We start from the raw sequence: 124,982 nt of genomic DNA, 5'->3' as shown, positions 1-124,982 counted from the left end.
TAAAGCATTAACTAGCAAGGTAAGTTGCCCTTACCTTTAGTTATTCCAGCGTTCTCCTCAAACGTTCCTTCACAATGAGCTTCTTGATCTTCAGGAAATTCTTCAAAAGAACCTTTAGAGTAAAACCACAGAATTCCATCAAAGACTATCAGAAACTCAGTAATCAATACTCACTAAGGTTACACGAAGTAGTATATACTCCGAGGTACGATAATCTAGCGCGAAAGGACAAGTTTTCGAAAAAGGAATTTTCCTCCTCCTCCCCTATAGGGCTCGGCCACTTTTCACAATTGTGAGATTCGATTTTTCTTCGATCAAACTTGGTTCCTATGCTTTCATTAGCCGTAACTAAGGGTATTCTGAACTCGGAAAAATTATCGGATCAAAAACTGTCGCAGGGGTATTTTGGTCATGATTTTTAACTTAGAATTTTCAAAACTGAAATCCCAAAAACCAAATTTGACAGGGACGTTACTAACGACGTTTATGACAACTAATCCTACTAGCACTAAGCTAAGGCGATAGTTTTCAGCCTAAAGGTTGAAGCTTTACTCCAAAAACTCCAAAAATGGGTATTTAAGGCTAAAATTGATTCCGGCGGAAATCCGGCGGCATAACGGAAAATCTAATCCGGCAGAAGTGATCTTGGGCACATAAGGAAGAGGTTTAGAATCAGAAATGAAATATTCAGGATAGTTTTGCAAAAACCTCAAAACTATCAGCTCAGAAAAGTCTACAGAAAAGCTATGGAAAAAGCGATCAGAGGTAAGGATTAGCGACTATACCTCGAAACCTTGAAGCAGCAACTGATTGATCGACGATCAAGCAAGAATTGAACAAAATCTTCTTCTCCTCTTCTCCTCTCAAACTCGCGGCCTCCTTGGATGAAATGGGTAAGATATTTGTTTTTTTCTCATTTCTTGGCTATATATAGAGGTTGGCAAAACGCGGTAAAATGAAAGTTTCGCGAATCTGATTTTTCTGGCTTCATTCTCCATGAATTCTAAGATATGTTTTGGCAAAAGAATTCCAAAACTATAAAGAGGTCTCCTTGTATTTTTGGCAACTAATGCATAGTCGGTGTAAAACTATTTTACCCGATAAGTTGCTTTTTGCATCGGATGTCGGAATGGAAAACTTCCTTCTGAAGAAAGATTGAAATCATCAAGAGAAATGGGTGTACGCGTGTAGAATCTTCATTTGAAGCTCTGAATAGAAAAAGTCTTCATTGTCGGTTGATTCTAGGGTTTTGAAATACCAGGGATTCGGTTTCGGCAAACTTCCGATGATTGGAATCGGACGTTCGTAGATCCTAGAGTTTCGCCTCGAAACGATTTTGATATATGGAAAAAGAGAAGTTCTAACATTTCTCTGAAGATTTTTGGACTAAAATCCTACAGTGTTCCAAGGGTGGAACATAGTGTTATTTCCTAAGATTCTTGTCCTAGGTTTTAAAGCGAATATTAGTCGTGCTATAACTTAAATCGACTTCGATACAATCCTCAGACTTTTCCTGAACTTTCCCCTTCATATATTTGTTTCATTTGGTAAACTCTAGTTCGGGTTTCCCTTCACGATACCTCAACCCTAATCGCAAATGGAAATCTCTTCCACTTATTCTAAGCTTAAAAACTTGGGTCTTACAATCGCATTTAAGCACGTATGCGAACCCCCCCATTTGGATATGGTCCATTTACCAATTCTCTTGGATAGATGTGCCCTTATCCTCCACGGGCAGCCATCTACGGATTTATGACACTTTGCAGTAAAGTACTATGGCTTGGATTCAGTCATCTTATAAGTTTGATTTAGTCTAAGACAATAGTGTAACAGGGCATCCTGTACAACACGCTTGTTTTCAAAAATCAAACCTTTACATAAGTCATCACCAAGCTTCCATGATCCATTCACATCCGTTTCAGAATAAAAATCAGTTTCTTCATCTGGGTGATCCCAGTTAATATATGTATAATGCGAAGAAGCACTCCAGAATGGGGCCGTGTTTGGGTGGCCTAAAAAATTATAGAAATATATCAAGTACCATATATTTATAAAAAACAACGCTTGATGAGATATGTTGATTGTACATACCTTGGGTTTCAACATTGACATTCACTGGTGCCGCGGGTTGATCAGCAGGATGAGGTGCCATCTGAGACTGAGGATTAACGTGTCGGTCTCCCTCTTCGTCTGTGTCAGACTCGTCACCTCCTTCTTGCATTCTTTCATCTTCATTGTGGTCATCGTCTGAAGGAATGACTTCACCGTCCACATTATCATTGTCAAGGCGGTAGTCATAATCATCGCCCAAATTAACTGCGACATCCAAAGGAACGACGATATTGGCCTCTTCAATACTCATAACGCTAAAAGGCACAGTATATGGTTCTGCAAGAACCTCCTTATCAACAACATGTCTACCACCGTCTTCAGTGGGTCTCGGTTGTAAGATCAAGTTTTGATCTAGTAGTACAACTCTATGTTTTGATGATTACAAGTTAACCTTTTGATATGAACAATTGTGGTACTCTAACGTGTTTTTCTGAGTGTGCTATTTACAGGCTCTGACCCTGACTCAATTTCACACAAATCAGAAGCACTGTGTATAAAGGGTAACCCAAGCAACGCTTTCGCATTCACCATGTTCAGTATGAACAGTGGAAAAGCTTCAGAAGATCTGAAGCTATACAAACTCTGATGAGGACTCAGTCGCTAGAAGCTCTGATGATCCAGAAGTTCTGACAACCAAGAAACACTGAAGGTTCAGATGTTCCGATGGTGTAGAAGACTCTGAAGATCCAGAAGCTGAATAGTGGAAACTCTGAAGTCCAGAAGCAAGAAACTCTGAAGGCCATGTTCTTCCCTCTGAGTTCAGAATCAGAAGATACAATGGTCAGAGGATCTGTGCTATCCCTCTGACTCTGATCAACCGGCTTCACAAGTTCCAATACGAAGCATTCCTCTGATCAGAAGTCTCCTAGGTTAAAAGGTCAAGTCGCTATCCAAGTACAAAAGCAAGTGTACCTTCCTGACGACCTACCTAACGTTCTCAGCCACAGCAGAAGCTGGATTTTCCAGAACTGCCCTCCAACGGTAGCATTTCCCATGCAACGCTCAACCCTAATCCTTGGAGTATATATAGAGGCTGAAGATTGAAAGAAGCGGCTAGAAGAGAAGTATATACAAGAAGCAATACACACGCGCAAGATATATTCTAAGCTTTCTTTCATCTTGTAATTTATTTTAGTTTACACTCAGCTTATTCAGAAGCAAACCCTTGTAAACACCAACCTCAAACAGTTGTTTGATTTTCCTTAAGGGACCGGGTAGGTCAGTATCCTTAAGAAGACTAAGAGAGTGAATCTTAGTGGTGATTCCTTTAGGAGATCAAGGTTGATCGGATCCTAGAGAAGACTAAGAGAGTGAATCTTAGTGATAGCTAAGTCAGTGTATTGTTAGTCACTTGTAGGTTTCAAGTGCAGTTGTAACAATTATCTGATTAGTGGATTGCCTTCATTCTAAGAAGGAAGAAATCACCTTAACGGGTGGACTGGATTAGCTTGAGGGATTTATCAAGTGAACCAGGATAAAATACTTGTGTGCTTTTCTATCTCTATCTTTTGCACTTAGTTCTCGAAAAGATTTGTTAAAATCTTTAAGGTGGTAGTTTTGTACTGAAAACGTTATTCAAACCCCCCTTTCTACCGTTTTTCATACCTTCAATTGGTATCAGAGCGCAAGTTCTGATTACCACACCTAACAGTGTTCAGTGATCCGGGCCGGTGTGAAAAACAATGGCTGCCACCACCAGTGAAACTCAAAGAGATGGTTACAACGCAAAGCCTCCTATGTTCGATGGTCAAAGGTTCGAATATTGGAAAGATAGACTGGAAAGTTTCTTTCTGGGTTTCGATGCAGATCTCTGGGATATTATTGTGGATGGCTATGAGCGTCCAGTTGATGCAGATAGCAAAAAGATCCCAAGGTCAGAGATGTCTGCAGATCAAAAGAAGCTGTACTCACAACATCATAAAGCAAGAGCAATTCTTCTAAGTGCTATCTCCTATGAGGAGTACCAGAAGATTACAGATCGTGAGTTTGCTAAAGGCATTTTTGATTCTCTGAAGATGTCTCATGAAGGAAACAAGAAAGTCAAAGAATCAAAGGCATTGTCTTTGATCCAAAAGTATGAATCCTTCATCATGGAGCCAAATGAGTCCATTGAAGAAATGTTCTCCAGATTTCAACTGCTTGTAGCTGGCATACGTCCTCTCAACAAGAGCTACACAACAAAAGATCACGTCATAAGGGTCATCAGGTGTCTTCCTGAAAGTTGGATGCCTTTGGTGACTTCAATAGAGCTCACGAGAGATGTTGAGAATATGAGTTTAGAAGAACTCATCAGCATTTTGAAATGCCATGAGCTGAAGCGCTCAGAGATGCAAGATCTGAGGAAAAAGTCCATAGCCTTGAAATCCAAATCTGAAAAGGCTAAGGTTGAGAAGTCAAAGGCTCTTCAAGCTGAAGAAGAAGAATCTGAAGAAGCATCAGAAGATTCTGATGAAGATGAGCTGACTCTGATCTCCAAGAGACTCAACCGCATCTGGAAGCACAGGCAGAGCAAGTTCAAAGGCTCTGGAAAGGCAAGAGGAAAGTCTGAATCCTCAGGTCAGAAGAAGTCATCAATCAAGGAAGTCACTTGCTTTGAGTGCAAAGAATCAGGGCACTACAAAAGTGACTGTCCAAAATTGAAGAAGGACAAGAAGCCAAAGAAGCACTTCAAGACCAAGAAGAGTCTGATGGTGACATTCGATGAATCAGAGTCAGAGGATGTTGACTCTGATGGTGAAGTCCAAGGACTCATGGCTATTGTCAAAGACAAAGGAACAGAGTCAAAGGAAGCTGTTGACTCTGACTCAGAATCAGAAGGAGATCCAGACTCTGACGATGAAAATGAGGTATTTGCTTCCTTCTCTACCTCTGAACTGAAACATGCTTTGTCTGATATCATGGATAAGTATAACTCCTTGTTGTCTAAGCATAAGAAGCTGAAAAAGAACTTATCTGCTGTTTCTAAAACTCCTTCTGAACATGAGAAAATCATATCTGATTTGAAAAATGATAACCATGCTTTAGTTAATTCTAACTCTGTGCTTAAGAATCAAATTGCAAAGTTAGAAGAAGTTATTGCCTGCGATGCCTCTGATAGTAAGCATGAATCTAAGTATGAAAAATCTTTTCAAAGATTCCTGGCTAAAAGCGTAGATAGAAGCTTAATGGCTTCAATGATCTATGGTGTAAGCAGAAATGGAATGCATGGCATTGGCTATTCTAAACCAATTAGAAATGAGCCTTCTGTGTCTAAGGCTAAATCCTTGTATGAATGCTTTGTTCCCTCTGGTACCATATTGCCTGATCCTGTACCTGCTGAAGTTGCTAAAAACTCTCTTAAAAAGGGATCTTTCTCTATGACTAAATATCATGCAAATATTCCTTTAAAATATCATGTTGAGACACCCAAGGTGATCAGAACCTTTGGGGTAACTAACAAAAGAGGACCCAGAAAGTGGGTACCTAAGGACAAGATTATCTATGTTGCAGATATCCTTGATAGCTCCACTGAGACACCAATCATGGTATCTGGACAGTGGATGCTCGCGTCACATGACGGGAGAAAAGCGTATGTTCCGAGAGCTGAAACTTAAGCCTGGAGGCGAAGTTGGCTTTGGAGGAAATGAAAAGGGTAAAATTATTGGTACTGGTACTATTTGTGTAGATAGTAGTCCATGCATTGATAATGTTTTATTGGTAGACGGCTTAACACATAACTTATTGTCTATAAGTCAATTAGCTGACAAGGGTTATGATGTTATATTCAATCAAAAGTCCTGCCGGGCTGTAAGTCAGATCGATGGCTCTGTTCTGTTTAACAGCAAGAGGAAGAACAACATTTATAAGATCAGATTATCTGAGTTGGAGGCTCAGAATGTGAAGTGCCTTCTGTCTGTTAATGAAGAGCAGTGGGTATGGCATAGACGGTTAGGGCATGCCAGTATGAGAAAGATTTCTCAGCTGAGCAAGCTAAACCTTGTCAGGGGCTTACCCAATCTGAAGTTCGCTTCAGACGCTCTTTGTGAAGCATGTCAGAAAGGCAAATTCACAAAAGTCCCTTTCAAGGCAAAGAATGTTGTCTCAACCTCAAGGCCGTTAGAACTTCTGCATATCGACCTGTTTGGACCAGTGAAAACTGAGTCTATAGGTGGCAAGAGATATGGGATGGTTATCGTTGATGACTATAGCCGCTGGACATGGGTAAAGTTTCTAACCCGCAAGGATGAGTCTCATGCTGTGTTCTCTACCTTCATTGCTCAAGTGCAAAACGAGAAGGCTTGTAGAATTGTGCGTGTCAGAAGTGACCATGGTGGAGAGTTTGAGAATGACAAGTTTGAGAGTCTGTTTGATTCCTATGGAATTACACATGATTTCTCTTGTCCCAGAACTCCTCAACAAAATGGTGTTGTTGAGAGGAAGAACAGAACTCTTCAGGAGATGGCTAGAACCATGCTCCAAGAAACTGGCATGGCTAAGCACTTTTGGGCAGAGGCAGTAAATACAGCATGTTACATTCAGAACAGAATCTCTGTGAGACCAATTCTGAAAAAGACTCCTTATGAATTGTGGAAGAACATAAAACCCAACATTTCTTATTTTCATCCTTTTGGCTGTGTTTGTTATGTTCTCAATACTAAGGATAGATTGCATAAATTTGATGCTAAATCTTCTAAGTGTCTATTACTTGGTTATTCTGATAGATCTAAAGGTTTTAGATTTTATAATACTGATGCTAAGACTATTGAAGAATCTATTCATGTTAGATTTGATGATAAGCTTGACTCTGACCAGTCAAAGCTAGTTGAAAAGTTTGCAGATTTAAGCATTAATGTTTCTGACAAAGGCAAAGCTCCAGAGGAAGTCGAGCCAGAGGAAGATGAACCAGAGGAAGAAGCTGGTCCCTCTAACTCCCAAACTCTGAAGAAGAGCAGAATCACTGCAGCTCATCCTAAGGAATTGATTCTGGGCAACAAAGATGAACCAGTCAGAACCAGATCCGCATTCAGACCCTCTGAAGAGACCTTGCTGAGTCTGAAAGGATTGGTGTCCTTAATTGAACCCAAGTCCATAGATGAAGCTCTTCAGGACAAGGATTGGATTCTGGCCATGGAAGAAGAATTGAATCAATTCTCCAAGAACGATGTTTGGAGCTTAGTGAAGAAGCCTGAGAATGTCCATGTTATTGGAACGAAATGGGTATTCAGAAACAAGCTAAATGAGAAAGGAGATGTAGTCAGAAACAAGGCAAGGCTAGTTGCTCAAGGCTACAGCCAGCAGGAAGGAATAGACTACACTGAAACATTTGCTCCAGTAGCAAGACTGGAAGCAATCAGACTATTGATTTCTTTCTCAGTAAATCACAACATAGTTCTACATCAGATGGACGTAAAGAGTGCCTTCCTAAATGGTTATATCTCAGAGGAAGTCTATGTTCATCAACCCCCAGGTTTTGAAGATGAAAAGAAACCAGACCATGTGTTCAAATTGAAGAAATCACTCTACGGTCTGAAGCAAGCTCCCAGAGCATGGTATGAGAGACTTAGCTCATTCCTTCTGGAGAATGAGTTTGTAAGGGGTAAAGTAGATACAACTCTCTTTTGCAAGACTTATAAAGATGATATCTTAATTGTGCAAATTTATGTTGATGATATTATATTTGGTTCTGCTAATCAATCTCTATGCAAAGAATTTTCTGAGATGATGCAGGCTGAATTTGAGATGAGTATGATGGGAGAATTAAAGTACTTTCTGGGAATACAAGTTGATCAAACACCAGAAGGAACATATATCCATCAGAGCAAGTACACTAAGGAACTTCTGAAGAAGTTCAATATGCTGGAATCTACAGTGGCCAAGACTCCAATGCATCCAACATGCATTCTGGAAAAAGAAGATATAAGTGGTAAAGTATGTCAGAAGCTCTATCGTGGCATGATAGGTTCACTTCTGTACTTAACTGCATCTAGGCCAGACATATTATTTAGTGTTCATTTATGTGCTCGTTTCCAATCAGATCCAAGGGAAACCCACTTAACTGCTGTTAAGAGGATCCTAAGGTATCTGAAAGGCACCACTAACCTTGGCTTGATGTATAAGAAAACATCAGAGTATAAGCTTTCAGGTTATTGTGATGCTGATTATGCTGGAGATAGAACAGAGAGAAAAAGTACTTCTGGAAATTGTCAATTTCTGGGAAGCAATCTAGTCTCATGGGCAAGCAAGAGGCAATCAACCATTGCTCTATCAACTGCAGAGGCAGAATATATCTCAGCAGCAATATGCAGCACTCAGATGCTCTGGATGAAACATCAGCTGGAGGATTATCAGATCCTTGAGAGCAATATCCCAATCTATTGTGATAACACTGCTGCAATTTCGTTGAGCAAGAATCCTATCTTGCATTCAAGGGCAAAGCACATTGAGGTAAAGTATCACTTCATTAGAGATTATGTGCAGAAGGGCGTACTTCTTCTGAAGTTTGTTGATACTGACCATCAATGGGCAGATATCTTTACAAAGCCCTTAGCTGAAGATAGATTTAATTTTATTCTGAAAAATCTAAACATGGACTTTTGTCCAGAGTGAAGATAGATCAGAACCTCTGACTATGATACTTCTTGATCAGAAGATGTCTAGTCCAGAAGGTAACTCAATCAGAGTGTGTGTGCCCACTGGTACTGACTCTGAAGCTGAGACAACAACACGTGCGTCAGAATTTCTGATGCATAGTTCCTTGTGCCCGTGTGACAGTCTGTTGTGATTGCGTGTAGATATGCTTATCTTCTGTGTGTGATTGTGTATTTTACTGTTACTGTCTATCTTTAATTTTCAACCGTTGATCTTAAAGTGCTTTTTGAATCAACAACGGTTATTTGATAAAACCCACTATACACACACGTTCTCTCTCACTTCCGGTTTTCACTCTCGCACTCTCTGCTTTTCAAAACCGCCTCCTTCGTGATTTCTCTCTCGATCTCTCTTCATCCTTCAAACTTCATCTTCTACCTCAAACCTTCAACCTTCAAGATGGTGAGACAAACCAGAAGATCTACTGCAGATGCACCTCAGTTCCCTCACATGGTAGTCGGTTTGGCAACGGGTCAACGGGGCTCTGAGAACCCAGCACAAGAACAAGCTCAAGCTCAAGAGGAGATTGTTCCTATTGCAGAACGGGGCTGTGCCGTTCACTGTGTATTTCCTCCTGAGGAACTCCAAGTCCTTGCAGAATGGAGATTCAACCTCGACAACTTGGCTGCAAATGGGTTTGATCTCCGTCCTGAAGTCCAAGCTCAAGGTTGGGGAAACTACTTCAATCGACTTCGAGGACCGGTGTATGAGAAGCTGGTAAAGGAATTCTGGAAGCACGCTGATTGTGATGACACTCAGGTGGTTTCTTACATACTGGGTAGGAAGATCATCATCACGGAGAAGTCATTCGTGAATCTGCTAGGTGCAGAAACTGCTCATGGGTATCGGTTCTCACTGACGGAATCGAAGCTGAAACCCAGAACCAAGGACATCGTCAACAAGGCCCTGTACACCACCTTCAAACCGGGCAAGACGAGCTACAAAGTGATGGACCTTCACCCCAAACTCAGGGTCTGGCACAAGATCCTGCTCAACTGCATCAATCAACGACCAAAGGGCAGTTCTCCAGACTACATCAACTTCAATCAGAAGGCGATGCTGTTCTTCATTCAAGACAAGGAGAAGATCTGCCTTCCCTACTTCCTGTTCTCCTATTTGAAGGAATGCATCCGGAAGTCTCGCACCACCTCCTCCATCAAGTCAGCCATCAAATATATCCCTTTTGGGAGGCTGCTCTCAGACTTTCTCATTGAAAGCAACTTGGTGCAAGATTTGATCAATGCTGGTTGCACAGAGGACTTGAGTACAATTGTCAGCGATGTCTTCACCGCCAACTCTCTGAAGAAGATGGGTTTGGTCCAGAAGAAGATTGCTCCTGCTCATGAGGACACATCTTCTGAGATCAGAGGAAGAAGAATGCCTCTGAATGACTACCCTCTGTGGACTCAAGCAGACCATCCTGAAGCCATCAGATGCTATGTTGAAGACCTCAGGGCTCAAGGATTCGAGATTGACCTTGATGATTTCGTCAGCAGACTTCCACCAGCTCCAGAGTTTCCTTCTCCTCCCAAGAAGAAAACCAAGAGGAAGATGGTTCTGGACGAATCCTCAGAGGAATCTGATGTCCCTCTGGTCAAGAAGGCGAAGAGCAAGCCTGATGATGATGATGGTGATGATAGTGAGGATGGTCCTCCAAAGAAGAAGCAGAAGAAAGTCAGAATTGTGGTGAAGCCTACTCGGGTGGAACCAGCTGCTGCAGAGGTCAGAAGGACTGAACCTCCTGCCAGAGTGACTCGATCATCAGCACATACAAGTAAGCCTGCACTTACCTCTGATGATGATTTGAATTTATTTGATGCACTCCCAATTTCTGCCTTACTCCAACACTCGTCAAATCCCCTCACTCCTATTCATGAATCCCAGCCAGCCGCACAAACCACCTCTCCACCACATTCCCCAAGATCTTCATTCTTTCAACCTTCTCCTACTGAAGCACCGCTCTGGAATTTGCTTCAGAACCAACCCTCTAGGTCAGAAGATCCAACCTCTCTCCTCACCATTCCATACGACCCATTACTTTCTGAACCCATCATCCAAAACCAACCAGAACCTAAACCATCAGAACCACAACCCAGAACGTCTGATCACTCTGCTCCCAGAGCATCAGCACGTCCTGCTGTCAGAACCACGGATACAGACTCTTCATCAGCCTTCACACCTGTATCCTTCCCCATCAATGTCTTTGACTCTCCTCCCTCCAATACCTCTGAATCACTTAGAAAATTCATGGAGGTTAGGAAAGAGAAGGTATCTGCCTTGGAAGAATATTACCTTACCTGTCCAAGCCCTAGGCAATATCCTGGCCCTAGACCTGAACGTCTAGTTGACCCAGATGAACCTATCTTGGCCAATCCTATCCAAGAGGCAGACCCCTTAGTCCAACAGGCTCACCCTGTCCCTGACCAACAAGAGCCAATTCAACCAGACCCTGAACCTGAACAGTCAGTATCTAACCAATCCTCGGTTAGATCACCTCACCCTCTGGTTGAAACTTCAGACCCTCACCGTGGAACCTCTGAACCCAATGCTCCCATAATTAACATTGGTTCTCCACAAGGTGCCTCTGAAGCTCATAGCAGCAATCACCCAGCCTCTCCTGCACCCAACCTCTCCATCCTTCCCTATACTCACCTTCAACCCACATCTCTCTCTGAGTGCATCAATATTTTCAATCATGAAGCCTCCTTGAGGCTCCGCAATGTGCACGGTCAGACTGACCTCAGTGCGAATGCTGAAAATGTGGCTGATGAGTGGAACAATTTGAGCACTTGGCTGGTGGCTCAGTTTCCCGTTATGCTGCAGCTCCTGCATGCCGAGGGAAGTCAGAGCATTGAGGCTGCAAAGCAAAGGTTTGCTAGGAGGGTGGCTCTTCATGAACTCGAACAAAGAACCAAGCTTCTTGAAGCCATTGAAGAAGCCAAGAGACAGAAAGAACAAGAAGAAGAAGCTGCCCGTCAAGCAGCAGCTCAGGCTGAACAAGCCAGACTTGAGGCAGAACGTCTTGAAGCTGAGGCTGAGGCAGAGCGACTTGCACCAGTTCTGTTTACTCCTGCTGCTTCTGCTTCCATTCCAGAACCTCAAGCTGCTCAGAACGTTCCTTCCAGCTCTACTCCGACAAGCTCATCCAGACTCGACATCATGGAACAACGTCTTGACACTCATGAATCCATGCTGATTGAGATGAAGCACATGATGATGGAACTTCTGCGCCGTACTGACAAATCTTAGTTTTTTTAGGATCTCTTCTTTTTCTTCCTTTTCCTTTTTATTTAACGTTGTTTTATTTAAACTCTGCTTATTTACTTACTTTAATTTGTTCATTTGTGATTCTATATGCATATATCTATATATATTTGTGTCACATATGTTTGCAAAACCTGTTTTATTCATAATTGTTCTATGTTTACATCATAATTCTTTCCATCATACATTATTCCCTATATCTAGAATGGAGGATCCTTCCTCATTCTTCTGCATTCTTGGCGCTGCTCCACTCTTTCCTTCTCCAGACGATCCAATGCATACTCTATGTTGCCAAGTTTGATGCTCAGATCATCTTTTTCTAGACTATCTTCTGTCGTCTTGAGTCTCTTTTCCACAGTCTCTTTCTCTTCCAGCAGATTCAGCTCCCGCTGGCAAAGCCTCTGAATCTCTTCCACGAAGCAGAGGAACTCCTTCAGATCTTTCTCCATCTCTGGACCAAGATCTTCTTCAAGCAGTGTCTTCGTCAGCTCTTGTATGGTCTTTGTACCATCGGGATGCCTAATATTGAGGAACATATCTTCCTCAAACGCCTTCCTTCTGAGCTCTTCTAATGCCATTCTGTATGATGCCATTTTTTTTTCTGAATATTGTTCGAGGTGTGAAGCTTACCTTTCTCTCCAACGTTTTTATAGGCTTCACTTTCTCTCTGAAAGTTAATGCTCTTACAGTTTCTCGAGGTTAAGTTCTTGGTAACTGACCCTTCTATTTACTCACTTGACCGGTGGTAAACGTTCATCCCTTGCATTAACTCTTCTCTTTATTATCGCCTCACTCTGATTCTTACATCGTCTTCATTTTCTTTCAACTTAGACCTTCTCTAAGGGGGAGTACCTTGTACTTCAAGCTAAGTTTTTCACACCCCGAGCTTTTTGCTTATGACAAAAAGGGGGAGTAAACCCAGTTTTTGATGTGTAAGATGTGTTAGTGTGACTTATTTTTCTTTTGGAGATTTTAAGAGTTCCACCTTCATGACCATAGATGTGTCACTGGGCAAATACAAGGAATACATTTCACTTCTTCTGAAGTGATTCTAAGTTGACTCTGATACCCAAGACTCTGATACCTTGTCCATGACTCTGATCACTTATGCGCTCTGATTATTCGTTTTTCATCTATGTCATAAGCTTTTCACTCTGAACTCTTATATGATTTAGCTCAGAATCTAGACTTTACTAACGTTTTCATCAAGTATTAGATTCAGGGGGAGCTAAGCTCAGAATCAAGCAGTGACTTGAATTCAGAATGAGCAAGATAAACTATTCACATCAGGATAAGTCTTATTCTATATCTCTAAACTCTGAGTGAATTCAGTTTAATGTTTAAGAATTGTTCATCAAAAATCTTAGTTTTGTCATCATCAAAAAGGGGGAGATTGTAAGATCAAGTTTTGATCTAGTAGTACAACTCTATGTTTTGATGATTACAAGTTAACCTTTTGATATGAACAATTGTGGTACTCTAACGTGTTTTTCTGAGTGTGCTATTTACAGGCTCTGACCCTGACTCAATTTCACACAAATCAGAAGCACTGTGTATAAAGGGTAACCCAAGCAACGCTTTCGCATTCACCATGTTCAGTATGAACAGTGGAAAAGCTTCAGAAGATCTGAAGCTATACAAACTCTGATGAGGACTCAGTCGCTAGAAGCTCTGATGATCCAGAAGTTCTGACAACCAAGAAACACTGAAGGTTCAGATGTTCCGATGGTGTAGAAGACTCTGAAGATCCAGAAGCTGAATAGTGGAAACTCTGAAGTCCAGAAGCAAGAAACTCTGAAGGCCATGTTCTTCCCTCTGAGTTCAGAATCAGAAGATACAATGGTCAGAGGATCTGTGCTATCCCTCTGACTCTGATCAACCGGCTTCACAAGTTCCAATACGAAGCATTCCTCTGATCAGAAGTCTCCTAGGTTAAAAGGTCAAGTCGCTATCCAAGTACAAAAGCAAGTGTACCTTCCTGACGACCTACCTAACGTTCTCAGCCACAGCAGAAGCTGGATTTTCCAGAACTGCCCTCCAACGGTAGCATTTCCCATGCAACGCTCAACCCTAATCCTTGGAGTATATATAGAGGCTGAAGATTGAAAGAAGCGGCTAGAAGAGAAGTATATACAAGAAGCAATACACACGCGCAAGATATATTCTAAGCTTTCTTTCATCTTGTAATTTATTTTAGTTTACACTCAGCTTATTCAGAAGCAAACCCTTGTAAACACCAACCTCAAACAGTTGTTTGATTTTCCTTAAGGGACCGGGTAGGTCAGTATCCTTAAGAAGACTAAGAGAGTGAATCTTAGTGGTGATTCCTTTAGGAGATCAAGGTTGATCGGATCCTAGAGAAGACTAAGAGAGTGAATCTTAGTGATAGCTAAGTCAGTGTATTGTTAGTCACTTGTAGGTTTCAAGTGCAGTTGTAACAATTATCTGATTAGTGGATTGCCTTCATTCTAAGAAGGAAGAAATCACCTTAACGGGTGGACTGGATTAGCTTGAGGGATTTATCAAGTGAACCAGGATAAAATACTTGTGTGCTTTTCTATCTCTATCTTTTGCACTTAGTTCTCGAAAAGATTTGTTAAAATCTTTAAGGTGGTAGTTTTGTACTGAAAACGTTATTCAAACCCCCCTTTCTACCGTTTTTCATACCTTCATCGGTTGAGTAGACGACAGATACGTCGGCACTGACATTGATGAACTTCCAGCTTCAGTAACTTCAACATACAGCTCCAGCTGAACCATATATGACTGCTGACTAAATGCATCCATCATGACTTGCACATCAACATTATCAACTATCTCAAAATGCGTAAAAAAAATGGGATTCAGTGTCGTCATAAATCTAGAGCTGACTCTAGAAATCATCTGGTTCCTTTGCAGCTTTAACCTTTCGTGGATTTTCTTCTTCAAACGGTCAAAGGTAATGTTGCGCTTCAGATGCATGGACCTTCTCCGACCTTCGAATATGGCACCTTGGTCGCCATGGACAACCCTACCATCGTAATACACAAAAGTAATAACTTGATCCATTGCAAAGGTTTTTTTCGTTATAGAAACGTTATGAAATGCAGGAGATTGAAGTTTTGAAAATATTCAAGGGTATTTTTCGTAGAAGAAAGTTATGAGACTCGGGAGATTCAAGTTTTGAACTTATAGTGTTTTGAATTCGCAAAAAAAATTGAGAATCCAGTCAATCTCGCTTATTTTGTCATTTTGTGTATCCTGGATTCGCGAATATATTTGCGTTTTCAATATTAGTCATTCCTTTCCCTCCATGTCAGTACTGCCACCTGAAAAGCATCTGAATTCGCAAGTAAACTTGCGACACCAACCTTCATCATTGACTCTGCCACGCGCTCCTTCCCCATGCCATAAAAGTTGGATTCGCAACATTGTTTGCGGTTTCCGTGTCTTGTCTTGTCCCCTGCCAACCTGCCACCATCATTGACCCATCATTGCCATCAACTTTTCAGACTCTGCTTTTCAGAATACAAGGAAAACGCAAGAAAACTTGCGAATCCAACTAGCGGCCAACCATCATAAGGCAATGATGTTTCCAATCACCCTGCAACCCATCATTTCCCAATCAGTCAGACTTACTTTTTCAGAAATAATACATGGGTTCCGCGAGTTTTGTTGCGGAACCATACTACCCCATACACCTCAGCGTCAACGTGTCCAAAAGTACCCCATCTTACTAAATATTTTTTTTTTAGCCCTTTTTGCTAATTAAAAATATTTTTTGCATTATTCAGAAAAAAAATTCCAATTTTTTCAATTAGAAATCCGCGTAAGATAGCTCAAGTGGTAGGAGCAAGAGACATATGAGTGAGTAAGGGAGGTCCAGAGATCAATTCATGACGAGTGCAATTTATCTTTCCGATATAAAAAAAAAAACAAAATGTAACCGTTTAGTTATATGTGGCATAATGTGATGATTAGAAATCCGTGTAAATTTTATTTAACTGATTGTCACCATATCAATTAGCCGGTGGCATATAATGTACACCGGTTTAAAAGTGGTGTATTTTGGACCATTAAATTTAAATGTCACTCGTGCAGTAGGTCACTAAAAGATAAATTTGTTTATATATAATTATAATAATTCACATTTTATGCGTTAATATGGTTAGATTGACAGGAAAGCCCTCTTGGATTTAGCCGAGGGAGTGTGAGTGTGTGTTTGGTTGTGCGTTTCAAACGCGGATCTGAGGCTCAAAATTGGATCTGAGGTTGTAACGTGGATCGTTGGTGCAAAATTGATGTTTGGCTACTCGCGTCTGAGAATCGATTCAAGGATGGAACGTGGATCTGGCTGAAGCAATCCAGGGTTGCTTCTCCGTGAGATGATCTGATTCTCTCCAGATCTGAGAAGCATCCGAAAATTTGATTCCCTTTATACCCTTCCCTTCTTGCACTGTGATACAGAGATAGAAATTGCAGACAATATATGTTGATGAAAGGAAAAATAAAAAACGGAAGAAGAAAGGAGAAGGAGAGAAGGTGGCTGCGCAGGAGAAAAGAGAGAAGGAGACAAGGGTATTAGGGTTTTATTGTTTGGGGCCGTATATATATTTATGTATTTTTGCCATTTTTAATTTCTTAATTAATAGAAAACTAATAGTAATACTAATAATAAATTTGCTGGGCCAAGGAAACTCGGATGGGCCAAGTTTAGATACTCAAGCAAGTGATAACTATTGAAAAAAAAACCATCACACACTCTTTTTATCTAATCTTCATGTGATATTGTAAAACTTTTTTTTTTCATGTCTCAGTTTTCTTTTTTACGTCAAGTGAATCAATGTTTTATTATCATATATGTTTATTTATTTATTTATTTATGGATATCAAATTTGTTATAAATATTATTTAATACTATATGAAATATTTAAAATTAAATACTATTCAGTTAAATACTAATTAATCTCTCTTGTAAAATATTTATACCCCTTTTAGTCATTACACACTCAAAAGCAATTCTAATAAAAGATATCCAAACAAAATTCAATTTCTAGAATCACGTTCTTGTAACTGTATCCAAACATAAATCACGTCATTCAAACTCACGTTTATCAGATCTAATTCTGACCAGATCCAATTCTGCTAACGCTGATCCAAACACACACTGAACTACAAGGTGAGGCTACGGCGGATGACACAGTTCCACATGTCTCCAACCTTCTCTCCATCGACAACCGAGGTGGCGGCGATGACCCTGGTCGTTGAAGCGGATCTTGTCTGCCGATGAAGCTGAGTTCACTCACTATAGCAGTGGCAATGAAGATTGAAGAATCACGAAATCTGGTGCTCCTACCCATGAGGTGGTTTTAGTTTTAGAGGAAGAACACGGGTGGGTTTTCTTTGCTGCCTCTGGTTCTCAACAAAGCAGAACTTTAATTTCTTACCTATATTGCAAAGGGAGAACACAGGTTTTCTTTCCTATATATGTTGCATTTTTCTTGTTGTTCTTTTGTTTGATTTTTTTAATTAGGATCTTTTATTTTGATTGTTACTTGCCCCCTGCAATGAAAGATTGAAGAAGCTAGTAACTAGTAAGGGTCTTTATTGTAAAATCAAAATTTAACCCCATTAACTCTTTTTTTTTTTTTTAAATTTACCCCATTAACTCTAATTCTTGATAAAAATAAGAATTTACAACCTCAACTTGCAAAATATTCTGTCACTTTAAGATGGTCCAAAATTAGACCACTTTTAAATTGGTGCACATTACGTGGAGCCCAAAAAAAAATGGTCAAACGTTAAAAACACTGGCACCCTGTTTGCTTAAATTGAAACCCTTGAAAGACGGCTACGCAGCTTTAGACAACACACAACACAAACCTGAGACTGAGGCTGACGCACGAATGGCACAGTTGAAAGCACTCCCTGCATATCCATCCTCTGCTACTCCTCCTTCCCTGCATGCAACAGGTTCCATTTCCATTTTCTTTACTCTTTGTTAGAGATTTTCATTGGCATGTTCAACTTTTCTCAACTTTAACAACCCCTTCTCTTTTTTTTTTGCAGATCACCTTCTGCATCATCAGTTCTGGAAGGCAAAGCCATCATCATTCAAACAGGTGATCTTTTTAAACTTTATTCCTTAAAGTTTACAAAAACATGTCTGAGCCTATTTGTTTATTCATGTATTTGTGTTTTGGTGGTTACATGTTGGTCTTATGTGGGACTTTTGTATTGTCTGTAGTTGGGACCAAGAGCTTGTGTTGGTGCTGGTAAACTTCAAGGTGAGAATATGTTTTCTCATGCTCAACCATTTTCTCACCTATGGGAAACTAGAGACATCAGTACATGTTTCATTATTATTATTATTGAATGACTTGATTTACAAACACAACTCGGAAGAGCTTATCTTGGTTAATTTTTCATCCTGGGTTTAGTATAAGATCTCCATTACCATTTCAGCTAAACTGACACAATGCTGTTGTAAGTTGTTTAATCATTTTTTTGTATCCAGTTCCACCTGGGGTTAACACATTTTGAAAAATGGTGTGTCTTTAAATTATGAGAGCATGAACATGTAATGTTTCTTAATTGTTCTTTATAGTTGAATCTTTTAATTAAAAACTTATTAGCTATTAACATGTAGTGTTAAGTGTTTTCCTTTTGTGTTTTTCATCTGTCAGATTTGACTTATCGTTTTGTAAATGAGCATTCCCTAACAGAACTATGTCATGATTGCCATTGGCAAATAAATTTCAGAAGGGGTTTTTTGTAGCTTCTTATGCTATGGATGGTTTTATGTTGGAAACAAATGAGTTTCTTAGAGGCGCTTGTGTTCACCGCTTGCTATATTGATTTGATGCTGTTTGATTTCAAGTTTAAGGTCTGTAATGTTATTGAAATTCGCATGACATGCAGCTATAAAAGCAGTTCTGCGCAATGATACAGATGTAGAAATTTCTGAAACCAAGAAGGGTAGTGGGCTACGAGGCAAATTGAATAAGGTTGTTCTTGCTTACAGTGGTGGCTTAGACACATCGGTCATTGTGCCATGGCTGAGGTATAGCCGTTGCTTGTTCTTTTTCAATTTTCTGTTATATCAGATTTTTTTGATATTAGATTTTTTCTATCAGATTTTTCTTGATGGCAAATACTTCTATGTTGAAAAAGATGTCAATTTTTTTATGTAGAATGTGTAAATAGGGGTTACAAACCATTTAGAGATTGTATACATGACTTGATGAGTTTTAAACCTGAAAAATTCAAATTTTGTAGAGAAGCATGGTAGCAAAATAGACATTTCTGAATTTTTTTTGGTTGTGATAGGGGATATTCAACAGTAGATACCCATGAAGTTACCTATTGTTGTATAATTGTGCCCTTATTATAATATCTTATTTAGTGATTTTGGCATTGCAGAGAGAATTACGGTTGTGAAGTCGTTTGCTTCACTGCTGATGTTGGCCAAGTATGTTATGCCTTTTAGTTTAATTTCTTTGATCAACGTTATTGCTGTGTAAACTTGGTTCCTGGAAAAGGTGTTTTAAGATTGTGAACTTCTGGCTTGGGGAATTTGCTCTACTGAATTTGTTGTTTATTTTCTGCATGTCTGGCAAAAAAACTGAATTACACAGGGACTAAAAGAGTTGGAAGGTTTAGAAGAGAAAGCCAAAGCCAGTGGAGCCTCTCAATTAGTGGTTAAGGACTTGCAAGAGGAATTTGTTAAAGATTACATATTCCCTTGCCTGCGTGCTGGTGCCACTTATGAGAGGAAGTATTTGCTTGGGACTGCGATGGCTCGCCCTGTAATTGCTAAGGTAACTTCTTGAAGTGTTCTATTTTATCTCACTTGGTAAAACCATTTCTTCTATTGCTCTGTTAGCTCTTTGAGTGCTGTAGTCACTTTTCTTTTTCTCTTGATATATTGAAAAAAATCACTATTCAATGATTATGGAACTTAGTTATATTATATATTTCCCCCCTTATATAAACATGTATTGATTCATACCTGCTGACGGATAGGCCATGGTTGATGTTGCTAAAGAAGTCGGAGCTGACGCTGTCTCCCATGGGTGCACCGGGAAAGGAAATGATCAGGCATGTCTTACTATTATTATGCTCACAATAAACATCATGTCAGTTATTCTATTCTGACACATTTATTTATGTATGAACATTTAGGTTCGATTTGAGCTGACGTTCTTTGCTCTAAACCCCAAGCTAAATGTTGTGGCTCCATGGAGGGAGTGGGATATTACAGGGAGAGAAGATGCTATTGAGTATGCTAAAAAGCATAATATTCCTGTCCCAGTGACAAAGAAATCCATATATAGCAGGGATAGAAACCTGTGGCACCTTAGCCATGAGGTAGGCACTTTGGTTACACTCAGCTGTTTACTAAATGTTGATAACTGAGGGGTGTCATGTCGGCATCTGGAATCAAGACCCGATTCCTTTTGATTAATATGATCTATCTGTGCATGGTTCACTACTATAGGAACTCCCACAATCCCACAGCCATATTCATCACAGGGCTGGATATTACTGTCATTGATACATGTCTGCCTATTTTATGTACCTTTTTTATGTGAAAACCCTCATTTTTATTCTCCAGAGATACAAGCACTATCACTTTAGTTCATAAAAGATTCTCAAAACTAATGAATGTCAGGTCTGGGGTTTCTGCCTTGTTATCAATTAGTTGTCAATTTAGTTCATCAATAATTCGAAATGTCATCGTTTGGGTCTTTTTATTATCCTCTGTTTGAAGGTTGTCGATGCTGACATAGCCCGTTATCTGCTTGTTTGGATGAACATACACGGGCTGTTACCTACTTGCCATATGCGTGTGGTCATTGGAAGGCCTTCTATCATAAAGTAACAGAAGGACCAAAATGGTGATATTTTAAATCTGTTATGAACAGCTAAATTGGTGAAAAATCTTCCAAGAACTAAAGTGATGGCACTTTAATCTTTTAAGAACAAAAATTGGATTTTACTGCAATTTCTTTCTAAAAGCATGACACAGATTCTTGAAAACAGTTTCGATTCATTCACACCCAGTTTCTCTTCCATCTCATTTTTGCTGACCTTTTCTTCATATCTCTTTCTTGTGTTACTATTATGTCACCCATTACATCTGCCACTTCTCTCTCTTCTATTCCTATATCTCTCTACAGCGGAGGTGGAATCGAGTGGTGAACACATGTTTTTTACTTGAAAGTACTTCAAGGAATCCTATAATTTGTTACTGGTCTTCAGGCCATGTGTGAACCCTCATTAGACGCACTAGATCACTTCTTTGCTGTAATGTTGGAAGTTGCTAATCTGTAGTTTGATCTAGGGTAATGCTTTATGCATTGTAGCTCTAAAAACTATATTTTGGAAATTACCTATTACTTTTTCTCTAATATATATGCAACCTATGACACTGAAGGGTGATAAGTTGGAAGACCCAGCTAATGAGCCCCAAAAGGATATGTACATGATGTCTGTAGATCCTGAGGATGCTCCAGACAAGCCAGAGTAAGCTTCCTTCAGAACTTGTGATTTCACTTTATATATAACCTCCAATTTGTGGTTAAAAATGTTGTATTTCACATATTTTGGATTTTGTATTTTAAATTTATGAAAGCATTCGTGATGCCATGCAGATATGTGGAAATTGGGATAGAGGCAGGGCTTCCTGTTTCAGTCAACGGGAAGAGGCTTTCGCCAGCGTCGTTACTAGCAGAGCTCAATGAGATTGGCGGAAGGCATGGAATTGGCCGGGTTGACATGGTTGAGAATCGGCTCGTAGGTATGAAGAGCCGTGGAGTTTACGAAACTCCTGGCGGAACCATCCTGTTCGCTGCAGCAAGGGAGCTAGAGCTTCTGACGCTTGACCAAAAAGCAATACAAGTTAAAGATTCTCTAGCCCTTACGTATGCAGAGTTAGTGTATGCTGGCAGATGGTTTGATCCGCTTCGCGAGTCCTTGGATGCGTTTATGCAGGAGATCACAGCGACCACAACAGGTTCTGTGACTTTGAAACTGTACAAAGGTTCTGTTGGTGTAACCAGTAGGCAGAGCCCCTTTAGCCTGTACAGGGAAGACATTTCATCATTCGAGAACGGGGAGATATATGATCAAGCTGATGCTGCGGGCTTTATTCGGCTTTATGGTCTTCCCATGAGGGTTCGAGCAATGCTTAAGCAGGGTATCTAAGGTTGATTTCATTTCAAACTGTTTGGAAAAAAGGACTTGCTTTGTTGCACTACACAAATTTGCTTGTCAAGAACAAAGGTAGAGTGTAGCTAGAGTACCTTGGATTGTTAGTGGATCAGCTACGCCTTAATAAAAATGAATATAATATCATTCTGAATTTGAATTCAGATCTTCTTTCCTCTATTATTTATGTGTTTGTTTCTGCATTTTTTTTGATAAGCCAAGTACAAGGGGTACTTTCTGCAGTGCACTGACGGTGTAAATTTTTTTTTACACCATCAACCAATCAGATTTCAAGGATGTGAGAAAATCTCTCTTTTTATTTAATTTCATTAATTGACGTGGCACATCCTTGAAATCTGATTGGTTGACGGTGTGAAAAAACTTTACACCGTTGGTGCATCATCATTTTTCTCTTTGTTTCTGCATATTGAACGGTCAAAAATCACATATGTAGCTCTGAAGCTACTCATCACATGAATTTATCCTTCGTTTTTCAATCATACGAATTTATTATTCGTTTTTTGATTGATAGCTTTCCAAGCATGCACTTATTTTTTAAAATTCAATTTCAGATTTATCAAAAGAAAAAAACATTAGAATTGGATCCTCACATTTTCCAAAATAAAAATAATAAATTTCCAATATCAAGTCAAAGACAAACGAATTCAACCCCAGGTAGTATTTTCTCCTGCAGTTTTAGAGCACGCTTTCTGTTTTCCTCATGATGCCAAGTTTGGAAGTGCTTCAATTTCGGTTCAGTTGGTAACCTTGTATCAATAGTTATCTTTTGGAGTTCAACTGAACTCTGAACCAAGAACATAGCTAATTCAACTTCACACCCTGCTCCACAAAACCCAACCAACTCTAACTCCTTAATGCTGTACTCGGATTCTACAGTTAATTTGCGTTCTGTTCTGAAAGTGGGTTTTGTATTTTGCATCTGCAAAATGTAAGAAAATCATATTCAGACTCAACTATCCTAGCTTTATAGTATAAAAGATACTTGATGCACAACATCAAGAATCACACCACCTTACACCCGGCAGTGAGGTGGTAGAACTTAGGAGGTAAGATCTTCTATTTTCAAATGATGTCTCCATTTTCTATCCCACTAAAAATTCTTGTCATGTCAATTAACAAATACATGTCGGGCATCAGTTGCAAATTTAAGAATCAAGATTTTCTGTCCTCAAATGGTGTTTCAATTCGCTCTCTAAGTTAAAAGAGATATGAGTGAGACAATTACAAACTTATAGTGGTATTAATGAGTGTTAAAATTTTATTGGTGAGACGAAAAATGAGACACTATTTAATAGAAGATTTCAATCCTAAGTTTACATAGTGATTTTTAATTGACATGTGATTTTTATTGATAAGACACAAAATTTGGAGAAAGGGGATTTGGATGCTCCATTACTTTGACATCATATAATAGTGAGATTTGTGTGCTTTGCCCTTATAATTAACATCTAAAACCATAAGTATCTAAATCAAAGTCAACACTCTTGATTCAATCCATGAAAAGAAGGCCATAAGCACTAGGGTATTCACCTTGAGTGTGAACCTCCATAATGAAGGCATTGCCTTCAGTAGCAGAACACAATCACTAAGTGTGCTGTCATCATCAATACACACAACCAACTCCAAATGCTTGAGATTGTTTAAGTCAGGAAGTTGATGTAACCAGTAAATCTAAAATTAAGACAGTAAAAAATGAAGTCACTTCTGTTAATAAGGAAAGCAAGCATAAAGAAAGGAAATGAAAAGGATGAAAAAGCCTACCTCTTCAGGTGCGTTTTCTGTAATATCCAATTTAAGCATTTTTATTTGTGGGAGAAAGCTTAGTCTAACGAATGTCTCTAAGGCTCCTCTAAATGTTGCTTCCTCAAGTCTTGGAACACTCTTAAATTTTATGTCCAAACAGGGTCCAAAGTATTTGAATGACACTAAATTCTCAGCAAAAATCTCAAGGCTTGCAGGGTTCCAACATTTTACCAATTCCAGGCACTTCAGCTTGAGTGATTGATCTATAACCTGTTAGAAATTAAATATAATATAAAATCATTCACGTGTCTTTACCCGACTACGGCTTAAGCTTTTGAAATAATTGGTTCATAACATAACCTTCATGGTTTCTGGAACTTCTGAGGAAATCAAGCTCAGCGTTTCAAGTAGCGGGCAACAACACAGCAAATACTCGAGCATCTCTTTCGTCACAGCAACGGATCTCAGACGCAAGACACGCAAGGAATTAAAACCTGCAAGTTTAAACATTTGCAGTGGAAGAACATATTCAAATGCCTGCCCAAAATACAACTCAAGCTTTTGAACCTTCTTTTGAATGGCAAACTGAACCCATTTGTCAACATTATACCCTTTGCCCACATGAAACCAAAACTTCAATCCTTGTAGAGTTGGACTTTTAAGTGAACTCAACAATTCATTAGTCCAATTTATGTATGTTTGCCTCTCAGCATCAAACATGGTCTCCATTGCCATTTGTAAGTGCCTTCCTCTAACCCTCTTAAGGTCTTTTTTCATGTCTTTCATAACTGGTGAACCATCAAATTCTAAGGTCCCTGAATAAAAGGTCCACATGTATCTCCATTTCCTTGAGAGGATGCTGGTCTTTGCAGCTTCATTTATTGGCAATTTGGATAAAATTGCTCCAGGAATTCCATTTGGCAATTGGTTGATGAGATCTTCACAGTTTTTCTCATTGTTAGATTTTGCTCTCTTCTGTTTATGATCCCAGTTAATTGCATCCTGCATGATCAACCCTGGCCTAAATTTGACCAAAATTTATGGATCATCAAGATCAATAAGGATAATGAATAGTTAGAATTGTAAAGAATATTTGATAAAAAAGGCAGAGAATGGAAAATCAGGTAGAAAATGGAGTATATGAATTCACTAATGTGGAAGGAAAAGAAAAATTCATTGAACATTTACTGGAGGAAGAAACTTGGAAGATCATAATCAAATGAAACCTCTTTAAATTTTGTCAAAATGTGATCATATTACAAAACCAATGTAAAAACAAAAATAATGTAAATGGAACAAAGGCTTTGAATTATTGTTACCTCTTTACTCCTTACTATCTTTTCATGTAGTTTGTGATTGTGAATGAGATTTATATTATGATTGAGATTACTTTTCTAATGCGAATATACAAACTGATCTTAGTAACTAATAAGAACCTGTTTCTCTTTGGAGTCCTTGCTTGTGGTTCACATAAAAGGAAACCTTTTACCATGTACAGATCCGGAAGATGCTCCCTTTGAGGTGGTGGTTTTTATATAAACTAGCTTCAGTCCGGGAAAACTAATTTTAGAATATTTAAAGTTAACTTATAATTTTTTTTTTTGCTCCATCGGAAAAGTACAAGAACTAACAAAAAAAAAACTAACTACCTCTCATCTTATCTCTAAGAATGAGAGTTTCTAACTCAGCATGAGGTTTGTCAAGGATTATGGTGCCTGAAATCGATGTTGAAGCCGCAAGCTTGGCCAAACAATCGGCTGCACTATTACACTCCCGTGGGATGCTCTTCAATGTAACCACCCAGTCTCGATGAAGGAGCTGGTGAATCGCACTAATTTCCATAAAAACCCGTCTAGCTTCCATGTCGTCCAGAGTAGCAATAAGTTCTTCACAATCAACCTCGCAATTAACCTTTCTGAAGCCAACATCCCAAGCTAACAGGAGGCCTTCCATGAGTGCCTTTGCTTCTGCCATTAAAGGATTCCCACCCAGATCATGTCTGGACACCCCTTTCACCCAATTCCCTTCGTGATCGCGGATGATTCCTCCGCAGCCCATGACGTCGTCCCTCTCTCTGAAGCTTCCATCAGTGTTGAGCTTAACCCATCCCACAAGTGGAACCTCCCATCGAGCTGTCAAACGGGCTGCTGCACCACCAATAATATGCTTATAGACCGACACCAACTCATCATGTTCATGTTTAATTTTCCTCCAGGCAACCTCCAGAGTCCAAGGCTCCCCTTCAAAAATCATGTTGTTCCTCCACTTCCAATTTCCCCATAAACCTGCCAGGAATTTCAAGCTTTGTGGGCTCGTAGCCATCCTTCGAACCCATGAGTGCAGATCAACATCATCAAACCCCCTCCAAGACAGAGCTTCTAGTCGGAGCCAAACTTCCTTCGCGTGAGGGCATTCTCGCAAACAGTGAAAAGCATTCTCTACCGGGTTGGAGCAGCGGGGGCACGCCGGAGATGTCGCGAGATTGCATCGGAACCTCTTCAAATTCGTTGGGAGTACATCTTGCAGAATTTGCCAAACAAACAGGCGGATTTTCTCCGGGACAGCTAACTTCCAAATCCAACCCCAAGCTCTGCCCACTGGTTCATCCCCTCGGTCCTTCTTATTCAGCCAACTATATGCCTCCTTCACCGTGAAGTAGCCTTTGCCACCAGGCGCCCAGGTCCAAGTATCAGCCTTGTTCTGGAAAATTTGAGGTTGAATTCGGAAAAGCTTGTCTTTAAATTCCATTGGAATATCTGTGTACACTTGATTCAGATTCCATTGACCATTATCAATTAAATTGGCCAGCTGGAGCGTGGTGTCTGCAATGTTTACAAAGGGTACCTGTTCTGCGAGCTTGCCATGGCCACTCCAGTCAGAATACCAAAGGGAAGAAGAGCCATCTCCCAGACGGAATCTAAACCCTTCGTGCAATTGATCCCGCGCCTTTAAGATCCCACGCCAAATGGGGGAATCTCTAGGCTTTGGTTTTACCTGCAAAAAAGAGTCATTGTTAAGGTATTTATTCTGCATTACCCGCACCCATAGCTTCCTCGGATGTGCCATCATGGACCAAACCGCCTTTCCCATCAAAGCGGTATTCGAGATGGACATGTCCTTGATACCCAAGCCACTTGCTTTTTTTCCCAGGGTTAAAGTGGACCAGCTTGCGCGATGCCACCCTCTTGCTACCCTTCCCTTTGTCCAGATAAAGCCACGGATGGATTGATTCATCTTGAGGAGCATCGATTTTGGGATCCAAAAGACCTGCATCAAGTAACTCGGGATTGAGGCCATAACAGAGTTTGCCAAACAAACCCTACCAGCCATGTTAAGTAGGCCTGTCTTCCATGAAGCCATCTTCTTGTTTATGTTTTCTAGTAGGAAATTGAAGTCCCTACCTCTCATTCGCCCTCCAGTCAAGGGAAAACCAAGATACTTCCCAAGATCTCTCACAAAGGGAATCGGGGAAATCCTTGCCATCTCCTCTTTCATCTCCCAACTCACCCCACGAGATGTTGATGCTTTAGACTTATGCAAGTTGACTTTCAGACCTGAGCTGTTGCAAAATTGAGCCATTGTTCGCGCCAGTAAGGCCACCTGCTCCTTAGAGGCCTGGCAGAAGAGCAAAACATCATCTGCAAAGAACATATGAGATATTAAAGGCCCATGCTCGGCTACCTTCACCGGTTTCCACTCACCACGATCCACAAGGCTCTGAATATGGCAAGAGAGTCATTCCATGCAAAGGAGGAAGAGGTAAGGGGATATCGGATCCCCCTGACGGAGCCCCTTCCCTGGTTTGAAAGATGGTAGTGTCGACCCATTCCAAAGAATAGAAATTTGAGCTGAGGAGACACAACACATAATTAGATCAATAACCATTGTAGGAAGTCCAAACATGACTAGGGTCTCTTGTAGGAATTCCCACGACACACCATCATAAGCTTTTTCCAGATCAATCTTGAAGGCCATGGACCCTTTCTTCGCCGTAGATTTTCCCATCTGAAAGACTATTTCTTGGGCCACCATCGCATTATCCATAGTACCCCTTCCCGGCAAGAAGCTATTTTGCATGGGGCCAATGAGATTGTTGAGGAAAGCTCTCAACCGGTTCACCAAAACCTTTGTGATAATCTTATATGTTACATTGCATAAGCTTATAGGGCGAAACTCTTTCACAGTTGTTGGGTTGTCAATTTTCGGAATAATCACCAACAGGATTTTTAACAAACCTTCATCAACCTTTCCGGTGGCAAATGCTACCTTCACTACATCCCATAGCGCATCACCCACATTATCCCAGTACTCCTTGAAGAAGAAAGGTTGGAAGCCATCCGGCCCTGGAGCTGTGTGGGACTTCATTGACATCAAAGTTTTGCGCACTTCTTCCTTCTCAACTGGCTCTGCTATAATCTCCCTTGCTGCCTCCGATAGCCTCGGGAACTCTCCTGGGGGAAGGTCGTCGTGCATGGCGGTTGGTTTCGCCGCAAAGAGGGAAGTATAGTAGCCTTGGATCATATTCTCCAACCCATTCGGATCATCACACCAGTCACCATTATCATTCCTAAGCTTGTGGACTCGGTTTCTCTTCCTCCGAATTACACATTTAGCATGGAAATATGCAGTGTTGCGGTCTCCTAGTCTCACAGCGTTCTCTCTAGCCTTTTGAAACCACAAAATCTCTTCCTGTTTCAGAATTTGTTGAAGCTCCCTTTGAAGCGTTGACTCATGTCGTACCATATCTGATGTGACTCTTGCATCTAACTCCCTTTGAACCCCCTTAAGGCGTGCTTCCACCCTTCTTTTACGACGGTGAATGTTTCCAAACACGTCCCTATTGAAGGACAACGCAGCCGCTTGAACTCTCTCAAGCTTGGTGTTGATTTCTTCATTGTTAGCGCGCCAAGCATTTTCCACAACCATCCCAAACTCTGGATGCTCCGACCACGCTGCCAAGAATCGGAAGGGGCGAAGATTCGTGTCAGGAGGTCGTGCCCCACAATGAACCAAGATGGGGCAGTGGTCTGAATGAACCCTGGAGAGCGTCTCTACGAAGGCATTTGGGAAAAGCACTCGCCATTCAACATCTCCCAAGGCCCTATCAAGCCTCTTAGATAGTACTAATCTGTCGTTCATTTTTCGAAACCATGTGTAGTTTGACCCAACTAAACCCAGGTCCACTAGACGACAGTCTTCCATAACCATAGCCAACCTTTGGGCCCTAGCTGGAACAAAGTTGCCCCCTCTAACTTCACTGGCATGCAAAACCTCATTAAAGTCACCTACTAGCATCCAAGGTGTAGAAATGGCCGACCTCAAAGTCTCCAAAAGATCCCAAAGAATTTCTCTTTGAGTAGGCACCGGAGAGGCATACACTGCTGAACACATCCAAGGAAGACTATCCTTCCAAATTTCGAATGTGATCGCCTGTCTATGCTGGTGTAGTAATCTCACACTGAAGTTAGAAGAGTCATTTTTTAACACCCAAATGCCTCCACTGAACCCCACCGCCTCCTCTAAGAAGCAAGGCGTAAAGCCAAGTGAGAGCCAAAAATGACGGACTCGATCAAATTGACAACGAGTTTCCACCAAGAGAACCAGGTCTGGTTTTTTCAAACGCACCATGTCTTTGATAAACAACCTTCCAGCCTCTCGCACGGCTCCACGAACATTCCAAGACAAAATTGAGAAATCTTCAAAACCAATCATTACAACTAATGGATGAATGGGAGAAGAAAGGAGGCATCCCTCTACCTCACTAATAGTCATGGAATTACTGATCATGATCATGGTTCTCAATGTGCATGCTTGTGCACAGGTTCACCTTCTTCACCGCTTCATCAAACTTTTGAAAATACTTGAGATATTCCTCAGGATCTTGTGCTTGGAGGGAGGTGGCGCCAAATACCATATTCTGGGATTTGGGTTTATTGGCATGCCCTTGACTCTTGTTGGGGGGCGTAGGCTGAGCTGGCTTTGACCCACTTGATTCCTCCCCTCGCTGTCTTTTTTTTGCTTTCATTGCTACATTAGTAGTGGTGGGTCCATCATTTTTCCCCACACTAAATTGGCCCCCTTCTTTCATGCTAAAACCCGTTTTCTCCACCTTTTTCTCCCCCTTTTTTTCCCTTGGTTTTGGCTGCTCATAATTCTGCTTGATTGATTTGCCATTATTGGCTTTTCCTCCCCCCACGCTGTCATGTGTTGTGTGTGGACCCCCCTTTGACTTATTCCTCTTTTTCTTGGAAACAACCATCCAAGCCCCAAAGCTCTCTTCCTCTGGCAATTGAATGCTGCTCTTATTCAACGTCTCCTTTGCATTAATTGTTGCTCCATGATTGGTTCCCAAATTCTGGGAGGGGGCAGCCTCATGATTGTCCACGTGCATCCCCTCCATTTGAATTTTCTCTGCCTCCACCATGTCCGCATGTAACTGCTGCGCTTGACTTCCTCCCTGATTCTCGGAATTGTCATTTAATTCTGTTACCTTGCCACCCTGAACATCCGGGTACGTTACAATTTGCTCCTGAGTTTTCGCCAACCCTAGTGTTGTTTCCGGCGCCGCCACCTTCTCCTTTGGAAATTCCGGTGGAGCTTGGTTGACGGTTGACGAAGGCTCCTGCATGCATTCTCTCGATCTATGCCCATAGCAGCCACATCTCGTACAAATAACATGGAGGCCTTCATACTCAATTTTGTACCAATCATCTTCAATCATGATCTTTCCTAGCACAAGGCTTGACAAGTCCAACTCCACACATATCCTGGCAAACTTTCCTCTGTCCCCCCTAAGCGTGTTAATGTCCACGCGAACCGGCGTTCCAATGATTTGAGCAACTGACATGAGGAAGCTCTCATCATAGAAAGCCGCATTCAACCCCGGAATGCGGATCCATGCTAGTGTGCGAGTCACCTTGGCCGTTGGCGAGATAAATATTGGACTCCACATTGACACCGCCAAGTAATGATCAAAGATCATCCATGGTCCTCCCCCTATGACCTTACGCTTGTCACTTTCCAAATCAAATTTTACCATGAAGAATCCATTATCTACATCTAAGAGATCGAAGTCTCCATTTAGATCCCACACATATGCTAGTCTGGATTTCATAGTACGGTAACCCAGCCTCTTCCCCAACAAGCTCACTACCAAGGAGTCTTTCCATGGTGCACACATCTCTTCCAGCACTGATTTGTCCACCCTGATCCTGGGTAGCATCGTGTTGCCATTCACATACTCCAGTGTCATTTTTTTAAGATAAGAGTCTATCATGCTATTATCATATCTCGTCTTTATCCAATCATTTATCTTATCCTGCACTTATCCTATCATGATCACCAAACGAGCCCTTAGAGTTACTATAACATAAAATCGGTGATATACAACATTGTGCATCATTTTTCCAAATAGTCTCTATATCAGACCTCATCATATATCACATTAATTATTTCTCATTCTTCTCTTCTTTTCTTATCATAGATGTTTGTTTCGCAATATCAAATATTTACGGATAATTTTCCTCTTTTTAAAAGCAGGTATTAAATATATGAAAAATTTGTTATTACTTCTTTAATAATTGTATATCAAATTACTATAATTTTTACAGTCGGGAATACGGTGCAGCCACCATGTGACTGTGATTGCACCGACACGTTTTGGCCAATTCAGAATAATCATACATTTTTCCTAACTACACAAAACAAATAAAATAAACAAACAAGAGCAAAAACATAAAATAAGAATTCACGATCCCATTGACCGTTTACAGTTAAATAGTTAATATTCTAGGCCGTTTGAAAGTCCGTCCTAGCCTGCCTCCAAATTAAAACTTCGTCTCATTAATTTCCTCATACATATGGCGTGACGCTAGTGGCATCTTCCTCTTCCTCGAACCAACTTGGATAATAAAACTTCGTAGCTAATTCAACACTTCACGCGCCATACACACACCAATTCAAATAATCGAACATGTATATAAACTCCCTAACACTACCTCATCTTTCATCCAATAACACATATTCAAACTACTACTGCTACATAGTTTCTTTCAATATTTCTTGAAGCATATTGTAATTGCTTTACTTCCACTTTGTATACTTCAAACCAAGATATGATGAGGGACGCAGAATTTGAGCGTGTTCTGAGCTATTTCGATGAGGACGGTGACGGCAAGATTTCTCCGTCCGAGCTGAGGAGGCGGCTGGCGATGATGGGTGGAGAGCTGCGGTTGAAGGAGGCGGAGATGGCTATTGAGGCGTTGGATTCGGACGGCGACGGGTTCCTGTGTTTGGAGGATTTGGTGAAGCTGATGGAATCAGCAGGTGAGGAAGAGAAGTTGAAGGATTTGAGGGAGGCTTTTGAGATGTATGACACGGAGAGGTGCGGGTTTATAACGCCGGAGAGTTTGAAGAGGATGTTGAAGAAGCTGGGGGATTTGAAGTCTATTGAAGAGTGTAAAGTGATGATTGATCGGTTTGATTTGAATGGGGATGGTGTGCTTAGCTTTGAAGAGTTCAGAGTTATGATGCAGTGATTGATGATATATGCTACCTGCTGTATATTGATTGATTGATTGATTGGATTTTCTGGTGGTGGTGTGCTATCAGAGATTAATTGATTCTTTTGTATAGAATGATTTCATTCTTTGTAATTAATTGATATGGATCGGTGATTGATTATTTGATTTGTACATCTGTTTCTATCACCCAAATAATAATGAAATATGGACTAATTAACAACTTGGTTAAGAGAGGCATCAATTCTAACACATCTTCATTAGTGAGGACGGCAATTGCAGGATTATTTCACCTGTACAAAGTAAAAGCAAACAAGTATGATCAACTTTGTTATATTTACACAAATTTATCTTTCATCTCTTCTTTTTTCATTATCTTTCTCATCACATTCTTGTTTCTCTATCATTTTGTTGAATAATAGTTTTATTGACACTTCTATTTCACTCTGTGACATAAAATGAGAAAAAAGTGAATTGACATGTTTTTTTTTTGACATGTGATGTTATAGAAAATGCAAAAAGAAAAATAAATAAAAATGGTGTGATTTTTTGGCAAAATCTGGTAATTGTGATAGGACTGTGGTGTTGTGGGAAAAGTTTGAGTAAGGATAGGTATGGTCTGGTGTGATAGATTGGAATAGTTGCAGATTGTTTTAATATTATGCAGTATAGTTCTGCAATGTTATTTTTATGCAGGTCTGCTATGAGACTGTTCTGGTATGTAATATGTATTGCAGCTGCAATGTTCTTTTGATGTTTTAGCTGCTTTTGCTGTGGAATGCTGCACTATGGATTGTCGTTTTTTTTGGGGGGGGGGGGGGATGCTGGCTTTTATGTCTCCAACCATGCTGGATTTTCTGTCAAGTAAATTTGCTGTGGTTCTTCGGCTCGGCTGGAGATTGGATGTTTAAGGACTTAAAATTAGTTGCTTGGTCTTTGATAGCTGATATGGTATTTGGTTGCAGGCCATGTCACATGATTTATTTGTGGGTTTTGTTTAGTCCACGAATTGTAACCCAGAGGTTTTTTTTTTTTTTTTTTTGATAAGCTTGTAACCCAGGGGTATTTTTAAGTGCTTTGGTTTTTTGTATTGGGTGTTAGTGGTTTAAATTTATCACTGTATAAGTGATGTACTGGTTTGATGGTTGAAGTATAGCTTTCTTGCAGGTTTGAGGTTGTGTACTTCCTAGGGTTTTTCCCACTAGTTTTTCCTAGGAAGGTTATAACGAGGTACAGTTGTTAAACTTCACATCATACTTTGCCTGTTTTTCGTAGAGTTGTTCTCACTTCTCATGACACTGTTATCTTTCAATAAAATTATTTTTGTTTAGAAAAAAAAATGAATGAAAATGAGATGGACGAAAGAGAAAGAAAAGTGTAAATGAATTATTACTCTATTTTTTTCTTTCTTAATATCATTAATGTGAGTGAGAATGGAGTGTATAACGTATATTTAGTTTAAGCGACTTTTTTTTTGTTGGTCTTGACCAAGATATCCTCACAGCCGACAGCCGTGAGACTAATCCCTCGCCTCACGGTCAGCGCACTAAGCGGTAAGGGGCTGACCAAGGAGTTTTTTCTATTCGCAAGAGTTGAGATTCGAAGCCCCAACCACTTGCTTAAAGGATGAAGTGCTGAATCACTACACCAACCCACTTGGTTTCATTACTGTATTCTTAGTCTTGTTATTTTTATCATAGAAAAATTGCTACTCCTCCGTTCCTTATTATAAGACCATTTTTGCGTGTTTTTCTTGTTCCTAAATATAAGTCCATTTACAATATCAATGAAGCATTAATTATTTTTTCCCAAAACTATCCTCATATTTAATATGAAAGAGACAATGAGATTTTGAAATAATAACTTGGAGAGAGAAATTTATAAGAAATTAAATAAGGGTAATCTAGGAAAGTGAATAAATTCTTTTACAAATTTATTACTTGTATCTACTTTTCTTAATCTAAGAGAATAGGGTAAAATGGACTTATAAATAGGAACGGAGGGAGTAAAATGCAAGAATAGTTGAGCTGCATTGTTCAGTAACGAAAATATTCATAGACCACTATTGGTGTAGCCCAACGAGAGAAATTAAGAGAAGAGATAAGTAATGAATGTGATGTATGATGTGAAAAGAAATGAAAGACAAAAAAAATGAGAGTATTTATACTATTGAGTGGCCTATGAAAAACCACTCGTTTAGTAATTAAATTTCCGGTGAATCTTAAAAGAATTAATCATTTTGGAAAATGATGTGTTTATAATGAGCTCACTTTAAATTTACGGTGAATCTTAAAAGAATTAATAATTTTAAAAAATGATGTGTTCATAGTGAGCTCACTTACACCTACATGAGAGAGATAAGAAAAGAGAAATGAGAGATATAATGAGTGATCAGGTTCAAAAAAAAAAGAGAAAAAAAGTAGGTGAAAATGATATGGAAGAAAAGGCAGTGTGAATATATCAAGGTTGAGAAGAATGAATGTTCTTCTACATATAGTTTTCCCTCATAGTTCGGTGTGATTGATTTGCAATGTGTGCGTGTCTATTGTTTATTTTTTCATTATGCTGAATAATAATCCTTAGGAGGTCTTTTCTCCCCATTAGAGGCTTCGCCAAGAGGATCCCCTCTGATCATATTTATTTATTATGTGTGAAGAAGTGTTTTCTGCTTTGACGTCAAGACTTATTGTCTCTTCTTCCTTTCATGAGATTCAGATTGCCTGAATTGCTCATTTTATTTCTCACTTGTTGTTTGCATATGACAATATTATTTTTCCTTGTGCAACTGTTCAGGAAGAAAAATGTGTTAAAGTCATTTCTTGACTCTTTTGAGAGAACTTTAGGTCAAGTTATCAACATTGACAAGTCCATGCTCTGTTGTAGTCAAAACGTGTCATGTTTCAGGTTTAATGAGCTTACCAAGCTTTTGGAAGTTAAGACGGTGGAACGTTATAATAATATCTTGCTCTTCCTACTATTATTGTTAAATCCAAGGCCTAAATTATAACTTTGACAAGTAGCGGTTGAAAGAAGCTCAAAAGGTGGAAGGAGAAATCTCTACCACAAATGGGGAGGGAAGCCCTCATTATGTCTTGCTTCACATTCGTTCTCAAATAGAAGGGACGATAAGTGATTTTACTCGAGTGGTGATGTTACTATTAGGAGAATCCATTGGCTCACGTGGAATAAATGATAAGATAAAAGTGTTTGAGGGTTTATTTTCGAGATTTCAAAGCGTTCAATATTTGCTCTTATTGAAAAACATTGGTGGAGAATTTGGTCTCTTTTAGTTACATTCTTATTATCTGCTGCTACATCAAGGAAGAGTACCCCACAACCCATGGTACTGGTTTGAGGGTCCCATTATGAGGCATAGTTTAATAAGGTGTCTATGGGCTCGTTTGGTACACCGTATTAGACATGATAGTTTAAACTTATAAAATATATTATGAACTTATTTGTTGTTTGGTGTTAACATTGTATTGCATAAACTTATCCATCAACCCACTCTTATACATTAAAATATAGATTATTTAATCCACCCTATAAATTATGGATAAGGCATGATAAGAGTTTGATGTATAAGCAACAAGAAAATATATAATCCACCACCACCATAACTCGCCAACATCGCCCTCCACCTCCGCCACCACCACCCTCCACCTCAGCCACCACCACCACCACTAACGCCACCTCCACCACCACTACCACCATCCACCACTGCCGCAGCACAGCTACCACCATCCCTATCGAAATTGTCACTGCCTCCACCACCACCACTGCCACCGTCATCACACTATCAAATTCCAACACCACCACCATCGCCACTGCAGCTGCCACCACCACTGCTGCCATCACCGGTTTACGACACTGACACCACAATACTCTGCACCAACGCCACCCACCACCACCACCGCCACCACTAAAGCCACCTCCACCACCATCACCGCCCTCTACCACTGCCGCCATCATTATCGGTACTGCCACCGCCACCACCACCACTGTCACCTTCCAACATTGCCACCGTTGCCTCCACTACCTGAACTGCCACCACCAATATTGCTATTACTGCCCTATAACATTGACACTACAATACTCTCCACCAACACCATCCACCTACACCACCACCTCAACGCAACCCTTTCCACCTCTGCCACCACCGCCACCACCATCGTTATCGGCACTACTATCGCCCCCACCACTCTCGACCACCGCCGCCACCACCACCGCCACTGTAACGCCCCGAATTTCGGGTGTCACTTTAGTAACCTATTAAAGTAAATATGCAATATTTTCCCAAAAGAATGTATAAACACGAGTATATTTTTTCTTTTCAAATGTATTTCCAAAACATGTCATGCATACTCCCAACTACAAAATCTAACCAATAGAAACAACTCAACAAAAACCTATTATGCAATGACACCATGAATCCGACATACTCCCTACGATCTCCACATCGGGGAACCGCAGGAAAGCAATGCATCGGAACCTACCCGAAACCTCAAATATAAATTCCTAAAATCTTTATGCAAGCTTAAACCAATAACGGTAAGCTCTCTAACCCAAGGCTCTAGCCCTACACCCGACTCTATTCTTCGAGTCATCCACAGTTATTCAAGTTCTTCTCTCCGACTCGTACGAAGATCAAGCTCCATCGAAGATTCTCCATCGCCTAATAGCGTTAAGCGCCCAAACAACAAGTAGCAAATAGAAAGGGTTAACTCCATACAACTACCACATATAAAAGAGAAAAGCATGCTATTCACATTTGATTACTTAGCATGGTAAATAAACTAGCAACTTAACTCAAATTAGATGACAACTCATCCTATCGATCATGAAATCAAATCATATATTTAACAGAATCAAACGATATGGTTTTAAAACAGAATCAACAACTTAACAACATATATTTATTCAGATATCCACAACTTAACACCCTAGGTTTAAGTCAGATAACAATAAAATCAACAATATAACATCAAATCAGATATCAACAACCTCAACAATATAATATCAATTCAGATATCGACAACCTCAACAATATAACATCAAATCAGATATCAACAACCTCAACAATATCAATCAAACAATAACATCTCGCAAGACGGGACAATCACGTGGGACAAACCCACCTCATCACCACTTTAGCGTCTCAAAAGATGGGACAATCACGCGGGACAAACCCACCTCATCGCCACTTTATAACGTCTCGAAAAGACGGGACAATCCCGTGGGACAAACCCACCTCATCGCCACTTTAACGTCTCAAAAGACGGGACAATCGCGTGGGACAAATCCACCTCATTGCCACTTTATAACGCCTCGACAGGCGGGACAATCCCGTGGGACAAACCCACCTCATCGCCACTTCAAGCAAACCAAAACATCTCATCCAACTCAGTAGTCACTCAAACAACAATCTCAAATCCAAAATCAAATTAACATAATCACATGTTATTCATATTATCAACAAACATAATTCAATTCAATTGCATACCAGCTCAGTTCACTATTTCCACATAACAATAATCGAAGAACCAACAATAACCAATGGCCGAAGCCCCAGAAAACGGAGACACACGTCTCAATCAGTTTACACGGCCGAAGCCTCCAGAAAATATTTTCCCAGTTTAGTACAATAGTCATAATCAAATGCCAATCAAATTTAAACATCTTCATCTCAAACACATGCAGTGCGATAAAAGCATGCAAGACTCAAAGACGCGCTAAAACCGAGTTACCCTTACCTTAGCCAATTTCTTTCCTAAACTGCAACTTCAATCCAATCACATCTTTGTTTTCCACGTCGGCTCGCTTCCTTCTATTCTTTAGCTTCGCCGCAAGGCGCTTTCGTCCTTCGTACCCTTCACAAAGTTCATATACTAAACCTTAGCCTCTAAGGTCACATCCAAAGTTCCAAAACAAGCTTAGCTAATCTTTCTAACTTACTTAGACTAATTCAAATGCTTTATGTTTCAAGGACTAAAGTCCAAGAGAAAATATTTATGAGTCTTAAAGAAAGGTCCTTTAAGAAACGCATTTTGCAAACAAGTCCTCAACTATAAGTGAGTTCTTTTTCAACCCTCAATCTTAAATAAATTTATCAAACAAACCCCAAGACTTTTAAAACTCAAGTTTAACCCAAAACTTCTAAGCATATTGTGTTTTAGTCCTAAGATTTTCCCACAATAAACTTTTAGTCCTCAAACTTAACTTATGATTTTCACTAAACAAAACAAGTTTCAGAATTGATTTTCCAAACCCAAAACACATGCCATAGGCTCGGCCACGTCTACATAAATAAGTATAAATTTTCATTTTTCCCCAAATCACTTCCAAAGCCATTTTTAACATTTAAAAAATAACTAATCAAAGCTTAAATTAAAATCCTTAAAATCTCAAAATCACTTAACTCAAAAAATAACTTTTTAGAAAATTAATCGGTGAAATCCATAGATCCGGTGATGGGGAATAACATTTGTAAAAGCACTTTGGAAAAAACTCTAATTGAAAATTTTACAAAGATAAGAACTCAACCTTTTTAGAAACAAAAACCATGGTTCAATAAATCATTTCCATAGTCATAACTTTAATAAAAACACTATGTGTGGAAACTAAAAGAATAAAGAAGAGATTATTTACCATATAAGTCCATAGAGATTATGGTTACTGTGGCTGTCCAAGGGAGCTACGTGAGGAAGAAGGACAGAGGGTTGTGGTGGGTTTGGCCAGCCATGGAGAAAAGAAAAGAAATGAAGAAGAAGAAAATGAGGGTTGTGCTGCTGTAACAAAGAAAAGAAAAGGACGAGAGTGTTGTGCAATGAGTTGAATGAGATAAATGAAGTGGGTATAGGAAATGGGTGATTTAGGTGCTGCAAGGAAGGAAATAAATGAAGAAGAAGAAGTTGATGATGGTGCTGTAACGTTGGTGATCATGAGCAGAAAAAGAAGAAAGGGAATGAAAAGGAGAAGTGCTGCAGGAAAAGAAAAGAAGGGACGTGAATGTGGGAGAAAGAAAAGAAAATGAAGTAGAAAAGAAAGCTGGTGGTGATGCTTCTGAATGAGAGAGAACGTGAGTGAGAGAAGATAAGGATGGATGGTTAGATATTTAGGGGAGATATTATCATAAGATATTTTCAGAAGATATTTTCTAAATCGGTACAGATTGGTTTAGACACTGGAGGATTTAACTCATAGAGTTAAGATAAAAATATAAGAGTGATATATTATTATATAAAAAATTATGGGAAATTCTATGAAATGATAAAATATAAATTTGAATCACTTTGAACAAAATAAAATGATCCATGAACCAAGAAATGAGTAGAAACTGAGCTAAAGAATAATTGTGAGACAATTAGAGCAAATATGACGTCGTCATATTATGCGTCTGAGCTAAGTATAAATTATAGGAAAAATGACAATAATTATTATTATCATTTGAGGAGAAAATATTTTGGAAACGACATGCTCCAAAATCTGACACAGAACTGATTAGGAAAATATTCTCCGGATGAGAAAACTTCATTCACGGAAAAGATTTCTAGAGATGAAATGATTAAAACAGCGCGGACAGAAACTCCGAAAGGAGCTTCGAACACAAAATCCTTTGGTTCAGGGTCTCGCTTAAGTCTCTGCGGAGATAATGTCTAACTTTATCGGATTTCCGGAAAACGAAACCTATCGATCTTACAGTCAAAAGTTCCATAATGGAACACTTGTCATAATCAAACGTAAAAACAATAGAATATAAACACTCAATTAAATTAATAAATCGAAAATAAATCAATAGTCTAGTTATTTAATTCAGGGTCTTACAGCCGCCACCACCACCACCACCGTCGCCACCTGAATCGCCACCACCCACTAATATCATCCTCATTTTTGTACTATCGATCATCATTCAATATTTCACAAAAAAATAGGATTATATTAATTTAAACGAAATGATAAGTCATACAGTGCATGACCAAACGTTGTATAGTATAATTTTTTAATCACGCCTTATACTATAGCATACCACACGAGCCTTATATAAAGCGGTTTTACCCTACTTGCATCAAAATCAAACCCCAAATCGAATCTAACTTAAATGCCAACTTTTATTTACCCAAATCAAAAATTTGCAGAGCTTCAAAGCGAATAAGAAAAAACGAACAATATATTGGCTTAGTGGTAAGTGAATTAGACAGTCCAAATACGAATCTCGACCAAATGAGTAAGAAATTGACCCCAACAACGTACTCTCTCTTTTCCTTATTAATTGTTCACTTTAAAGAAAAAAATTTGTTCCTATGTATCTACCCACTTAAAGTTTCAAAAAATGATTAAATGATGTTTTTCCAAGAAATGTCATTGCAGGAAAAATAAATGAAGAAATATAAAATAGGTTCTAAATGTTAAATAGGAAAAAAAATAATTACTTTCATAAAAAATAACAAAATTATTTACATTCCTTAATATGTATGTTTCCTCTCAATTATATAGAAACGAGGGCAGTACACTAGTACATATATACACCATCCGGTCATCATTATAAGTAAAAAACAAGTTTTCACATTCATTCAATAAATGATGTATCTAGTCTATAATAATGACAAAATACATCATTTATTCAAGAGTAAAATACACTCCCCTCCCTTGAGGTTTGCCAAAATGACACTCAACCCCATTCTTAACCAAAATCTACACTCCACCCCACTCAATCTAACAAGTTAACTACATGTTAAAAAATGCTAACAGGATATTCTCTTTAATTCCAAACTAATAAATTTAAATATTTAAATAATAATAAAATTAAAAAATTCGGTTTATTACTTTTTATTTCAAGAAGTTTAAGATATTTACAATTAAATATTTTCACAATGTTGTATAGGAATATCAATAACATTTAAGTTTACAAATATAAATTTAGACTAAACAAATACTTCTATTTTTCTTTTAACTTATTTTCATGATTAATTGTACTAACAAAATTTCATGATTAATTAGATGATATTTATTCCAATGAAAAGCCCAAAAACAAATTTATGATTGTTCTAGTCACCTTCTCAATTAGTATATTATTAGCTTCATAGATTGGTTGCACTTGCAACATGCAATATTATCTTAGCAAATAAAATGCGAAATGCAACAAATAACAGATGATTATTACGTGAGGTGCTTGGTCTACTAGAATAACTGAATGAGGTATAGTTTCATATCTCAAAAAAATGGATTTAAATTCTTAGTAATCTCAATCACATGATGTTGTATGTCCTCCAATGATAGCTCAAGTGGTAAGAGCTTGGGGATATATGAGTTGGGTATGGGCAGTTGCAATTTATCTTTTCAATGTACCAATATAAAATTAAAATATAATTCATATATCTTGAAATTATATAATCCAAGATGAATTTTATGAAGAAAAAAGTCATATAATATCATAAATTATATTGTGAGAATATTTGTAGCTTTCGTCAACATATAATACAGTAAATAGTTTAAAATAGATTATTATAAAAATATTAATCGTAAATTTCTTAAACTTTTTTAAATAAAAATAATAATAAAAGATTTTTTTATTATTTGAAAATTTAAATCTATTAGTTTGGAATTAAAGAGAATATTCCGTGAGCATCTTTTAAGATGTAGTTAACTTGGTAGAATAGGTGGGGTGGAGTGTAGATTTTAATTAAGAATGAGGCTGAGTGTCATATTGGCAAACCTTAAGGGAAGGGAGTGTAATTTACTCTTTATTCAATGAATTTAAAATGTTAATATTTTTATATAATAGTGACCGAAAGGTGTAATTAATACACGAATTCAGGATCCATTGACCGTTTACAGTTACTAATATTCTAGGCCGTTTGAAAGTCTGTCCTTGCCTGCTTGCTTGCTGGGTCCGCGTTGTCCAAAACTTGTTCTTCTCATTAATTAATTCCCTCGTGGCCTGACCCCAACATACATATGGCGTGACGCTAGTGGCGTTTTCCTCTTCCTCGAACCAACTTGCATAACTTCGTAGCTAATTCAACACTTCAAGCACGCGCCACACACACACCAATTCAAATAATCGAACATGTATATAAACTCCCTAACACTACCTCATCTTTCATCCAATAACACATATTCAAACTACTACTGCTACATAGTTTCGTTCAATATTTCTTGAAGCATATTGTAATTGCTTTACTTCCACTGTGTATACTTCAAACCAAGATATGATGAGGGACGCAGAATTTGAGCGTGTTCTGAGCTATTTCGACGAGGACGGCGACGGCAAGATTTCTCCCTCTGAGCTGAAGAGGCGGTTGGCGGTGATGGGCGGAGAGCTACGGTTGAAGGAGGCGGAGATGGCTATTGAGGCGTTTGATTCGGACGGCGACGGGTTTCTTTGTTTGGAGGATTTGGTGAAGCTGATGGAGTCAGCTGGTGAGGAGGAGAAGTTGAAGGATTTGAGGGAGGCTTTTGAGATGTATGACACGGAGAGGTGCGGTTTTATAACGCCGGAGAGTTTGAAGAGGATGTTGAAGAAGCTGGGGGATTTGAAGTCTATTGAAGAGTGTAAAGTGATGATTGATCGGTTTGATTTGAATGGGGATGGTGTGCTTAGCTTTGAAGAGTTCAGAGTTATGATGCAGTGATTGATGATATATGCTACCTGCTGTATATTGATTGATTGATTGGATTTTCTGGTACTGGTGTGCTATGGCGGATGCATTTGATTTGAGATTAATTGATTCTTTTGTATAACATGATTTCATTCTTTGTAACTAATTGATATGGATCGATGATTGATTATTTGATTTGTTCATCTGTTTCTATCTCTCAATAATAATGAAATATGGACTAATTAACAACTTGGTTAAGAGAGGCATCAATTTTAAGACATCTTCTGTTGCGATGACAGCAATTGCAGGATCACTTCATCGATCACCTGTGCAAAGTTAAACAAACAAGTATATATCAGCTTAGGGACATATGAAGGCTATACATGAGATAGGTCGTGAGTGTGACATGATTTTTCTGCTATGTTGTTGGTAGAGTCTCTTTCATTAGACAATGATTTTCATGGCTTACACTACATGTTTGATTAATTGATGAATTAATTTGAGAAGTGTTGCAAATGATATGCTAGACGCATCAATTTACAACTTATGTGAAAATCGTACTCAGTAAGAGTAGCAGTAACTTGTGATGCTTATTATCTATAATAATATTTCAGTAATTTTTGACATTTTTTTCATGTCTGAGTTTCATTGGCAAGGATTTTACTTTCAATCTCGTTTTAATGGTTTTTTTATTTCTTTTTTACAAATGAAAGGTCAGATGACTCTTTACTTTGATCTCTATTCTATTTATTGGAACCCTACTCTTGTGGTTTTATACTGGATTTGGGCATCATGTTTGATATATAGATTTTGTTTGTGTTTTGTAGTTGTTTTACTGAATTATATTGATTTTGATTGCTTAGGCTTATTTTTTTTTTTGAACTTTAGGTTTATTAGTTATTAAGAACTAATATATTGTCACTGTTCGTTTTTTTTTTAATAAGCATTGTCACTGCTCGTGGATACCACATGAAAAGGAATCCTATTATTTATACCCATGGGTTCAATCTTGTAGTGATTGTTAAGTGATTAACTATCTCATGTTATGCCTGATTTCACAAAATCAAGTGATTGTTTTAAGTTTCTGTGTTTGCCTAAGTTTTATGGGTTGAAGTTTTATATTTTGCTTGTCATATTCTTCATAGAATTGATAAGACACCATATAAGTTTTGGAAAATAGAAAACTAAATTTAAAATATCTTAAAGTGTGGGGGGCTTGCAAAGTTAATGTTCCCCCAACTCCTAACCCTTGAGCTATCCCACAGGGACATAAACATACACCATCTGATCACAATTATAAGCAAAAATTAACTTTTTAGATTCATTCAATAAATTATGTATGTAGTCATACATCATTTATTCAATGAATTAAAAAACTAATTTTTGCTTATAATAGGATAAATTACTAAATTGTTAGAAAAACACTACAACAAAAAAGAATTTATTTTCCCAAAATTTGTAGGGCCTCATCATAATGAGTAAGAAAAAATAAAGCAGAAAACAAGAAATCGACCCGCAAACGGATACCTATATAAAGAGCACCAGATGGAGAATGCAGAGGCGAAGTCCAGAGCAGACACGACGGCAATGGACGACGAAATGGAAGCTCTCTCCGGCGCGCACTTCTCCGGTTGGCATCCTTCAACACCGTCGTCTTCTTCTCCAACGCCATCACCCTCACTTTCCCATCCACCCTTCGTCATCGGTACGTATAATCTCAATCCGTTTGTTTCTCGGGAAAATATTTGCTCCTCTTTCTCGGAAACCAAACACCATCGAAACCGTCTGAATCTGATTGAATGAGCATCTCTGGCGCATACATGCATAATCACTCGCTTTGGCTCACTGTTTTTTTTTTGCTCGATCTCTGAATTCTCTCGAGGATCGATTTGTCCGTATGGAAAGAAAATTTAAGCATTAACTTTCTCGCATTTTGAGAAAATTCATGGTTTGTGTTGTTTCTGAGCTTCTACTTCGATTCGATTTGCGTGAATCAGGTGTCTCTGGAGGTACGGCATCGGGGAAAACCACAGTTTGTGATATGATCATTCAACAACTGCAAGATCACAGAGTTGTGCTCGTCAGCCAGGTCAGTCAGATTGAATTTGTAGTTGCAATCTTCTGTTGGTTGATAATTGATAAGGGAATCATGAACGAAATCATTGAGTTTGTTCCTTGTATTGTGGATTTCTGATTTGTGACTTGATCTGAAAGTGAGTAGAAATGAATTCAAGCTAATTACTAGTAACTTGAGGGTAATTATCTGTTATTATTGTTACAGGATTCGTTCTATCGTGGTTTAACAAATGAAGAGTTGAAACGAGGTCATGAGTATAATTTTGATCATCCTGGTAAGCTAGCACGGATCTTAATTAAGATTGTTAGGCACTGCCATTGGCACTCACCTGATCTTAAGTAAATTTTCTGGTTTTGGTAGATGCATTTGATACGGAGCAGCTTGTAGAAACACTCAGCCAGCTCAAATCTGGACAGTCAGTTCAGGTTCCAATATATGATTTTAAGCTCCACCAGAGATCTTCTGACACTTTCCGACAGGTACCCTTCATTCCGATGTGTTAAACTAAAATGGGGAGTTAATATCAGTTGTTCTCCCACTTGTGGCCAAGATTGAATCTCTTAATTTATGCAACTACGAGATAACACGCGGTTACAGAGCTCCTAAAGAGCCAACTTGCCCATGTATATAGATAATTATGTTTGTGTTTGTTCAGAAGAAGAGAGTATAGCTTTCTAATTCATCTCGTTGATCTTTTGAATATTTTTTTCTTAAAACCCGATGCTCATTCTTCACTGAATATTGAAACTGAGATGGTAGTTGTTTTCAGATAATTATGATTTAAGGTACAATACTCGTGTAAAATGAAAAAATATGCAGTAGTGCATGTTGTTAATGTTTATTTACCATTTGGCAGGTCAATGCATCTGAAGTAATCATCCTAGAGGGTATATTGGTTTTTCATGAACAACGTGTCCGCAACATGATGGATATGAAGATATTTGTTGATGCAGGTCAATTGCTCTTCCATTGTTTTTTATCATTTCAGGCTGTTTTCTCATCTATTACAGGTTAATTGGATTAAAATGGCCTGAATTTTGTTTATCATGGGGTAAAAGAGATGGTTTTAGAGTCAATAAATGGAATGGTAGGTACTACACTTGTCTAGTTCTACCATATATAGTTATGCCTTGATCTGTCTTCTATCCATCAGATGAGATCCATGAAGTACAACTATCCCCCTCCCCCACACACACACACACAAACACAGGCAACGTTGCACTGTTGCCTTTCACAGAAAATTGATCAATCTTTTTTTTTTTGGAAAAATCTACTGTCCCAGCTGAAATCTGATGCTGAGAGGATGATGCAGAATAACTAGAATTCTCCTCCCAGGTTGTGTTTACTTTTTTACATGATATAGGAATAAATAAAATAAACTAACTCATGACCACTTGGTTTATACAAATTTCTACAAATGATGTAACCTGGCCATAAACCTTGGACTATAGATATAGAGGTCCAGGACTTCACATCTAGCTCTTTAACATTATGTTCGCTGATAAGAAATTATTCTAGACATGCTTTTTGATAATTGAAAGAAACACAAATTGCTGTCTTCCATATAAATATGATGAATGGCAATGGGAAATCATTTCTTGACCATCTGAAGTTCTTCATCCTCTCAAGAAGATTCTCTTTATCAGTAAATATTCAGACGATACATTGCGACAATCTTCAATAATAATGATTTCTCTGAAGAAATTGTCGACGAGTTTTATATTTTTCTTATACTTGTTGTCATTCCGATATTGCATTGTATGCTATGCAGATCCTGATGTAAGGCTTGCTCGCAGAATACGACGTGATACTGTTGATAGGGGTAGAGATGTACTCTCAGTACTGGAACAGGTAAGACATAATCTTTATCCTTTATTATAACATCATCAGATTGACCGATGTCAGGAATTCATGATCATGAATAAGGATTGCTATCTAATAATTTATTTATATTGATATCTTAAAATTGATATAAGATGATAAACTTAACAATTTTTTTATTTCAAAGGACGATAAATCAATAATGCTCCTAATGCTCATTCTAAAAAATAATTGTGTTGCGACAAGCCTCTGCTCAATACAAGGATTCAGTCCCATTAATTGTAAAGGACATATGCTTTGAGCCAAGTTCAGGTTGCCATGTAATAAGCAAACAATGTATATGTTTGGGCAATTTTTTTTTTGAAAAGGGCATACAGATAATATATTGCTGTCTTTGTATTGGGGTCCTATATCTCTGCACTGGGATGATAGATCGCCAGTAAGCAACATGTTAGTGTATTACCTTTTCTGGAGGATAGTAAATAACTAAATATGTACTTAGCATATTGAATCTAATTGGTGCTATGAAATTAAGTGGCTGATATGGAAAAATCTTGATTAAATTTTCTTCAGTATGCAAAATTTGTCAAGCCTGCCTTCGATGACTTTATTCTTCCATCCAAAAAGTATGCTGATGTCATCATACCTCGTGGGGGAGACAATCATGTAGCAATTGACCTGATTGTTCAACATATCCGTACTAAGCTTGGCCAACATAACCTCTGTAAGATATATCCAAATTTGAATGTGATACAGTCTACTTTCCAGGTAATTTTCATCTTGCGTCATCTTCTCCTAAATTTTTATTTGCTTCTTTCCTCCAAGGAGATATTCCCAACGCGACTTTCTAATGTTGAAGCTTTCTTACAGGCTAGAGGCATGCACACTCTAATTCGTGACAAGGAAATATCAAAACATGACTTTGTTTTTTATTCAAATCGGCTAATTCGTTTGGTAGGTACTTTGAGCTTTATGCAGGATTTATAGCCCCTATTGACACTAATCTCAGTATCACTGACTTCACAGGTAGTGGAACATGGTCTTGGTTACTTGCCATTCACAGAGAAACAAGTTATCACACCTACAGGTCTGTCTAAGGAAGAGAAAATACCATTTCATCATTTAAATCTGTCAGCTAGTGTTTCATTTATTTATGTTTCTGCATAACTTGAAAGACTTAACATGTTTGAGCAGCGCTTCAAAATTTTGCTATCTTCATTATCTCTCAACTTTTTCAGTTTTCGCATTGTTTACACTGAAACCCCACACACGAAACACACATGCACACGATGACACAAAAGAAAGACACCGCTAAATTACACTTGTTTTTCCATTTCAGGGTCAATTTATATTGGAGTTGATTTTTGTAAGAAATTGTGCGGAGTATCTGTTATTCGAAGGTACTTTCCTAGTTCAAAAGGTTTACTGTCATTGTGATTCTTCATAGACTTATGGTCTCCTACTCCATTGGCATATTTATCTTTATGATTTTGGATGTATTAAATGTTCATAATCTTATGGTAAAGTAAGGAAAAAACGTGTTAGCATTTGTTATTTCAATTTTTAAGGTACCGTTATCCAAAAGATTTTACTTTTAATGGGAACATAGTTTCATCTCATAACAAATTTATTCTGTCTAAAACCAATTTCATATGAGATACGATATACAATAATTAACCCCTAATCTGAGGTGGAATGCGTGCTCAAGTGACTTCTTGGGATTTTGATGCTAGAATGTTTATGAATTCTAATCAGTGCAGTTGTATTACATAGAGAAAAATTAATTTATAACCCAGTATAAGTTGGTTTCCGTGATAACGTTTCAGTGGCGAAAGCATGGAAAATGCTTTGCGTGAATGCTGTAAAGGAATCAAAATAGGAAAAATTCTCATCCACCGTGAAGGTGATGAAACCCAGGTAATGGTTTTCCTTTTTGACTGTGTTCATTCTGTCTTGAATTTGTTAGTTTTCTGCGTAGGATGATACAACTCTGCAGCAAATGTAACACGATGTTTTTATTCCATTAAGCTTATTTATGAGAAGCTTCCGAAAGATATTGCAGAGAGACATGTTCTTCTCATGGATCCAGTACTTGGTACAGGTGAGTTCATTATCTTTTTGCATGCATCATTTTGTCAGTAACATTGATCTTCTTAATGCTCACAAGTGACAACTTTTTTATTTATATTCCCATTCCGCGATTGGATTTGTGAGTAATTGTTGAATACTGTCAGTACAACTGTCCAACCAATTAATTCAGGGTACTAGGCGCACAATACTGCATTACAATTGCAGCTAAGATTGGAAAAGTTTGAGATCTTCCTGATGACAGATCAGATCACAAAACAAATGGGTTTTGAAATATTTACACTTACACTTACTATTCTATTCTATTTCCATCCACTTTCTGTTCTCATCTCTCTTTTTTTCCTATCACATCAATCATCTTGTCTCTCATTTCTCTCTGATCTATTCCTATCTTTCCATGCGTGTGGGTGGAGCGTGTGGGTGGATTTGGAGTGTGAATAAATTTGTATTTGTTTCATTTATGCACGACACCGCTACTTCTTTCAGCTGGCAATGAGCATCTAATTGATTTTTCCAGGTAACACTGCCAGTCAAGCAATCGAGCTTCTTATAAAGAAGGGATGTCCAGAGTCCCGTATAATATTCCTCAACCTCATCTCTGTAAGTTATAATATTCAATTGAATACGAGTAAAGACCCTATGTTTGATGAATACCAACATAAGAAATTTCAAAACTGATTTCAGGCTCCTGAGGGAATACATTGTGTATGTAAACGTTTTCCGCAGTTGAAAATTGTCACTTCAGAGATTGAAGTAGGACTGAATGACCAGTTTCGTGTCATGCCTGGGCTAGGAGAATTCGGTGACCGTTATTTTGGGACGGATGACTCCTAGGTTGAGATCAAAACAGAAAGATTTTAAGGGGCAGTGATGTTGGAATTTATTAGTGTGTATAATAGTGATTTGGCTTGTAAACACCCCTGTAATCATAAGAACCCTACAACCAAATGAAGTAAAAGTTTTGCTTGATTATCCAATTGTATCATGATGGACTTGGGCATCTTATACAGACAATCTTGGAGCTACTTATTTAAGTGTTAATCTTGTTTCACTCTAGAATGAAACATTTCTATAGATTAACATTTTGTTCGAAACATCAATTAGCCGATCTTCTCACAAACCTCTATTTTCCTCACGGTATAACTTTTCAAAATCAAAATCTGGGTCTTTAATCCCTTCACCATCATAGGGGGCGAGTCGATGTGTTCAGCAATTAGTTTAAGTTCAAAATTTTGATTTTGTATTTTTAAAATTTTAAATTATTTTCAAAGTGAAGTGCTGTTATATTGCCCGACAATGGTTTGCATGACTCAACATGATACTTGTTAAATTGATAAAAAGAAAATTGATGTGTTTAAAAAATGGGTTAAAAACTATTCGTGTTTTTAAAAAAATAATAACACAAAAAACCACTAGGCAAAAACAGAAACTCATGTAGGTGTGCAAGTCGTGCATGTGAAAGTGTCATGTAACGAAGCATTATCCTTTAAGGTGCTACAAACATCTATCTTATTGACCAATTTGCTCCCGTTGTTAACTATTCTTCCCTGACTTTAATTTCTATGTACTGACGGTGTAAAGTTTCTTTACACCAACTTTACACCATCAACCAATTAGATTTCAAGTATGTGAGAAATCTCTATTTTTATTTAATTTCATTAATTGACGTGACACATTCTTACAATTTAATTGGTTGACGATGTAAAAAACTTTTACACTGTCTGTGCATCATACTTTTTTCTCATCTTCCATTTGTTTTTTTTTAAGTCACGTACAAATATTGGTTAATATTATTTGTTAGGCTCAAATTTATTAAAAATGTTGGTTTTCCTAAATTACTCTTATTATAAAATTGAAGCAAAATTGGTCAAGATAACTATATATGGAGGATTAAATATAAAGGATAAACTTTAAAAAAATAATGTTTCATATGTGAAACTAACTAATACAAACTAATAAAGTTCTCTTAACACTCAAAATACTCTATGATCACACCAAAATCAAATGAAAAATGGGCTATGCTAGGGTTGTGCCCTTATGACGGCAGCGGATGACCATGCTCTACTGGTTAGAGGAGAAGGCGAGGAGGAAGATGGAGAGGCGAAGACTGGTGCATGGTGGAGACCTCTCTTGCAGCGGTGGGCTAGGCCTCTTGCAGCTGTACTCCTCTTCCCGTTGCAGCATGTTGACGTGCAACTTCACCTTCACAGCGGCGCAAAGCTCGATCTTTCTTCCTCAACGATGACCCAAGGCGGTTTTCCTTCCCGTCGAGGAAGGGGTGCCAAGATCGCTCCTTTTTCCTTCTCAACAGCGGCAACGTCTCGACCTTAATCTTGATCCATGTCCCCAACGGTGGAGACTCAAAGATCGTTCCTTTTCCAGTCTCTCATCAAGGCGTTTCGAAGGAGGGAAAGACAGAGGACAATGAGGTGTCCAACCTTCTAGAGTAACACTTATAAGCATGAAGAGAGAGAGTAAAGGGTAAACATGGATGTCCAAGCTTTAGAGATTTGTTTTGGACAAAACCAAATAATAACCACTTTAATGGCAGTTGTTTATCTGTTTCAACAGTGTCATGGTATAACAAATTTTGGTAGAACATCATCTTTATGCGATAACGCTGCACTGCGATGAAACTCCCCCTGAACAATACGGCAGGAATGTTGGACTTGCACCCTTATAAATATTAAATTTTGGTTACTCTTGACCAGAAAAGCAGATTATAAACCTTTAGGAGGGGGGGGGGGGGGGGGGAGAGTGTACAACTCAGCTGTGTAAATGTCAACCATAGATGCCTCTGTTTAAAGATTTAGGTCTACCAAGAGAACCAAAATGTGGTCACTTGCGAGACTTGCATATGTTCTGATACTTAAGTTAACTTAACCATAAAGCTTAGTTATGGGGTTAAGAAGCCATTTCAATCACTTCGATTTAGGGGCCATTGCTTTCAATCAGCAAATTAAGAACCCATTTTTCCCTTAGCAACCAATTTTGACAAATCAATGAGATACTATTCAAGGGTAGAGTTCCATCAGAGCCACTTGCACCAGTTACTCAATTCCTTATGCAGATCCGATTACTAAGGAGGAGAAAGAAGCACAAAACCTTGAGCTTTTTGGAACGTAATTGGAAAGAGGCTTAAATTAGCCACTAATCATAGCTGCTCATATCTATCACAAACAAAATGAATGGTTAGGAAGTATTAATTTCCTTTCAAAAAAAAAAGGAAGCAAAGTAATTTTAATGAGTTAGTCTTGGAGTAACTTTATCCTCCCTCTATCAAAGAAAACCCTGGACCCAAACCTGATGTTAGTGCGCTTTCTCTTTCGCATAGAATTGAACTAAATCAAATTAGAATGACTCAAACTGAGTTAGTCAATGGAGCAGAATGAGTTGTGCTCACCTACAGTAAAATATTTAGGTCACTACAGCCTCCTGTCTAAAACGTTGCCGTTTCTTATGATCCGGCAGGGGAGATGGATTTATATACTGGATCTACAAAATAAGTATCAAACTACACATGAAAATTTATTCTGCAACTAGTTGACTTACATAAAGGATTGTTACCAAAAAACAAACAAATATAAAGGGGATAGAAGGGAATACATATCGATGTGTTAGACCAATTATAAAGTTGCTAATAAATTTGCAAATGAAATTTAAAAGAATGATGATAAGAAACCAGCGGTAAAGGACCATCTCATATCACAGTGATGCAGAGAAACTAAAAGACAACAACAGCAGTTAAGCAAACTATTTTTTTTTTCATTTAAGAGCTAAGAGAACCTATGACTATTGTGTACGGCAAACTGTTTTGTGTGTTTGTTATAAATTTCATTGCACAAGATAATTTTGACCAAGGAAGAAAGCAATCTAAAGGCCGCATTGACTCCACAAGTGAAAACTCTTAGAGGTTAATTGAGTTTTTCTTATCCACAGGAGCCACACACTGCCATAATGAACAGTAGGATGCAATATTGACTGCTTCAACCCCTAGCGCAGAGAGGTTACGGCCGTACTCCTGGTGACAATATGCAAGAGGAAGATTATCAAATGAAAGCAGGCACAGTTTGCTGGACAACGAGTTGAAAATTCATTCAGAAATCATGACTATAAATTGCATAATTTGCATGTGAATGATTCCACAGAATAATGAGAGCATCATACCAACCTGAATATCAAGGAATAACTGCATACAAATTTTGTCAGTGTCAGACACATAATTATCTGAGATATCTGAACTTGCTCCAGCTCGTCTTTGCGCACTCTGCCTCATTTTTTGGAGTGAAGACTCTGTCTTTCTTGTCTAGTCATAATAAAAATTTATTAAAACAATATCGAAGACAGAATCCAACAGATCCAAAGATTTCATTCATGACGTTTGGATTCTCACCACGCTAACAAGGTCAGCTGCTAATTCATAATATCGGTCAGTAATCTCAGTTGCAGCACAAAGGAGTATTTCATTCTTTGTTTCGCTTGCTAAATATCTCATGGTTCTCTCCCCATCCAAAAAAACCTGCATGTCATCAATATCAATATACACTCTAATTGAAAGCAAATAATATTCCATACAAATGAGAAACCTGAAAATATTGATAGTTTCCTACTTCGTCTTGCCTTCCTTTTATCAATAAGGCGTGTTTATCTTTGTATTTTTTCTATCGTACGTGTAGACAACAAAAAGTGTTTAAAATTGGGCATGTCATCCACTGTATTAAATTAGATTGAATTTGCATGACCACAAATTTACAAGCCTCCAAATAAACAGCTAAGCAACAAAAACATTTTTTTGTTGTTGATCTGAAGCCAACCGCTCACAAAAAAAGGGACACCTAAATGAATAATCCTGCTGGACTTTCCCTCCGACCATAAAATAAGATGATAGCTACATGAATAAAACTCCCTACAATCATGACATCACGTCCTGTTAGGATGCAATCCGACAGTTCAATATTAATGGACCTGAAAGTTAGTCTGACTTAAGGCTGTTTAGTAGTTACTAGTTATTGCCTTATTGGGAGGGGATTAGTTGGATTATTGGATATATAAATAGGGGGATGTGATACTGGAGGGGACATCTATTGAATTTTTAGATTTGGGAAAACAGAGGATTGGCTCAGTTGCAAGGGGAAAACCTTGGAGGAGATTACTCTCCTATTCTTTCCATTCAATAATAATAGTTTCTTTCAACTCTAAATTCTTGGATCCTAACAATTTGGTCCAACCTACTGGATCTTGCTCATGGACAATCAGGAAAAAATCGCCAAGAAAACCTTGGCAGCACAAGGGGGTTGAGATGGCTGTTCTAAAGAGTGGCGTGGAGAGGATTGAAGCTGCCATGAATCATGTTCTGCAGCGTTTGGAGAGGATGAACAATAATACAATTGAATCAAGTGTTAGAAGTCAAAATGAAGAGGAAGAGGTGCTAGAACAACTTTCTTGGTCCAAGAAAGTTGAATTACCCATTTTCGATTGAGGGGACCTACAGGCCTGGATCACAAGAACTGAGCAATTATCTGAGGTTCACTGTGTGAAGGGAAGAGAAGATTCAATTGGCTTTCATTAGCATGAAGGGGATGTTGTACATGTGTTCCGTTTCTTGAGAAGAAGACGCCTACGCTGTCCTGGAATTCTTTGATTCCAGCCTCTCCAGCAATTTGGTGAGAGGGGGGGGGGGGGAATGGAGAAGTTGGGAGTTTTTCTAAAGTAGACTGGCGAACTAGAACTCCTTCAGAACCGTGAAATGGGAGCAACAAAACAAAAGAGAAAATGGTTCTTAAGAAAAAGAACCAAGGTGACATAGAAACAATCAACCGAGAGGGAGAACCAGTAAGAGAAGCAATTACAAAGATAGCTTTGGCAAGGTAACATCCAGAAACAAAACTAGAAACACAAAAAGAGGCAGAAATGAAACCTAGTGGAGGAGGTAGATAAAGAACCAATGATGGGGACAGAGTTCAAACATCAACCGATGGTAGAGGACATCAAGGCGGAAATTAAAGGTAGAGAAGCAGCGGTGATGACCCACGACTTTCATAACATGGATCTTCATACGACGCCGGGGGGAAGGCATTCCCGCTTGCAATGGAGGACAGGAAGTCCCGAGCAATACACAATCTGGTTGGTTCCCCACTGCTGCTGCAGCGGCCATTGGGTCACGATTAAAATCTCTATGTGACGCAGACTTACTATGGGCACGATCATTGTTAGTGGACGCAACAAAGAAACTTCCATTTCACATGGAAGATTGGATTTGGATGAGGAAGAATGTCCAATGCGCAGAACTGATATTTTGGAAATTGGGCCTGATTCTAGAAGATCAAGGTCCAGCTCAAACTGGTGTGGATGTGTAAGTTGTTAAACGGAGGGGGCATTACAAACTTATACCAGCCAAAATTCACAACAATGGGAAGGTCATGGTCCTAAGTATAACCCCAGCTTTAGGATGTCCAAAACAGAGTCAATGGCTACACTGTGATGAAACTGCAAGGAGAAGTGGCAAGGCCCAAATCAAGCCGAAAGCCAGAAACTACGCTTTACCCAGACCTTTTGCTGCCCACATGCTGACTTAGTTATTCACCCTTTTTGCTGCCCATAGTGGGATCCTGGAGGAAAGGGTTTTTTCTCAAATTACTATAAAGCATGTCGAGTTTTATCTGAATACAACCTTGAAGGCAAGGTTGAAAATGTGGGGGTGGTATTGTGGCCAGACAGTTAGTCTGACTAAGGGCCGTGGTAGTAGTTAGTTAGTACTAGGTTGGGATTAGTTAGATATATAAATAAATAGGGGGATGTGTTCTGCCTTTAGATTTGGGAAAACAGAGCATTGGCTCAGTTGTAAGGGGAAACCCTTGGTGGAGAACATTCTCCTATTCTTTTCATTTAAGTAATAGATTCTTTCAACTCTGATTTTTCGGATCCTAACACATCACACATCCTACTAGAAATATACCACCACTTGGTCATGAAAAGAAGGAATCAGGGTATAAATAAAATAAACCCCAAAACTTACTGCGGCGTACCTTAAGGGGGCGTAATACCCCAGAAACATATTGTGAATGCTTGATAGGTTGTTTATTAGTCAGTCTGTAAGTTGCTGTTATCCCCTTCATCTGTCTCAAGTCCTATATTAGTTTTGAACAAGAGAAATAAATAAATAAATTGAAAATGAAGGGGAGAGAATCAAAAGAAAAAAGATCTTCTAGAACATTAAAAACATATATATACCCCCAAGATCAAAATAATGCAACCCATCTAAAGAATAAACCTAGTAGACTACAAGCTTACCTCAACTGATTTTTCCACCAGTGACTCCACCACTGCTTTGATGACTAAAGGTTCTATGGATTTCAATGATTGTGCACCCTGTAAAATGCTCTGCCTTACTGATTCAAGAACATCAGGGGAGCATGAAGATAAGAGCTGAAGCACATGCTGTAGGTAATCACCACGAACCAGCTCCACTAAACACCTTATATCATGAATAACCTACAAACGATTTCACATGTTATATATAACTCAGGTAAAGTACTCATATCTTCATTTGGGATTTCTGGCAATAAATCACAATCAATGCCATTGTTATCTCACCACGGTCAATATTATAGTGTTTTACAAATTCCATACACGGAACTTCAAAAAAGCAGAAGACTTAATTCTTGAGGTTGAGGGGGCACATGTATGAGTATAAAGTATTAAAAGAACTGAATAACTAAGTTCTACTTAAATACGGAATGTGAACGTATCATGTATATAAAAATAAGGTAAGGGCATGATGTATACCAAAATTAAGTCATCTATGACAGCCGAAACAGCCCATTCACCCCTAGTGTTAGTGTTCGTGTTATGGTTCTTGCGGGCAGTCAGTCCAGATGACAGCCAATTTGAGTATCTGCAAGTTCAAAGAGAAGTTGGCTTTTGTTCATTCAGGGGAAAAAATACAAATACTTAATATTCAAGCTTAAACTGACCTAGCAAGAAGCTGCAAGCATAGGCGAAGGAACTTGTCAGAACAAGAAAGGACAAGAACATCTTCTCTCCAGCAAGATTTCAAACTCTCCAACAGAGTGACACTTTGAGTCAATGTTAAATATTGATTATTTGATTCGCCAGGGTCTAAATTTTGAACAGGGACAAGACTGGATGATGTGAGCACAGAATCTAGAGACCCTGCTATTTCTTGAAACCTGAGGCAATTGACGATATGAGATTCATGACACGGAACAGATACTCTTCTAAAATTATGACCATCTAAAAGCAGTAGAAGCACCTCAGAGAGAAATACACTCCGATATTCCATTGTTTCATGAACTCAGTATATATTGCTTCAGATCGAAATTTTGCAACGGCAGATCTGGATGGACAGTGGTCTTGCAAGAAAAAGGTTATAATATTAGTGAAAACATAATCCTAAAGAAATATATCAATAAAATAAATACACATCAAATCATATATCAAATCAACAAAGTTCCTTGAAATTTGAGGGCCATATTTTCTTTGACCTTTTTTCTCATGGTGAACATAACATGAAAGAGGGATAATGGTAGATATGACTGCTACCTTCTAGATAAGCCAAGAACTCTAAGCTTGATTTGTAATTTTTCAAGAACTCTGTTGGTCTTCCAGGAGAAAATGCACCTGGTTTCCCCTTTTGAATAGCATAGAGAACCTCTTTAAGGATTGAATTGGCTAAGAAATCAAAGACATGTAAACCTGAATTTTCTGCACCAAAGACCAAGCTTCAGATATGTAAGTATAATGGTCTTATATTTCAAACTTTGTCTATTTGATATGTAAGCATAATATATGTTGGCACAACCACAGCATACCCATAAATAGTCTAGAAAGCTTTAACTTTTGATTAAGGAATGCCTCGGCAAGAATTGATATGATATGATCCAAGAAATAAGTATGACAGATTAAGGCTCATATAGATTGTAAATGTAGAAAGGTAATAACCAAAAGGTCCCATTTTATTCTCGTGAAGTAGTGAGAAGAAGTCCGAAAACATACCAGCTGAAGAAATTTCCAATAAAAATTTACAGTCTTTATCAATGCACTCTTTAATTAATTGATAATCATTTTCAAGCCCATCCCCAAATGATCCAGCAACCACAGCTGAGGGCCCATGTGGGATAATCTTCTGTATCAATGGAGCCACAACATTAATTCGAAATATTTCTTCTGCATTATTGGTGTTATCAATAGCAGCATATGCACGCAAGCAATTGTAAATTGCAGTAGCATCCCGATGCTCTAGACCATCTGCAAAGCAATGACCCAAGCTTGCATCTACTGTTAGGCTTGCATTTTGAATCCTCTTCTCCATATTCTCAATAAAAGGAAGGTTCTGTACTGGCATATAGAGAAAAAGAGATGAGCACAGAATGTAATAAAACCTAAAACAGAAGGTCTATTTCACAATGAATCACAGCCCTCTAAAACACTAGAAGACAAAGAAAGGTTAAATAAAAACAGAATATATTACATCTGTAAGACTCTAAGGCACATATAATACTATCACCTACATGCCTATCTGAAGTTACCCAATAACTCTTGGCATGCCTCTTAAAAAACGTAAAAAAAAATCTACTGGCTCAGCATGATGATATTGAAATGACAAAATAGATTATGGGTGAGACTTATAATCTTAGCATTGGTAAATCACAAAACTAGTTCTATCTATATTCAATAAACAATAAAAGGATTCCTCCAAAGAAAGAGATACCTACAACATCGATATGAATGACGACCTCAAAACACAACTAATGAATGTAGGTCCGATTTGTCCCTTTCGGGTTCCTCCCAGACCCTCCCCCCCCCCCCCCTATTTCAGAATGCTAATTAATTTGTGATGCACCGTGCATGTAAAAATTGATTATGAGAATAACAATCAAGACAGCCAATAAATGATATAGCATGACCTCTCACTCTCACCAAGCTTCTGTAAACAATTCGAACTCAGTTTTCCACTATAATCTAATGCCAAATGATTTACGATTTTTTCTAGAAATTGCCATTATAATTTTCAACACATACAAACACAACATCCAACAAAAGTGGGGGGAAATTGAAAACAAACCTTTGCATGGGTAACATAGAACTTTAGCCGGTTCATCTCACTGGCAATTCTTTCCAGCAGCATGCTTTGCGTCTCTCTGATACTTGTCCCATTCTCAACATGCTGCGCAGAAAACCCATTGCTCAATAGACTTCTCTCCGACAAATTTACATCTCCATTTGACGAGTCGGACGGCACACTAGGCAGCTCCTTAATTAGTTTCTCAACCTGCAATCATCAGGAAAATACAAGTTCACCACAGTCCACATACCATTGCAAAGAAGAAAAAAAATTGAGCCAAAAGTTTCAACAAATTATTCGCAATGGCCTAGAACCTATAGTGAAAAGTTTAACCAGTGTAGAAATCCTCATTAACAAACAATGCCCAACCTAAACCTAGAACTGGAATTGACACTAGACTGTCATTCAAACTAAACATGTAAGAAAAATATAAAAAATTGAAAGCTTATTCAAACTAAACTTGTGTCCGTATCTGACGATACATTATACGATACAATTCATGATTCAGATACGATTCATGATTCAGAAAGGGTCTAGCGATACGCGATACATTCTCAATTTGATAACCATGATTCTTCCTACTTAAACACTACATTGCAGTAAGTAGTAAGATTACACTATCATTCTAGAATTGCAATTAGGATGCTACATCAAAGATCTTCAATCCTATGATACTATGTATAATTAGCAATCAGAATTAAGGATTAAACATAGAAGGTGCAATGCAAGCGATACCTTCGAAACGACGTGAAATGTATCAAGGAGAAGCTCCAGAGTCTCTCTCGCGGAGGCAGCTTCAGACCTTTGCTTCAAACCATTCTCAATGGCGACAAGCGAAACTTCAACAGATCCTCTGAACTGCTCGATCTTCTCTCTGAGTTCCACAAGCGGGGCGCGCATCCGCACGACGGCGGCGTCGACGTCGACGAGCTTGGTGCTGAGGTTGACGAAATCGGCGTAGTCGCGGTTGATGAGATCGATGAGTTCGTGGTTGAGGGAGGAGAGGTAGTTGTTGAGTTCCGAACGGAGAGTGTCGAAGGGGACGAAGGTTCGGAGTTCCGAAATGTAGGATTCGGAATCGAAGTCCGGAGAGAGGAACGACGCCGGTTTGAACCACAGCGGGTGAGCGTCGAGTGGATCGGAGAAGAAGTCCGTGGCGGATCTGTGCGGCGCCGGGATCGGATCCGCCATTTTTGCGTCGCGTGGGGGTGGTGGTTACTCGGAAAATTGATTAGGGCTTGCAACGGTTAGCGATGAAGAATGTGATTGAACGAAGATAGAGAGAGAGAGAGAGAGAGAGAGAGGATTTGGAGATTTCAGTTAGAGTTGATCAGAGCAGTATATAGAGTCTTATAATTTCTTATCATGTAAGTAACCAATTGATTTTTTTCGGGTACATAGTAACTAATTGATTTTAAGTGAGTCAGTGACTAGTGATAAATAATAAAATTAATTAAAATTAAAAAAATTATTATTTATTTATAAGAGTTTGTCCATATTTAATTATCAATAATTATATAAGTGTATGAATATAGGAGTGATTGTGACATGGTTGTTTCTTGTGTGAACTCGTTCTTCTTAAATAGATATTGTGTGAATATAGATCTATGTGTTGTTAACATATCAAGACTTCAGGCCAATCCAACTATCAGCAAGTTCGTACGAGCCACTTTACATAAGGAGGTCAAAGTTGTCATTTTTTAAGCGGCGCAGCAGCAGAAGGTGGCTTTGTTGGCGCAGTTGCAGCCATTAGTGGCACAACTATACCAAGGAACCCAAAACGAAGCCTTGTTTTAGGAATCTTTTGTCGTTCTATTCGACCAAAGACATTAGAATACACATTGGGGGCGACTTTTGGAGGTTGTTCTTGGACAATGATTCTCTTCTCCATCTCTTGGCTATGGATTCATTCTCCTTCCTCACCTTGTTTCCTTCATTATAGCCATTGTAGGCTAATCTTCTTACCTACTTGGATTTGAAAAGATTAATTTATTAATTATGTTTTAATGTTTTAGTTTTGTTTATGACTTGCTTATTCTATCTATTAATTCCTTCTTCCGTTTTATTTGAACTTGAGTCGATGCAAATATGTTATTATTTCTCGCGCAATCAACAAAGTGGTTAGGAATAAGAATTTGGGGAAGAGATTAATTGAGAAATTTTACACCTCAGGCATAAGCGTAATGCTTGGTTTTGTTTGCCTAAAATTAGGAACATTTAATCGTTGATTGAATTGATTAGGAACTAAAACATTACTGCTAACAATTGAATTATGAGTTTTGCTTAATTAAGCCATTAACAAGTAGGCGAATGAAATTTCTTATTTATTTTCAATTATTTATGATTGTCGTAGTTTACTTTCAGCTTTTGATTATGTTGATTTTTCTTTTGTTCGTCGTCAGGGAAACTTTTGTGCCGACTATCTTGCCCGGCACGCCTCTACCTTTCAGGATGTTGTCTAGATAGAGGAAGGTTCGTCGGGGCTTTATAGCTTTTTGCATTCAGATGTATTGGCTTCTATGTCGGATCCGATTTGATTTATTATAAGGTTTTTGTTGAGTTCAGAAAAAAAAAGTCATTAACAAGTAAAAACCTAGGCTTACATCATAGAGGAATCAACGAGTTCATAACCAAATTGGAATTATTGAAGGCATAATCATGAATTTCTCTTCATTTTATTGCTTTTGTTTAGTTCTAATTATTGAAAATTGAAACAACCTGCCTTGCCATGTTAACCTAACATTGCATCTTGAAATTACTGCAAATTTGACACTAATGATGATATGTGTTGTTACTTGTTTGCATTCCTCAAATATTCATATTTGAATCTTGTGAATTTATTTATATCTTATTTCCAATTATAATTTTTTGTTTGTTGGTGTTTTTGTTATTAGAAATTACTTGAAAGAGAAGTTTGGCGTGTCACAAAATGACATTAATTTGAATTATTTTGGTTTGCATCGAAATCAACATTAGTATACAAATCTTCTTTGGTTAGATAGTTTGCTGCTGAAATGAAATTTACTGTCAGTCTTATTGAAAATTTCCTTATCGATATGTTGTTGCCCTAGGGTTGCAACAAGATGACACAAAAAAATAAATAAAAACAAAGGAGTTATCACTAAATTATTAAGGAAAATTGGAACGCTCAAAATAATTTACAAAACTAGTCAATAAAATTCTCCCCACCAAAGCCAATGAATCTAAGACTATCTGGAATACAAGGCCAAGCCTTTTCAAGGTTCAATCTGATGGTCATAAAGCCTCTCATACTTTTCAAGGACATATAAGAATGTACCTCATCCTGAAATATGAGTGTTATGCACTGCACATCTACCCTGAATAAAGCTAAAATATTTTTTAGAAACAATCTTGGGCAGGATGGAACTCAACCTACTAACCAGGATTTTGGTGACCACTTTTTATATAGTATTGTATAGGGAAATAGGTCTGAACTATGTGATTCTCTTAAGAATCCTCACTTTGGGGATAAGAACTATAACAGTTTGATTGACCTCTTGAATGAGAGAATGATAAACTTCATACTACCATCATTGAGAAGATTCAAGTTCCTTTTAAAAAAATATGGCAGGAAAGCCACCAGGGAATTTTAAGTTCCCAATACTAAACAAAACCTTTTTATTTTGCTCTACTAAAACAGGGTGGCTAAGCAGGTTCATCTCTACATCATCCTTCCAGCCTGGGAAAAGAAGAAAAGGTATTGCAATCAGGAGCACAAGATCATGTGAATACAAGAAGATGAAATACTGCAACGATAGAGATTTAATCTTATTTTCCTCAAATTCCTAGGTACCTTCTTCATTCAAAAGGGCATCAATTCGGTTCTTCTGTTGTTTATTGTCTACTATTGACACTTTGATGATAGAATTTTGTATTTCTATGACTTAGTTTCAGCCAAACAACCTCAGATTTCTGACCCCAATAAGTTTTCTCCTACTAAGGATCGTAACATAATCACACCAAAGTCTTCTTGTAACATCAAAGAGATAGGAATTTGGACCTTGAGCTAGTTTCCTCTTAATACCATCCAACCTGACCAAAATTCTCTTCTTAGCAATAAATATGTCACTATAATTCTCTTCTTTTAAAATAAAATATAAATTTTATCAATTGTATTTCTAAAGTTTGAAATACTTAGTCTTTTTGTCCTTCCACTCATCTATACATAGATGGATGGACCAAAAAATTATGCATTTCCAATTATAAGATTCAATCTAAAAAAAATATTTTTAAATAACTAAAGAGATTAATTTCTATGCACTGACAATGTAAATAAATTTTACACCATCATTTAATCACATCCCTCCATTTTGTTAGCTCATAATTAATTTTAAATTTAATAATACTTAAAATATGAACTAGAAGGTTGTGATTGAATGATTGTATAAAACGTTTTACACCGTTAGTGCATATAAATTAATCTCATAACTAAATTGATAAATAATGTATCTATTAAGAACTAAAATAAGATTTTACACTATTTTGTTCGTTACACACAATTTTGTTTTTGGCCACAAAGGAAGATTTTAGTATTTTACACAAAATTATATGCTAATTGAATATATTTTTTCTAAAGTGTATAACTGTATATACATTAAAGAAATTAAAGAAAAAAAAGAAATTGATAAGCAAAGCAAAGGGCAGAGAGGTTTAAAGAATAGAAGATGAAGAAAGTGTAAGAGAAAGGGTATAGCAACAGCACAACGGAAGTGATGAAGTGAAGTCATTGAATCGAATCGAATCGAATCGAACCCTAACTGTAAGAATGCTTTCTTCCTATACTCTCTTTTCTGCGTAATCATCGTTTTCCAATTAGGGTTTTCAATTTTCCATTCTTTACATTTTCCGAACACATTTAGATTCAAATTTTGTTGTTTTTCCACAACCCAGGTTCTCTAAGAAGCAATTTTGGGTCATACCCACGATTCTCTGAACAATGAACAACAACAATCCAGCCAAGAATCCAGTGACGCCGTCGTTTCAGCTTCTCACCCAGTCTCAGCCTCAAATCCAAGGTGCTGTTCAGTTCCCTGGCCACTTTCAGCTTTCACAACCCCAAACCCATTTGATTGCACAACAAGCACAATATGCACAACCTCGTCTTCACCCTCAAATGCCGCCGCAGCAACAGCTGCAGTATCAGCAACAGCAGCAGCAGCAGCAACAGAAGCAACAACAGCATCAGTTACAGCAGCAGCAGAAGCCTGTTGGTCTATTGCATAACAGTGGCAACACCCATGTGGGCACTGCTGCTCCTGGAACTGCGAGTGCGAAGCGCGCGAATCAGAAGCCGCCTTCTCGCGGGCCTCAAGGTTCACCCAGTGCTAACCAATCGTCGGCATTTAAGACCATGGAGTTGACTCCGGCTCCTCTGAGGAGGAAGAGAAGCTACCCGGAGAAGCAAATTCCGGAAAGGGTGGCTAAGCTTGTGCCTGAGTGTGCTGTTTATACGAGGTTGCGTGAGCTCGAGGCGCAGATAGATGCTGCTTTGTTTAGGAAAAAGATTGATGTGCAGGAGGCTGTTAGAAACCCTACCTGTGTTCAGAAAACTATGCGTGTTTATGTGTATAATACCTTTTCAAATCAGAATAAAATGGATTCCGGGAAGAATGATGCAGAGGAGCCTTCTTGGTCCCTCAAGATAACGGGAAGGTTATTGGAAGATGGTAAGGATCCTGTGGTGGCAGGAGTTTCACAGAGGGAAAGTCCTCCGTGCCCTAAGTTTTCGGCTTTCTTCAAGAAAATTACCATATACTTGGATCAGGGCTTTTACCCAGATAATCATGTCATTGTTTGGGAAAGTGGCCGTTCGCCTAATCAACGAGATGGTTTTGAGGTGAAGAGGAAAGGAGATAAAGAGTTCACTGCAGTGATCAGACTAATGATGAATTATTCACCTGAGAAGTTCATGGTTTCGACACAACTGTCTAAAGTTTTGGGGATTGAGTTTGATACCCGCCCCAGGATAATAGCTGCACTTTGGCATTATGTGAAGTCCAAGAAGCTACAGAGCCCAAATGACCCTTCATTCTTCATGTGTGATGCTCCTCTTCAAAGGGTGTTCGGGGAAGAGAAAATGAAATTCTCCATGGCTTCACAAAAGATATCACAACATTTGTCTCTACCACAGCCTATACACCTGGAGCATAAACTCAAGTTTTCTGGAACTTGTCCCGTCGGAACTGCATGTTACGATATACAGGTTGATGTACCTCTTCCACTAGAGAAAGATATGTCTGCATTCTTGACAAGCATTGAGAGTCACAAAGAGATTGATAATTTTGATGAAGTGATTTGTTCTTCCATAAAGAAGATCCAAGGGCATCTTAGGAGGCGGGCATTCTTTCTTGGCTTTAGTCAGTCACCTGCAGAGTTTATAAATTCTTTGATCACCTCTCAGAGCAAGGATCTAAAGGTTGTTGCTGGTGATGCCAGCCATAGTGCTGATAATGAACGACGTTCTGAATTCTACAACCAATCTTGGTAAGCATATACCTAATCTCTTGTGTTGTGAAGCATGCATGAACAGTATTCAATTTACTTCTTGGTTGGCTATGACTTATGTTGGTATTTATCTTCTAGAATTAAGAGTTGAAAAGAGTAGTAATACTGTGTTAGACAATAGACACTAATTTTAGACATGATGGTACTTCAAGGAGCTCTTAAATACACTATATTTCATACTGTATTGTGGCGTATGTCTGTGTCCCATGTTCTTAGATGGCAACTAATAGGAAATGGACCAGCCACCAAAGAGATCAAGGGTGAATTGACCCTTGACTTGATTCAAAAGTACATCTTAATTTTAATCTACTAGATTTAAAAGTATACATCATTGCTTTTTTCTTATAGAGACAAACTCATTTTAGAGTAACCTTTTCCACATTTTACTACCATTTTATGGCTTGTACAGAGTTTTGATTGTGCTCTGAAATGCTGCATACATTATTCAGAGACTAAAAAGTTTTGTTTAAGTCTGATTTGGGGCATAAAAGCAGTGAGGGATTTAGTCTAGATGTAATATTAAAGCAACGGAGATTCAGGACCCATTTTTAGGTGTACCTTCTTTTAAGGAAAAATAATTTCCTTTTCTTTTTGTTTTTCACATTAAAAGACATGTCTAATTTATTATTTTTTTTAACAATAAGATACATCTTTACTTACAGAAGCAACTAATCAATTTAGAGATCTTAAAAAAATGGAGGAGCTTTTTATATATTGTATTACCATCTTAGGACTTTTACAGAGTTCTGTTTGTGCTGTTAAATGATGCATGCATGCATTTCAAGTGACTTCAAAACCGCAAAATCTTAAGTCTGACTTGGGGCATAAGGCAGTAAGGGATTTAATCTAGATGTAATATAATAGGATTGGAGATTTAGGACCCGGTTGTTTGCGCATTTTTATGAAGAAATGTTTTATTAATTGAAAATGTTTTAAAAATTGTAATAATTAGATAAAATTTTGGAATAAAGTTAGTACTTTTCTTAGAAGTGAGAAAAAAGACTAATAAAAGTGATTTCATAAAAGGCATTTTTTCCAAGTTTATCGGAAGGAAATAATGAGGAGAGCCTTGGGGTTTGTTTGAGTTAAATGATTTTCGGTAGGGTTAGTTTTGAAAGAATGTGTTTTGTTAAAGTGATTTTTGTGTTTGGTCTGTTATTGTAAAAGTAAGTTTTAAGAATTTTTGTTTGGATGGTATGGTAGAATTCTTTTGTAAGAATAGTGAACTTTTATTCATTTGAGTAGGATGTCCTGCATCTTGTGTTCATTTGAGGTAATATAGGCCATCCAATGTATTAGAATAGAGATTTAATGGAAAGCTATTTCTGATCAGTTTTTGTTCTTTTATGAATATTTCCAGGGTTGAGGATGCTATCATTCGCTACCTGAGCCGGAAAACTGCTCGGAGTGATGCTCCTGGAAACATCTGAGGAAAAAGTGTACAATAGATTGTTTTTGTTTCTTTCTTAGGATGGGGGAGGTGGTTAATTTTTTTGGCATCACTCGAATGTCTTACTCCAACTTTGCTAATTTTTTGTTCCACCCTTCAATTTTTCGTAGTGAAGTACACGAGTATATGGGCTCGAGAATTCTGATAGGGCTCATTTTTGAAGTTCCTAAATCATGTTGTATCTGCTAATTCTCATCGCCCATTGCCATATTCACTATGGTAGCTTGAGCCTAGAACAATGAGCTAGCTAACATCATGCGTAGCATCAATTACGCTATTTCTTGGTACATTTTTTTGGGTTAGAACTCTATTTTATCCTTTATTCCAGGTTGGTAGAATATTTCATGTTGCTAAAAATAGTGAATTGTCACATGAAATTCGTGAAGGATTAGACCAATGTCGCCATTGTACTTTATAAAACTAATTTTTACTGTAAATATATTACACTAATGCTTATTATTACGAATATCATTCCAACGAAACGAAACGAATGATTATAGTTGGATATCCCCTGTATGATAAGGAATACCTTTCTGTTTTTCTTTTCTTCAAATAATCACTATAAAGTTGACATGTGTTCTTACCTATTGTACGTGGTTTGTTTCGGTTGAAATAGTATTGCTCCTTTTCCATGAACTCCCACTTCCGCTAGCTACTGTTTTGAATTGAATTTTAAGGTCAAGGTTTGCTTTTGAGTTCACGAGAGAAAATGTCCAACAAAGTCATGAGGAAAGGAACAAGAACGTCTCCAAGCCCAACTTCAACCAGTCTCGGCCACCGGAAACAACCGTGTGATTCATTGTTGGTGGTTTCAACTTTCATGACCTTGACAGTGATTTTTTCCACTTCCATGCTGGTGCTATGGAAACAATGATTTGGGTTCCCAACAATGAGGGCAATTCTAAATTCATGCAATCTAAGTTGTTTGATCAAAAGATTGGATTAAGATTAAACTTATTACGAGGAACCCAAATTTCTTGAAACATTGTTTCTTTCCACAATATGTTGGTTTCGACTTTCGAATAGACTCTTCTCAGACATCTATTCCTCCAGCACGTTTGTTTGTTCGAAGAAACTATTGTTTTTTGAAATAGTGGAGGAATAAATAAGAATGTAAGCTTTGTTTTTATCACTAGTGCATGTTAATACATTTCCAGTCTACCTATAATAGCCAATTTTGCCATACTAAAGGTTATTACTTATTAGCGTAGGATGTCTAGCTTCTAAAGAAAGAGATTAATTTTCATGCACTGACAATTAAATTCAAAATTAATTATGAACTTGCAAAATAAAGGGATGTGATTGAATGAATGTGTAAAACTTATTTCCACTGTTAGTGCATAAAAATTAATATGTAGAAAGAAAGTAGTTTTAAAATTAATTTTGAAAACGATTGGTTTTGTACTTTTGTACAATTTTTTGTCATTTACCATTTTGTCCTTTAATTTTTAGCGCTCAAGTTCTTCTAACTTGTTGATTTCTTTGTTAAGTCTCGTCCCTCATAAGAGTTATGCATCTTGATTGTGTTGGTTTTTTAAAAAATTAACAAATCCGTGTGTTCACATCTTTAGAAGAGCGGGTTGCTAGCACTCATTTTTTTCACATTATAGCGTTCCCACTTATTTGTTTAGCAATATAAGAATCATGGAACAAAACTAAACAGAAACGCATCCTGATTAATCAGCTTCAATCTCAATGAAAATCCATTAGCCATATTTATTTGTTTAGCAAAAAAGATAAAGCCAAACTGATTGAGATTAACAAGCTTGATAATTGTTAAACAATCTCGTTACAATGATGCATGAGGTACTTGATCTCTGAAGGTAAGGATACAGATCAGGAAGGTGAATTCTGAAATGAAAAGCTAGCAGCACACGTAGAACAAAACATACATTGTACTGAGACTCATGACACAAATAGCAACAAGACTGGATAATGTTCAAATCTAACTGTATTCCACACTAGGTTTACATATATAGTTCAGTTGCATTACAAAGATACAGTAACAACTCTTACATTAGATGCATAATGAGCAGGACATTCCTCCCTCCAATGCTGCTTAACTACTTACTTCTTTTAGACGCGTAATAAGCTCCTCCTACAGATTTTATTCCACGACTTAGTATGACCCAAATAAAAAATATATGTATGAAAATTATGTCAGAAAGTAATTTGACAGTAATCAGTCATGGACAGATAATATACCAGTTCACAACCATTATATCATTACGATGTATATATGGGTAAACAAAATACTATCAAGCAAACTGGTGAGTGGTCTTTCATATGCCTATATGTATATGCTGTCTCAATGCAATTTTGTATGCATGTATGATTAAACTGTAAGACTACTTGCCTTCTTCCCTTTGGTTGAAAGACCTTTAGCTTTCAAAAGAGCTCGAAGCCTCTCCACGGTCAAGCTGTGAAAGTCCCTATTAGGTGTTTGACTGTTTGATCCTTCTGCATGTTTAAAAGTTTTAGTGAGGCTATATAAAATAAGTAATGTTGAGACATACAGTATCAAAATATGGGAGGAATAGTTGCCATGGCATCAACTCAAATCCTTATCTATCCTCAAACACCTAAATTAAGCTCACCAGGCTGTTCAACTTTGTAATTATCATCATTATCACTAGACCAAAGTCATAAAAAACTGGGCCTTGCTAAATGAACTACAAGCTCATCAGCCTTACAAAGGTTTTTAATAATGAATGCAGTTGTTCTTGGCTCACAATAGATTCAACTAGTGACCATTAATTATTAGATAGATCAAGAAAAACCCCACTTGATAAGAATTTCTACACCACAACAGGTATTTCGATGGTGCAAAACATGTAGGAAAGGAAAACATGCTGCAGAACATTAAGATACATGTATATCAGAATGATTAAGCTCAAGTATCAAATCAACGCACGGAAAGATTATTACTATCATATTTTTCAAAATCAAGGCTAAGACTTTTGAGGTCATTTTGAATTTGAATTTACAAGTACATAAACAAGACCAATGAGCATACCTTGGTTCTTTTTTCACTTTTTCCTAAACTAGTGTAATAAATACAATTCCTTTCAAGAACATGGCTTACTGGTTACTACACTAGTATTGGTCAAAACAAATTCCAAGTGTTTAGGATGCAACATACTCCTCATGGACATGGGACTTAATTATAAAATGACTGTTTACAATACTTCTTGAAAATACTCACATTCCTATGTTCTCATTCACATTTTTCTAAAACTAAATAAATGCATGCCTTCAAGAACACAACTTTAACCTGGTTTTTTATATCAACTGTTCACGTATTCAAAGATTTCAGCTAGATGGGCATGTCTAAACATGTATCAGGCTCCAGCAGAATGACAACCAACATGTCAATAAGTAATCACTACGAAGAAGAACAAGTAATCTCAAAGAAAAGAAAACTTAACACTCTTGTCACCAGCAAAAATAGATATGCATATAAGGGTGTAGGAAATTTAAAACAAAAACCTCCAAGTATACTTCAGGCTACACCTAATGCTAAATCAAGATTACATGGGCCCACCTTGACGAGTATTTATTGGAGTTGTTCTCTTAGCTGAAGCTCTGCTATCCAAAGCCTTTTCAGCAGTCCTGATAAAGAGTTCGATGAGATAGAGTTCAATATAACTAGATCGAGACAAAATTATGGACATCAAAGAATATGAAACATGAGATAAATTCTTCAAAAGAGAAGCTACAAAGCTGTATGAGAAATTTATCTCACAAGTTTTTCACCAATATAGAGAAAAACCCAGCAAATTTAATGGAAATTGTGTATAGATCACATCGTACACTTGGAAGTATTAATCTTCAACAAAAGCTGGGAATTATACCTCTTTTTTGAAGCATCAGATCCATTCTTAAGTGTGAGCGATCGAATCAGTATATTCTGTTGGTTTGTCTTAATAAGTTGGTCCTCTGGATGAACAAGAGAGTCAAAATCTTCATTATACAACCAACTATCTACTTTAAAAGTCACTAAGAAGATAGTTAGAATCTATGGGTTAAAACAACAGTTTAAGAAAAATACTTATCATGGCATATTATGACCAAGAGGGTGGAAGGAGCTTCTAATGTCATAATTGATTCCTTAATTTATACAAAGTCCATAGGAACAAAAATTCGATAACAGTATCCATTCAAAAAACAATATTTAAGTAAGGGGAATTAAGATGACAAAGGTTCTTGAAATAGTTGAGAGAACACAGTTTCTAAACATAAAATTACAATGTAAACAACATTAAATCATCACTGCTCAATACTAAAACTACTAAAAGAAAGACGAAATAAGCTGTAACCAATATACTAAACTCCGACATGACAAAGTACATAGGAAATTTAAGTTCACATATAGACTATTTTCTAGATAAAATTGCAGTTGATGGTTATGCCTCAATTATTATGTGTAAATGAATTACTTATATAAAAGAGTCACTCTCATGGAAGTCAAAATCGCGATTTAAATCCCAAAATCGCATGATCATGCGGTTCAAGACCACCCAGCGAATTAATCGTAAGCAAAATTGTAATCTAGCTAAATCAAGCCAAAATCACACCCTAACTCCCTTAATCGCTGCAAAATCACAATTTTGGGGGAGTTTGCCATTTTGGTACATCCGCTCCATTCCGGGTTCAGTCCATTTTGAAAACGTGACCCGCTTCCATTGTGTAAATCCCTAGGGTTCGCAAACAGCCAACAGCTACACACTCCATTGAAGCCAAACAGACCTCACTCCTGCAGCAACCGGTGACATTGACCACCACCGCCAGCGATGGTGGCGCAACGACAAAGGCAAAGGGACTGTGTTTACGCTGTTCTCTGTTCCCTGTTTTTCTTCTGTTTTCTGTTTACGCTCTGATGACAGTGTTGGTTGATTGAAATTGGCTTCTACTAGAGTAACATGCTATTTTATATGCATATAAGAATTTATATGCACATATATATACATGATATATATATATATATAAGTTAGGGTGTGATTTTGGCTTGATTTAGCTAGATTACAATTTTGCTTACGATTAATTCGCTGGGTGGTCTTGAACCGCATGATCATGCGATATATATATATATATATATATATATATATAAGTAGGATTAGTATTATGATTGTGCGATTATGATTTACAGCCCCCTCCCCCATTAAGGTCATAATCCTGAGTTTTACTACTATGGTCACTCTTCTAACTCTGGTGATTAGAAGGAATCTCATGGTTAAATAGAAAATCATGCTAATAATTATATATCATTATATCTTAACAGGCATATTTCTAGGTAAGATAAAAGTTTTTACAAGGATAAAAAGTTCTGTTGGTTTCATCCCTAAATTTACTGCTTGGGGATGGTCATATATAAATATTGAAATTTGAAACTGTAACAATAGGTTTGGTTAGTTGGAACAACATGTTAAAATACTTTAAGATAATGAATGAGAAGACCTGGAGGTGAAGTCTCATGATCGCATACATAAACACGCATCCCACCCTGCACAATCAGAAGATAAAACTCAAACATAATGTCTCTCATAACAGTATTAAAAGATGATGCACATTAGGAGTACCCAACAACTCGATTTCTCCAACCCAAAAAAACATATATTATTACATTGACAAACATAGTTAAGCAGGCACGTCAAAGAAACCAGAATGAAAGAATCACTAGGTATTTACTTCAGAAGGAAGGAGGTTTATCAGATAAACAAGACTTCTTTTCTACCACATATCAGACACTGATAAAGCAAACGATAAAGAAAGATTGAAATAAAAACTCCTATTTATACAAATTGGAATGGAACGCCGAACACGATCTCTCTTTGTATTAAAGAAATCATTATGCATTAAAGCAACCTTGAGTTCAAAGTCCTTAAGAATCCCTTAACAAAAAACCTAACCTCATCCTTCAAATCTCTCCAGCCCAACTAGTACAGGTCATTTTCCATGGCTCTAATCCAAATTTTTTTTCATACTAGATAAGCAAAGGGATCTAAAATCTCTACTAGATGAATATGAAATGAAAGGGGTTTTTAAAAACCTAGAGTACTTCAGCCTAAGCTTACACACAAAAAATGGAAGAAAGTTGTACTACATGTACAGATCAGAAACATCATATCCAGTTCTAAGCAACCAAGCATCGAATGGAGTATCAAAACTAGTTCAAAAGAGAAGAAATTGTACCGGATTGGAAGAGATGACCGGGGAAGAGAAGAGACCTCTAGAGGGAAGATTGGTGAGAAATGGAGAAACCCTAGAAGAAGGATTTGCATCCATAACACTTGATTGAATCAAAATCACAAGTGAATGAATAGTGGGAAGGAAACTGTTCGCTTGCTCGGAGAGATGCGCGCCAACACCGTTCTCTACTCTACGACTCTTTATGGACCTTGACTCTCACTTGACTATGGAATATGGATCATCTTACTCTAATAAGTAATAATACAACTTCAGAACAATTAACTTTTTTTAATAAAAAATTACTGGGCTTAAATTAATGTAAATATTACCGATTTTTATTTTTACTATTTGAAATGTTTTATTAAAAATATATATATTAAGTTATATGGTAAGATTTTTTGAATTAAAGCTCATCATATTTAGATAAAAGCTGAGTCTACAAAGAGAGCATGCTCAATACAAGCAGGTTGACCAGTCCACCAGACATTTGCAGGGAACTCAATAGCATTAGAAGTAAGAATATGTGCCACTCCATTAGCAGATCTTCGAGCATGACAAAAAACGAGCTTAGAGAAAGAACTGCTCGAGTGCTTATAGTCCATGATAAGAGGCTCACAATAGGGCATCGACCCACTTTCAACGCATTGATAACAACCAGTGAATTTGCTTCAATCGTCATGCAATTAATCCCAAACTCGCTAGGCATGTGCAAACTCCACCGCATTGCAACAACTTCTGCCACCAAAGGATCAAGTTGAATCTCCTCCATTCGGGAAGCTGCAGCAAGGAATTCCCAAGAGCTGGACCTTATCACCAATCCTAGCCCGTGTACCTTTCCCCTATTCGTCATGCATCTGTGTTGAGCTTAACCAAGCCATGAGGTGGTACCTTTCATCTCTCCAGGTCCTCGTTTACTCGCACTTATGTATCTGATTTATGTCGGGCTTCCTGCCATTCCTCTGGAGCTTGCACCGCTGATCCCATAATCGATGCTAGATCTGCTACAACCCCATCATACAAAGCATTATTTCGGGCTCTCCATATCGCATATAGTCCCTGCACCATCATCGCAAGCGGGGCTAGTTCCACGCCTGTAACAAAGCTCTGAAACCATGTGCTAAAATCACTTCGAATATCGTCAGTATGAATTCCAGCTGGGTGAGAGAACTATGTCGTTCTAACTTAGTTACAACCCATGAAAATATGATGTCGGGTCTCACTAACCGAAAGTTGGCAAAGGAGACACACTTCCTGAGATTCTCACCACTGCTCACTAATTGATGTCGTTTTATCCATGCATCCCACCATATACTGATATTCTCACCACTGCTTACTCTCCATTTTAGACCCTCACATAGCATATTCAACACCCCTTAGATGCTCCGCCAGGCATAGCTCGGCCGGTGCCCAATAGTGGCTTCAAACAAATTAGTGCATGGAAAATATTTTGCCTTCCACACCCTAAAGAGAAGAGAGGATGTGAGGAGAGCAGACGCCATACCTGGTTAGCTTGAATAGCGTGATTAAAGTCTTCCAAGTCCCTGAAACCCAATCAACCTTGTGCCATTGGTTTACACAACTGCTTCTAGGATATCCAATGCAACTTCCTCTCATCCTACTTCTGTCCCCACCAAAAGTTTGCCATAGAGCTTTCAATTTTAGTGCATACTGGAGGGGATTTTGAAACAACTCATGCCATATATAAGGATTGCTTGAGCCACTAATTTTAGAAGTACCTCATTCCCGCTCTATACATGGTTTTACCTTTCCAGTCTTGTAGTTTCCTCCAAATCCTCTCTTGAACTTTGTTGAAGATAGCTTTCTTTGACCAACCAATGATAGTAGGCAAACTCAAGTACCTGTTACATATGATAAGATTAATATTGTATTCTAATTATAATTTTAATAAGCACATAGATAAGTAGTTATTATTAAAATAAAATCATTATACTTGATGATAATATTATATTTAATTATTATAGCGATACTTCTAGGGTTGCATGCATAAAATTAACCTATTAAAATGTGCCATATTGTTTTATTGGACTAGTACATTATATTTGAATGAGTCCAAAAAGCATTAATGAGAATTCATTCCGGCCACCTTGGGAGTACTTTTTTTAGGACTTATAATAGATTATGAGATGCTCAAACTCTAGTGAGATAACTTTGACTCTTGCCAAAGCTAGCACATCGAGCCATAAGAGATTTAGTGAGAGCGTTCGCATAGACTTACGTAGAGACAAAACTTCTATTGCTTTGTGTGCTCACGTTTTCAAGAGCTAATTCTAAATCACTTTTGTTTGTATGGTTTTTAACTTTGAAACATGAACTCGTAAGTCTATCTCATAATGGAAACTTTTATTTTGCTACAGTAATTGTCTGTATGATTCCCTTCTATCTCCTATTATTGAGTAGATGATAGATATCGTGTGTGAGAAGTTCTCGTCTTTATCTTCAAAGGAATGGCAAGAGCTAGGCTTGCTTTTGTTCCATCATGTGGGTTAAGTCAAGGTGATATGATGTTGCCTTACTTATTTCTCTTATGAATTGAGAAATTATATCTTATCCTATTGAGTCAGACATTTAAAATAATTAAACCAAGGTCTATCTCATTTGTTGTTTATTGTAATGTGTCATATTCTCTTATGATTCCTTGTCTCAAAATAGAATGATAACAAGTGTGCTCTAAAATTTTGTTAGGTTATACCTCTGTTTTTTTTGTCAATGATGCTTGGAATTAAAGCCCCAAAAGGTTGTCAAACGACACTTACAACATGTGAGACTAAATCTCAGGAAGTGCTACAACAATGCACAAAAACATGAGGAAATGAAGCTCAAACATGCACACTCAGCTGACACAATCAACACACATGATGTAGTAAAACCCTAAAAGGCCATACATAAGTCTCACCCAAACTAACAGAAAGCTAAATGATCTGTAAGCAGATAACATCTATCTTTTTTAAATGGTGCTCCCATAGAAGCAACACAACTGGCTCTGTCAAGGTTGCAAGAAGTGCAGCTATTAGAGAAGTTCCAAATGGGACATCAGCTACAACAAACGGGGGTCATACCAGCACATATGAAAACTAGGAAAAAAGAGAAGCTTATGCAGATCCCAAGCAAAACATCGCTTGAGGCTGTAGAGATGGTGGAAGCGGCAAGATATGGAGGTGGTAGAGATGAGAGCAGTGGCAGACACATATGGCACAATGGTTATACCAGTAGCAGTAGCGGTGCGCGACGTTCGCAGGTGACAGGGGTGGATGAAGGTGTTTGTGGAGAGGAAAAAGAGTAAAAACACCAAAACCCACTTATTTGAGTAAAGAATCACCTAATGTGGTAGATACCCACCATTTTGTGGGAGCAAACACCTACGAAAGCATGAGAGAAGCCTCCCTAATGAAGGAGGGGACATCCCTAAGGGGCGGCACAAGCTGTCTTTGAAACCCTAGCAGAGTAAAATAGAGGGATTTTATTTTAAATTGCTCATAAGTGGTGCCCAACTTTATTTTATGGAAAGAAAAAAAAAAGAAGTTTAATGGGTCTAGCCCATGGTTTTTTTAGAAGCGATTATCAAACCCTTATTTCAGTGAGCAACACAACAACAACGAGAAGATTGAATTCTCTCTTTTGAAGCACGACGACATTAGAGAAGTATCTTTGAGTCATTGACATATTTTTTTCGGTACATCGTTTGTTCTCTGTTTGGTTGAAATTTTAGTATGTTCTCTCTGTCTTTGAGCTATTTATTTTAACATTTTTGTTTGGAATTTTATCTTCTCTATTGTTTGGGTGGTTTACCCTTTTGCCGTGGATTTTTTTACTGTCTCCTATTTCCACTTTACTTTGGTGTAATTTTTTCTTTTGGGGTATTTTTTCCACCTTTTTGCGTGAAGATTTTGATGTCGTCGGACATTAGTTTGTAACCATTATTTTTTCTATAGTGGATTACTTTTCTGGCTCGCGCTCGTTGTTTTTATTCTCTCAATTTTTTATGTCTCTATTTTATTTTATTGTCATCTATTTGCTGTCATCGTTGGTATTGGCTTTGTTGCAAATTTTTGTGTTCAGTTCTCACATGTGAAGAAGATTTTTTCTACTCCTAATTTTTCCACTGCGCCACTCTAGTTCCCAACAAATTTCTCAATAGTGTTTCAGATGAATGTTAATTTTGAAAACTCCAGATTATTTTGCTTGGAGGGCGTGAGCTGGAAACAAAAGGAATACTGCCATTTTTTCTATTTAGGTTGCTATTGATCTTTAAATATCTATGGGTTCAAGCTATGTTCTAATCGTATTACGAAGAATTACATTTCACGATAGTTTGTGAATCGTCTTTCCCTTTGAAGCGTCATTTGATGAATAATTGGATGATAATAAGATTTGTCTCATTAATAGAGTTATGTCTTCTCTAATCTTTTTCAATTTATAAAATGCAAGTAGTCTAGATCGCTTCAAGATTGTGTGATAGGTTGGATGTGTTACTCATGGAGCTCTTCGATACTACGAAAGGGTTGACATTTAGTGAAGTAGAGCAATGTTACTCACATAAATATATATGGTAGTTTTTAGTAACACTCCCTATCATCTAGTTCCACCCCTCTTACATATTTGAAGCCCCAAAACACCCATAATTGTTTTATCGAACGCACTTGGTAACTGCGTAGGCTACGCACTTTCAAACTGCGTTACCTACGCACTTGAAAGTGCGTTAACTTCGCACTTTAAAGTGTGTTGACTACAACTGATGCACAATCAGAAACTTCTATTTTCTCAAACTCTCAATTCCCAATTAAAACACATGTTACACACTAATTTGACAGTTAATTTCTATGGTAATCCGTTAATTCCTATGACAATTTTCCATTCTATAAATAGCCAACTTTTACACACAATCTTCATCCAATATTTCTCTATTTCTTCCATTCTTTCTCCATTTATCCCTTTCTTTCTCCATTAAGGATAGTTCTCAATTAGGCTCATAAGTTGCTCATTAAGGTCTCTTTGTAATGCCTTTGAAATAGGTTAATTCTTAAACTGTTTGGGAAGTAGTTCCCCTGAGTATCTAGCTGGAGAGACCTTACGGGATAGAGAATGGTTGAGCCAATAATCTCCATTGGAACAAGTCTTCTCTTAAAAAAGAAATGTCATCCTCAAAGCATCTGGCAAGTTTGGTAACGAAAGAACCTAGGCGAATGTGGCATATGTCCCGCTCACGCAAATTAGTCACAAGAGACGAGTAAGTCCTCAGAAAATAGAGACCTGCATTTTGGCGGCGGTTATTCCTCATGCACCACAAGATGAATAAGTCATGTGCAGTAACCATGCAAGCCATGTGTCAGTGGTCGAGGATAGAACCAACCAACCATTGATGTAATGTTCGGATGATGGGGTCCTTGATGCTACTAGCCTTTGAATATCTGGGGTCATAAAGATCAAAAGACGTGTAAGTAAGGACCAAAACGATGCCTCAAGGTCAGATGTCAGTGCTGCTATGATTGATGAGGTTGCACACTGCCATCTGACCTTGTAGTTAATTGCTTCATGTTGAGAGTTCACATTAGATAACTCTTCATTACCACCATCCAAGAGATGCATGGGTGTCTTTCTTTCTTATGGAGAAGCGAGGACCCTGACTCTAGAAAATTCTAATATTAGTCTAGGCTTTGAGACTGAGGAGTACGTTGCTACTTCAAAGTATGTTGATGAACTTCAGGACGCTCCAGAAAATTATGTTGAGGCATCATTTTGGGCCTTACTTACACTGTCTTTTGATCATTATAACCCCAGATATTCAAAGGCTAGGAACATCAAGGACCCCATCATCCGAGCATTACATCAATGGTTGGTTCGTTCTATCCTCGGTCGTTGGCACACGACTGACATGGTTACTGCACATAACTTATTCATCTTGTGCTGCATGAGGAATAAACGCCATGAAAATGTAGGTCTCTATTTTCTCAGGACTTGGTCGTCGACTAATTTGCGTGAGGGGAAAATATGTCACATTCGTTTAGGTTCTTTCGTTACCAAACTTGATAAAACTTTGAGGAGAACATTCCCTTCTCAAGAGAAGACCTTGTTCCTATAGAGATTATTGACTCAACCACTCTCTATCCTAAGTCTCTTCAGCTAGATACTCAAGGGGCATACTTCTTATGATCAAGGTACCTATTATCAATTTTTTGTAACTCTATCAGAAATAACTATTATTCATCTTGTGGTGCATGAGAAGTAACTGCCGTGAAAATGTAGGTCTCTATTTTATGAGGACTTGCTCTTCTTATATGACTAATTTGCGTGAGGGGGACATAGACCACATTCACCGAGGTTCTTACGTTACCAAACTTGCCAGAAGCTTTGAGGAGGACATTCCTTTTTCAAGAGAAGACCTTATTCCAATAAAGTTTATTGGCTCAACCACTCTCTATCCCGTAAGGTCTCTCCCGCTAGATACTCAGGGGCACTACTTCTTATGATCAAAGTAGGGTTGTCTACTTTGTTTTAGCCCACTCAAACAGTCTGGCCCGCTTCCAAAATAAGCCATATCGGGCTAAACGGGTCGGTTTTCGGGTTGAACGGGTGGAAAAACTGGTTGAACCTAGTTTGGTCTTTAAACCAACCGAAGTAACTCTTTTATAAAAAAAGGAGACCAAACCCAGTTTAGTTACGTGGCCCAAAAAAATCCTTCCTCTAGCTTAAGTTAACCAAGCATCCACCAATAGGGGTGTGAGTTGATCCTTCTTTTTATAGAGGTTTTTTACAGAGTGACGGTCCGTATTTCTGGGACAACTTATGTGACCAGCAACACATATATGTATGAAATGTTTGGAATTGGTAAGCAAATCAAAGACATTGGTGAAAGTACGAATGCAAGTGTCAAATTGATGGTTGGAAACATGAAAGCAAAGTACCAAAAGTACTTTAATCATGACAGTCTAAATTTGTTGTTGTTGATTGCTTTGGTTTTGGACCCAAGGCGCAAATTGAAGCTCGTAAACTGGCTAATCAATGATAGTAGGACGGTCGGCGGCGAATCTGATGGATTGTTCATTTTCATTGAATGAAACCGACGTTTTGGGCCCGAAATTAACTGAACCCGTCTGGTGGACAACCGTTTCTATTTTCTAAGGACTTGTTCATCTCTTGTGACTAATTTGCGTGACAGGGACATAAGCCACATTCGCTTAGGTTCTTTCGTTACCAAACTTGCCAGAAGATTTAAGGAGGACATTCCCTTTTCAAGAGAAAACCTAGTTCCTATAGAGATTATTGGCTCAGCCACTCTCTATCTTGTAAGGTCTCTCCAGCTATATACTCAGGGGGCACTACTTCTTATGATCAAGGTACCCATTATCAATTTTCTATAACTGTATCACGAATAACTATTATTCATATTGTGGTGCATGAAGAATAACCACCGTAAAAATGCATGTCTCTATTTATTGAGGACTTGGTTGTCCTGTGACTAATATGCGTGATGGCGACATAAACCACATTCTCCTTGCTTCTTTCCTTACCAAACATGCTAGAAGTTTTTAGGAGTACATTCCCTTTTTAAAAAGAAGTTCATGTTCCTATGGAGATTATTGGCTCAACCATTATCTATCATGTAAGATCTCTCCAGCTAGATACTCAGGGGCACTACTTCTTATGATCAAGGTATCTATTCTCCATTTTCTGTAATTGTATGAGTTACACTTAAAACGCAATGATCAAAAGACAATTATGTTGAGACATTGTTTTTTGCCTTACTTACACGGTCTTTTGATCATTATGACACTAGATATTCAAAGGCTAGCAACATTAAGGACCCCATCATCCGAGCATTACATAAATGGTTTGTTGGTTTAATCCTCGGCTATTGGCACAAGGATGACATTGTTACTGCACAAGATTTATTCATCTTTTGGTGCATGAGAAATAACCGCCGTCAAAATGTAGGTGTCTACTTTCTGAGGTCTTGCTTGTCCCTTGTGACCAATTGTGTGAGGGGGACATATGTCACATTCGCCTAGGTTCTTTCGTTACCAAACTTAGTAGAAGCCTTGAGGAGGGAATTCGCTTTTCAAAAGAAGGTCATGTTTCTATAGAGATTATTGGCTCAACCACTCTCTATCCCGTAAGATCTCTCCAGCTAGATACTTAGGGGCCCTACTTCTTATGATCAAGGTACTTATTATGAATTTTCTGTAATTATATGAGTAAAACTTAAAGCGCACTAATCAAAAGACAATTATGTTGATACATTATTTTGGGCCATACTTACACGGTCTTTTGATCATTATGACCATAGATATTCAAAAGCTAGCAGCATCAAGGACCCCATCATCCATGCATTACATCAATGGTTTGTTGGTTCTATCCTCAGCCGTTGGCACAAGGCTGACATTGTTATTGCACAAGATTTATTCATCTTATAGTGCATGAGGAATAACCGCCGTCAAAATGTAGGTGTCTACTATCTGAGGTCTTGCTCGTCCCTTGAGACCAATTTGGGTGCGGGGGACATATGTCATATTCGCCTAGGTTCTTTCGTTACCAAACTTGGTAGAAGCTTTGAGGAGGAAATTCGCTTTTCAAAAGAAGGTCATGTTCCTATGGAGATTATTGGTTCAACCACTTTCTATCCCGTAATAACTCTCCAGCTAGAAACTTAGGGGCCCTACTTCTTATGATCAAGGTACTTATTATGAATTTTCTGTAATTGTATGAGTTAAACTTAAAGCGCACTAATCAAAAGATAATTATGTTGATACATTATTTTGGGTCATACTTACACGGTCTTTTGATAATTATGACCATAGATATTCAAAGGCTAGCAGCATCAAGGACCCCATTATCCGTGCATTTCATCAATGGTTTGTTGGTTCTATCCTCGGCCGTTGGCACAAGACTGACATGGCTACTACATAAGACTTATTCATCTTGTGGTGCATGAGAAATGACCGTCGTCAAAATGTAGGTGTCAATTTTCTGAGGATTTATTCGTTCTTGTGACCAATTTGCATGAGGGGGACATAGGCCACATTCGCCAAGGTTCTTTCGTTACCAAATTTGGTAGAAGCTTTCAGGTGGATATTCGCTTTTCAAAAAAAGGTCATGTTCCTATGGAGATTATTGACTCAACCACTCTCTATCCCGTAAGTTCTACCCAGCTGGATACCAAGGGGCCCTACTTCTTATGATTAAGGTACCTATTATGAATTTTCATTAACTGTATCAATTTCACTTAAAACAATTATGTCGAGGCTTTGTTTTGGGTCATACTTACACGGTCTTTTGATCATTATGACCCTAGATATTCAAAGGCTAGCAGCATCGATGACCCCATCATCCACGCATTACATTAATAGTTTGTTGGTTCTATCCTTGGCTGTTGGCACAAGGCTGACATGGTTACTTCACAAGACTTATTCATCTTGTGGTGCATGAGAAATAACCGCCGACAAAATCTAGGTGTCTATTTTCTGAGAACTTGCTCGTCTTTTGTGACCAATTTGCGTGAGGGGGAAATATGCTACATTCTCATAGGTTCTTTCGTTACCAAACTTGCTAGAAGCTTTGAAGAAGAAATTCGATTTTCAAAAGAAGGCCAGGTTCTTATGGAGATTATTGGCTCAACCATTCTCTATCTCGTAAGATCTCTCCAGCTAGATACTCAGGGGCCCTACTTCTTACGATCAAGGTATTTATTATGAATTTTCTATAATTGTATCAGTTTAACTTAAAACGTATTGATCAAAAGACAATTATGTTGATGCATTGTTTTGGGCCTTACTTACACGATCTTTTGATAATTATGACCCTAGATATTCAAATGCTAGCAACATCAAGGACCCCATCATCCGAGCATTACATCAATGGTTTGTTTGTTCTATCCTTGGCTATTGGCACATGGCTGACATGATTACTACACAGGACTTATTCATCTTGTGGTACATGAGAAAAAAGCGTCGTCAAAATTCAGGTCAACTTGTTAGAAGTTTTGATGATGACATTCACTTTTCAAAAGAATGTCATGTTCTTATGGAGATTATTGGCTAAACCACTATCTATCCTGTAAGGTCTCTCCAACTAGATACTCAGGTGCACTACTTCTTATGATAGGTGCCTATTATCAATTTTCTGTAACTGTATCAGTTTCACTTAAAACTTTCAGATCAAAAGGTAATTATGTTGAGGAATTCCTTTGGGCCTTACTTACACAGTGTTTTAATCATTATGACCCCAGATATTCAATGGCTAGCGGGATCAAGGACCCCATCATCCGAGCATTACATCAATGGTTGATTGGTTCTATCCTCAGCGTTGACACATGGCTGACATGGTTACTATACATGACTTATTCGTCTTGTAGTGCATGAGGAGTAATCGTCATCAAAATGTAGGTCTCTATATTTTGAGGACTTGCTCGTCCCTTGTGACTAATATGCGTGAGGGCGACATAGGCGACATTCGTCTTGCTTCAATAGTTACCAAACTTGCTACAAGCTTTGAGGAGGACATTCCCTTTTAACAAAGAAGGTCATGTTCCTATGGAGATTGTTGGCTCAACTACTCTCTATCCCGTAAGGTCTCTTCAGTTAGATACTCAGGGGCACTACTTCTTATGATCAAGGTATCTATTATCAATTTTTTGTAATTGTATGAGTTAAAATTAAAACGCACTAATCAAAAGACAATTATGTTGAGGCATTGTTTTGGGCCTTACTTACGCGGTCTTTTGATCATTATGACCCTATATATTCAAGGCTAGCAGCATGAAAGACCCCATTATCCGAGCATTACATCAATGATTTGTTGGTTCTATCATCGGTCGTTGGCACATGGCTGACATGGTTAGTGCACAAGATTTATTCATCTTGTGGTGCATGAGGAATAACCGCCGTTAGAATGCAGGTCTCTCTTTTCCGAGGATTTGCTCGTCGCTTGTGACTAATTTGCGTAAGGGGGACATAAGCCACATTCGCCTAGGTTCTTTCGTTACCATACTTGCTAGAAGCTTTGAGGAGGACGTTGCTTTTCTAAAGAAGGCCAAGTTCCTGTGGAAATTATTGGCTCAACTACGCTTTATCATGTAAGGTTTCTCCAGCTATATACTCAGGTGCACTATTTCTTATGATCAAAGTGCCTATTATCAATTTTCTATAACTGTATCCGTTTCACTTAAAAATTTCTGATCAAAAGGTAATTATGTTGAGAAATTGTTTTGGGCCTTACTTACACGGTTTTTTGATCATTATGACCCCAGATATTCAATAGCTAGCAGCATAAAGGATCCCATCATCCGAGCATTACATCAATGGTTGGTTGGTTCTATCCTCGGCGTTGGCACATGACTGACATGATCACTATACATGACTTATTCATCTTGTGGTGCACGAGGAACAACTGCCGTCAAAATGCAGGTCTCTATTTTTTGTGGACTTGCTCGTCCCTTGTGGCTAATATGGCTGAGGGCGACATAGACCACAATTTCCTTGTTTCTTTCGTTACCAAACTTGCTAGAAGCTTTAAGGAGGACATTTCTTTTTTAAAAAGAAGGTCATGTTCTTATTGAGATTATTGACTCAACCACTCTCTATCTCGTGAGGTATCTCCAGTTAGATACTCAGGGGCATTACTTTTTATGATCAATGTATCTGTTCTGTACTAGAGAAGCTTACGTAAGATAAGGAAAGAAAGCAAACCCTAGCAGAGCACTTAAAATAGCAAAGAAGTCAGAAAAAGGTAAATTCTCATTAATGCTGAAAAAGGTGGTTCGTACAAGTTGATGACCTCCCCTTTTATAGAGGGTGTGGTCAGGGTATGGACTTTTCCTATATTTAGGCTTGACAATCAGGGCCCAAATCCCTAGGCATATAAGACAAATCCAAAAGAATCTTCCAGCTGGCTCGCGGGTCCACCTAAGGAAGAGCAAAGATATTCGTTGTGTCGTTGATTCCCGCCATGGCTGTCTTTGTTCGGGTGATTGCTTATTTTGGGCGGGCATAAGTATCCTTTATGTCCCGCCCAGTCCACATGCCCCCAAGACATGAGGCTCGGGTAACTTGAGTCGAAATGTCTTTAATATGCTGCTTCGTCGCCCGCTTTTATTGTTCACCTCGTGATGTGTCATGATATCACCATTCCTCGTGGTCGCGAGCATATCGCCACATTCTTGTTTATTCATTCACCGCCATTTTGTTGTTCGTCGATATGGCCACTTTCATGTTCCTTAATACATCGCCATTTTTATTTTCGTTGATACGTCGCCATTGTCATAACCGTCAGTCACGTCTTTTCAACTGACGCACGTAATCCTTGTTTTCCGGGATTTCGTCATCATTTGCCATGAATGCAGTTTCCGGTTGTGCGTCTCGAGGAGTTACATCTTTTCACTTCATGCCTTTTCAAATTTCAAATCCCACGACTCTTCACGATCTTCTCCACTCATTCTCTCTCCTCCTTTTTCCTCTATAAAAACCCTCTTTTTACTTTTCACTTTTCACTTTCCTGAAACTCTTTCCCTGAAACTTTCTCTGCAATCCTTACTTTCTCCTCTTTGAACTCCGGCGAACCTCCGTTACTCCGGCCATCGTCATTGCGCGGTGCTCTCCCATAGCCGACGTCCTCCTTTCCCAATCCTCCACTTCTTCCTCCGGTGAGTTCTTTCTCTTTCTTGAAACTGTTCATCTTCTTCTTTTTTCCTTTTGAACCTGTTCATCTTCATCTTTTTTCTTTTTATGAAATTACCCAGCATGTCTTTGAATAATATTAGCATTTCTTCCCTGGAGCTTTCTTCACCCTCCACAGAGGGGGAAATTTCTGCCCCCACTGTTATTGAAATTCAATCCTCGCCTTCTACTCACGATGATTCCGGCCCCGCCGGTTTTGTCGATTCTGTCCTTTCTTCAAATGGGGATTTATCCTCGCCCGAGTGGCGTCAAAACGTACAGTTAGTTGAAGATAAATGCCTGTGGCGTTCCATCTGGAGCAGTATTGGGAGCATCAACTCGCTCCGGATGACTGCCCAAGGGTTTACGAAGATAAATCCCGCCACCTCTAATAACGAAGATCTGCAATTGAATGTCCTTCCATGCGGCGATGATGACTGTGTTCTTTTTCGCAAAGAATCGTCAGATGACTCGCCTGATTTCTTTTTCGTTTATGGTTATTTTTTTACTGACTTGAATATAAAACTTCCTTTCTCACCTTTCATATGCCACGTTCTATCCTTTCTGAACGTGGCGCCTTGTCAACTCCAGCCCAACGCCTGGGGCTTTATCCGTTGCTTCGAAATTCTTTGTGAGCATTTGAGCTTCACGCCCACCTACCCCTTGTTCTTTCTCTTATATAAGTCCGTTACCAAGAAACCTACGTCTGTAAAGTGGGTCCCCCTTTTAGCTCGCAAGAAAATGAGTCGATTCACCGCCCTCAAGAGCCATTACAAAGTGTGGCAGAAAAAATATTTTAAGGTTGTTGAATCGCCTGAAATAAAAAACTTGTTCCGAGATTCCGATAATAATCCTCTCTTCCCCTTTTATTGGACGAGAAATCCTCGTCGAAAAATCTCCGTTTCGTATGACGCTTGGACGATTCCGAGCGAGGGGTCGCTGACTATCTCCGCTCATTGCCTGTAATCTCTGGTCATGATTTGATTGAGGCGTCTAAATCCGGCACCTTAAATCAATTCTTTAGTAAGTTTATAATCTTCATCTATAACTTGGTTTTTTGTTTTTCATATGTGATGTCTAACTGATGTTTTCCTGTGTAGCCACGATGGGTAAGGGAAAAACCGATGCCAGCCCGCTGAATATAAAAGCATACCTCGCCCAATCTGCTGAAGCGGCGAGAAAAAGAGCGGCAGAAGCCGAGCAAAAGAAAAATCTTGAAGGCGCTTCAGATGCTGACCACCACAGGGATCCTAAGCGCCAAAAAACTTCAGGCGCTGCTGAAAAAACTGCTGGTGGTAAACCTCTCCACCAGACAACTCTCAATCCAACTGGTTCGGGCTCCAAGAATAGACCGTTGGAGAAAAAGAAAGGAAATGACAACGTCCCGCCACCCCAACAAGATCCAGGCATGATGATTAACCGCCCGCCAACTCCATTTAGCCATGCTGGCACTAGCTCAGCCATTGGTGGCGAGGCTCCTCCCCCTTTGCTAAACTTTTCAGATCCTCACTTCAACGGGTTGGACTTCATGACTCGAACTTTTGACAACCGGATTCACAAAGATATTTCCGGTCAAGGTCCCCCCAACATCGCTTCCCTGGCCATTTACCATGCGCTTTCTGCCGCTAGCACCGTGGCGGGCATGGCGCAGTGTGTGAAAGAATTGCAGTCGGCCAAGAATCGTTTTGAGAAGAAGGCGACTGATTATAAGGCTGCATACGAGCGAGCAAAAGTCGATGCTGAGACAGCCAACAAACATTTGAAGTCTGCTGAGGAAAAATGTGCTAAGTTAACTGATGACTTGGCTGCTTCTAACCTGCTCCTTCAGAAGACCAAGTCCTTGAAAGAAGCCATTAATGACAAACATACTGCTGTGCAGGCTAAGTGCCAAAAGTTGGAGAAGAAGTATGAACGCCTGAATGCCTCCATTTTAGGGCGCGCCTCCCTCCAATTTGCTCAAGGCTTCCTGGCGGCCAAAGAGCAAATAAGTGTTGTTGAACCAGGCTTTGATCTTTCCCGCATTGGGTATCTGAAGGAGATCAAGGATGGTCAAGTGGTTGGCGATGATGACGTTGGCCTCGACCTTCTTCCTCAATTTGATTCTGAAAGTGAGCCTGAGGAAGGAAATGGCGAAGATGGGAATGACCAGAACAAGAATGAGGATCAAGGAAAGGAAGACCCTCAAGCTGTCGCAAGCCAGGATAACAACGCCAACAATGAGAGCCTGGCTTGAATTTATTCTGTTTTTATTTTGTCAAGTTAAAATTTTGCTTTGGGCTTTGCCCTTTTGCTTGTTGTTGTTTTAAGTCATGTATGGGCTTCGCCCCTTCTTACCTTTAATGACGTTCGTTTAAGTTCTTTTGTTGTTTCCTTGAAGTTGTTACCTTACCTTGATGTTGTTTACCAGATTTTGTTGTTATTTAGGTTTATATACCTTAGCCGATTTTTCAACGAGGCTTGGTTTCTAGTGGCCACTAGAATTGCCAAGGCTTGTAATATTTGATGGCGATACTTTCTTATTCCGAAAGGTTTATTCGCGGTATTATATACCTTGATACGATTTGCACTGCATAAATTCGTAATATAAATCAAAAAATAAGCAAGTCTTTTTGAAATGATTTTTTCATTACTTTCCTTATATGGGAACAATTGTCCCTTCATTCTTTACATATGCCACCTCATTAAAAACCTTTCCAAAGAAAGGGAAAAAGAGTGCGGCTTCATTCGCCTTTGTTGTTCCTTTTAACTGAAATACTGCTTCAAATGCGAGGCGTTCCATGTTCGTGGAACCTTTTGACCGTTAAGTTGTTCCAATTTATAAGCTCCTCCTCCAACGTCGCATATAATCCTGTAAGGCCCGCCCCAATTGGGCGAAAGTTTGTTGTGTTTGTCAGGTATAGTATTTTTTCGGAGCACTAAGTCTCCTACCCTCATAGTTCTTGGTACCACTTTCGTTGAGAATTTTCTTGCGACCTTCACTTTCCCCGCCTCATTCCTTATGTGCGCCTCTCGTTGTTCCTCAGGCAACATGATTAGATTTGCTATCAAATTTCCCCCGTTGTCATTCACATTAAACCGAGCCACTCGCCAACTTTGGTTTTCTATTTCCACAGGGAGCATGACATCAGTTCCATAAGTTAAACGATATGGGGTTTCCCTTGTGCTTGACTGTTCAGTGGTGTTATATGCCCATAGGACGCCTGGTAATTCTTCCGCCCAAAGTCCTTTCGTTTCATCCAGCTTCTTTTTTAAGCCTTTCAAGATAACCTTGTTAGCTGACTCGGCCTGTCCATTGGTTTGTGGATGTTCTACCGAGGCAAATCGCATTTCAATTCCCATTTCCGCGCAAAATTCCCGGGTGACATTACTTGTAAATTGGGTCCCATTGTCCATTACCAATGCCATGGGAACCCCAAATCTGCACACAATTCTTCGCCACAGAAAATTCCTGACCTTGGCGGTTGTAATAGTCGCCACTGCTTCAGCCTCTATCCATTTGGTGAAGTAATCAACCGCCACGATGATATACTTCATTTGTGCCTTTGCTACTGGGAATGGTCCTAGAATGTCCGTCCCCCACATAGCGAATGGCCAAGGTGCCATCATGGTTGTTAATTCTTCCGGTGGTGCCTTATGTAAGTCAGAAAAGACTTGACATTTTTCGCATTTCTTGATGTATTCCAGACAGTCCTTCTTCATTGTTGGCCAATAAAATCCTGCCCTTAGTACCTTTACTGCTAATGATCGTCCACCGATATGACTGGAGCACACTCCTTCATGGACTTCCGCCATTATCCCAGGGGCATCCTTAGTGTCAACACACTTGAGCATAAGAGACATAATTCCCCGCCGATATAACTCGCCATCTACCAGTGTATAAAAACTGCCCCCCCTACGTTTTGCCCTCGAGTTCAGATCGTCGTCCCTTGGAGGATTTTCCAGAAAAATCTTGATTGACTCCATCCAAGAAGGCTCGCCTTCAGTCACTGACTTTACTGCTTTTAACTTTACTTCCACCAGATCAATACTTGGGCGAGGAAGGGTTTCTTGGATGACTGTCTGATAATTGCCCAATCGCCCCGTGCTGGCCAATTTTTCCAGCACATCAGCCCTCTCATTTTGACCTCTGGGAACATGTTCTATCCTTATATTTTTTACTTCCATCATTAATCTGCGTACAACTTCCAAGTATTTAGAAAGTTGCGGATCCTTCACTTGATACTCGCCTTTTACCTGTTTAACAACCAACTGCGAATCTCCTTTAATGAATAACTTCTGGACGCCTAACTCAATAGCAAGCCTTAAGCCGGCAATTAAAGCCTCATATTCGGATTGATTGTTGCTCGCCCTGAACTCGAATTTTAAAGACTGTTCGATGACCATTTTGTCTGGGCTTTCAATAGTTGTCCCAGCCCCAGTTCCAGTGTCATTGGAGGATCCATCCACAGATAGGACCCACTCTCCTTGCGTCTTCTCGCCTTCCGCGGGTGTTAATTCTGCCACAAAGTCGATCAAACTTTGGATTGTAACTTGGCCTCTTGGCTCATATTGTATATCATATTCTGATAACTCAACTGACCAGCTGACCAATCGCCCTGACAAATCGGGCTTTTAACCACGTGGTCGTGGGTTCGATCCCCACAAACGGCGCCAATGTTCAGTACTAGAGAAGCTTACGTAAGATAAGGAAAGAAAGCAAACCCTAGCAGAGCACTTAAAATAGCAAAGAAGTCAGAAAAGGGTAAATTCTCATTAATGCTGAAAAAGGTGGTTCGTACAAGTTGATGACCTCCCCTTTTATAGAGGGTGTGGTCAGGGTATGGACTTTTCCTATATTTGGGCCTGACAATCAGGGCCCAAATCCCTAGGCATATAAGACAAATCCAAAAGAATCTTCCAGCTGGCTCGCGGGTCCACCTAAGGAAGAGCAAAGATATTCGTTGTGTCGTTGATTCCCGCCATGGCTGTCTTCGTTCGGGTGATTGCTTATTTTGGGCGGGCATAAGTATCCTTTATGTCCCGCCCAGTCCACTATCTATTATCAATTTTATGTAATTGTATGAGTTAAACTTAAAGCACAATGATCAAAAGACAATTATGTCGAGGCATTGTTTTGGGCCTTACTTACATGATCTTTTGATCATTATGACCCCAGATATTCAAAGGCTAGCAGCATCAAGGGCTCCATCATTCAAGCATTACATCCATGGTTTTTTGGTTCTATCCACCTCCGCCACTACCACTAGGAGCTTGAGCACCAAACAGAGCCCGCTCTATCATTCGGTTCATATCTTGGTTAGGATCGTAGGCTTGTGATCCCTAAACATATCCCGAGGATGCGGGGTTCTTAGTTACCTTGCTGAATGTCCTTATCTCCTCCAACACAGTCTGATAAAAATGTATAACAATTTAGTAACACAAAATAATTAGAAAACAAGCATACACAAAACAATTACAGAAGGTCTAACTCACCCCGAAATTCCCCGCAACATCGTTTCTCGTCTCCGGTGGAACTATTATGGGTTGGGAGCTCCTCTGGTACCCCAACATGTAACCATTAGTTGTTTGTCCCGAGTATGTGGCGAGTACCCCCCTTAATGCAATGACTAGCAAAATCATCAAACATCTCATCAACTACCTCACAGGGTACATCCGCTGGTGCCAGATTAGGAACATCTTGAATCCACCCAAATTGGCGCAAAACTCGCTCCGGCAGATGAGCCCGAACCATGCAAGAGTGACAGATGAACCCAGTTTATAGACTAGCATGTTCAAACTCCCTAGATGCTCTGTGACTGGTGTATGGTGTCCAATCCCCCATGCCTGTAGTAAGGTCGTAAAAAACATACATTTTCTGATGGAGATCCATATTTCCCCGTTGAGGTATCCTTCTCATAGCCCTTAACATATCTTCATTGTGCGCGCAGTTCGACTTCCTATCGAACACTAACCGCAGAAGGTTCTCAAAGATCCAGGCCTGTATTCAAGCAAAATAAAGTTGTATTAGTTAAGTTAAAAATGCACAAAAGTAAGTGAAAAATCAAAGGTGCCGAAATCAAATTGCGGCACCTAAAAGTGCGTAGGTAACGCACATGAAAGTGCGTAAGTAACGCACCTGAAAGTGTGTTTAGAAGGCAAAAAACCAAGACTTCAGAAAACGCGAAACTGACCATGAAATGGAGCGACCAAAAAAGCAGGACGGTTGGCGCTACGGGTGAAGGCCCTGGGTGCGACAACGTCGAGAGTAGGTGGTAGTGGCGGTGGAGGATGCGGTGGCGGTGGCGAAGACACTGGTGGGCGGTGGTTTGAAAGTGAAATGGAAAGAAGAGGAAGAAGAAAAACAAAGTGATTTGAAAGTGAAATGTGAAATGTGTGGGTGAGGGGTGAGGATTAGGGATTTGAAATGTGGGGGTGGTGGTTTTGGGAGGTTATGGGGATTTTTTTAAGGGGTACTTTTGTATTTTCACACTTTTAGGGGAGGTGGAATTAGATGTCGGGGTGGAAATAACAATTACCCTATAATAATGCCATTTGAGGTTTTCTCTAGCCCACTTTGATTTCCCATCTCCTATTATTGAGTAGATAATATGGTGTGGGGAGTTCTCGACTTTATCTTCAAAGGAATGGAAATAGCTAGGCCTTCTTGCTTTTGTTCCATCATGTGGGTTAAGTCAAGGTGATATGATGTTGCCTACTTATTTCTCTTTTGAATTGAGAAACTATATCTTATCCTGTTTGATCAAACATTTGAAATAATTAAACCAAGGTCTATCTCATTTTTTGTACATTGCAATGTGTCATATTATTCTCTCATGATTCCTTGTCTCAAAATGGAATGATAATAAGTATGCTCCAAAATTATTTCTCAAGATAAATATTAATATTGAAAACTCCATAATTTTTGGTTTGAGGGTGTGAGCTGGAAACATAAGGAAAATTTTACCACAATTTCTTTTATTTGGGTTGCTATTGATATTGGTAAATATCTTGGGTTCAATCTATTTTATGGTTGTGTTAGGAAGAATTGCTTTTAACCAATTTTAGATAGTTTGTGAATCGTCTTTTTGTTTGAAGTGTCATTTGATGAATAATTGGATGATAAGATTTGTTTCATTAATAATAGAATAATTTTTCTTTTCTGATTTGTGAAATGCAAGTAGCCTGGATTCCTTCAGGGGTGTGTGTGATAGGTTGGATGTTAACACACCCTTTTCGTAGAGCTCTTCGATGCTACGAAAGGATTGATAATTTGGCATTTGTGGAGCGATGTTATCCCCTAAACGTGTCTGTTTGGTTTTCAATTTAAAAAAAAAAAACTTTCACTTAACAAAAATTCAAAGCCTCTTTCACAACGTAAAAAAAAAGCCTCTTTCACATTTGTGGTATTGTAACGTGTGATCTCAAATTATAATATCTCGAATGAACTTATAAATTGATCTCAAATTAGAAAGAGTAGGTGAGGTGGTCTTCTTATCTTCTGGTTTATTAAATTAAAGGAATAGAAAAGTTACCATGTCATCAAGTATAGATACAGATATTATTTCTATCTCGTATAATTGAATGACACATCGTTACCACGTCACGGTAGGCATCACATCAATCAATTTTGTGTTCAAGCAGATGCAATATGTGACCTTTTTTGCTACGAATTTTGTTTTTTGTTCAAGGTACAATTAGACCTACAAAAGGTTTATGAATAATCCAAAAGTTATTTTAGTCGACATGACATCTATCCTACCTTTATATCCTTTTTTATAGTAAAAATTAAGCAAAACGGTTAAACCGTGAAAATTACTGTAAGAAGGAAACAAATTCCATTTTACTCCGCTAAGTCACCAACCGCACTGATATATCAGTTTTCTATAATTTTTTATTGTTACATCACAAAGATAAATTGCACTCACCAAGAATTGATTTCTAGACCTTCCTTACCCAACCCATATATCTTTAGCTCCTACCATGTAAGCTATTCTACGAGGATGTGACTAAAAACAAATAAAAATATCAATCATTATTATCTTGAAGAATTAAAAAAAGAGACTTTTTTACCTTGGTAGTGTAAATTTAAAATTTATTTACCAATCTAGTGCAACTTTTAAAATATTTACACAGCTAGTGTAAATCGCCACTAGCATCGGCGATATATATATATATATATATATATATATATATATATATATATATATATATTTTCTTTTAAGTGTCGCCATTATAATTGGCGATTTTGCATTTAGTCTCGCCATTAGGATTGGCGATGTCCTTTTTTTTTTTATTTTAACACTTATAATGCTTATAGGATTGGCAATTTTAATTTTTTATAAACAAATTTTTTTATCTTAAGCAACAACGCCAACAACATTGGCGACTTTTTTTTTTTAATACTAAACACAATGGCATCACGATTGCATGCATGCATGTCGTTTCTTGTGGGGGGGAGTTCAGCGTGTAAATAAAATTATGTGGGTGGCTTGGGAGGATGTCTGTAAAGGGTCTAGGTATGGCGGTTTGGGGGTGGGGTATCTTGAGTGGAAAAATAAGGCTTTGCTGTTGAAATAGGTTTGGCGGTTTGGAAAGGAAAAAAAATGCGTTGTGGAGGGCAGTAATCTGTGGAAAATATGGTTTGAAGAGGGAGTTACTATCCATGAATTTGGATTTATTGGTTAGTAATAAATGTTCTACTCTGCTTGCTGATGTGTGCGCAATATGGCGTGAGAATGGGCTGGTTGGGACTGTCTTCAGGGAAGGTATAGGTTGTCAAGTGGGGAAGGGGAGTGGAGTTCTGTTTTGGGTAGATCATTGGGCTGGTGCGGGACCTTTCCGGCTGGTTTTTCCAAGGGTTTTTGCTCTTGCAACAAATAAAAAAGCAACAATCATGGACTGTGGTGTGGTGGAGGGGCATAAGTGGATCTGGAATTTATCTTTTGTGAGAGAATTTCTGGGGTGGGAAAGGCAACAGTATGATGATTTTCAGGTTGTTCTCCAGCAATTGGTTCCTAAACAGGGGGTACATGCGGATGTTGATTGTATGGTTTGGAAACATGATAACATGGGCATGTTTAGTGTGAAATCTTTATGTGCAGTTGTTGAGGCAAGATGGTTCACAGAAGATGGATGGTCGGTTCCGAAATCTTTAAGGCTAATTTACCATCAAAAATTGCTTTTTTTTCTATGGCAGGTTCAGAAGAACAGGGTTGCTACAAAAGCAAATTTGTTACGGCGTGGTGTGGCTTTGGAGGATGGGGTGGTCTGTGTGCTGTGTTCTGCTGCACCTGAAACGGTGTGTCATCTTTTTCTGCACTGTCCCAAGGTATGGCAGATGTGGGCAAACGTGCTGTATAGAGAGGGTGTTTGGTGGGGGGTGCCTGAATCAGTTCAGGCATGCTTGGCTGAATGGGGTTCGCTTCGTAGATCTACAACAAGAATCTTATGGGATTTGATTCCCTATGCTCTATGTTGGGTGGTGTGGTTAGCTAAAAATAACGTGATTTTTAATGAATTATCTTTTGATGAAGAAGAGGTGTGGGAGTCTCATATGTTAATGCTATTTACATGGGTAAAGGCTTGGTGGAAGGATTGTCCATATGGGGCGGATCAATTTGCTCGGGGTTTCACCAAAATAGATATATTAAAGTCAACGGGTGTTCGCCCATTTGTGCCTTGGAAGCCTCCTGCAGGCATGAATTTAAAATTTAATGTTGATGGGTCTTTCCAATTGGGGTCTGCTGGCGTTGGTGGCATTTTGAGGAATGGGGCGGGGGTTGTGCTTGGTAAATTTTCCAGAAGAGTAGAGGTAGAGAGAGCTGATGAGGCGGAAGTGTTGGCTATCCTGTATTCTCTTTTGTTTTGTCAATAGTTTATGGTGTCTTGTGTGGAGGTTGAGAGTGATTCATCTTTAGCTGTTGGTTGGGTAAAAGGTGATCAAATGAGACCATGGAAGCTTACAAATGAGATGAATATGATAGATTATTTGATGCCGCTGGTGTCCTGTCTTGGGGTGAATCATATATTGAGGGAAGGGAATGCGGAGGCGGATGAGTTGGCTAAACAAGGTTGTTTTTGTGTGGAGCCGGTTTGGTTCTATTCGCTTAACTAATATGTAATTAGCACCAGGAGGTGTTTTTTGGGCTTTCTTTTCTTGTTTGCAGGATAATGGATGGCTTATGTTTTGCTTGATGGGGCTTGGAAAATACAAATATGACTTGCTGATTCAGTGGGTGATTTTTCCTGCACATGTTGCTGCTGAAAACATCATGACTGTGTTTGTTGTTGCTGTCACGCTGTTGTTGCTGCTGCCATTCATTGTGCTGCGCATTGATGCTGGTTGCTGTTGCTGGTTTTTTGCTGAAGCTGTTACTGTTGGAATAATCAGGATGCTGTTTGCTGTTGGTGGTTTTTGCTGTTGCTGTTATTTCACTTCTGTTGCTGTCGTGAAATCTGTTTCTGTTGCTGTTGTTATTTGGCTGAAAAATCTGATGCTGTTGTTGCTGTTGTGTTGTTGTTGCTGTTGCTGGATTTTGCTGTTATTGTTGGACCGAAAAAATCTGTTGTTGTTGCTGCTGTCACGCGGGTGCTGCTGGTGCGCTGTTGCTGCTGTCACTATTTGTGCTGTTAATTGATGCTGGTTGCTGTTGGCTAATGTCTGTTGCTCGAAAATTGATGTTTTTCCTGATGTTTCATTTTCGTTTTGCTATTTGGGACAACAGTCTGAGCTGAAATAATTTTAGACTTCTATTCTTTGTTTTAGGAGCAGATTTGGCTATCTCAAGATTGTGGTACTCTTTTTCCTTGCTTGGTTTTTATCCCAATGGGTTTTTCCAAGTAAGGTTTTAATGATGCTCTTTCTTGGAATATTTTTTTATGCCATTCTGCGGGTTGGTGGTGGGGTTCTTTTATAGCTCAAGTTCTGTCCGTGTTTCTTGACTTTGGTTATCTCTCGTTGTATTTGCTACTTGCCTTGAGTTTGTTTTTGCTCAGGTTTATTTTTAATAATATTCTTTCATCTTTCGAAAAAAAAAGTTATTGAGTACTAAACCTCTATATATACACAGATTCTTCCAAGTAACATTCACACCACAACCACTTTCTAAAATATTTCACACACCACAACCACTTTCTAAAATATTTCACAGTTAAGAGAAGTTGAGGACTAGTCGAAGTTGAGCTTGCTACTGAGAAATCATCATCTTCAAGGTAAATAATTGATGATTTATTTGTAGTTGTGCTATTTAACTATATATATATTTTAACTATATATATATATTTAGGTTTTTAAAATAATTAACTACATCAAAGTGAAAAAAACAAAACAAAAGGAAGCCAATATGGTTTAAAATAAAAAAAAAGGACATCGCCAATCCTAGTGGCGACACTAAAAAGTTTCAAATATATAATATTTGGTTAACGCCAATGACGATGGCAATACTAGAAAAAATATATATATCGCCATGACTGTTGGCGATTTCTTTAAAACATAAAAAAAATAATATATATTACTGATTCTAGTGGCGATTTACACTAGTTGTGTAAATATTTTAAAAGTTACACCAGATTGATAAATAAACTCTAAAAAAGTCAAAAAAAGATTTCATCCATAAGATTTGGACAGGGTTTGGATTTTCTCATGTGTAAAAAAACTTGAGAGTGTCAAGTTTCATCATCTCACAATTAATTTTATTCTATTTTATTTTTCATTTATTATCTACATAAAAATTAATGGTGAGATGGTAAAACTTGACACTCTCAACTGCGGGGCGATTTGGACATACTGTATTATTAATCCTCAATAATTTAACAATGACGAACACGCATTGTCACTCGTCAAATCCTGTGTGCGCGCGCAAAGCACTCCAAGGCTCACATTAGTGCAGCCCACCCTTGTGGCCCACAGTAAAACCCGGATGAGCATCACTTTCCATCAACAATACTACAAATTTGGATAAGCATTTGCGATTTCTATGGGGAACATAACCATATCTGCGTTGACCACTACATAACACATCACACTCAACACGTGACCTCATCCCAGCCGTCCATTCAACGAACTAAACTCAAAGTGTGCAGATCCAACGGTGGAGATCTGAGGTGCAGGACACTGGTTTAGAATGTGGAAGTAGGTTGAATGATCCAATTTTTTAGTTAATTTTGGAAATTGTTGCAGAAGAAAGATCATATAAGCTTGTTTGGGTTGCAGTTACAGAGAGAGAAAGTGATTGCAGTTATAGAGAGAGAAACGAGTGATCGCAATGGCAACGATGATGCAAGAGTGTCCACGAAGCCCAGAAGCGAAGCTAGGGATGCGAGTGGAGGATCTATGGGATGTGATGGAGCCACAGTTGAGTCCGAATGAGAAGCTTAACGCGTGCTTTGAAAGCATCCCTGTCTCTGCGTTTCCGTTACCTCCTTTGAATCAAGGTACTGAACTACTCATTATGATGATTTCTTGTTGTTATTGTCTGTGCTCTTGATTTGTTGTTTCTCTGTTTCTGTTTGATTCTCAATATGCAATTTTGTTTGTTTGTTTAGAGATTGAAATCAAATCAGACGCTACTTTGGCGGAAGCTGTGAAGATACTGGCGCGTCACAACGTTTTCAGCGCGCCTGTGGTGGATGTTGATGCTCCTGAAGATGCTAGTTGGATTGATAGATACATCGGGATAGTTGAGTTTGCTGGAATTGTTGTCTGGATTTTGCATCAGGTAAACTTGTTATGTCAGACATGAATTCAATTTGTTACTCTGCATGCATGTTTGGAATTCTTTCTATAATTGATTTTAAAACCAGAATCAATTACTTATGTTAGTAGATTATTTGGATTTCATATAATTGATTCCGAGAAAAGCGAAATTGATCGAAAGATGCTAATATCACCAGTCGGATCCAGGACCCCGGGATCAAGGGTTCAAAATTTGCAAATGAACACATCGGTAAAAATATAATTAAAAACAATTTTAATATATTTATACATGAAAAATTATACAAGTCATAGTTGTGCAAATAGGTGGGTCTTTGGGGGTAAATATGTGCAAAATTTAGTCTACTAGTATAATTTAAAATTTTTAGGGGTTCAAAAAAAAATTATATAGGAAATTATGTGCAATTTTTTTTTTCAGCGGGTTCATCTGAATCCCCTCACCTACACATAGCTTATTTGTATTCTATTTAATTTAAAACATGTTAATCTATTGCACACATATAGATTAACATGTAATGTTAAAATAAAAAAAAGGCTTAAATGCATTTGTTGCCCCTGATGTATCGCCAATGTGCAAAAGACAACCCGACTCTTTTTTTGTCGACGTTTGTACCCTCAATGTTTTGAGAAAGTATAGCGAATGCCCCTCCGTAGATTGACGTTAAAAAACTAACGGAGGGGCTGACGTGGATTTTCTTTTTTTATTTTTCTTTTATTTCCTCAGATGCCACGTCATTAAATGAAAATAAAAACCTTGAAAATGTGTAGGAGAGGTTCGAACCCAGGACCTCATAGTGGCAAAACACACACATTACCAATTGAGCTACATGGACAACTGATATATTTGACAACAGAATTTTATTTATTTCATATATCTTCTTCATCTTCTTCCTCATCATTCATCTTCTTCCCTTACCAATCCCTAACCCCAACGGCCCAACCCAGATTGAACCTCCTTCCTCCGCAGCCCCACCAGCCACCGTCGTCGCCACTATCCCGGCACGACGACACCATGGTGGCGAACACCCTTCACGCCCCAACGATTTCCCTAACACTGTTTAGTGGTGCTACAATCCATCCCGATTGGGGACTCCCTAATGGAAAAGGCACTTTCAAGCTGACCTAACAATGGCTTCTTAGCATCCAATGATGACAAAATCTGAGAACTACCCTTCTTCCAATAAACACTACCATGCTGTTGTCCACTCCCAAAAACACCTGCAACCTTGGAAAAATCGAAATTTGATTTTGAAAGCTTCTGAAAGATGAGGTCAAGAGCTTCTACCCACATCAATATGGGTGAAACGATTCTGCCATTGCCAGAAGGATCTCTGCACACCCCATCTTTGGTTTTGTAATGGGGCAAGTCAGAATCGAAGTGCACAAGCTCAGATGCAACAATGGTGAGGTTAGAGTTTGATTGGTAAGGGAAGAAGAAAGAAGATGAAGAAGATATATGAAATAAATAAAATCCGGTTGTTAAATTAAACAATTCTCCATGTAGCTCAACTGGTAATGTGTGTGTTTTGCCACTACGAGGTCCTGGGTTCGAACCTCTCCTACAAATTTTCAAGGTTTTTATTTTCATTTAATGACGTGGCATCTGAGGAAATAAAAGAAAAATAAAAAAAGAAAATCCACGTCAGCCCCTCCGTTAGTTTTTTAACGTCAATCTGACGGAGGGGCATTCGCTATACTTTCTCAAAACATTGAGGGTACAAACGTCGACAAAAAAAGAGTCGGGTTGTCTTTTGCACATTAGCGATACATCAGGGGCAACAAATGCATTTAAGCCTAAAAAAAATTTAGTGGGGGCAATTAGTACACTTCATATATATAATGTTCAATTATCAAAGATACTTGTGAGAGATTTATATATATATATATATATATATATATATATATATAATGTTCAATGCGTACAAAAATATTGTGGGGCACTTGCCCCCATTAGCTTGTGAATAGATCCGTCCCTGATTACAGGTAAGTGTTTAAACCCCTAGGTCGAGAGTTCAATTCTTATGAGCCACACTTTTGGAGGAGACATTTGGACTCACCACACTAGATCAAAATTGTGAAAACAATTTAACACGCTAAAAAAGAAATCTATGTAATTGGTTATTTGTTAATTTTTATTGGTAGAAGGATGATTTGATTGTTGCTATACATGTTAGTGTTTTCAAATTCAATACAACCATGGACTATTTGAAAGGGGAAATAATTAAAAGCTGATATGATACCTGTTGAAATTGAAGTAATTTTCTTTCTTGGATGCTTCATTTTCACACTAAGCTAATAAGACAATGTTCTTGACAGTCTGAACCTTCATCTCCTAGGAGTCCATCGACTCCAACCAGTGCAAGCGCGATTGCAGCTAAAGCCAATGGAATTACTTTTGCTCTAGAACTTGAAGCCTTAGGCCTTGGATCTGCTGCAACAACTGCAGGAAACTTTTTTGAGGATCTCACTTCTTCTGAGCTTTATAAGAATACCAAGGTTTTGTACCCGCCAATTTGCAATATCAGCCTAATTTTGAAAAGTTTCTGTTCCAGCACTTAGTTTGATTAAATTTTATTTGGTTATTTCAGGTTCGTGATATTTCAGGGACATTCCGCTGGGCCCCGTTTCTTGCTTTAGAGAGATCAAATTCATTCCTAACCATGCTCTTGTTGCTTTCCAAGTACAAGATGAAGAGTGTTCCTGTGGTGGATTTAGGTGCTGGTAGAATTGGTAACATTATTACACAATCTGCAGTCATTCACATGTTGGCAGAATGCGTTGGGCTTCAGTGGTTTGAAAGTTGGGGAGCTAAGGAAATATCTGAAGTTGGTCTTCCCCTTGTGACACCAGATCAAATCATCAAGGTGTGTACCAATCTTAAGTTGGAGTTCTGCATTAGCTGAGTGGAACTGCCATATATATTACTATCAAACCTTAACTAACAGTAAGCCATGCCATATAACAATTCAACTGCAATAATATTAAATAGGATTAGCACAGTGCTATGCTCTACTGTATCATAATGTAACCCCCGGACTGTTTGGATAAGCTTTTCTTTCCTTTGAGTCAATTTGGAACCGAGAAGCTACTCACAGATGTTTCTCCTCAGAATCTATTATGGTTTTAGAATCAATTGTAGAAGAATTTTCAAACGTCTATAATTTATGTTCTTCACTGCATTGAACCGTATCAAGTATGAATTTTACCGCATATCGAGAAAAAGCTTTCCTGCATTTCTTAAATTATATTACATGTATGACAAATGTTCTGGGCTGGAATAAGTTATTTCATTACCCTCTTTGAAGTAGGCTTGTTGATATTGATGAACTTCACAGTGGATTATTTCCTTGTTTTCAGGTTTATGAGGACGAACCAGTCCTTCAAGCATTTAAACTGATGAGGAAAAAGAGGATTGGAGGGGTACCTGTAATCAGAAGAGGTGGCGCAACTGCAGTTGGTAATATAAGCTTGCGAGATGTTCAATTTTTGCTAACTGCCCCAGAAATTTATCATGACTATAGGTATGTCATCACATTTAATCAGATGCAGTGAGCTTGTTTAGGCTGCAATTCATAAATATTATTTCTGTTGTTGTTCTACCTTCTTCCATTGCTTAACACTTGTTGGATTTTCACACTGTAACAGAACTGTTGCAGTAAAAGACTTCCTGACTGCTGTTAGAACCTACTTAGACAAGAACAAAAATGCATCCTCAATGTCAAGTGAATTTATTACATGCAAAAAGGACTGCACAATCAAAGAGCTGATTCAATTGCTTGACCGTGAGAAGATTCACAGGGTCTATGTTGTGGATGATGATGGGAATCTGCAAGGACTAATCACACTGAGAGATATCATCTCAAGGCTGGTGCATGAGCCGCATGGCTATTTTGGTGATTTCTTTGATGGTGTTCTCCCTCTGCCTGCAAACAGCAGGGTTTAACTGGAAAGGCATCAAGGAAGATTAACCTGCTCTTGCAGCACCTTTTTGTTTTTTAATAAAATAATTTCTAATTAGAAAAAAAAGTGCAGGAAGATCTGTGTGCTTCCTTCTCTTCAGGGTTGAAGATGTGGAACTAGATCCTTCTAACGTGTAGGCAGTGTGCAAGTTGTTTGCACCCGTTTAATCAGTATTAGAGTGAGACTGTGTTGTAAATGTAAATAAATTATGGTGTAATTAGAAATTTTGTCAACTATTGGTTTTCTTTATATTCTGTCTTTGTTTTCTCCTATTGATTCTGAATTATAGAGAATGCACAAAATATATCACTTGAACATCTTATTAAGATAGTAAAATGGGTAGACATATTGAAAATGAAAACAAGGTAAATGATGGCCTAAGAGATTAATGGAATCGCAGTTGCTTGTAGCTAGGAAAAGATCAACTGATTGCTTGGAATGTATGTAACTTATGTTCTTACCGGGCAAACCAAGTCTTTATGTCTTGCACCTGTCCGGTTGAGGCAGGAAGTTTGACAAAAACAAGGGATGTTGAAAACAAAAGGAAACGAAGAAAACTACTCCAGAAGAAAAGTTACTTGGAACCATTTGTTCACAAAGGGAATCTAGGAGACATCAAAGTATTTACCTAACTTAAGCTTAAGATACAAAAGTGAGTTATCTCTTCATTATGTTCGGTTCCCCTCTAATAATGTCTACACCATTCACACCACTTAATGAGTGTCAAACCATTCCTTCGTTGGCTTCCATAATGATAGTGAGGATTATGTCATTCCTGATTTCTGGGCTTTCGTTAATTGCTAAGGTAACTGTATTTGGCAGAAATCCTGGCAAGTCGGTCAACTTTCATGAAGAAAATGCATCAATCTCCTGATCTCGAGGGATGTCACTAAGTTTGTGCAACATGGTCGGTGTTCATGCAAAAAAGCCATTCATTCCTTGTCCTTATATCCCTGATCATTCAAACACTCTAGAAAATAAGCTAGGCCACCAATTGCCTGAATGATGCTGATAAGTGATAACACATGAACGATGAAAAACTAAAGTAGGTGGTGTCTAAATGACTTATGAGAAACTTTGGGTTAAATAACCCATCATCCATTCACATTGGAGATAAGTGAGTTGAAAATAAATTAATAAATAAAATACATAAATTTCAACTCATTTATCTTCAATGTGATTGGATGATGGGTTATTTAACCCAAACTTTCTCATGGGTCATTTAGACAACCCCTAAAGTGATCGAGTTACTTTTGAGTTAAAAGTACTTTCAACCCAATGAAGATTTTTTTTGCTTATACTTGTGCTTTGAAATGAGTCAAAAGTTGGTTTAGAGGATAATAGATTGAAATCCAAACACACTAGTTGTTCTATTGTTCGTGTTTCCCACAACAAGGCTAAGTGTGCGTCTGAATTGCAGCTCGCACACGTTACAAGACATCTTGGATGATAAAACACGAATTCCTAAAGAGGGCTTTTAATTTGATGAGTTACATAAAATTCATGACCCATTTTCTTAAAAGTCAACTCTCCAATCTCCATGGAGAGAACAGGCTACTTCACGTGCTCAGAATTACTGCAGTTTAGACAAGCCAAAGCTAACCAAACTGCTCTGAAACATGATGTTTTTAACAAAGGCAAATTACTATTTTTGTTTTGGCCATTTACAAAAAGTATGAATTCAAAGTAATACCTGAATGAAAATGCAGATGCAATGAGCAAGTAACAATCTCTAGCAAGTAAAACTACTGGCAAATCATGACAAGAGTTTCAATAGTTACTGATGCAATGCCATGAAGTGAATTCGATGTCAACCCACCACTGCCATATTAACAAGCCATATTAACAAAGAAGAATAACATGCAAATGCCTTATTTAGTTTCAGTAGTTACATATGCAATGCCATGAAGTCTCAATACATGCAAATGACTGAAAAAGTATGCTTAATCTGAAAGTTCAGTAGAGCAAAAGGAAAAATTCTTGATGAGTTCAAATTTCTTGCCAAAGCTAAAACTTTGAGGGAAAGACATAGCATTTCCACAAAGCTGAAGCTACTAATTGAGATATAACAAAGGCAGCTGAGAATAATTGCTGAAGGTAGCTAAGGCACATTGGCATATCCACATAGCTGGGATATACTAACTGAGATACAACAAAGACAGTTCAGAATAATTGCTGAAGATGCCCAGATGTAACATCTAAGAGTGCTGAAAGTAGGTGTCAGAAGATTATAGATCTGAAGGTACAAACAGATAATATCACTGCAGTATGGCACCACTTACTAATACATAACTTTCATCAACCATTATGATCAACTCAGTTCTCACATCAAAGTTTCAGACATTATCATATTAAGTATTAACTATTGACCTATTTCTTGAATTCTTCCTGGATTATCAACAACATTCTGACAGTCATGTAAGCCTTTTCATGTGCAAATTTTAATCATGTGTAGATCTTGTTTCTGGCTTTCTGCTACACCTACAACTCATTTCCTCAATTCAATTATTAAAAGCTAACCATAAAATATGCACAAATAATAATGTATCTAATATCTATCAGGTAAGAAAATCATTGTCCTTTCAATGATTTCAGGTCGCATGCAGGTATGTAAATACACACAATATCAGATTTCAGGTAGCTACAAGGATGAAAGAACTATTTCAACAAGTATAGTGATTAATGACAACGACATCGATAAGCTGTGCGAGACACTACATTTGTGAATATATACAAAAGATATTACAGTATTCCCACTTTGCAGAGCTAAAAAGAAAGAAAAATCTTTTTTGGATGTTTGGGAAGGGGCATGGGAGGAAAGTTGAATTCACAAAATCCCATTCTAACATTAAGATCTGTAACATAAACACCTATCCAGGTAGAGGATACACATGAGACAGGAAATATTTTCAAACTAATCCTCACATAAAATGAGTTCACCTGTAGAAGGCATATCTTACAGTATACTATGTACTCTTTCTCCTTATGTGATGCAACACAGCAGGGGATCCTTCAAATAAATCTAATAAATAGGTCTCTAGATCCTCTGGTGTATACTTAATGTATTTCCCCGAATGCCTTCCCTCTAGCTGACTCTTAAACCTCCCCACAAACGAGCGGTATGCAGGAATCACCTTCTCTGATATAGATATTCGCATCTCCTCACGAAGCTGTTCATCCGGTACCTTCCAAGCAGTCTGAACCCTGTATATTTCTTCAAAACATGCATTGAAACTCTTGAACCTCTCCTTCAAAGCCACCTTTGATGCATTACTAGAGCTCCCTCCAATCCCTTCATCCTTCAAACAAGACAAGGCCTTGCTCCAAGAGGCTCTGAGGTAGCCTGTTGCATACTGCCTTATCTGACCGCGGCGCTTACGAATCCAATCATCACCCAACACAGTCCTAAGATCCGAGTCCTTCACTTTCCGCACCAGGTAATATAGATTGTTCATCAAAAACACCTGCTGTAATGCGGCGTCCTCATAGAGTTTAGACTTCTCCTCAAGATTGTACTCAAGCTCAGACATCAACAACAGTACTTGACGCCCTAACGGGGACATGGTCTCTAACTGGGAACCATCACCACCCAAATCATTTTGAAAACGGTAAAGATCCTCTTCACTGATTTCCAAAAGTGAATCCATCGCGGCACCATAATCCACAAGCAACTTCAGGTAATTCATGACATATCGAAGCAGAGGATGAACATCCCCAGTGAGTACTGGTTTTTTAGAAGTCTCATTCCGAATACAATTCTCAAACTCAGTAAATGTCCCTTTGGCTGCCTCACCAAGCCCCTTCAGCACCACCTTGGCCTCATTGATCACATACACAACCGAAACCATATCCTCCAAATCAGGCAAAGCATCACTCCAAGCCTCATACATATCCAATATCCTGAACAACTTCTCCGGCGACCTCTTACAAATGGCAATGGCCTCTGCGAAATTGAACAACTGCATAATACACCCTTTAGCAATCTCATTGAAACCTACCTCCTTCAACTCCTCCAATTCACCAAACAAACTCTCACACAGCCTCTTCTCCCCACTCAACAAAACCCCAACAACCACCTTAACCGCATGCACCCAATTCTTCATCTTCTCATCCAAACTCTTCCAATCAATCTTCTGCACCTCTTCAATACTCAGCTTCTCAACGCCAAGAATAATCAAACACTCATCCAAAGCATCACGACGAACACCGCTATATACCTGAAGACACTCCCTCTCATAACCAGACCTAACCATGCGATCGATGATGTCCTTGAGGTTCGGAATCGCCTCAGGACGCACCAAATCAACAAACAAATCATCCCCAAGGCTCGGATTAAACCGGTGACATCCACGATCACTGCCCTCGCCGAAGCTCTCAAGATTCTCATAGATCGGACCATCGTGCGAGCCGAACGAGGTGGAGAATCTCCGGGTCGAGCCGCCGCATCGGCTAACAGCATCGGGAGGGACGGTGTTGCAGATCAGCACGTGACGAAGCTCGTCCTCAAGCCTCGACATAGCGAGCTGGATCGCGTTCTCGGCGCGGTCAACTACGGCCTGGACGGTCTCTCCGGCGGAGGAGATCGAGAAATGCTCCATCCACTGGATGATCTCATCAACAGCGGTGAAATACTCAACGGGATCATTCGGCGGATCAAACAGCGACGTCGATTGATGCGAAGGCTCGCCGGAGAGAGAAGCGTCGGAGAGGATGACCTTCTCGGCGGCGTCGAAGCGGTCAAGCTCTTCTTCGGTGGAGGATTTGGAGTCATCGGCGTTGTTGATGAGGTCGGAGATGCCGGAGAGGCGGTTATCGAAGGTGGAGAAGATTAACAGCATGTCGTCGCGATCCTCCTTGGGGGTTTTGAGGCTCTTGAGGATCTGTTGAGCCGCCGCGAGGACACGGTCGTCTCCGCCAGCTCCGCCGGTAAGACTGGTGGTGGTGGTGGCCATCGTTTCGTTTCCTCCACCGAAACGGTCTAGGGTTTTGTTTGTTTGTTCCTTTTTTTAGATAATTGATTTTGTGTGATTGGAAGTTTGGAACAAGAGTGAAGTAGAAGAATCGAAGAAGGGTTTGTTTGGAGTGAAGAGAGAAAGGGAAAGAGAGAGGGGAAAGAACATGGATGGAAGAATGAAGATTAAGATATGCTGATGATGATGAGCATTATTCTCGGATATGTCAGAATTTGTGGTTTTTTTGTTTTTTTGTTTTTATTAACAAGGGTGAAGGGTGTTGTTGTCGTTAGGGAGTGTTTGGGAAGATGGAAAATCTGGGGGGAGAAAGACACTGTTGGCCGGCAATAACGTGAAATCAGGATGGGGTTTTCAGTTTTTTCAATCACGCCTTGTTAATCACGCTGTGGACTCGTTTATACAAGACTTCCAAAATTTAATAACGTGGGTTTTATTACAGTTTTGCCTCTTTTTGGGACTAACAAAATTCGTCAAGGTGAGAAAAGATAATTACTACTATGTGGTAAATAAAGTGTGAACTGTGAAGAGTAAAAAAAATCATTTCAATTTGTTTAGGTTTTTTTCTTAAAATGATTTAATGCATTAAGCAGAAACGACAAACGCATAAGTCAGTGCAACGGATTGTTTAGAGGTTGCTCGAGTGCTTGATGAATTATTGATAGTAGAAGATTTTGGGATAGAGAGGCTATGGTGAAAGTAAGACAATGGTTAAGGAAGGATTGTCAAGTATCCTTTGTTCATGTGTATCGTGAGAACTGAGAAGAACAACGTAGCGGACTTTCTGATAAGGAAGAGTAATCTCTCTCACCGATTGCGGGGGCAACCGCCCTCGACCATGTATGTGTCATTGTATTTAGACGCTTGTGCTTAGTTTCTAGTTCTTGTTTACTTTTCTTCTTGTAAAAAAACATTAAGCTGGATCAAGCAAATAAGTCTTGTAGGTGCAGTGTGTTGTTTTGGTAAAACATGCTTAATTTTTTCTTAGGTATTGTTCAAATTCAACATTGAGGATTTAAATTTTATATATAGAAGGTGGATGACCAGTTTATTGACTTTGTTGATATTCAAGATTCTGATTTTCGCATTTGTGATATGAGAGAGGGAGATTCTTTGAGGCTCGACCGTCATTGGATTGCGCTTCTAGAGGATATTGCTACCCAAATCGCAGAATTGCAGGTTCAGATTAACTTGAATGTCCGGAATGGCTTTGTCCGGACAAGTAATATCTCAGGAGATTACTTTGTTGCTTCTGGATACTTGTGGTTCCTGCAGGGCAGTTTGGGTTTGGGGGTCGTGGTGGATGAGGATCAGTTTCACTAAACGTGGATTTCGGGTTTAAAGCTCCCGCTGAAGTGTGTGCTCCTTGTGTGCCTCGCCTGTCATGTTGCCCTTCCTGTGAATAGTTTGTGCTTCCATCGTGGCTTAGCTGCCTCTGCTTTGTGTGAGAAATAAATTAATAAATAAAATATAGAAATTCCAACTCACTTATCTCCAATATGATTGGATGATGAATTATTTAACTCAAACTTTCTTATGGGTCATTTAGACAACCCCTAAAAAAATGATGATATTATATGTTTTATAAGATGAAACAATTAATAAGAAAAAAGATGAAACAATTAATAAGAAAAAAGATAAAGAATAATTCATGTAAGTGTACTTTGTAATAGATATTTTCTAGGTATAATACTCGTGCGTTGCATGCATTTATTTACAATATTTTTTTAATATTTTATAAAAATTATTATAATGTAATTTAATTACTAAATAGTTTAAAAAAATTACTAAATATTAAAAATAGTTTTTTTACTATAAATATAATAAAATAAATGTGTTGAGACAAGTAATAGTTTTGGTGTATTAAATTGCTAGTATCATAGTTCTTTTTGTGTAAGTAATTAATATTACTCAAATTTAGTAATTGATATTTAATAATTAGCATTGAATTAATTTTAAAAACTTTGGTTGAAACTTATTCTGTTGATTTGGGTTCTCTATATTGAGGTTTATTGTTGTGGTTTCAGTTGTAGATGAGCTGATTTACCATACATTCGCTCGTAAAATTTGATACTCACTTGGGGAATATTGTCCCCGAGTTGTTATTCTATTTTTTAATCAAAACTTATCCATAGATGTGTTGACATTGCTTATTTTTTGTATTGTATTGTTCCTTAACACTCAATATGTAGTAGATATGGGGGCTGTAGATGTCTTTGTTGCTTATAGGATCAGAGGAGGGGATCTTGTTTGTAACACCCTAATTTCGGTGGCGTCACTTTAGTAACCAAAAGAAAATACTTTAAGCGGAAAAACGTGAATTATTTTTTTTCGACAATATAACTAAAGACAAAAAGCAATAAAACTCCCCAACAAAAGATAAAAGGAACTACTATACAACTATATATACATGCCTCGTGTCGGGTGACAGAAAAGAGTAACGCCCGAAGGCAATATGTACAGTCCAAGATGAAGATACTGTGTCCGCAACACTAACCTACAAAAACTGAGAGCAAGTTGGCCCAGCGGCCTAAGAAAAGACCCCCTAAATCCAACCAGCTCTCTGTGATCTCCATAGGAAACCACACAAAAGCTACCGGTAGGAAAACTACCCTGTCCCCAAAACGGAAGCATGACGGTCAGAGCATCGACACAACTCCTACACTATCCCTACCCGAGGAGCCCACACTAGCACTCGATCCTACATGCTAGCGCGGTCGTCATCCGAATCTGCATCCAGAACGACTAGGTCGACGTACTCAACACTGCCCTCTCTGTCCACCCTAATGCGCTCCCGCACTGGACTCTCGGGCTCGGGGCCCGGAACGAGATCCGCAACGACAGCAGCAGCAGTAGACGGACTAGACTCCGTCGAAGCCCCACCTACTGGCAACTCCTCAGAAGGGTCCTCATCATCTGAAGGAGATGGTGGCGGTGGAGGTACTCCCAAGCCGGGTCCACAGTGTACTCCTGGAGGCAGGTTGAAGCTCACTATGTGCCTCCTCATCACTCCCTCCGTCAAGCGTCCGAATCGATCGACACGGTCCTCCATGATCCGACCGGTGTAGGTCGCACGGTGGCCCTCGGGATCGACCACCCATGCACCTGGGTCGTCTTGGTCAAGCATCTCGTACCTGGTCCCCCCTGACGGGCTGACCATGGTAAACCAATCCCCCATACTCATCTGACAAATGGCGTAGTCCGCCCAAACACACACAGCAGACGCGAGGGTCAACTCCAAAGAATTATATAATTAATAAAACCAGATATAATTATAGGATAATAAATACTAGCCTCTCAGGCTTATAAGTTTTGGGATAGCTTCCTAGGGTTGCATGTATCACAATAAATATAAAGAGCCATAAAAACAAGTAGCATGCCTCAAAAATAGGATAAACAGTTACCAATCACACTCAGCAACTAAGTTAGCATGTATGTTGCATGAAATGCAATGCTGGGTAACAAAATGCATTCCGGAAGAAGGATGGACATCAACGAGACGGCCCTAACACCAGCCACGGTGGGTACCTTCCTGCTCGCGTGTCTCTTACACCACACAAAAGTAGTCAGATCAGCAGTGAACCCGTAGGTCTGCCATTCCGTCTGCTACTGAGGACCACCGTAGTGTCCTAAATATGGAAATCCGGGTCTTATGACCATTTTGGAATCCACCGAGGTCCGGTATCACGCCGTGTATTAACCTCAAAATGAGTGCATGAATGCAAGTGATTAGCCAAACAACGTCTCCGACCTCACCCGACACGTCGCCACGTGTTCTAGATTAACTTAAAGTCTCTAAAAGAATACCCTAAGGTAAATGTCGATTCTGCGACAAAATACAATTAATCATAAACAAAAGAGTGCAACCACTCACGACAACTCTTCGAGTCATCAATGCTCTCACGAAGTCTCACGCTTCTGTGGAGTCTCACACATTCACAAAGTCTCACGCTTCAGTGAAGTTTTATGCTTTCACAAGGTCTCACGCCTCAGTGAATTTACACACTTGCACGAAGTCTCACGCTTCAATGAAGTATCATGCTGTTCACGAGGTCTCACGCCTCAGTGAAGATCCATGCTTTCCACAAGGTCTCACGCCTCAGTGGAGTATCACGCATTCACAAGGTCTCACACCTCCGTGAAGCTTCTCGGCTCATCCCTTGGATGGCTAAACAAACTGCTCCCAGAGCGAATGAGTATCAACATACCCAAAACTCGAAATCTTCCCAACACTTGGATCCGACGACACTTCTCATTTTCCGAAACTAAACTTCAATCCAAAGCTTGCATCCGAGATTGTTATCTTTATTTAAAGGTTTAGAGGTTGTTTAATATCTTATGAATTTCTTTATAAAAATAGCTCTTTTTAGTCTTATCGTATTCCCTATGAGTTCAAAGTTCCCACAAACCCAAGTAATTCCCTGAGAAGGTCTCGATCCATTGGAGCATGACAAGGTCCGAACTCCGTTCGTCCTTTTAAAACTCTCTCAAAATCTCATAAAAATTCGGCATGACCTGCCCGCAATCCTCACTTTTCAGAATCTCAGGTACAAGTGTAATAGCATCATTGAAACAGCTCAACCAAAAGACATAAACAGCATATTCCAACACATCCTAAGTTAACCATGTAGCACATAGCATGTGAATCATTTAGCACTCAATATCATGGCATCAAGTACTCAACAAGTTCGGCCGAAGCCTCAGAAATCATTTCAGACATTTAGCAATTAGGTGCATAACACATAAATCAAGTCGAATTTCATCGACACCTAAAGCATTATCTAGTAATTCAGAGAGTAGCCCTCACCGGTGGGTCTTCCAGCTTCCTCCTCCAAATGTTCTTCAAGCTCTTCTCCTTGGTTTCTTGGAATCTCCTCAAACGAACCTTAAGCAAAAATCACAGAAATCAACACCAAGAGTCAGAAACTCAGCAATCAAAGAGCCCTAGGGTTACACAGTACACTACTACTTCCGTGGTACGACAATCTAACGCGTTAAGACAAGTTTTCGAAAAATCGGACTCTCCTCCCCCCTTGATATAGCTCTCGGCCACTTTCCTTAATTGGGAGGGTCGATTTTTCTTCGATCAAACTTGGTTCCTAGGTTAACATAAGCCGTAACTAAGACGGTTCTAGGCTCGGAAAAATTTTCGGATCGAAAACTGATATAGGGGTAGTTTGGTCATTATTTTTAGCTCAGAATTTCAAAATTGGATTTTTGAAAAACAAATTGGATGGGGACGTCCACAACGACGTTTATGACGACAAATCCTACTAGCACTAAGCCAAGTCGATAGATTAGAGCGTAAAGGTTGCGACTTTGGCGAAAAATGGGTATTTAGGGTAGAAATTGATCCCGGCGGCATTTCGTCGACATTTGACAAAATCTAATCCGCAGAACACGCTCAGGAGCATGCAGGGAAGAAGTTTAGACGCTGAAATCAACTGATTTGAACAGTTTTTCAAAAACCTCAAAATTTTGAACTCAGAAAGTCGCAGGAGAAATGGACAGAAACGACGATTCGAAGGAGAGTATAGATTACCTACCTCGAGGTCTTCGATTAGTGACGAACGGTGAAGCAAACGGGCAAGAAACGACGAAGATCCGGATCTCTCTCTCTCTCTAGAAACTCGCGGCTTGGAGGGGTGGGGAAATGGGTTTTGTGAAAAAAATCTAATTTTTCAACTATTTATAGGTTTTGGAAAAAACGGAAAAATGATTTTTTTGCGATTCCGATTTTTCCTGCGCGTTCCTCTGCGCATTCTAAGATAGGTTCTGGCGACAGAATTCCAGAACTCAAAATAGAATTCTTGGAATTAAACCAAAAGATCCAAAATCGGCATAAGTCGGTGTAAGTCGGTTTATCCCGAAAAACTACTTTTTGCAGTGATCGTCGGATGAGAAAACTTCCTTCTGAAGAAAGATTAGGAATGATGAGAGAAGTAGGAGAACGCGGGTGGAATCTTCATTTGAGTTTCCGGATAGAAAAAGTCTTCATCGTCTGTCGATCTTAGGTTTTTCGAACTATCAGGGATTCCGTTTCGGCAAACTTCCGAGAATTGGAATTTGACGTTCGTACTTTCCAGGATTTCGCATCGAAATGGTTGTTTAAGGACGGAAAAGAGAAGTTCTAACATTTCTCTGAGGATTTTTGGAATTAGTTTCCATCGTGTCCTAAAGCGTAAATTAACTATTCACTAATACCTTCGACCTAGGATTAAGCGTATGTTAGTCGTGCTATAACTCTTTCGGTTTTTCGATACATTCTTGGACTTTTCCTGAACCTCTTTCCTTCCCAAATTTATCTTAATCAAATAACTTATTTATTTTATTCACTTATCCAAAACGTTAAAACTTGGGCCTTACATTACTACCCTCCAAAAAGAAAGTTTCGACCTCGAAACTTAAGGGTCAGTAAAAAGTTCTGGATACTGTTCCTTGATCTTTTCCTTCAGCTCCCACGTTGCATCACCGGTGTCCTTGTTCCAAATAACCTTCACTAACTCGATCTCTTTACCCCTCAACTGCTTTACCCTTGTGTCACCAATGCTGATTGGCGGTGTCTCGAAAGACAAGTTATCCTTCAACTCAATGTCATCCAGCTCGATGACGTGCGTCGGATCAGCAATATACTTCCGCAGTTGTGACACATGGAATACATCGTGAACGTTTGATAGAAAAGGCGGTAGTGCGATCTGATAAGCTACCGGTCCTACACGACGAGTAATCTGATAAGGTCCAATGAACTTTGGCGTCAGCTTTCTTGACTTGATTGCTCGACCAACTCCTGTAGTCTGGGTAACTCGCAAAAACACATGATCCCCTTCTTCAAATTCCAGGGTTCTGCGCCTTTGATCCGCATAGCTCTTCTGTCTACTCTGAGAAGCCTTCATCTTTTCCCTGATCTGTTTAATCTTCTCAGTTGTCTGTTGCAGAAGTTCCGGTCCTACCAACAAATTCTCTCCATCTTGATACCAACATAAAGGTGTTCTACACTTGCGGCCATACAATGCCTCATACGGTGCCATACCTATGGTCGTATGAAAACTGTTGTTATATGTGAATTCAATCAGTGGCAATAGGGTGTCCCAACTGCCCTTATTGTCTAACACGCAAGCTCGTAGCAAATCCTCCAATGTTTGGATAGTTCTCTCAGTTTGCCCATCAGTCTGTGGATGATAAGCAGAGCTTAATCTCAGCCTCGTTCCCAAAGCCTCATGAAGAGCTCCCCACAGATGTGAAGTAAACTTCGGGTCTCTATCGGAAACGATACTTGTTGGCACTCCATGAAGTCGCACAATCTCAGCTATATAAATCTCTGATAGCTTATCCACGTTGTACGTAGTTCTCACCGGTATGAAATGAGCCGACTTAGTCAGTCGATCCACGATTACCCAAATCGAGTCATATCCTCTTTGAGTTCTTGGTAACGCCACGACAAAATCCATCGATATGCTATCCCATTTCCATTGAGGTACATCCAAGCTTTGTAGCATACCCGCAGATTTCTGATGTTCCACCTTCGCCTTTTGACAGGTCAAACATGCAGCTACGTATTCTGCCACTTGTCTTTTCATTCCTGGCCACCAAAAATTCACCTTCAAGTCCTGGTGCATCTTTTTCATTCCAGGGTGAATACTCAGCTTACTTTTGTGACCTTCGTCCAGTATCAACCTCCTTAGGTCAGGGTTGTTGGGTACGCAAACTCTACCCTTACACCGTAGGATATTGTCACTTCCTACCTTGAATTCCGGGTCCTTACCCTGAATTACCAAATTCCTTTTTCCGAGTAAAAATTCATCTTGTAACTGTTGGTCTCGGATTTCTTCCATCAATCCATTGGTAATCCTGATCATCCCGAACCTCAGTTCTCCCTCGGATAATCTTACGTCCAAACTCAAATCTCGGAATTGTTCCAGCAGTTGTAGCTCCTTCACCATCATTGACGAGATATGCATTTTCCTGCTCAATGCATCAGCAACAACATTAGCTTTTCCAGGGTGGTATTGTAAGGTAAAATCGTAATCCTTGAGAAACTCCATCCAACGTCGTTGTCTCATGTTCAACTCCTTCTGGTCAAACAAGTACTTCAAGCTCTTGTGATCGCTAAATATGGTGAAATTGCATCCATATAAGTGATGTCTCCAGATCTTCAACGAAAACACAATGGCAGCAAGTTCTAAGTCATGAGTCGGATAGTTCTTCTCATGAGTCTTCAGTTGTCGTGAAGCATAAGCCACCACTTTCCGATGCTGCATCAGCACACATCCCAAACCTTGATGCGAAGCATCACAGTACACTTCATACGGTTCCTCTGGTTGCGGTAAGACGAGTACAGGTGACGTCGTCAAACGTTCCTTCATTGTCTGAAAACTAGTTTCGCACGCTTCGGTCCATGCAAAAGGTTGATCCTTTCTCGTAAGTTGAGTCAAGGGTCCAACGATCTTGGCGAAATTCTCAATGAAGCGACGATAGTACCCCGCCAAACCGACAAAACTCCTGATCTCAGTCACGGTCTTTGGCCGTTCCCATGACAACACCGTCTCTACCTTTGCTGGATCCACAGCTATACCTTCTTTAGAGATCACATGGCCCAAGAATTTTACCTCTTCGAGCCAAAATTCACACTTAGAAGGGTTGGCGTACAACTTTGTCTCTCTCAACACTTGTAAAACCTGACGCAAGTGCCCTTCATGATCTTCAGCGTTCTTTGAGTAGATCAGAATGTCGTCGATAAACACCACGACGAATCGATCCAAGAACGGATGGAATATCCTGTTCATGTAATCCATGAAGATAGCAGGTGCGTTTGTCACCCCAAATGGCATCACTAGATACTCATAGTGTCCATAACGAGTCCGGAATGCCGTCTTCTGGATATCCTCAGTCTTTACTCTAATTTGATGGTAACCCGACTTCAGGTCTATCTTTGAGAATATCGCAGCTCCTCGTAGTTGATCCATCAAATCATCAATTCTGGGTAGCGGATACCTATTCTTGACGGTTACTTTGTTCAGTTGTCGATAGTCGACACAAAGTCTAGATTTCCCATCCTTCTTCTTCACCAATAAGACGGGTGCTCCCCAAGGTGAAACGCTTGGTCGGATGAATCCTTTCGACAGAAGATCCTCAAGTTGAGACTTCAACTCCACCAATTCCGCAGGTGCCATCCGATATGGTGCAATCGAAATCGGTCCTGTTCCCGGTACGATGTCAATAGCAAACTCAATGTCGCGTACAGGCGGCAAACCAGGTACATCGACAGGAAAAACATCCGCGAAGTCCCTCACAACTGGAATATTACTCACTTCCGATTTTCCTTTACTCTCCAAGCTCAACAAAACTGAATACTCTTGAGATCCTTCATTCAGAGAGACATTAATATGATTGGCGGATAGATACTTGGAAAGGTCCGAGTCAGGAAATACCACTCTCTTTCGGCTACAGTCCAGAAGACAATGGTAGTGAGACAACCAGTCCATCCCTAGGATAACATCTAGGTTCTTGAGAGTTAGGCACACTAGGTTAGCATGGTAAACTTTATCCCTATAGGTTACTGGGCAATACATGCATGCAGTATTGGCAAGCAGAGTTTTGGCAGGTGTGGTAACTATAAGATCGAAACTCAAAGCAGTAACGGGAAGTTTTAATCTAGTAGCACATTCCCTAGAGATAAAAGAGTGCGTTGCTCCGGAATCAAAAAGTACAGTTAGGAGATTACCGTCAATCTCGCAACCTCCCCTGATCAGACCATCAACATCTTCAGCTTCTTCACCATCCATGGTGTAGACTCTTGCCTTGGCAGCAGGACGCTTCCCACGAGCAGTGTTTACAGCGGGTTCTGTCTTAGGTGCTCTGCATTGAGCAGCAGTATGCCCCAACTTGTTACAGTTAAAGCATTTGGGCCTCATGTCAGTACAAGCATTGGCATAGTGCCCAGGCTGCCCACATCTGTAACAGGTCATCTCCCTGTTCACAGTCTGACCTCCAGAACCTCCAGCAGTACCCACCATGGGCCTATAAGATCCTGAAGCAATTCCTCTACCTGCAGGACGTTGATACGGCTTCCTACTCTGAAATCTCCCTCTGCCTTGAAAATTTTGAGAGCCCGACCTCATCGGCCCTCCTGTCCCAACACGGTTCAGTCTCCTGTTCTTCATTATCTCCACCTCAGTGGCTTTCTCAACCAAAGTCTGAAAACGAGTGATCCCCAACGGTTTCACCGAGTCTTCAATATCGGGCCTCAGCCCATTCACAAAGCGCTTGCACATGTAGGGTTCATCGACCCCATTGCGGAAGAATCGAAAGTGCTTGGCCAACGATTCCAGCTTGGCAGCATATTCCGGGATGGACATGCTACCCTGACGAAGTGTCAGGAATTGCGACTCACGCTCGTCCCGCGCACTATCTGGAAAATACTTTTCCAGAAAAGCAGCACGAAACGAAGTCCAGTTCACTTCCAGGTTGTTTGCTTCCATCATTCCTCTGGCGCCTCTCCACCAGTACTCAGCATCACCCAACAGTAGAAAGGTTGCCATTCCCACCTTGGCCCCCTCAGCAGTCTGCAACACACCGAAGATCTTTTCAATCTCCTGGATCCAGAGATCCGCTTTGTCCGGGTCCGTACCCCCCGAGAACTTAGGTGGATCCTGTCTCCTAAAATCATTCAGGCCTCTGTTCTGATCCATTGTCACTTCCCTCTGGCGTTGGTGCTGATCACGTGCCTCCTCAGCAGCACGCCTCATAGCATTATCGTTTGCCTGTGCAGTCACAGCTTGGGCCATAGTGGCCATCATCTCAGCTAGTTGGTTAGCGTTCACCATGTTCTGCTAAATTAACAACCAGTTAGTGCTCATCATAAGATAGCATCCAAAATATCTATACAATATGATTAAGCAATAACTTCAAACAATTCTAAGCGAAAAATCGCTTGGCAGACAATCAATTTTTACTCTTCGCAGAGTCACACAACCTAGCACAGAAGACCTATTCCCCAAAGACTCCCGAAAGACTCGACTAAGCTCTGATACCACAAATGTAACACCCTAATTTCGGTGGCGTCACTTTAGTAACCAAAAGAAAATACTTTAAGCGGAAAAACGTGAATTATTTTTTTTCGACAATATAACTAAAGACAAAAAGCAATAAAACTCCCCAACAAAAGATAAAAGGAACTACTATACAACTATATATACATGCCTCGTGTCGGGTGACAGAAAAGAGTAACGCCCGAAGGCAATATGTACAGTCCAAGATGAAGATACTGTGTCCGCAACACTAACCTACAAAAACTGAGAGCAAGTTGGCCCAGCGGCCTAAGAAAAGACCCCCTAAATCCAACCAGCTCTCTGTGATCTCCATAGGAAACCACACAAAAGCTACCGGTAGGAAAACTACCCTGTCCCCAAAACGGAAGCATGACGGTCAGAGCATCGACACAACTCCTACACTATCCCTACCCGAGGAGCCCACACTAGCACTCGATCCTACATGCTAGCGCGGTCGTCATCCGAATCTGCATCCAGAACGACTAGGTCGACGTACTCAACACTGCCCTCTCTGTCCACCCTAATGCGCTCCCGCACTGGACTCTCGGGCTCGGGGCCCGGAACGAGATCCGCAACGACAGCAGCAGCAGTAGACGGACTAGACTCCGTCGAAGCCCCACCTACTGGCAACTCCTCAGAAGGGTCCTCATCATCTGAAGGAGATGGTGGCGGTGGAGGTACTCCCAAGCCGGGTCCACAGTGTACTCCTGGAGGCAGGTTGAAGCTCACTATGTGCCTCCTCATCACTCCCTCCGTCAAGCGTCCGAATCGATCGACACGGTCCTCCATGATCCGACCGGTGTAGGTCGCACGGTGGCCCTCGGGATCGACCACCCATGCACCTGGGTCGTCTTGGTCAAGCATCTCGTACCTGGTCCCCCCTGACGGGCTGACCATGGTAAACCAATCCCCCATACTCATCTGACAAATGGCGTAGTCCGCCCAAACACACACAGCAGACGCGAGGGTCAACTCCAAAGAATTATATAATTAATAAAACCAGATATAATTATAGGATAATAAATACTAGCCTCTCAGGCTTATAAGTTTTGGGATAGCTTCCTAGGGTTGCATGTATCACAATAAATATAAAGAGCCATAAAAACAAGTAGCATGCCTCAAAAATAGGATAAACAGTTACCAATCACACTCAGCAACTAAGTTAGCATGTATGTTGCATGAAATGCAATGCTGGGTAACAAAATGCATTCCGGAAGAAGGATGGACATCAACGAGACGGCCCTAACACCAGCCACGGTGGGTACCTTCCTGCTCGCGTGTCTCTTACACCACACAAAAGTAGTCAGATCAGCAGTGAACCCGTAGGTCTGCCATTCCGTCTGCTACTGAGGACCACCGTAGTGTCCTAAATATGGAAATCCGGGTCTTATGACCATTTTGGAATCCACCGAGGTCCGGTATCACGCCGTGTATTAACCTCAAAATGAGTGCATGAATGCAAGTGATTAGCCAAACAACGTCTCCGACCTCACCCGACACGTCGCCACGTGTTCTAGATTAACTTAAAGTCTCTAAAAGAATACCCTAAGGTAAATGTCGATTCTGCGACAAAATACAATTAATCATAAACAAAAGAGTGCAACCACTCACGACAACTCTTCGAGTCATCAATGCTCTCACGAAGTCTCACGCTTCTGTGGAGTCTCACACATTCACAAAGTCTCACGCTTCAGTGAAGTTTTATGCTTTCACAAGGTCTCACGCCTCAGTGAATTTACACACTTGCACGAAGTCTCACGCTTCAATGAAGTATCATGCTGTTCACGAGGTCTCACGCCTCAGTGAAGATCCATGCTTTCCACAAGGTCTCACGCCTCAGTGGAGTATCACGCATTCACAAGGTCTCACACCTCCGTGAAGCTTCTCGGCTCATCCCTTGGATGGCTAAACAAACTGCTCCCAGAGCGAATGAGTATCAACATACCCAAAACTCGAAATCTTCCCAACACTTGGATCCGACGACACTTCTCATTTTCCGAAACTAAACTTCAATCCAAAGCTTGCATCCGAGATTGTTATCTTTATTTAAAGGTTTAGAGGTTGTTTAATATCTTATGAATTTCTTTATAAAAATAGCTCTTTTTAGTCTTATCGTATTCCCTATGAGTTCAAAGTTCCCACAAACCCAAGTAATTCCCTGAGAAGGTCTCGATCCATTGGAGCATGACAAGGTCCGAACTCCGTTCGTCCTTTTAAAACTCTCTCAAAATCTCATAAAAATTCGGCATGACCTGCCCGCAATCCTCACTTTTCAGAATCTCAGGTACAAGTGTAATAGCATCATTGAAACAGCTCAACCAAAAGACATAAACAGCATATTCCAACACATCCTAAGTTAACCATGTAGCACATAGCATGTGAATCATTTAGCACTCAATATCATGGCATCAAGTACTCAACAAGTTCGGCCGAAGCCTCAGAAATCATTTCAGACATTTAGCAATTAGGTGCATAACACATAAATCAAGTCGAATTTCATCGACACCTAAAGCATTATCTAGTAATTCAGAGAGTAGCCCTCACCGGTGGGTCTTCCAGCTTCCTCCTCCAAATGTTCTTCAAGCTCTTCTCCTTGGTTTCTTGGAATCTCCTCAAACGAACCTTAAGCAAAAATCACAGAAATCAACACCAAGAGTCAGAAACTCAGCAATCAAAGAGCCCTAGGGTTACACAGTACACTACTACTTCCGTGGTACGACAATCTAACGCGTTAAGACAAGTTTTCGAAAAATCGGACTCTCCTCCCCCCTTGATATAGCTCTCGGCCACTTTCCTTAATTGGGAGGGTCGATTTTTCTTCGATCAAACTTGGTTCCTAGGTTAACATAAGCCGTAACTAAGACGGTTCTAGGCTCGGAAAAATTTTCGGATCGAAAACTGATATAGGGGTAGTTTGGTCATTATTTTTAGCTCAGAATTTCAAAATTGGATTTTTGAAAAACAAATTGGATGGGGACGTCCACAACGACGTTTATGACGACAAATCCTACTAGCACTAAGCCAAGTCGATAGATTAGAGCGTAAAGGTTGCGACTTTGGCGAAAAATGGGTATTTAGGGTAGAAATTGATCCCGGCGGCATTTCGTCGACATTTGACAAAATCTAATCCGCAGAACACGCTCAGGAGCATGCAGGGAAGAAGTTTAGACGCTGAAATCAACTGATTTGAACAGTTTTTCAAAAACCTCAAAATTTTGAACTCAGAAAGTCGCAGGAGAAATGGACAGAAACGACGATTCGAAGGAGAGTATAGATTACCTACCTCGAGGTCTTCGATTAGTGACGAACGGTGAAGCAAACGGGCAAGAAACGACGAAGATCCGGATCTCTCTCTCTCTCTAGAAACTCGCGGCTTGGAGGGGTGGGGAAATGGGTTTTGTGAAAAAAATCTAATTTTTCAACTATTTATAGGTTTTGGAAAAAACGGAAAAATGATTTTTTTGCGATTCCGATTTTTCCTGCGCGTTCCTCTGCGCATTCTAAGATAGGTTCTGGCGACAGAATTCCAGAACTCAAAATAGAATTCTTGGAATTAAACCAAAAGATCCAAAATCGGCATAAGTCGGTGTAAGTCGGTTTATCCCGAAAAACTACTTTTTGCAGTGATCGTCGGATGAGAAAACTTCCTTCTGAAGAAAGATTAGGAATGATGAGAGAAGTAGGAGAACGCGGGTGGAATCTTCATTTGAGTTTCCGGATAGAAAAAGTCTTCATCGTCTGTCGATCTTAGGTTTTTCGAACTATCAGGGATTCCGTTTCGGCAAACTTCCGAGAATTGGAATTTGACGTTCGTACTTTCCAGGATTTCGCATCGAAATGGTTGTTTAAGGACGGAAAAGAGAAGTTCTAACATTTCTCTGAGGATTTTTGGAATTAGTTTCCATCGTGTCCTAAAGCGTAAATTAACTATTCACTAATACCTTCGACCTAGGATTAAGCGTATGTTAGTCGTGCTATAACTCTTTCGGTTTTTCGATACATTCTTGGACTTTTCCTGAACCTCTTTCCTTCCCAAATTTATCTTAATCAAATAACTTATTTATTTTATTCACTTATCCAAAACGTTAAAACTTGGGCCTTACATTGTTCCTTCCATGGTTCCAGATTTTTACTACAACTTCAACCTTTGTCATAAGAGGGGAGGGTGAATCCTATGTTGTTTACTGTCACTCTTCATTTGGATAACTGCTCATATGTTTCCCAGAAGCTCTTGAACAGAGTGCTCCATTGCTGAAAATGGGTTCTTCACCCTAGATGATAAGGATAGCCAAGAATGGGTGGATTTCATTGCCCGCCTTAATGAAACGAAGATCAGATGATACCATTAATGTAAAGATAGAAGGGAGGTGATATGTCAATGTAAAGGATTTCCCAACGTCCCGCTCATGGGAGCTAAGGGTTGCATCAATTACAATCCAGCCCAAACTCTACTACAATTGAACTACCCAATTCGAGGGCCCCCGACGGAGGAAGCCTTGACTCCATTGCTTGCATCATATGCTGATTTAGTACATACTGGGTTGATCAGCCAGATTTCTCAAGCATGGAACAGCTGAATAAGGAAAAATATATGACCGAGCATGAGAAGGGTGATAACTCACCGACGATGGATACTTGAAAGGGTGGCAAAAATTGGTCTTCCATTTGTAGTCATGACCATAGTGTTGATAAAGTCGATGCCCATGTTGGAAGCACCATTAACAACTGAGCCCCAAGGCAAAGAGTTTGGGGAGATGAAGGAAAGGCTCGCCCTTGCAAATGAAACGAGTCGTTAACTGAAATCTGAGTTGGAGGAGGTTTGAAAGTCTTATGAATCACTCAAATTATAATGCTTAAACAAAGACAAATATCTCGAGGAAGCAAACAAAATGGCCAGAGAAAGGAATGATATTGCGAACACATCAAGGTCCCTTAGAATTCAAGAGAAAAATGAAGCACATGCTGAGAATTAGCGACTTAAGGAAGCATTGGAAAAGATCAAAAGGGAAGCTGGGGAGCATCTACATAGAAGAATAGAAGAGGTTGCCTATGAATATGAGTGTCAGATTAGCAGGGTCATGGATAATGCAAGACTATTTAAATTAGTACGTGTTGAAAGAGTTTTTACCGCTCTACTCTTGAATCCCTTTCAAGATTCAATTATAGTACAGCAAAGGGTTATATCGCATCCACAGGGAATTGGAAATACAACGTCGTTCTCTAGATAAATAACTTAAACAATGAGTTTAACAAAAGGTTTGATTGTTTGCTTTGATTCAAAGTCACAAGAGCATGTGATGATATAGTAAGCGTAAATAAAACATATTTAAATCAAGAGGAGACAATTGTTGGAATTAGTGTTCACCGATTGACTCAAATGCATTCTAAGATTTCATACATAAACCATGTACTATGATTAGTTTCATCACATCATATCTTATCTTACTACACGGTCTCCCTGTGCGAAGATTATCGTCCTACTATATTAACCCTCAATCTCTTGATTGATTAATAAAGCAAGAAGCATTAAGCATGGATGTTGGTTTGACTAATGATCTAATCCTATCTCTAGATCTTAGATTCATTAGATGATATTTACCTAGGTAAGATTCGATTAGCTAGTTCTCACTATACTTATCAAATCCATGTTCATGTTCTAGGTGATCAAACCAAAACAAGCATTAAGAACAAGGTAAAATCATTGAAACATTTCATAGAAACAAGATTCATATATATAGAAATCAAAGTTGATACATCAAAGCCCAAAGACTACAACCAATCCCAAAAAAAAAGAGATTAGCTATCCATTTTCATGGATGCTTAAAGGCTTACAAGAAGAACTAGGAAGAGATGACGATCCCGTGCCGACGTCGACGTGTCTCCTGTTCGGCGGATGGCGCAAGGACCGTAGACTTCCTTCTCCTCTTCTTTCCTGCGTGTTTTCTATCTTTGGGTTTTGTTCTTTCTGTTATGTTTTTTCACTCCTTCTTCAAAGTGTGTGTTTGAGCCTTTTATAGAAGATTGTTGTCGAGATTGCTCCAAGTTCGCTTCAAGCATCTTCAGGACAGCTTTCTTCGTGAGGAAGAATTCTTCACCGCCTTACTTCCTTCCTTTTCCGCTTCAAGCAAACTTCAAGCATTCTCCAGAGAAAAAGAACATCTTACTGTAAAAGCATTGCTTGAAGCAATCTTGGAGCAGTAATCAATATCCCTTATGTAATTCCTTTGCTTCAAGCAAGCTTCAAGCTTCAAGAAATCTTTACTTCTATAAGTCCTTTGCTTCAAGCAAGCTTCAAGCTTACTTCTGTAATTTCGTTGCTTCAAGCAAACTTCGAGCTTC

General features: G+C 39.1%; 11 protein-coding genes and 1 long non-coding RNA gene across 15 annotated transcripts; 6 read left to right on the top strand and 6 right to left on the bottom strand.

The window, feature by feature from the left end:
- Positions 1–1,773: 1,773 nt before the first annotated feature.
- On the bottom strand, positions 1,774–2,362 carry LOC130712935 (uncharacterized). The gene is made up of 2 exons (XM_057562746.1): positions 2,092–2,362; positions 1,774–2,012 (listed from the first exon to the last, which is right to left on the bottom strand). The coding sequence occupies exons 1-2, from the start codon at positions 2,360–2,362 to the stop codon at positions 1,774–1,776; spliced, it is 510 nt and encodes a 169-aa protein (XP_057418729.1).
- A 15,433-nt stretch (positions 2,363–17,795) lies between these two features.
- Positions 17,796–22,374, top strand: LOC130713763 (argininosuccinate synthase, chloroplastic-like). 2 transcript variants are annotated; one of them, XM_057563559.1, is made up of 10 exons: positions 17,796–17,955; positions 18,052–18,104; positions 18,230–18,269; positions 18,934–19,045; positions 19,405–19,453; positions 19,620–19,802; positions 20,008–20,082; positions 20,167–20,352; positions 21,422–21,510; positions 21,639–22,374. In XM_057563559.1, the coding sequence occupies exons 1-10, from the start codon at positions 17,889–17,891 to the stop codon at positions 22,189–22,191; spliced, it is 1,407 nt and encodes a 468-aa protein (XP_057419542.1). In that variant the 5' UTR covers positions 17,796–17,888; the 3' UTR covers positions 22,192–22,374. The 2 variants fall into 2 exon arrangements, with proteins under 2 accessions (XP_057419542.1, XP_057419541.1); XM_057563558.1 differs by having other exon boundaries at positions 18,904–19,045.
- A 344-nt stretch (positions 22,375–22,718) lies between these two features.
- Positions 22,719–25,400, bottom strand: LOC130713764 (putative F-box/LRR-repeat protein At4g15060). The gene is made up of 5 exons (XM_057563560.1): positions 25,278–25,400; positions 24,319–24,979; positions 23,977–24,228; positions 23,746–23,886; positions 22,719–23,134 (listed from the first exon to the last, which is right to left on the bottom strand). The coding sequence occupies exons 2-5, from the start codon at positions 24,964–24,966 to the stop codon at positions 22,844–22,846; spliced, it is 1,332 nt and encodes a 443-aa protein (XP_057419543.1). The 5' UTR covers positions 24,967–24,979; positions 25,278–25,400; the 3' UTR covers positions 22,719–22,843.
- Positions 25,401–31,951: 6,551 nt separating this feature from the next.
- LOC130714789 (putative calcium-binding protein CML19) lies at positions 31,952–32,651 on the top strand. The gene has a single exon (XM_057564738.1). The coding sequence runs from the start codon at positions 32,073–32,075 to the stop codon at positions 32,493–32,495; it is 423 nt and encodes a 140-aa protein (XP_057420721.1). The 5' UTR covers positions 31,952–32,072; the 3' UTR covers positions 32,496–32,651.
- A 4,131-nt stretch (positions 32,652–36,782) lies between these two features.
- On the bottom strand, positions 36,783–39,558 carry LOC130714790 (uncharacterized). Its single transcript, XR_009011418.1, has 3 exons — positions 39,126–39,558; positions 38,231–38,347; positions 36,783–37,152 (listed from the first exon to the last, which is right to left on the bottom strand). It is a non-coding gene; the product is annotated as an uncharacterized LOC130714790 (long non-coding RNA).
- A 3,011-nt stretch (positions 39,559–42,569) lies between these two features.
- LOC130714788 (putative calcium-binding protein CML19) lies at positions 42,570–43,265 on the top strand. The gene has a single exon (XM_057564736.1). It carries the CDS (start codon positions 42,686–42,688, stop codon positions 43,106–43,108), a length of 423 nt encoding a protein of 140 aa, XP_057420719.1. The 5' UTR covers positions 42,570–42,685; the 3' UTR covers positions 43,109–43,265.
- Positions 43,266–44,580: 1,315 nt separating this feature from the next.
- LOC130715230 (uridine/cytidine kinase UKL1, chloroplastic-like) lies at positions 44,581–50,155 on the top strand. The gene is made up of 14 exons (XM_057565307.1): positions 44,581–44,780; positions 45,073–45,164; positions 45,357–45,426; positions 45,513–45,631; positions 46,009–46,105; positions 46,924–47,003; positions 47,547–47,741; positions 47,844–47,931; positions 48,004–48,060; positions 48,313–48,373; positions 48,800–48,890; positions 49,002–49,074; positions 49,579–49,661; positions 49,746–50,155. The coding sequence occupies exons 1-14, from the start codon at positions 44,621–44,623 to the stop codon at positions 49,893–49,895; spliced, it is 1,416 nt and encodes a 471-aa protein (XP_057421290.1). The 5' UTR covers positions 44,581–44,620; the 3' UTR covers positions 49,896–50,155.
- A 2,577-nt stretch (positions 50,156–52,732) lies between these two features.
- LOC130710904 (conserved oligomeric Golgi complex subunit 2) lies at positions 52,733–60,475 on the bottom strand. Of its 3 annotated transcripts, none has more exons than XM_057560291.1 (12): positions 59,881–60,474; positions 59,146–59,352; positions 58,077–58,413; positions 57,624–57,785; positions 57,334–57,433; positions 57,035–57,250; positions 56,847–56,955; positions 56,352–56,552; positions 56,087–56,188; positions 53,455–53,580; positions 53,233–53,367; positions 52,733–53,134 (listed from the first exon to the last, which is right to left on the bottom strand). In XM_057560291.1, the coding sequence occupies exons 1-12, from the start codon at positions 60,334–60,336 to the stop codon at positions 53,111–53,113; spliced, it is 2,175 nt and encodes a 724-aa protein (XP_057416274.1). In that variant the 5' UTR covers positions 60,337–60,474; the 3' UTR covers positions 52,733–53,110. The 3 variants fall into 3 exon arrangements, 2 of the variants coding, with proteins under 2 accessions (XP_057416274.1, XP_057416273.1); XM_057560290.1 differs by having other exon boundaries at positions 52,733–53,082; positions 59,881–60,473; XR_009010499.1 differs by lacking the exon at positions 52,733–53,134 and having other exon boundaries at positions 53,455–53,579; positions 56,085–56,188; positions 59,881–60,475.
- A 3,299-nt stretch (positions 60,476–63,774) lies between these two features.
- LOC130714112 (SWI/SNF complex component SNF12 homolog) lies at positions 63,775–67,407 on the top strand. The gene is made up of 3 exons (XM_057564000.1): positions 63,775–63,925; positions 64,057–65,649; positions 67,031–67,407. The coding sequence occupies exons 2-3, from the start codon at positions 64,103–64,105 to the stop codon at positions 67,098–67,100; spliced, it is 1,617 nt and encodes a 538-aa protein (XP_057419983.1). The 5' UTR covers positions 63,775–63,925; positions 64,057–64,102; the 3' UTR covers positions 67,101–67,407.
- Positions 67,408–68,857: 1,450 nt separating this feature from the next.
- Positions 68,858–73,543, bottom strand: LOC130714383 (uncharacterized). The gene is made up of 6 exons (XM_057564285.1): positions 73,313–73,543; positions 72,578–72,623; positions 70,975–71,059; positions 70,665–70,732; positions 69,477–69,580; positions 68,858–69,218 (listed from the first exon to the last, which is right to left on the bottom strand). The coding sequence occupies exons 1-6, from the start codon at positions 73,403–73,405 to the stop codon at positions 69,180–69,182; spliced, it is 435 nt and encodes a 144-aa protein (XP_057420268.1). The 5' UTR covers positions 73,406–73,543; the 3' UTR covers positions 68,858–69,179.
- A 24,610-nt stretch (positions 73,544–98,153) lies between these two features.
- LOC130714490 (SNF1-related protein kinase regulatory subunit gamma-1) lies at positions 98,154–102,874 on the top strand. The gene is made up of 6 exons (XM_057564386.1): positions 98,154–98,385; positions 98,497–98,669; positions 100,982–101,161; positions 101,254–101,529; positions 102,023–102,186; positions 102,311–102,874. Exons 1-6 carry the CDS (start codon positions 98,217–98,219, stop codon positions 102,606–102,608), a joined length of 1,260 nt encoding a protein of 419 aa, XP_057420369.1. The 5' UTR covers positions 98,154–98,216; the 3' UTR covers positions 102,609–102,874.
- A 2,410-nt stretch (positions 102,875–105,284) lies between these two features.
- Positions 105,285–107,954, bottom strand: LOC130714488 (exocyst complex component EXO70B1). The gene has a single exon (XM_057564385.1). It carries the CDS (start codon positions 107,575–107,577, stop codon positions 105,592–105,594), a length of 1,986 nt encoding a protein of 661 aa, XP_057420368.1. The 5' UTR covers positions 107,578–107,954; the 3' UTR covers positions 105,285–105,591.
- Positions 107,955–124,982: the final 17,028 nt, after the last annotated feature.

This window comes from Lotus japonicus, chromosome 4 (genome assembly GCF_012489685.1).
Source record: "Lotus japonicus ecotype B-129 chromosome 4, LjGifu_v1.2".
Taxonomy (NCBI): Eukaryota; Viridiplantae; Streptophyta; class Magnoliopsida; order Fabales; family Fabaceae; genus Lotus; species Lotus japonicus.
This window is presented reverse-complemented; position numbering and strand designations above follow the sequence as displayed.

What these genes read in the sequence shown, in the direction of transcription:
- LOC130713763 (XM_057563558.1), top strand. Translation starts at nt 17,889, where the DNA reads ATGGCACAGTTGAAAGCACTCCCTGCATATCCATCCTCTGCTACTCCT. An exon ending in CTCGCCCTGTAATTGCTAAG is followed by an intron (nt 19,803 to 20,007) that starts GTAACTTCTTGA and finishes GCTGACGGATAG; the next exon opens with GCCATGGTTGATGTTGCTAA. An exon ending in CCGGGAAAGGAAATGATCAG is followed by an intron (nt 20,083 to 20,166) that starts GCATGTCTTACT and finishes ATGAACATTTAG; the next exon opens with GTTCGATTTGAGCTGACGTT.
- LOC130715230 (XM_057565307.1), top strand. Translation starts at nt 44,621, where the DNA reads ATGGAGAATGCAGAGGCGAAGTCCAGAGCAGACACGACGGCAATGGAC. An exon ending in GGATCCAGTACTTGGTACAG is followed by an intron (nt 49,075 to 49,578) that starts GTGAGTTCATTA and finishes TGATTTTTCCAG; the next exon opens with GTAACACTGCCAGTCAAGCA. An exon ending in TATTCCTCAACCTCATCTCT is followed by an intron (nt 49,662 to 49,745) that starts GTAAGTTATAAT and finishes AACTGATTTCAG; the next exon opens with GCTCCTGAGGGAATACATTG.
- LOC130714488 (XM_057564385.1), bottom strand. Translation starts at nt 107,577, where the DNA reads ATGGCCACCACCACCACCAGTCTTACCGGCGGAGCTGGCGGAGACGAC.
- LOC130710904 (XM_057560290.1), bottom strand. Translation starts at nt 60,336, where the DNA reads ATGGCGGATCCGATCCCGGCGCCGCACAGATCCGCCACGGACTTCTTC. An exon ending in TCATAGATGACTTAATTTTG is followed by an intron (nt 56,553 to 56,846) that starts GTATACATCATG and finishes AATCGTTTGTAG; the next exon opens with GTTATTCATGATATAAGGTG. An exon ending in AGTTATTCCTTGATATTCAG is followed by an intron (nt 53,083 to 53,232) that starts GTTGGTATGATG and finishes TATTGTCACCAG; the next exon opens with GAGTACGGCCGTAACCTCTC.
- LOC130714112 (XM_057564000.1), top strand. Translation starts at nt 64,103, where the DNA reads ATGAACAACAACAATCCAGCCAAGAATCCAGTGACGCCGTCGTTTCAG. An exon ending in GAATTCTACAACCAATCTTG is followed by an intron (nt 65,650 to 67,030) that starts GTAAGCATATAC and finishes GAATATTTCCAG; the next exon opens with GGTTGAGGATGCTATCATTC.
- LOC130713764 (XM_057563560.1), bottom strand. Translation starts at nt 24,966, where the DNA reads ATGCAGGATGCAATTAACTGGGATCATAAACAGAAGAGAGCAAAATCT. An exon ending in CAGAAAACGCACCTGAAGAG is followed by an intron (nt 23,887 to 23,976) that starts GTAGGCTTTTTC and finishes TCTTAATTTTAG; the next exon opens with ATTTACTGGTTACATCAACT. An exon ending in TATGGAGGTTCACACTCAAG is followed by an intron (nt 23,135 to 23,745) that starts GTGAATACCCTA and finishes TACATTTTGCAG; the next exon opens with ATGCAAAATACAAAACCCAC.
- LOC130714789 (XM_057564738.1), top strand. Translation starts at nt 32,073, where the DNA reads ATGATGAGGGACGCAGAATTTGAGCGTGTTCTGAGCTATTTCGATGAG.
- LOC130712935 (XM_057562746.1), bottom strand. Translation starts at nt 2,362, where the DNA reads ATGAGTATTGAAGAGGCCAATATCGTCGTTCCTTTGGATGTCGCAGTT. An exon ending in TGTCAATGTTGAAACCCAAG is followed by an intron (nt 2,013 to 2,091) that starts GTATGTACAATC and finishes ATAATTTTTTAG; the next exon opens with GCCACCCAAACACGGCCCCA.
- LOC130714490 (XM_057564386.1), top strand. Translation starts at nt 98,217, where the DNA reads ATGGCAACGATGATGCAAGAGTGTCCACGAAGCCCAGAAGCGAAGCTA. An exon ending in GTTACCTCCTTTGAATCAAG is followed by an intron (nt 98,386 to 98,496) that starts GTACTGAACTAC and finishes TTGTTTGTTTAG; the next exon opens with AGATTGAAATCAAATCAGAC. An exon ending in TTGTCTGGATTTTGCATCAG is followed by an intron (nt 98,670 to 100,981) that starts GTAAACTTGTTA and finishes TGTTCTTGACAG; the next exon opens with TCTGAACCTTCATCTCCTAG.
- LOC130714383 (XM_057564285.1), bottom strand. Translation starts at nt 73,405, where the DNA reads ATGGATGCAAATCCTTCTTCTAGGGTTTCTCCATTTCTCACCAATCTT. An exon ending in TCATGAGACTTCACCTCCAG is followed by an intron (nt 71,060 to 72,577) that starts GTCTTCTCATTC and finishes TTGTTCATCCAG; the next exon opens with AGGACCAACTTATTAAGACA. An exon ending in TTTCAACCAAAGGGAAGAAG is followed by an intron (nt 69,219 to 69,476) that starts GCAAGTAGTCTT and finishes TAAAATCTGTAG; the next exon opens with GAGGAGCTTATTACGCGTCT.
- LOC130714788 (XM_057564736.1), top strand. Translation starts at nt 42,686, where the DNA reads ATGATGAGGGACGCAGAATTTGAGCGTGTTCTGAGCTATTTCGACGAG.